The 116,675-nt window shown below is 35.4% G+C and overlaps 8 protein-coding genes, 1 long non-coding RNA gene, 2 other non-coding genes and 1 pseudogene across 15 annotated transcripts; 6 read left to right on the top strand and 6 right to left on the bottom strand.

Annotated features, from left to right (window-relative positions):
• The first annotated feature begins 7,439 nt into the window (after positions 1 to 7,439).
• Positions 7,440 to 11,053, top strand: LOC109184515 (serine/threonine-protein kinase CDL1). 2 transcript variants are annotated; one of them, XM_019334526.1, is made up of 6 exons: positions 7,440 to 8,038; positions 8,169 to 8,207; positions 8,347 to 8,525; positions 8,666 to 8,855; positions 9,119 to 9,510; positions 10,395 to 11,053. In XM_019334526.1, the coding sequence occupies exons 1-6, from the start codon at positions 7,951 to 7,953 to the stop codon at positions 10,671 to 10,673; spliced, it is 1,167 nt and encodes a 388-aa protein (XP_019190071.1). In that variant the 5' UTR covers positions 7,440 to 7,950; the 3' UTR covers positions 10,674 to 11,053. The 2 variants fall into 2 exon arrangements, with proteins under 2 accessions (XP_019190071.1, XP_019190072.1); XM_019334527.1 differs by lacking the exon at positions 8,169 to 8,207.
• An 871-nt stretch (positions 11,054 to 11,924) lies between these two features.
• LOC109184513 (protein NLP4-like) lies at positions 11,925 to 16,213 on the bottom strand. Of its 3 annotated transcripts, none has more exons than XM_019334521.1 (5): positions 15,927 to 16,213; positions 14,618 to 15,390; positions 14,332 to 14,379; positions 13,082 to 14,003; positions 11,925 to 12,988 (listed from the first exon to the last, which is right to left on the bottom strand). In XM_019334521.1, the coding sequence occupies exons 2-5, from the start codon at positions 15,338 to 15,340 to the stop codon at positions 12,183 to 12,185; spliced, it is 2,499 nt and encodes an 832-aa protein (XP_019190066.1). In that variant the 5' UTR covers positions 15,341 to 15,390; positions 15,927 to 16,213; the 3' UTR covers positions 11,925 to 12,182. The 3 variants fall into 3 exon arrangements, with proteins under 3 accessions (XP_019190066.1, XP_019190067.1, XP_019190069.1); XM_019334522.1 differs by having other exon boundaries at positions 14,618 to 15,375; XM_019334524.1 differs by having other exon boundaries at positions 13,082 to 13,997; positions 14,618 to 16,213.
• A 9,175-nt stretch (positions 16,214 to 25,388) lies between these two features.
• On the bottom strand, positions 25,389 to 30,539 carry LOC109184514 (catalase). Its single transcript, XM_019334525.1, has 9 exons — positions 30,390 to 30,539; positions 29,792 to 29,888; positions 28,627 to 28,904; positions 27,841 to 28,104; positions 27,080 to 27,592; positions 26,455 to 26,544; positions 26,272 to 26,339; positions 26,082 to 26,175; positions 25,389 to 25,681 (listed from the first exon to the last, which is right to left on the bottom strand). The coding sequence occupies exons 1-9, from the start codon at positions 30,402 to 30,404 to the stop codon at positions 25,622 to 25,624; spliced, it is 1,479 nt and encodes a 492-aa protein (XP_019190070.1). The 5' UTR covers positions 30,405 to 30,539; the 3' UTR covers positions 25,389 to 25,621.
• Positions 30,540 to 46,565: 16,026 nt separating this feature from the next.
• Positions 46,566 to 49,863, bottom strand: LOC109184534 (U-box domain-containing protein 15). The gene is made up of 5 exons (XM_019334548.1): positions 49,314 to 49,863; positions 49,115 to 49,231; positions 48,573 to 49,007; positions 47,492 to 48,052; positions 46,566 to 47,236 (listed from the first exon to the last, which is right to left on the bottom strand). The coding sequence occupies exons 1-5, from the start codon at positions 49,611 to 49,613 to the stop codon at positions 46,739 to 46,741; spliced, it is 1,911 nt and encodes a 636-aa protein (XP_019190093.1). The 5' UTR covers positions 49,614 to 49,863; the 3' UTR covers positions 46,566 to 46,738.
• A 4,254-nt stretch (positions 49,864 to 54,117) lies between these two features.
• LOC109184429 lies at positions 54,118 to 56,073 on the top strand (annotated as a pseudogene).
• Positions 56,074 to 56,146: 73 nt separating this feature from the next.
• On the top strand, positions 56,147 to 63,453 carry LOC109184533 (G2/mitotic-specific cyclin-2-like). The gene is made up of 12 exons (XM_019334547.1): positions 56,147 to 56,856; positions 57,603 to 57,736; positions 60,090 to 60,159; positions 60,306 to 60,441; positions 60,545 to 60,604; positions 60,738 to 60,783; positions 61,090 to 61,218; positions 61,787 to 61,876; positions 61,954 to 62,175; positions 62,615 to 62,713; positions 62,809 to 62,987; positions 63,076 to 63,453. Exons 3-12 carry the CDS (start codon positions 60,105 to 60,107, stop codon positions 63,212 to 63,214), a joined length of 1,155 nt encoding a protein of 384 aa, XP_019190092.1. The 5' UTR covers positions 56,147 to 56,856; positions 57,603 to 57,736; positions 60,090 to 60,104; the 3' UTR covers positions 63,215 to 63,453.
• LOC109184535 lies at positions 62,909 to 81,936 on the bottom strand. The gene is made up of 4 exons (XR_002054807.1): positions 81,927 to 81,936; positions 77,625 to 77,628; positions 77,148 to 77,158; positions 62,909 to 63,006 (listed from the first exon to the last, which is right to left on the bottom strand). It is a non-coding gene; the product is annotated as an uncharacterized LOC109184535 (long non-coding RNA).
• Positions 81,937 to 82,051: 115 nt separating this feature from the next.
• LOC109184543 (probable serine/threonine-protein kinase At4g35230) lies at positions 82,052 to 88,392 on the bottom strand. Its single transcript, XM_019334558.1, has 9 exons — positions 87,793 to 88,392; positions 87,567 to 87,702; positions 86,775 to 86,908; positions 86,523 to 86,628; positions 85,783 to 85,868; positions 84,103 to 84,291; positions 83,415 to 83,579; positions 83,204 to 83,317; positions 82,052 to 82,632 (listed from the first exon to the last, which is right to left on the bottom strand). The coding sequence occupies exons 1-9, from the start codon at positions 88,126 to 88,128 to the stop codon at positions 82,381 to 82,383; spliced, it is 1,518 nt and encodes a 505-aa protein (XP_019190103.1). The 5' UTR covers positions 88,129 to 88,392; the 3' UTR covers positions 82,052 to 82,380.
• Positions 88,393 to 95,693: 7,301 nt separating this feature from the next.
• Positions 95,694 to 95,766, top strand: TRNAR-CCU. Its single transcript has one exon. It is a non-coding gene; the product is annotated as a tRNA-Arg (tRNA).
• A 207-nt stretch (positions 95,767 to 95,973) lies between these two features.
• On the top strand, positions 95,974 to 96,046 carry TRNAR-CCU. The gene has a single exon. It is a non-coding gene; the product is annotated as a tRNA-Arg (tRNA).
• Positions 96,047 to 99,233: 3,187 nt separating this feature from the next.
• Positions 99,234 to 100,183, top strand: LOC109184428 (uncharacterized mitochondrial protein AtMg00810-like). Its single transcript, XM_019334430.1, has 3 exons — positions 99,234 to 99,270; positions 99,507 to 99,651; positions 99,694 to 100,183. The coding sequence occupies exons 1-3, from the start codon at positions 99,234 to 99,236 to the stop codon at positions 100,181 to 100,183; spliced, it is 672 nt and encodes a 223-aa protein (XP_019189975.1).
• Positions 100,184 to 106,010: 5,827 nt separating this feature from the next.
• On the bottom strand, positions 106,011 to 110,236 carry LOC109184562. Of its 2 annotated transcripts, XM_019334584.1 has the most exons (3): positions 109,462 to 110,236; positions 106,404 to 107,190; positions 106,011 to 106,368 (listed from the first exon to the last, which is right to left on the bottom strand). In XM_019334584.1, the coding sequence occupies exons 1-2, from the start codon at positions 109,927 to 109,929 to the stop codon at positions 106,414 to 106,416; spliced, it is 1,245 nt and encodes a 414-aa protein (XP_019190129.1). In that variant the 5' UTR covers positions 109,930 to 110,236; the 3' UTR covers positions 106,011 to 106,368; positions 106,404 to 106,413. The 2 variants fall into 2 exon arrangements, with proteins under 2 accessions (XP_019190129.1, XP_019190128.1); XM_019334583.1 differs by having other exon boundaries at positions 106,011 to 107,190.
• Between the last annotated feature and the right edge of the window lie 6,439 nt (positions 110,237 to 116,675).

Raw genomic sequence — 116,675 nt, 5'->3', positions numbered from 1 at the left:
AGTCTACCTAGTATACACAGTACACTATTATATAGTCATAATTACGAATTTTTCTCATCACAAAAGAAAAATATAGTAAAATTACTAAATTAGTCATGTTTACGGAAAAACAAAATTTTAATAAGATTAAATAGCAAAACATTATGACCATCTCATCTATAATTTCCAGATCTTTTAGCCCACATCGGAGTGGTACTGAGGTTATTATTTGGTTTAAATGGTCTAAATTTATGTAATTAATTTTAAAAAGAAAAACATGTCTTGAAAGGCGAGACCGAGTGTACGTGTTGGACATAATTTTCGCACATGAAAGTTTTGAGTTCGATTCTTACTAATACTCATTGCATGGGGTCTCCCTAATGCAATTTGTCTTTCATGTATGGTTTGCGAACTATGTGCACATTCTCAAAGGCCTTCCTAATTCAGCTTAGTAACTTACCTATTACAAAAGAGTGAAATTTACTTAGTATGCACTCTCAAAGATCTTTATAGTGCTATTAACCCTTTTTTTTTTTTTGAATAGTTTGTTGACTATTATATAGAGTGTGTGAATTTTCTTAAATCATCCAAAAATAAAATAAAAAAAGATGGCAAGCATATTAGTGCTGAATTGCTGATCTTAATTAATTAATTAAATAATAATAATAATAATAATAATAATAATAATGGAAAATAACATTTTTCCCCTGAATTATTCATGTAAAAATATTAGCCCCCTCAATTGTTCTAAAAGTGTCAGCTTTCTCTCCTGATATATTAAATTGACATTTCTACATTTAAAGTAAACATTTTATTGTTTTCCTTCTCTAACAAATTATTGCGTATACGTAGGGATGATCACGGTTTGGTTCGAACTGAACCAGACATTATAGCAATCGAATTGAAAGTTTCCGGTTATGATTCATATCAGAACTCAATATTTGGGTTTCAGTTTATTAAATTATGAATCAAAAAAAATTGGATCCTGAACTGTAAACCGGCGGTTCCAGATCCGATTCACGATTCTGAATCGTCTTTATTTTAAAATTTTATTTTATATTTTAAAATAGTCTAAATTTAACAATAAATGTATTTTATTTTTTCAGTTCGGAACATGAACCGATCATTTCAGTTCGCGATTTTAATAAACTCTAAATATCGGATTTCGCTTCTAAATTGTAATTGGAATATTTCAGTTTGGTTGCTATAATGTCTGTTCGGTTTGAATCAAATCGTGATCATAATTTGTTGGAGAAGAAAAATAAATGAAATATTTATTTTAAGGGTAAATGTGTCCGTTTAACATTTCATGAAAAAAATAGCCACTTGAATAATTCAAAGAAGAAAAATACTATAAGTATATAACTAGGGGTAAAAGTGCTATTTTACCTAATAATAATAATGGATTTTGGACTTGCATAAGTTGATGAGATTGAAAGGACGATGTTGACAAATCCACATCAAATCAAATCAGTTTACCAGTTATTCTTTTAAATCACATTAAACTTTATGCATGCATTGATAGTGCATAGTGGTGGTCCATTGATTATAGTAAAATTATCAAATTCGTTTTGAGTTAATGGATATTTAACGGTAAAATAAATGAGTGGCCAAATTGATTAATATTTTCAAAGTCGAAGATTTAATTAGGCATGAAAAATTATCAATGATCAAATTGATAATTTCGGAATAGTCGATAGACCATTCGGTAATAAACTCTAGTATTATTTTTTAATCCAATTTATTTGGTCTTAAAAAAAAATTTGTAGCAAAATTTTTGAAAATATATACGGGATCAATCAGTAATCCACAAATCACACAAAAGATTTAAATCACACTAAAAAGATACTGTACGACAAATTTAACTGATGGAGTGTTGACAAAAATCAAACTCGTAACTTTATAATACAAATAGAATAATTCTAAGTTGTATATATATCGTAATTCTATATTCTATCTAACTCCTATTTATAATTGTTGCACAACTACTTATTTCTACCGTAAATGTCTGCTTATTAACTAATCCCGTAAATGTATTTTATTTTTATTTTAAAATTTGAATCCTGGTTGGTTGATAACACCTTATTTAATTTGGAGATGTGTACATAGATTATGAATTCCTAGAAAATATTTAATTTAAAACTTTTTATATACCGTTTATAACTTTTAAAAGTATATATTTGTTTAGATCAACTTGTAATAATTAAATATAAAAATAATTTAAAATAGTAATCGTAGATTGACATGTGAACGCGTTTACACTTTTCATGATATGCATATACTATATTATACTATATTAAACCTAAGATCCCAATCTAACCTAAGTCTTTTTGGTCTTTTGCCTTTGTCTGTGTGAAATCTAAACGCCATTCACCAAATCCAAAATAATATTATTATAATAATATATTACATAATAATTACTCCTCGGAGTAATTATTAAAATATTCTTAAAAAAAAAAAAAAAAACTAAATCCAATTAGGAACGTTATGTAATTACCTTTTTGGCTTTTTGTTTTTGTTTTTTCTTTTTTGGGGACGGAGCAATCCGCAATCACTATCTGAAGATTACAATAGATAGATCATGCTTATGTCATAGCTTACAAAACACATAAGAGAAAAGTAAATCATATTACGGACAAATATTTGGATAATCAATTCCTAGATAGGTTTATTCCATTGAAATTTTAAGTTAAGATATTGTATTATATAATATAAAGTTTATTTAATATTATTTATTATACTTTTACTTTTGTCATTCGAATAAGAAGATTTAGTACAAGTATAAATTAAAAGTTTTTCATCTTGGAAATATAGAACATGTTGTAAGACGCAGTACTTTTTTTTTTTTTTTTTTTTCTTTCAATTTCATAGTTTTTTTTTTTATTTGTTATTTTTCCGCAGTGGAAAAATCTCAAAATTTCAATCATCGAAAAGTGATTAGAGATATAGGGTTAGTGATATAATAGTGTTCTCGACAAATTTTTCAATCACGGTGAAAATCTAAAAAAAAAAATGACTATCAATACACCCGATCACTAGTAGAAATAGTTAATAGCCAATAACGATTGTTACAAATTTCGTTCGATTATATCTTCAGATTGTGCCAAATTGTTTGATTACTAGTAGTCAATTTTTATTTTTTTTAAATCATGGTTGGCAAAAATACATTTTCAGCAATTATGACCATTGTTGCCAATATAAACCATTTTTTACTATGTTTTGGCGAGATAAGCCCAAAAATGGGGGGTTTTTTGGATTGTTTGGTAGAAAATAAAGGTGGGAATTTTGGTTCAGATTATTCGAATCGAGTCAAATTGAATGATTAAGTTTTGATTTATTATTAAAAATTGATTGGTTTTATATTTTATAAATTGAATGGTTTTAGTTCAATTCAGTTAAAAATCGAACGGAATAACTGAATGATTTTGTATATATATATACATATTAAATAATTATATATTTTATTTATATCCAACTACCTTTATATTTACAAATTTATCCAAATGTATATACTAAGTTCCCAATTCTCTAACTCAAATTTTCACAATTGTTCTTTGTTCTCAATTTCTCTTTGCGAGTTTGTGATGTTGTTGTGAGATGATAGACGCATGTGAAGAAGTCGGTTCGGTTTGTAATTATTTTAGATTGAGAAATTTGAAATATGCATTGTGGATTGTTGTTTAGATTTTCAAATTTAAATTATTAGTGAAAATAAATAAATTATTATGTGCATAAGAGAACTAGCTACAGTAGCTAGGGAATGCTTGAGTTTTCAAATCTAAATTCGAACCGAAACCAAACTATTTCAAACCGAACTAAAATTTGAAACCGAATGATTTCATTTTTCAAAACTGAAAAAACCGAAACCAAACTGATCCCAAAAAAAAAATCGAAACACTCACCCTAGTACAAACAAAATGCTATTTTTTAAAAAATGATTTCTTTCATCATCTTCTTCTTATTAGCCATGAAAGGTGGTCGAAATTAAAGTTATAACAATCTAAAATCTGCGTGGCTATATATAATTCTTGACCACCTAAAAAATAATCAAAATTAGATTTTGTCCTCTTTTTAAGTGATCATAAAAAAGTATGAAATATGCCATTTTTAGCCACTAATTCAGTAGTATATTTGATTACATTTTAATTATTTGTTATATATTCAATTTTAAAATGTGAATTTAATATAATATTTTAATGCTTTTGTTTAAAAAATGAAAACTTTTTTTAATAAACAAAATTTTATTTTTAGAAAGATAATTTTGTAATATTTAAATTTTATTTTTAGATTGAATTTTTTATTTGCATGCTTTTAGTAAAATTGGAGTTTCAAGTATGTCATTAATTTACTGGGTATAACTCAATTTGTCAATTAACTCAAATGTTAAATACTTTATATTTATTTAATGTGATGTGTTATAATTACTTTATAATGATTAGTAATTAAGCATCTTATACATGCTACATTGATAATTCAATACACAATTAATCAGAAGTTGGGTGGAAAAAGATTGAAAGAACATGTATATCGTGAGAAAATCAAGTAACCGACACTTTAACCAACTTGGTGGTTGTCTAACAGAACAACTGGAGTGAAATGGCGAGATCAAATCTTGATATTCTGCGAGCCTTGAATCCCTGGGCCAGTTATAGAAAGATTATCACTAGATGCAACTAATTATTTTCTTGGATTTCCTTCCATATGATTCAAAAAATAATTGTTAATTATTTAAAGTTTTATAGAAATTTTTATCCATGTAACATTCTCCCAAATTGATATCAAGCATATAAAGTGGAAAGATGTAAAACAATATCTAATCTAATCTAAAAACATACTCCATAATAAGTATGAATGAAGGTTGGTACACTCATTTTTTTTTTTTTTTTGATACATTAAGCTATAAAAGTTATACTATACAATTTTTTGGACAACAATGCATCTACTATTATAACTTTCATTATCTATTTTCATTACTGTTACCATGCATTTGCATCCACTATATATTTTCTTATATTCTTTAACCATAATAATATATGTAGATATTATATTAGAATATATATAATAAATAAATTTGATTTCATTTATTTATTTTTTTTTTGAGAAAGTGATTTCATTTATATTTTAGTTAGTTATTTCCTAAAATATAATACGTAAATATCACAGTTGTAAAATGATTTACATTATTATTATTATTATTATTATTATTATTATTATTATTATTATTATTGTATATAATATAAATATCTAAAATCTAAAAAACTTATAAGAGTGAATCAAGATTAGTAGTTTCTCTATTTCAATATTTAATGAGTTGTACATATACATTACAAATATTATACTATCATTTTTTAACGGACAAAATTATCTTACACTATTGAACTTCGGTCAATATACATTAAATTATACCATAATTATATTTAATTATTTATCATATCTAAATTCGTACTTTAACAATTATTAACCATACCATAATTATTAACCAAATTATCACCTATACTTTTTAATATATATAATATGAATTCTACAACAATAAATTTTATTTTTTTAAAATTATAAAATATTATTTTTTTAAAAAAATTATAACTTTGATTTTAACATTGAATACTAATGTTGGCCATTTATTTTTGCGCATGGCGCATAGAAATATGTATAAGTACTGGTATAATTTCTTTTTCAATTTTTTTTTGAATGCTACTGACTCTATTACATTGTAGTATCTGTTCAAACATGCTTTCTCAACCTAATGATGCACACAGAATCAACAATGCCTCCACTAAGACTCAATCTCATGACCTCCCACATGAAAGAGTCACTACATTTACACCTATTATTACAAAAAAAAAAAAAAAAAAAAAAGAATGTGTGCATCATGGTGATGTCATAATACATTGAAATTAAATCCATGATACATTTACATCTTATGAGTTTTTTTTAAGACATAAAAAAATTATTTTTTATCTGAAAAAAAAAAGACCGAAAGACAGAAAGAGTTAAACATGATTATTGTATTAAAATGTCACTTTCTCGATAAAACCTAATAATACCACAAATAAACTTTACTATGAAGTAATAGCTGATAAAGGACACATAATAATTTTTTTTTTCAGTCCACGAGGTATCTGAGCAAGTCCTAACTGTAGGAGGCACATTTAAGTCCGTAAGTCCGTATCATACTTAGACTAATCCCGTCCTAATTGTAGGAGGCACCTTTAAGCCCGTAAGCCTGTACCATACTCAGACGGCAATTTATATCCTACACCACGGCGCGCGTTGCACTATGCGCCCAGATGCAAAACGACGTCGTTTTAATTTTAATTTTTTTTTGAAATTTCCCGTCCCAGTGAATGGCAGTAGTTTTTTCTTTAAAAAAAACCCGCTGTTCAAGAATGTACATAATGTTATACTAGAATACACATAATTGTATACATGAATGTACATAATTATATAACAAAATATACATACTCTTTTTAAAAGATAATACACATAATCTAACATAATACATAATAAACATAAACTTTTAACATAATACACATCAACTATTAACATAATACACACAAATTTTCTGATTCGCATGTACATAATTGTATAAAAAGAATATACATAATTGTATAAAAAATGTACATAACTATATGAACCAATACACATAACTGTATGAACAAATACACATAACTATGTGAACAAATACACATAATCCCAGCAACTTCCTACCGCGCCTCCCAAAACGACGTCGTTTTGGGAGGCGCGCGGCGCACAGTACTATGTGCGCCGTGGTGTAGGGTATAACGATTGATACTCAGACTAATCCCTGTTCGTACTGATCTTGTCCGGTCCAATAATTTTTCTATACGAGAAGGATTTGAACTCCCTAACTATCTTTCTTAAAGGACAAGAATGCACGGTAACTCACACCAACGAAGCTGGTAAGTATACTTGTAATAAGTTTACTCTCTTTTATTTACCGGTGTGAATATTAGGAAGAAAAGAAAAGTTGATAAATTTTTTATGGATAATGGATATGGATTGGTCAAATATAGTAACACCGTTTGTGGTGGGTCTGCAAAATCACCCCAACGCGGAGGTCAATACCGTAATTGGCCTCGTCTTCCCCAATCCCCACCCAAAACGTTTAAATGCAAAGTTGTCATTGAGAGCGACCTGCAACGGAGCTGTAATTGTAAGCCTGTAATCCCTTCTCTCTCTCTCCTCTCTCTCTCTCTCTTCCTCAAATTCATTCGTCCCCAAAAGGCCCACACTCACAAATGCCCAAAAGATCACTTCTTTAGTGGGGAGTGGGGGGTGGTCAAGAAAGCAAAGCAAGAAATTACCGCTAAAGCTGGCGCCGAATAAGGATACTTATTACCAACAAGATTAGATTAGATTAGGCAAAAACAAAAAACAAAAAAAAAGGGTCTTTTTAATTTTTTTTTTTTTTGTTTTTTGTTTTTTTGTTTTTTGTTTTTTTGTTCCCATTATTTTTCTTGCCCATTCATTCCTTGGTTCAAACCCCTCCGTTGGAACACTGAGATTGTGTGTGTGTTATTTTTGCCAAGAATCTTCACGTTACCGTGTGGTGTTTACGCATTTTCTTGCGTTACCAACAATTCCCTTTTCACATCTCTCCCTACCCGGTTTGTATTTATTGCACACCTCGTTTCCCATCTGGTTCTTACCCTCTGCAGATCTGTGAATGTTAAAGAATCCTTAAATTTGTTTCTGTTTGCTTTATAGCCTCATTGGGAGTCATTAGGTGGGTTCTCTCGGCCAGTTTTGTTTTTTCCTTTCCTAAGGGGAGAGAACGGAGCGTCTCTCTCCTTAGGACAATTTATAGAGATAGAATAAGATTTTCTTTATGTAGTCGAAATTGGGTAGTGGGGTTTTGTTTTGCTTTGAGAATCTGGGCTCTGGGAGTTCTGCTGTAGTCTTTGGGGTTTGATTCTGGGAAAAAAGGGGAAAAGAGAGTTCTTTTGAGCAATGGGTTGCTTTTATTGTATAAGGCCTTCTAGTAAAGATGTAAGGGATTATGATGAAGATATGGTTCGTGGATCCGCCAATGCTTCAGGTTTGCTTTTCTGATTTGTGAATATCTGTTTTTAATTGCCATTATTTGTGTGAAAGTTCATACTTTTATGCAATGTGCTTTGTGTTTTGTGTGTTTATGATTATGAATTGCTTTTGAACATTATTTCCAGTGAATGTGAAGGGAAAGGCTTATGATGATGAAGCAAGTGGTGAGAACTTTTTGAAATGTTTTTTTTTTTGGTGTTAAATTGTTCAATCTAGGGTGTTGTATCATTGTATGTATAATGTGTGATTGATTTCTATCTCGGTTGTTGGTTCTTCGGGATGATAATGTGTGTTGAACTGTAGGAAGGAGAGGAGGTTCTTTGAGAGGGAAAACTGTGGAGGGCAGTGCCCACAAGGGCAAAGTTGCCCGTAGTTTCACATTCAAGGAACTTGCCACTGCAACGCAAAACTTTAGGCAATCGAACTTGCTTGGAGAAGGTGGATTCGGGAGTGTGTTCAAAGGGCGTCTGGACTCTGATCTGGCAAGTTTTTACGCCTTGAAATGCTTTAGTTTTGGTTTAATTCTTTGCAATCTGGTTTTCCCCGAAGCATGGTTACTTGATGATTGTTGCTTAAGTTTCGGTTTTCTTATGTTCGAGCTAACGATGGAGCTTATGATCAGATTGTTGCTGTGAAAAGACTTAATCTTGATGGCCTACAAGGGAACCAGGAGTTTATTGTCGAGGTCCTGATGTTAAGTTTACTTCATCACAAGAATCTTGTCAATTTGATCGGGTATTGCACTGATGGAGATCAGAGACTATTGGTCTACGAATTTATGCCTATGGGTAGCTTGGAGAATCACCTTTACGGTAATTCTTTAAATGTTTGAATGCACTTTCTTGATCATAAACTGTTCTAAAACTTTATATTGTTTAAGAGATTTTTCTTGTTATACATGAGATTACCGGTTAACTAGTTGGTCTTTAGATTCCGTTTCTATTATCTCGCTATTTCTAAAGTTTAGAAGTTCACTTGTATTGTTATTCTTTGAGGGTAAAAAAGTTGTTTTTGATTCATTTTGAGAAGATGGTTTTCGCATGAATCTTTGAGCATTGTTGCTTTTGATTCTCAGATTTGGAGCCTGGAATGAAGCCGCTAAGTTGGTGTACACGACTTAAGATTGCTGTGGGTGCAGCTCAGGGCCTCGAGTATCTTCATTGCAAAGCAAATCCACCGGTCATTTATCGCGACTTGAAATCTTCGAATATATTGTTGGACGACGCTTTCAATCCAAAGTTATCAGATTTTGGACTCGCGAAATTGGGGCCTGTTGGTGACAACACACATGTTTCAACACGAGTGATGGGAACCTATGGGTACTGCGCCCCGGAGTATGCGATGAGTGGTAAACTTACTTTAAAATCCGACATTTACAGCTTTGGTGTGGTCATGTTAGAGCTGATAACCGGGCGTAAGGCGTACGATAGTGCTAGGAAACAAGGCGAGCAGAACTTGGTTGCCTGGGTGAGTTCGTACTCTTTCATATCTATGCATATTAGTTACAAAGTGGAAATCGGCTTCGTGACACTATTTTCCTATTGTTATTATGTTTGCTTCATTTCCTACATAGAGCAAGTACGAATTTCACCGCTTAATTCACACATCATAGTTCATTTCGGTTCCAAATTCAATTCTATTAAAATCGATATGATTTGTAGTTTCTCAAACCCATTACCTTTGACATGGGGTTGGCTCTGATACTAAATTGAAGCATGTTGTTACGGGCATAGAGTCCGGCACAGCACACAACGCCCTTGCGGCGTCTCGGGGCCCCTCATACCCCGCAGACCAGCCTTATCCTCATACGTGCCATACTGATTTCGCCCTGCCCAATAGCTCCCTACTAGTTGTGCCCTTCGAATCGCATTGGTCCCCTTCATAGTCAAGTTCAAGACTAGCGACAGACTCCCCAAACTTAATTGGGTCGGCGTGCCTAACTCAGCCAGACCTTAGCGTCTAAGGCAGAACAACCCTTAACGCTATTGTCGCCCCCCTTTACCCATTTGGCATGCTAACCAGTTGGCCGTTTCATTCTTTGGGTCTTAACACGGTCACAAAAAATAGTCCGGGACAATGTGCTCCAGCACAACTAAAAGCCTAAACTGATAGTCAGACTGCACATTTATGTTTATATATTATATATGCTCAACAATACAAACGAATGTTGGTTTTTGATTCTATCAAGAATTTCATATGGCTATGAATCTATGCAACTTAAGTGGTTCTTGGATGTTGATCCCCGCTATCAATATGGACTTTCACGCCCCAGAATTCTCCCCGATACATAATATATCTTTGTTTGATTTGTGGCCATCTTCATCTAAACAGTTAATTTAACCATTTTGCAGTCTCAACCATTTCTAAGGGATCGGAGAAAGTTTGTTCAGATGGTCGACCCTCTGTTGGAAGGGCATTTTTCGGTCCGTTGTCTGCAGCATGCTGTTGCGATCACTGCAATGTGCCTTCAAGAACAAGCAAACTTCCGGCCACTTATCAGTGACATTGTTGTGGCGCTCGAGTACCTTGTCTCTCAGGCCGCCGAATGTTCAGATTCTCAAAAACCCGGAGTTCATGGCAAGACACACTCGGTTCCACCTCTAAATCCCAACGACGATCGTACAAGATAAGGTCCAGTAGACGACTCCGTTCCATTTTAAAAGCCCGGTTGCAGCGTGTTGGTTAAGGTTAGGTGTACAGGTGTCTGCCAAAAACCGATGTTGCCTCTAGAGGCACAGAAAGAAAGAAAGACAGAGACACTGGGGAACTTATTTTTTTGTTTTAGTACAAGGTAAGAAGAAGACATCTTGCTGCTACATTTTTGTGCATGCACAGTTTTGCCACAAATTTAGAAGCAAAGATGCTAAGAGTTGTTCTTATGTTGTTTCTTAGGTTCCAAATGTTTTAGTGGGAAACAAGTCCAGCCATGACACTGTAAATAGTTGTTGATGATAGATCAACCAACATTCATACATAGTCCAATGCTTTTAAATTATACTTTCTGAGTTTTTTTTTTTTTTTTTTTTTTTTTTTTTGGTGAGTAATACCTGTTGCATTGTGTTTAACTGTATGCTGTTTTCTTGCTACAAAAGGTGAAATTCTCTTGTCCCTGGCCCCTATACTTTGCCTTGGCCGATAGGGGATTGGGGAGGGTTGCATTGTGTTTAACTGTCTATTGTTTTCTTGCCCACAAAAGTCGAAATTCTCTTGCCCCTGGGGTCCTACGCTTTGGCCTGATACACCGATAGGGGATAGAGGAGGGTTGCATTGTGTTTAATTGTCTACTGTTTTTTTGTCCACAAAAGGCGAAATTCTCTTGTCCATGGAGTCCCTACACTTTGGCATCGCCTATAGGATAGTGGAGGGTTGCATTGTGTTTAATTGTCTATTGTTTTCTTGCCCACAAAAGGCGAAATTCTCTTGCCCCTGGGGTCCTACGCTTTGGCCTGATACACCGATAGGGGATAGAGGAGGGTTACATTGTGTTTAACTGTCTACTGTTTTTTTGTCCACAAAAAGCGAAATTCTCTTGTCCATGGAGTCCCTACACTTCGGCATCGCCTATAGGATAGTGGAGGGTTGCATTGTGTTTAATTGTGTACTGTTTTCTTGCCCACAAAAGGCGAAATTCTCATGTCCATGGAGCCCCTACACTTTGGCCTGATAGGCCGATATGATAGAAGAGGGTTGCAATGTGTTTAAATGTCTACTATTACACCCCAGCCTGATGGGATAGTGGTGAGATAAATCACGGTGACTCAACCGCTTATTAGGCGGCAGCTGCCACAGCTCAGTCCTGTGTTTGTCTCAATTTATTACTCAATAACCAACTAAATTATCTGTGCGAGCCTGTCTACTCGACTAGAAAAAAAAAAAAAAAACACAACAAAAAGAATTTACAAACTTTAATTATCTTGCGGAATATGGTACAAAAATAGTTCAAAAATACATGGGGACCCCTAACTAATCCTAGCTAAGGGATATGCTTCTAAAGATTAACAATGAGGCATACTTGTACTAGCTACCAGCCATGCTAATCGATGGATGTGTTCCATCTGAACTAAAAGAACATATTCTTTATTAGCTGATAGCAAGATCGTATATCTATTATTCTATATATATATGTATATATATTATCCTCAACATTGTTGAGGAACGCGGTGGAAAGTGAGCTTGATGGTTTGGTTCAGCGAAGAACGACAAACATCAAAGCATTCCTGCAAATCAGCATCACAGGTTAGTAAAACCCACTCACTGTCATCATCCAAGTACTTGAGTTGAAACCCCGTGGATTCATCCATACCAAAACGCCTCGCGATTTCGTTCAGCAGATCTTCGTAGCCCCAGCTGTTCTGCACCCGCAGCCTGATTTTCTCTTCTCCGAACGAGACTTTTACTCTCAGCACATCTTCTCGAGGCCTGCAGTCACCACCGCCTTTAGTAGTAGGTGGAAGAAACCGGGATGGAGGGCGTTGGATGAGAGAGGCGTGGCTTTGACATCTCGGGAGGGTCTTTGGCTCCTCATTTCTTGATGAATAATGCAGCTCGGCAGCGCTTTTTACCCTCTTTAAAACCGCATTTGTGTCTGAGTTCTTCGGTTGTCTTCCTGTCGAGCAGCATTGGCTCGAACTCGAGCTCTGACTGCAGGACGAGGAAGGTGTAACAGAATCAGCAACAGGAGCAGCAGGAGCAGCAGCTCGGGGGCTTGTAGAATCGCCCCCGGGGGATTTAAGATTCTTGAATTGGTTCGAGGCTGAATTGGGAGACACGAGCTCGGGGAAGCTCGAGTAGAAGGACTCGATTTGTAAACCACCCGAGACGCCTTGGACAGAATCAATCACGTGTTGAATCTTTTGCAACGAGTGCCCAACTTTCTTGATCTTTCGAGATGGCCAACGCTTTATCCCATGCTGCCTGCAGATCCTCTTCAGCGTCGTAGGACAGACTAAAAATTTCAACGAAAAAAAGGCATAACTAATTAAGAAATCTCGAAATTTTCTGCAAAGATTAGCAATTTAAAGAGGAATATAATGCTTACCACCAATACTCTTTGCAGCATCTTTGAGGCTACCAGCAAAGTATTGTTGAAGAATCTGCAACGTAATCGTTTTCTCGGTCTTCAAACGCTTTTTATCGCCCCTTTTACCCACACCCCGAGAGTTACATGCACTAGAAGCTCGGTCTGGTCCCGGAACACATTCGTTTAGCTGCAGCCTCAACTCCCGGGGGCACCTTTTTTTCAGTACTACTTCACTCTGTCCATTCTCGAAAGCTGAAACCGAATCACGGCTCTCGTGGCAATCTGTGTGCTGGGAATTCCCGGATAAACGTTCTTCATAAGCTCCAACGCCCAAATTTCTTTTCGGTTTTAGACCTTCTTCACTGAACATAAAACCCGAGGTTTCTTGCTGCAATTCTTGGTCAGTTACAACTCGCAAAGTCTGGCAAACGTTTTGTATGATGATGGACAACGAAGTCAGCATTCTTTTGTGTTCTTCGGGGCTAATGCAATTCCTCGGTAAGAAGAACTCCAACACGAATTCGGCTGAAGAAATCGATACACTCCGGAGGCGTATAGCCACGGAGGCTTGCAAACCGAACATCTTTGCATAGTGAGCGAGGGGGTACTCCGCCTTGCTAGAGGACATCAAATCAGCCGAAAAGCAAGCTTGATTGGTCACAAACGCCCTCCCGACGAGGCCTTGACCCTTTAGCAAGTGGTGCTCGGAACACGCCTCGTGGAAACCTCGAACATGGGGATCAGCTACGTAGCAAGCGGAATCCACCGTGGAAACACAATGAATAAGGTTGTCATCGGAGTGGCGGCACCCCTCTTTACCTTGTTGGATACACGGGACCCATGTTTGAGCTAACGGCAACCTATGTGTCTCGCAAGCTGACTTAAAAACATCATGAATCTCGCATAACACAGCTTGGTAGCTCAAATCGCATTCAGATTCCTGGTAAAGAATAAAACCAAACCCCATATAATAAGGTAATAAAACGCAAGAAACAATTCTCAGATAATTGAAGCACGTGCTCCATCTCAACTAAAAGCCTAAGCTGATAGTTGGATTGCACATTAATGGCTATATGCTCAACACGCCCCCTCACGTGTGCGGTGGGTTCCAAGCAAACACGTGGACCGTAGTCACTTATGGGTGGCGCTGAGATTCGAACCCACTGATACCAAATTGAAGCATGTGCTCATCTCAACTAAAAGTCTAAGCTGATAGTTGGATTGCACATTAATGGCTATATGCTCAACACAGATTTCATCAAATTTACCTTCGCATTTCGAGCATTTGGCAATATAGAACCCCTCAGATTAACTGCCTGCAATTCCATTTGGGGAAAAAAAAAACGACAGATTGTTCATCATTTCGTATCTGTACAAATCAGACTAAAGACTAGAACTTTGAATGAGTACCAAACCGCCACTCTTATCAAAAACAAGTACTAGGAATGCCAAAAGAACAAAACATTAAGGTAATAGTGAAGTTAGTTTCCTTGTTCTTTAGAGTTTTATATGACTAAAATAACGATAAGGCAATGTTATAAGGGAAATATGAACCTCGAGAGCTTTGCAGACGCTTTGGAGCTGGGGAAGGTAGTTGATTTTTTGCGTGGTTAAAACGAGTTCAATGACGCCCAAACAACTAAGGCTGCTTTGATCGAAAACCGGAACAGCGAGGGAGCCTCTGACATCGTACTCCTGAGCATGGCAAACTCGGGGGTACTCGTCCTTCTTGAAGAACTGAACATCGGGTGTCCACTCGGGAAGTTTAGCCAAAAACACACGCCCGGGTAATCCAGTGCTCTCGTTCGAGTCCTCCTCAGCCGGGAACTGAAAATTAACCGAGATATCCCGGTAATGGGCGAGTTGAGGGCAATTCTTGTTCACCTGGAAAGGCTGACCCCTTGTGGTTAGTACACATCTATCGCCTTTGCTTACAGGCACCCATATCTGAATCAAAACGACATCTTTGTCTCGAAAAAAATCGTTTATGTACTCAACCGCCTTAACCAATCTGTCGGTAATCGAGCACCATCCAGGACCTTCAACCAAACATCTTCGAGATTGCCCCCAAGGACTAATTGCAGTTCGATACTGGAAACCCGATGATAAATTCTCGGGGAGAGATGATCTTTGAAGCCTTTCTTCTTGGTCATTGTTGTTGGAATTGGCCTCTAAAACTGGCCACATGTAATCAGATCCCTCACTTCTCTCCACCCAACACAGCAATTCATTCATGTAATCCAAATCCATGAAAGAAGGACACAAACCCCCATCCATTTCCTCAGAATTTTACCAGCATTTATCTCCAAATCCTCCCCAGACAAAAGCTAAATCCAAAAAGAAAGTGAATAGCTTTTAAAAAACAGGAAAATCTTTCCCCAATTTGCAAAAGTATGCTTAAAATATGAAGTGTGGAAACAAGTAAACAACCAAATTGGTAAAAAAAAAAAGATTCTGAACAGAAATAATCCAAAAAGATGAACTTTTATTGGTTATTACTTAGCAACAACAAATAGTGGGTTGAAAGATGATGTTACAATAAATTATTCCTCCAAGTTGCATAATACTTATCAGATTTCATGTCAAAACCACAAGAAATCACCCACAGTTACAAGATTAAGGTAAAAACTGTGTTTCAGTGGCAAACAATGCAAAAGTTATCTTCTTTTCCACAAAAAAGGGAGAAATTAAGCAAAGGAGAAGAGATTCATTCATTCATTCATTGATATTATGAGAAACCCAGACAAAAGAAGGCAACCCTACAAGGAAAAGGTTCTGAGATAGAATTGCATTTGCAGAAATCACAGGAAAAATATCAGCAATGAAGGGAGACAAAAAGAAAGAGGAAAGAGCAGAAGAGAACCTCAGAATTCCAAGATTCTTTGGTATTGCATTAGCCAAAAAGTGGATATTTATTGTTGGTTTGATTTAAGAAAATTTGATGGCAACCCAGAAAAGAAAAAAAACAATTTCTTGTGGTTGTCTGAGGAGCAAAATATATGCGAGTTGGGCAAGTGGGAATTAAGGGATTTATGCTGTCACTCATCACTCATGCATTTTCCCTATTGCCATATATGGCCTCTGGAAATCCCCTCCACATATACTGCAGAAAATGGATCATGTACACAACATTTACGTCCGCAATTTTTATTTATTTTTTTTAAATTTAACCCAAAAAAAAAAAAGTGTGGATTTGTGAAACTGGAGTGATATGAAGTATATATTGTAGTATATGTATGTATTGTAAAGATTCTGGGGTGGGGTCCACCAGGAGTCTTCAGACCGGACGTCCGGTACAAATTTCGTACTTATCCAAACAAAAAACATTATTTTATTCAACATCTGCAAATGATACAAATTATACGGAGAACCAAATTGTATGAGCTTTCTGTGTTCCAATTCATGCAGACTATAATTGTGGGTACGTGGTTTTTTATATCTTTCTTTTTCTATATAAAGAGTTGACAAAGAACAATTAAGGGTGTTTGATTGGATGAAAATTAAAACTTTTTTCAATGATTTTTTTTTTTTAAATTTGAAAAAAATGGAATTTTTTTGGTTTGGTAATGAAAACTTTTACACTCAACAATGTTTTTCTTAGTTTTGAAGAAAAAATATTTCAAGAAAAAGGGCAAAATTTTGTTTTTTCATGGAACTTGAGAATAAAGTATCACATGATAGGATTATTTTTTTTCTTATAGAACATTCTTAGTAACTTTAAACCAAAATGTGCATAATAATTTTTATTATATTATTATAATATATAAAATATATAATTATAATATTATATTTTATAAATAATAATATTTTAATTTAAAAATCAGTATTACTTTTATTATCATTATCATTGTGTAGTGGCATTATGGTCTTTATATTCGTTGTTCCTTACTATTCTAAGATTTCCAACCCAACAAAACAATGGATTCAGTAGTCTCATTAATTTCTTTTCCACCAATCGATTAATGAAATAAATTTTCTTGGTAATTTCTTTTTTATGTAATTTTAATTTTATTTATTCTCAAATATTTTCCGCGAACCAAATAAGCCCTTAGTTGTAATCGCACAAATTAAAAAAAATATAATAGATGATAGAATCTATAGGACGGTAATGAAATGATATAGATCTTTTGCATTTTGATTAGACTTGTTAAGCTCAAGTTTGAGTCCTCATAAAAAAGTACTTTATCACTTGATGCAAACATATTTCAAAATAAGAGCAAAGTCAATTACTCTTAAAATTTATTTATTCTTTTGTATGACTACAAGGTTCATCAACCAATCAATTAGGAGTATAGGACCATCGAAATTAATCTTGTTTAGAAATTTATTTATTTTCGATTATAATTAAACTGGTTATGCAAATTGGACCCCCAACAAACATTAATGGGTAACTTCTTAAAGTTTACAAAAATTATTTGAGGTAGCATTTTCCCCCCAAAAAAATATGCAACTTGTAATTAAAAATTAAACATAAAGTAAAAATATTATTAAAAAAAAACAATATAATTACACATAACAAAGTGGTTGTGTGGCTAATTGAAACCGATGCCAAATGATTACGACAAATCCATCTGAAATCCGCTAATGTCCATAAGTAAATATTAAAAAATGTAAATGTCGTACGGTAATACTATAAAAGAAATGGAAATTTATTAAAATTATTAAATAAATAAATAATGCAACCAAAAAAATACAAGAAAAGAAATACAAGTTGTAACATGCTTTAAGACTAATCCTCATCGTTCAATGAAATAATTGCAGTGGTAAACATTCATTAGAAACAACTTGTCGTTTGTATAATAAATTAATATGCATTTGGATAATAATTTATTAATTAAAATAAAATTATTTAAATTAAAATATTTTTAGTTCTAATCAGGGTCATTATCGAGTGATCTACCTAGTTGATGATGTTTTGCCCATTTAATCAAGTACGAAAACGTCAATTATTTAATTTAATATTTGTGTGTGCGTGTATATATATATATATATATATATATATATATATATATATATATATATATATATATATATATATATATATATATATATATATATATATATATATATATATATATATATATATATAATTTTTGATTTTCTATTTATTAGTTTATTTTTTCTTCTAAAATATAAAGAAATTCTCTAATTAATGAATGCATCCTAAATTATATGGACTATGGAGTTAACATGATTTACATCCTCCCATATGCTCTGTAGGGTCGGGGTGTGGGGACCTTTAGGGTTGGGGTTCAACCTTTTGGAAAGAAGAAGTAAATTATAAGATGTATCACAACTGGTCTACATATCTCCAAATTCTTATGTGTTCACAATAAGTCAATTTATACAATTTTTTAAAATCATGATAGAATTCGAACCACCGCCATATAGGCGTGTTAGCGAACAGAGCTTTCGATAAACTATTCGTGTTCGTGTTTGGTAAGCATTCGTTTATGTTCGTTTATTAAGGTAAACGAACATTAATAAACAAAATTTAGAGCTCGGTTTATAAACAAGTAGAGTCTGAACAGTTGTAAGCTCGTTTGCTAAGAGATCATGAACAAGCTCGTTTGTGTTCGTTTAATAATGTTCGCGAACAAGCTCGTTTAGTGTTCTTCGTTTATAATGTTCGTGAACAAGCTCGTTTGTGTTCGTTTAATATTTGTTTGTGTTCTCTTTGTAGTTGTGTTACTTGTTTAGTTATTTTTCATGAACACATATTATTTCTTGTTCAAGAACGAATTGTGATCATGAACATGCTCATATGTTTGGTTATTAAGCATTCACGAACGTGTTTACGAATGTGAACAAACATGTTCGTGAACGTGTTCGTTAATGTTAACGAATATATATGTTCATGAACGTGTTCGTTAATGTTAACGAACATGTTCATGAACGTGTTCGTTAATGTTAATGAATACGTTCGCGAACATATTCGCGAACGTTAACAAACACTAATGAACGCTTAACAAACGAACACAAACACTCCAAAAATTTTAACAAACAGACACGAACAATCTTCGTTCGTTTATGTTTGGTTCGTTAATAGCCCTACCACCTTGCATCATAAGTTATATTATGAATATATTCAAAGTTGTTGATGTATGATTCCTAAGCTTATATTAAATTAGTCCATAAGATTCCATGTTAGAAATTGCGTGGAAGCTAGCAATCTAAATATAGCATATGTAATACTCGATTTCGTATTCCAACCCCTCCCCCCCCCCCCCCCCCCCTCCCCCGCGGAAAAACTTATTTTAAGTTGGTCCATGTAAGACTCCATTATAATACATAAATAAAATAAAAGATAATAAATATTGTAAATTGAGCTGTGATTTATGTATTATGTTTAAAAATTAATTAGAAAAATAGGTAAAAAGGTGTATATTGAAAATGACTCATTTGTAACAATAGAAAAATAGATGCAAGGCGTAAAAGTAAAGGACCTCTTCTTCCAACTTTTCGAAGTGATCAAAGAGCATTCCAATCGTGATTGAAGAAGATATGTCATTAGTCGTATGGACTTAGCTCACTGATTCAGTATATAGTACTTGAAAAAAGAAATTAAGGTTCGAATCTCGTCGATGGCAGTGTGGAAATTATGCCTAAAGCGAACAGATTCCTTGTGGATATTGACATTTAGCCATGTCTGCTGAGCTATTGAGTCACCGTAATTTACATCCTCCCAAATACTCTGTTGGGTTGAGATTGAAGATTCAACCTTTTGAAGAAAAAAAAAATGTCATTAAGCATATTTATGGAGAAATAAATCGTTACACGGATTATTGAATAACAACTCACGACAATCATATCCCCTTTGAGTTGCATATGTATGATACGTCGTTGGATGGGTTTAACAAACTTTGGATTGATTCAATTGTATTCTTTGCTCGAGATTTAATTTAGTAAATTAATTTTTTGTTGCTTTTGTATATCTTGTTTCTTGTATTTTAAAAAATAAAATCAAATAAGTTCCTAAACTTTATACAAAAAGTCAATTAGATCCTGAACTTTTAAAAATTGCAATTTATGAAATTCATCAATATGTTATTTTCGTGCATCGAAGCTCATAAATTGGTTACTGGCCTAAACTTTATACAAAAGAGATGCAGAAAAGCCAAGGCGACCGACGATAGTTGGTGTTGGAAAAATAGCTTTAAAATTGTATAAAATTGCATATTAAGTGGCTATTTTGTGGTACAATTATCTGTGGGGTTCACTTTCAATCTGGGTCGGGTTTTCGGGTTCTTCGTAGTGGGACGAAGAGATTGATATATTGTACGCTCAAAACGGATAATGGGTGAATGAGATATTGATTCTCAAAGTAGACTCATTGAGTTGGAAAAATGAAGGAAAAAGTGAAGCTTTTGTCCCACATTGGTTTGGAAAGTGAATTTGCACTACTATTTATACAAGAGCTCTTTTAAAGATTATTGAATTGTATAATATAGACGCTTTATCTCGCATGCAAAGGGGGTGCAAATCAAATCCCGAACTTAGACTAAAAAGGCTTGATCCAACAGGCTTAATTAAATCCTATAATATAGCCGCTCTACCCCCCATGCAAATGGGGGGGGGGGGGGGGGACGCTCTATCTCGCGTGCAAAGGGGGTGCAAATCAAACCCCGAAATTGAATCCTATAATATAGCCGCTCTATCTCGCGTGCAAAGGGGGTGCAAATCAAACCCCGAAATTGAATCCTATAATATAGCTGCTCTATCTCGCATGCAAATGGGGGGGGGGGGGTGCAAATCAAACCCCGAAATTGAATCCTATAATATAGCCGCTCTATCTCGCGTGCAAATCAAACCCCGAAATTGAATCCTATAATATAGCTGCTCTATGCAAATGGGGGGGGGGTGCAAATCAAATCCGAGACTAAAGGCGACGCTCTATCTCGCGTGCAAAGGGGGTGCAAATCCTGCTCTATCTCGCATGCAAATGGGGGGGGGGGAGGCTTGAACTTAGACTAAAAAGGCTTGATATAGACGCTCTATCTCGCGTGCAAATCAAATCCCGAACTTAGACTTTCTATCTCGGGTGCAAATCAAATCCCGACTTAGACTTCTATCTCGGGTGCAAATCAAATCCCGACTTAGACTTCTATCTCGCGTGCAAAGGGGGTGCAAATCAAATCCCGAACTTAGACTTCTATCTCGCGTGCAAAGGGGGTGCAAATCAAATCCTGAACTTAGACTAAAAAGGCTTGATATAGACGCTCTATCTCGCGTGCAAATCAAATCCCGAACTTAGACTTCTATCTCGGGTGCAAATCAAATCCCGACTTAGACTTCTATTTCCCGTGCAAAGGGGGTGCAAATCAAATCCCGAACTTAGACTTCTATCTCGCGTGCAAAGGAGGTGAAAATCAAATCCCGAACTTAGACTTCTATCTCGCGTGCAAAGGGGGTGCAAATCAAATCCCGAACTTAGACTAAAAAGGCTTGATATAGACGCTCTATCTCGCGTGCAAAGGGGGTGCAAATCAAATCCCGAACTTAGACTAAAAAGGCGTGATCCAGCAGGCTTTATTGAAAAGGATTGATCCAAGCCTGAACTCGTGCAAAGTGGGTGCAAATCAAATCCCGAACTTAGACTAAAAAGGCTTGATCCAGCAGGCTTTATTGAAAAGGATTGATCCAAGCCTGAACTCGTGTACACTGGCAGACTTTGTGGGCTAAGTTGTACCAAACTTCGGTATTATTTTCCCAACACATAGCCTTGGCGAGCACGAGAGACTGAACCAACCAGAACTTTTTGTCGGGGCCGAATCTTGGCAATCAAGCCTGAACTTGTGTACACTGGTAGGCTTTGCGGGCTAAGTTGTACCAAACTTCGGTATTATTTTCCCAACACACAGCCTTGGCGAGCACGAGAGACTGAACCAACCAGAACTTTTTGTCGAGGCCGAATCTTGGCAGTAGATAGGCCGAAAGCACGAGCCAACGGCTTATCTACAACACGAACCAACTAGAACTTTTTGGGGGATTATCTACAACACGAACCAACCAGAACTTTTTGGGGACTTATCTACAACACGAACCAAACAGAACTTTTTGTCTCTTGTTGCGACCGTTGGGTGGGTTTAATTCAACAGTTACGGAGTTAATTACAATTAATTCCAATTTTAAATTTTGAATTGCTATTACTGGAGCTGCAGGTTGGTTTTAATTGCCATAATAAAGGCTATTGAACCCCTTCAGCCCTATATAAGAAGGGGAAGAACAGCAGCAATTCTACAAGATCAAGAAATATAGTTTTCAGCTCCAAAATCTCTGCTTCTACTCTCTTCTTAGCCCTATGTGTTCATCCATTTGCTCTACTTCGCCGGGTTCTTTGTTTGGGTGCTCAAACATAGACCTTGCAATTCGTGTATACGGGTCCGTTAACGGGTTAACACGATAACGACACGGACACGATAAGGCTAAACACGGACACGACACGTTATGGTTAACGGGTTCAAATTTTTAACACGAACACGAACACGATTTGTTAACGGGTTAAACGGGTTGATAAGATAGACACGTTTTGTTAACAGGTTTCAAGTCGTGTCGACACGATATGACACGAAACCCGTTTAAACCCGCTATTTCTATTAATATATTTAAAAAACTAAAATTTAAAGTTAAGTTCTATAAAAATAAAAAAAAAATAAATAAAACCTACCGTTCAATTCATCAAACAAACTAAAAAATATTCAATTCATAACATTTATAAAATGATAAAATAACATCCAAAAATCATAATTAAAGGAGTCCATACAAGTTTTTAGAATAAAATTGAACACAATAAAAATTCAAATTTCAAATTGTTGAACATCAATTAATTGTTGTAGGATCTTGGCCTAATGTAGTAAATTCATCCTGAGTCATGTTCAAAATATCTGTTGTAATCTCAATAATATCAATGATTCTTACCGAAATGACAATGATTCTTAGTGGGTTATAAACAGGTTTGGTAAACGGGTTCGTATTAACGGGCCGTTAACACGATAAGATTTTAAGAAAAGAGCGATTCGCTCGACTTGTGCTAGCCACCTACACCAACCCGAACCATATCTCTTTACCCTTTCCTTCCCAAATTTTCTGTAAATAATAATTCTTATTTTGTAAGATTACTATTGGATTTTACCAACGAAATTTCCAACAGGACAGTCGTTAGTCGATTGAGTGACGCAAATATACATGTGACTTTAGATAAGAAATGATGTGTAATTTTAGTACCAGATATGAAAAATAAAAAATAAAAAATTGCGTATAGATTTTTCAGGTGGCTGCATGCATAAAAATCTTAATCTTGATTAAACATGTATTTGACATATGTAAACTTGTGTTCTTTGGGCCTATATAGGTTATAGGGGCAAATTATTGGGTATGTGGACCATAACAAAAAATACATTTTTAATATATTAAATGTACATTATTTTGTATTGAATGTACATTATACAATATAATGTATATTCAGAATAAAAATAATATACATCCCCTGAATATAATGTACATTATTTTTGTATTAAATATACATTATTTTTATACTGAATGTACATTATTTTATAATATACAAAATATGGTCTGCACAATTTGCGTGAACCATAATCCACACAATAATGATTGGGTTGTAGGTACATAAAGAGTTATATAGACTGGTCCATTATTCTGTGTTAGGCATGAAGAATATATATCAACTATGGGCACTTATATAGACTGGTCTATCATTCTATGTGTTAGGCATGAAGAATATATATCAACTATGGGCTGTTGGTCCATTCATAGGAGTATTATTGTATTAGGCTCAAGCAACTTAATTGAATTTTTAAGCTAAAAATAATAATAAACTTATTATTATGTTTTAATTTAAATAGTTGAGCTCGAGTTTCCTTTGTAAAATAAACAAGTTCAAATTGTAGCTGATTGTTGAAGTGTTTCCTCCTTTCTTATTTAATAATAATAAAAAAAATAAAAAAAAATAAAAAAAACCTCACTGGAAGTATGTGATTGTGTAAATATTCTCGGGTAATCGTAATCGTATATGTTATTGTATAATTTGAAGGGCAAATAAGACTGGTGGCTAGAGATTTCCGAGCGTGTAATAAGTATGTATAAGAGCTAGGGAATAATGGGAAAAAGTCCCCCTACAACTCTATCTACAAGCACCAAATGCGATATTTATAGGAGGTGAAAGGAGACATATGTCGAGAGGTCGACATGTGCGACACGTGTCAACCATGCACTCAGCGATCTCAGAGGCTAAGGAGGAGCATCCATGTGTAGAGGAATATTTGACTGGCCAATGACTATCGGGCTCTGTTTAAGAGTTATCGTCGATGTTCATCTTTAAAGGCTTATCTCATGCGCTCGAGGCCCAGCCGAGCATTCAGATCGGGGCCGAGCATAAAACTATGAGCAGAAGCTCACTAAGCTAATAAGAGGCGTAACCTTTAGATCGGGTCAGTCGAATACCCTCGTCAGGTCGAACTAGGTCGGGGAAAAGATCCTCACTGTGTATAGGGTCAGATCCGATCGGGTGCTTAATATACTTAGGTGGTGGTCTGGGGTATATTCCCTATCAGTATGAATGGGAATTGAAACATGCTCAAGATGATGAAAGGTGTGGATTGGATCTCTTGTGCACGCATAAAGACTAGAGTCTAACTAATGGGTTGATTGCACAACTTGCGATTTACCTCTGCAGTATGTAGCTCTATAGGTGATATCCTATGGGTTTAGAATTAATCCAGCAAAACTAGATCACTTAAGTAAAAAAAAAAAAAAAAAAAAAAAAAAAAAAAAAAAAAAAAAAACCTCCACCACTAACATGCAAGTATATTTTCTCACTAAGTATATTTGTCCAAGTTATACTCAACCAATATGTATATTGGCTCAATTAATTTTATTATGATCATAATCTTGTGAACACTAGTCATGTAGTTGAACTCAAGTTTACTTGTTTTAGTTCTCTTGATTGCTAACGTATAAGTATTTGCTCATGAACTCGTATGTTTGTGCAAACTAAACTCAAAACAATATACATATAAGCTCGATCAATTAGTTTTATATATTTTTGAAGTTAAACTAGGCGAGGTAAACTAAAAAAACAAAAATATTATATTACTCATCAATTTACTACATGCAATCCTCGCACACGAGGCAGTTCAAAGCAATCTTCATGTCAAAATCTTATCAAGATCCGGTGGAGTGTTGAAACTTCGAACAATAATGTACAATCAATTCAATTAGTAATATCCACAAACGTTTCAAATAAAACTGCAAGGATTGAAGTATCATTTGAAATATCAAAGATAGATAACCAAAAATGCATTACACATGACCACACAATAACGATAATTTATTCAGGCTAGAACATTGTCCCAGTCTACTTACATCGTACCAGTTTACTTGCATCGTCACATATAGGACCAGATATATAACAACATAGTATTTTGTAAAATCCAAAATACAACATCGGTAAACATCAAATTTACAGTAATAAACGGTGCCGTTTAGTACAACGTGCATGTATTTCAACTCAAAAGCAATTTATACTGCCTTCCACCTCTCTTACATAGTTGGTCTTATGTTCAGGCGGGAAGCTACCTTTTGTCCAAGAGACCTATCAGCCTGCATCACATTCAACCAACCAACCAAAAAAAAAAAAAAAAACAATACATAATTAAACAAAGGGATCGGAATGTTTGGTAAATAACTGTAAACTGATTGTATTAGTGGGTTTGACTAGTTGATAGCATTAGTTGATTGTAGAAAAGTGTTTGGTAAAATACCTGTTAGCTGATAGCTGATTACATAAAAAATGATTTTTTCAAAAAACTGATCGAAAAAGTTACATTAAGCAGTTTTTTAAATTTTAACATTTTAGAACAATAAGTTGTTACAAAAAGCTAATTAATCATATCGAACACTCATATTGATTGTTTAACCAATTCAAACAGTTAATAGTGATTAAATAAGTTAAAATTTGCTGATAAGCTAACAATGTTATTAAACATGACCAAAATTGTACCTGAGTGAGGTATGAAATCCAGGTGCTGCGAATTTCATGGGTGACTCGGGGCTCCGACAAGGACTTGACCCATCGGTTGATGAATCTATCTTGCCTGGAAAAATTTAAAAAAATAAAATAAAATGAATCATCTACTTGACAAAAAATTTAATGGAAAATTCGAAGAAATTAAGGATGAGAAAGTATGTACCTGTCTGGAGCCCAGGATCTGTATCTATCTCCAGGTTGCTTGAAGTTGTTCTCCTTCTCAATAACACACTGACAAAACAAATAGGTATGAAATAGGTGTACGAGATTTAGAGATTATATTATAATAATTTGTACATATATTTTTGTATATATTGTATGTAAAAAATTACGGTAATTAACTTACCTTATCACGTCGCCCCGTCACGATACGTAACGGAGTTGGGAACCTCTCAGCGTTACGTGTGTTATCAAACTTCGAGGGAAAGTAATCAACCTGAAAACACAATGCACATCAAAGTTGAGACACTAGATAATAAAGGAAATCTGCAATCACTATTTAACGGTATGTATGTGGTAGTCTCATATTGTGATCATAGTTAACAAATAACTATGTAAATAAATTTAAATTGTCCATAACTGATCGACTAACAAGGGTCATCATACAAGAAGTCCAATAAGCTGTGGTAACCCCAATCAAGAAGGCAAGAGATCCAAACTCATAACAACTAGGTCACGAGTTCAAATATTTGTCCCGACTCAATGTTGAAAATCGCTAAGCGCCCTCTAGACGCCTGAGGACCATCTAGAGCGCCTAGGAGGCCGACCGCCTAACGCCTAGGCGCGATTTTTATAACACTGATCCGGCTAGAGACACAAGACATGACAAGGTTTCCCTTGTCGTCCAAAAGAAGAGCAATAAATTACTTTCATAGAGATTTAAACTTAAAACTTGTGATTATTAAGCCAACATTCTGACCAACTTGATCGGGATTGACCAGGAAATACCAGGTGTGTAAATGTGTAATTACCTCTTCATCCCTGTGGACAAAGTTCATGTAACCATCATAGCTATTGTTGTGATAAGCACACTTGGGGGCATTAACGGGAAGCAGCATATAGTTGGGGCCGAGGCGGTGGCGGTGAGTGTCGGCGTAGGCGAAGATTCTAGCCTGGAGCATCTTATCATCGGAGAAATATATTCCGGGGACAATGTGCGCCGGGTCCATGGCCACCATCTCGTTCTCCGCGAAGAAGTTGTCGATGTTCTTGTTCAATACCATCCGCCCCACCGGCTGCAGAGGTAGCAGGTCCTCCGGCCAGATCTTGGTCGTGTCCAGCGGGTCGAAATCGAACCGGTCCTCGTGATCCGGGTCCATCACTTGGATGAAAAGCTTCCACTCCGGGTAGTTCCCGGCGGCGATGGACTCGTACAGATCCTGGGTGGCGTGGCTGTGATTCTCGCCGCCGATCCTAATCGCCTCCTCTTCCAGCAGACACTTGACGCCGCAGGTGGGTTTCCAATGGAATTTGACGTAGTTGACCTGTAAGATCAGTTGACTAGAGTTATTAAGTAGTTTGGTCACACTAAATAACTAGAAGTTATTAATCAATCAGATTTTATGCACAATACTCAGTAGACATCAGTACATTATTTATGTTCTGAGTCTGTGATAAAATATGGCTAACGGTCTACTGTGAAGGCAACACAACAAGACATCAATTGTGACTATTACGAGGTTAGATTTTTTGTAGATTATTATTATGTATGGTTAGATTATTTATATCTAACCTTGCCGTCCTTGTTGATCATGGTGAAAGTGTGGACGCCGAAGCCTTCCATGTGGCGGTAGTCGGTGGGGATACCGACGTCGTCGTAGAACCATGCGAATGTGTTCAGGCTCTCCGGGAGGTGGGATAAGTAATCCAGGATTCTCCAGTTCTCCTGGATGTGGGATTTCGGGTTTGGCTTGAACGCGTGGATCACGTCCGGGAACTGCGCTCCGTCCCGGATAAAGAATACCGGGAAATTGTTGCCCACCAAATCAAAGTTTCCCTGCATATATATATCAACATAATCAGACACTAAAGTTTTCCGGCAAAGACTGGACTAGCCTGTCTAGTTGAGACTCTGTCAAAATTTGATTGAATTAGTCCGTTATGTCGAGTCTCGATTGAATTAATCTATTAAGTTAAAAATTAATAAAATTAGTCGGTTTATCGAGACTAGACTAAATCAGTATACCCCATTGAGATTTAACTGAATCAATTTGTCTAAAAATGGCTGGATTAGTCTGTTCGATCGAGATCCAACTAGTTCAGTTTGTCTAATTGAGATTCGGATGGACAATCTGTCCGATCAAGATTCAAGTGGATCAGTTTGTCCAACTAAGGCACATCGAGACACAACTGAATCAATCTCTCCAACCGAGAGGCAGGACTAGATCAGTTAGCTTGTCTGACTGAGAATTGACTGAATTAGTCCATCCAACCAAGTCTTGGTTAGATTAATTAGTTATTCAACTAAGATGAAACTTAACTAAGTTAGTCTCATCCAATCATATCGTAATTTAAGTACCTCACGGGTGTACATCTTGACGGCGAAGCCACGGGGATCTCTGATGGTCTCGGGGCTGCCACGTTCATGGATGACGGTGGAGAAGCGGACGATGAGAGGCGTCTGAACGCCGGGGGCACGGAGGAAGTCGGCGCAGGTGAGGTGTGTAATGTCATGAGTGACCTCAAAGAAGCCCTTGGCAGTTGCACCCCTCGCATGCACTACTCGTTCTGGGATCCTCTCACGAGTGAAGTTTTGAATTTTCTCCACCAAGTGATAATCTTCCAGCAGAATTGGCCCTATTCATTTCCAAACCAAACAATATTCATCAGATCACTACAAAATTTTCACTGATTTACTAGAAAACTCACCGTTACTATTCGTAAGTGTAAAAATTAAACTTAAAATCTTTTAGTTAACTGTCAAACCAACTCAATAGGGGAGTGTTAATGATGAAAACTGTAATCATTATCTGAAGTGTGTATAGATCAACTATAGAGTAAACCACACTCTTTTTTTTTTTTTTTTTTTTTTTTTAGTATATTCAGAGTTTCCATTGTCAGGCAGGCACAGTGATTAATCTTCTTGTTGGATTATAGGCACCTTTTTTGAATGGGACAACTGATTTGACGATTTAAGGCTGCTCTATACTCAAAACCAAGGATTCAACCTTAAACCACAATCTCTATATAATAGTCTGTAAACTACATAGGAAAGGTAAATCGATAAAAATATGATAGATTGAGAACTATTAGTGTGGTTGGGCAAACTAAAGTTGGTGCATGTCAATACAAGATGAAGAAAGGTGGGGTAGGGATGGATGTCCATGTCGGTTGATATACTTGATATAAAGTTTGATCCAACTTTCATGTGCACTGTACTGGGATTTAGAGGATATTTTAGTAATTAATATACTCACTTAAGCAATAAATTTAAGGTGGGATCTTATTGTTCACTTATTTGCACTTTAAATTTAATCTTTAATCATCAATAAAGCACTAGAATTAGTCTTTAAAGATATAAGAAAGTTTGATCTAACTGTCAAAGGATCAAATATGTAACTTCGTTAAGAAATTAAAGACCATAAATAATTAAGCTAAGAGGCTAAATATATACTATATATGATCATAATCGAGAGGGTAAAAACGTCATTTCATACAAAAGTCAGGATGGATCGGAAATTTACCTCTGCTGCCGACGGTGAGTGCGCAGGTGTTGTTCCATACCGGAGCTCCGCCATTGGTAGTGCAGAAGGGTGTGTTGAAGCTACTTGATGGACGGTACTAAATCAAATACAATAAACTAAAATCACTTCTTTCAACTTTTAAATATTATTCAAGCAAATTATATATATCTTGCATGGACCTAAAAATATATAATATTTTCATCTTTTTGGATCACCAGAGAAATTCCGTAGTCACTATCCAAAAGTGCAGGATAAACCTCACTTATGTGTAATATATTGTGCGCAAATTACACAATAAACGTATACTGTATTAGAAAAATTTTGTGCGAAGAACTCAACTCAACCGAGAAGGTGTTTGCAAGAATCAAACTCATGACCTTCACGTGTGAACATCATGTTTCACCCTCTCGATTTCAAGGCATAATATATATTTTCATCTTTGAACCGAGTGACGTAATATATAACAAATCAGTAAGAGTTTCTACTGAGCTCAACTGAATAGTACTTGTAAGAATCAAACTCGTAACATTCTGGTACGATAATAAAATAATAAAAGAAGATGATAAAAGAATAAAGCTTTGGAGGGATCTGATGATACCTTTGAAGGATCCATGGAGATGAGGGGAATGGGGAGAAGAAAGTGGAAAGCTTGTAGAATAAAGAGAGGTAGCAGTAGATCACACTCGATCTCAGAGATTTCTGTTTTTCTGCTACGTTATTTATAACGAATAATTTCACTTCAACCCCCCCTATAGTTTTATATGAGTAGCGTTTTGATCCCTTTATGTTTTAGAAATTATATCCAATACATGTATACTTGAAATCAAGTCTTTTATTAGTTTTCTTGGTATGAACCGATCAGCTATGAGTAACTTAAGTTGATTTTCCTGATTTTTTTCGACTAAGGTTACAATGTGATTTCACCTAGAATGCATCTTCAAATAGCAACTGTTAACTTTCTTATTAATCAAAGATCGAATCGATATCTAAATCCGTTAAGTAAACAAACTTCTCAAAATAAAATTTCACCTTCTCTATATTATTACTTGGTATATCCTTTGGTAGAACCAACTTCAAATTTAAGTATTCACTAATATGTGTGTGTGTAAAGATTCAGGTAAAAATTATTTCATTTGTAAAAAGTATGAACACATCCATAATCTCCATTTGATAAATTAAATGCTATGATATTACTAATTACTAAACTTTCAACTTCATAATAATTATAAAATGAATCCGTTCTTAAAAGTTTTCTAAATTATAAAATTGACCATATGTTTTTTTACTAAAATATTTAACCATTGATAAACACTGATGAACAGTTGAGATTAGTCGTCACTTTTTACGGGAGAATAATATTCTCATTTGATGTATATATTATGTTGTTAAAAAGAGCACGATAAAGTATTAAAAAGTGCGCATTTAGAATTAAAATTGCACTTTGCAGAAGACGAACTTTTAACATTATATTATGCGCTTCTCATGATTTTCTAAAAATACACATTATGTTGTTAAAAAGTGCACGATAATATATTAAAAAAGTACATATTTAATATTAAAATTACATTTTGAAAAGAGGAAATTTCAATTTTAGTCATATGACTATAGGGGTCTTGTTAATTTTAGTCTCTAACTTTTAAAAGTGTCAATTTAGTACCTTAACTATGCAATTTTTGTCAATTTTGGTCACTCCGGTCAAATTTTGCCAGAAAATTATAATAATTAAAATAATGAGGATATTTTGGTCGTTTCACGTATCTTTTATTCTTTTCAGGCGATTCAATCCATTCCTCTCCCGTTTCTGGCGAATGCAATGAACTAAGATGATGGGGAAATGAGGCTTGATGATATTAAAGATAGGGTTTACAGGGACAAAGAACGTCGAAAACGGGAGAGAAAGGGATGGACTCGGCGGAGAAGAAGAAAAGAGGCGTGAAACGACCAAAATATCCTCATTATTTTAATTATTAAAATTTTCCGGTGAAATTTGGCCGAAGTGACTAAAATTGACAAAAATTACATAGTTAAGGTACTAAATTGACACTTTTAAAAGTCAGAGACTAAAATTAACAAGACCCCTATAATTATATGACCAAAATTGAAATTTTCTCTTTTGAAAAATGTAAAAGTGAGTGTACTTATTAAATATAAGTGTTGTCATGACTCAAAATTATTTTTTCTTTGTAAATAATAAGAAATCCGGGCATACCAATGAAATTATCCCACTACGTAATTGAGTGGGGCCACCAGAATCAACATATACGAAAAATGGGAATTTACAGATAAGATACAATCTGCCATTTCAAGTACGTTTAGCAGACTAGCAGTAAGGACGATATAAACACAATGAACCTGCACGGGCTTAGCTCAATAGTTTAGTGGGCAATATTTAAAAGAAGAGACCAAGGTTCGAACTTTGACGACGATGGTGTGAGAATTATGTCCAAAGTGGGCAGATTCCTTGTATACACCGGCATTTGACCTTGTCTACTAACCCAAGGATTCAACCTTTTGGGAGAAGAAACGTGTCCGAGAAGATCTATGAGACAGGTCGGGTCAAGATGAAATATAGTATTTAGTATTTAGTATTGTACTTGTATATTGACTTAACCCGTCTCGCAAATAAAGATTTGTGAGACCGTCTCACACAAATGTGACCTTTTGATTTTTATTTGTAATATTCTGCGTACAAGAGAGAACATTTAAATTATAGTGTTATACAATTCCAACTCTTTAAAATGTTAAATTGTTTTTATATTAGTGCAAACGCACATTTATTTTTAATGTCAAACAAATGCTACTTAAAAGTCTTTTTAAATTCTCTACCAAAAAAAAAAGTCTTTTCAATTTTTTTTTTCAATTCAATATGTACACTTTGATAATCAAATTTATCACTTGACTATTATCAATATCAGCATATAATACTTAAATTCATCACCTTAACTAAAAAAATCTGAATTAACTGTCCGTATAACAGCTCAATTAATTTTTAGATCATAAATTATGAGCAAAAATTTAAATTTACTTTAACCCAATCTAAATTAAATATAAATTTACTATAAATTAATATTTCAAAATAACCACTTAAAATTGTAAATTTATATTAATTTTTACAACATGTAATTCTCCCGGAAAACAAATTAGCATTGGAATTTGGAAACCACCATAGCCCCATGCTCAGTGGCATTATTTAGAAGCAAAATCAAACCACGTGTTTGGAATTATGTTAACGTTATTGATATTGATAGGCCATGAGTCCCATGACCCATCGTGTCGGAAATATATTATCTCAACAAATATTACGGAGTACATTTTTATTAAAACATCTTACTCGTTTATTGAAAAGTATTACTTGAAATGTAATATTTATTGACTCATACAAAAAAAATATTATATTTTCATTAAAAAAAAATTATCCGTTTCACACAAGATCACTCGTAAATTATAAGAATCAAATACAATAGCGAACTCACACAAGATTTTGGTTGAGTCAATCATATAAGATCTTCTTCATGTAGTTGATCTATATTTTTTGTGTAGCTTGTAGATTATTACACAAACGTGGAACTTACATTGTGCACACCTTCAAATAGTAATTGCGGGTTACCTTTGTTAGCCAAATAAATACAACGGCAATCTCATGACCAAAAAGTTTTAAAGAGAAGCTATTGTAACTTGGGGGTGTAGTTGAGTACGTGGAAGTGACTCTCAATTCTTAATCAAAGATCGATGGTTTGATTCTTGACTTTGGGTATGAAGTAGCCTTAAATCTCCAAGTCAGCTGTCTCACCCAAAAGAGGTGTCTACAATTCAACGAGGGGCTTAGACACTATGTCCGACACCAGCTGTTTCACCCAAAAGAGGTATCTACAATTCAGCGAGGGGATTAAAAAAAAAACTATTGTGCTAATTATATTGCATTGAGTAGATATAATTCAAAAAATGTTAAAAATTGATGGAAGCGAGACGTATCAAGCACTAGCAATTGTGCTAATTATATTGCATTGAGTACGTATAATTTAAAAAGTTTTAAGAATTGATGGAAGCGAGACGTATATATCAAGCACTAGTTATTAATTTATTTTTTTAAAGCTAATCCAATCGAAAATCATGGATGATTGATTAATTATAAAAGGCACAAGTGTCAAATAGGTCCATCTACTACTGCGAAGTGTTCAATTTCCACCACGAACTAAATTAAGTGTCAAATAGGTCCATCTACGAGTTAAATTTGTTCAATTGACTTTTTTTACAGGTTAATAACAGGTTACCTATCTAATTATTAAAATAAATAAATAAATAAAAATTTAAAGAAAAAAAAAAGAATACAGCCACCGGCTGTCCTCGCCGGACAGCCGGTGGCTGCCATTTCAAAGACAGCCGGGAAAAAAAAAAAATACAGCCACCGGCTGTATTTTTTTTTTAAATAATTTTTAAATTATTTTGAAATTATTTTTTTTAATAATTGAATTGGTAACCTGCAAAAAAAAGTCAATTACCTGCAAAAAAAGCTAATTGAACAAATTTAGTAGGTAAGTGTGGTTAATTAGCCTTTAATTTAGTTCATGGTGGGAATTGAGCACTTGACAATAGTACATGGGCCTATTTGACACTTCTCCCATTATAAAACTAATTTAAAGTGTAAAATCACCTAATGCAAATCTAAAGTGCAATATTAAATTTGGGTTTAAACAGGTGTGATGATGCAAACAAGGGAATGAGTTAATCATGTAATCTCCAACCTAAAACAATACAAGTGAATATTCACTTCCGTGATATAAACATCTAACAATGTAAGAACAAACATTCATAATAAACTCTTAACTAATACCATCTCCTGATGCGCAAAAGCTAAGAATTAACCCCCTAACATATATGCTTCTCCCAAGGTGCAATAGTTAAGTGCAATTGTGGGTGCCCTAAAATATGCCCTAACTCCCGTTAATTAAGACAAAAAGTTAGCTATGAAACGAGCAATTATGGCCATTAACTACTAGCATCAACAATACAAAACACAATTGCAACACAAGTTATAAAACTCAAATGTCAATATATTAAAGAATCTGATAACTAGGCACATATAGGTTCATAAACACTTTCACCCAAGAATCTCTAAGATAACTTAGCCACACATGGCTAAACTAAAATTCATTGCAATAATATAAAGAGTTCACAAGTAACAAAGAGAGTAAAAGAATAGACCAAGAAATTCTCTCAAATCTTCCTACCTTTTCTTCTTTCTTCCCAAGGCAACTTGTAGCTCTTGATCTCCTCTTTCTTGTCTCCAAAACTCAGCTTGATACCCTAGGGTTGAGGGAAGATGGGATTTTTAGAACGGGAGTCAAATAGGGGCAAAATAAAAAATTTCAGCGCCGACTTCCAAAACTCAGATCGCAACTTTCGACGCGTTGAGAATGAACTCGACGCATCGAGTCCTCCAGACTCATTCTGCCCGTAGCTTCTGGAAAGTTTCGACGCGTCGAGAATGGGACTCGACGCGTCGAGGCCTCGATCCTCGATCAGCTTTTACTTCTTGAAAGTTTGGACGCGTCGAATTCTCTGAATCAGCATTCTTCACTTCATTTTGGCTCCAACTTTGTCTTAGGACTTCCCCTTGCCTTTGCAATTAATCTACAATGATTCCAAAACAATAACAACCACCATAAAACATTCAAATCAAGTATAAAACCATATCTTTATGAGAAAATAATGGAAAATTCGCATTGAAAATATCAATTTAATGAACTTAAGCCTACAAATAAATTCAAACTAACACAAGAAACATGTACAATTAAACTAACATCAAAACAATATTTTCATTGCACATGGTGTAAATTTCAAAACTTTTTTACATCCATTTTTTATTGTATCGATGAATTACCACCTTAAAATTAATTTTTCAAAAGTTTTGATCCCACAATTAATTCTTTCTACCAAAACTTTGAAATTACATTTCAACTCCTTACACTTTCCATTGTGTAAAAGTCCAAACTAAGACATTCTTGTAAATTTTAACCTTGAACTATTTATGATACATATCTATTAATGTGAAATTCATAAAATAAGGAGGTGGGGGCCATTGAGAAATTATGGGTTTCCTTATCAATATTAGGTGGAGTAGTGATGGCATATATATCTTCAAAATTGTTGCGTGAGTTTATGGTGTCTTCAGATCATTTTTCAAATTTTTTATTTGACACCATTATTCATAATTTGGAGTTTTCCAAAGCAAATTATTTTGCGGACCCAAGTCCAAACATACATAATTTACATTAATAAATGTTCATAAATTATTTGTAAAAATTTACAATTTGTGATGACCCGGTATTGTATTAACAAATTCTCAAAATTTAGAAACACAATTTATATTATAGAAGTTCACAATTTTAATATTAAAAATACACAATTTAGGACCAGGGTTCACCCTGGTCCATGGTATAACAACTGGTTTTCCAATCATACAAATAAATAATTTTTCAAAAAAAAAAAACTAAGAAATATAAGAGTTTATGATATCTAAGGTCCTCCGAGTTTGGTGATTTTGCCACGTTTAGTCCTAAACATTCAAATTAACCACTCGTGGTCCTCCAATTTTTGAATTTTGACCTGACGTAGTCCTTCCGTTAACATATGATGTCTGCACCGTGAAAAGTAAGGGCGAAAGAGTCTTTTTATTTCCAGCCCAACCAAAACAATTGATTTCACTCAAGAATTAGCCCTAATCTTCGAAGATTATGGCTAATTCTTGAGAGAAGTCAGTTGTTTTTATGGGCTGGACATAAAAAGACTCTTTCGCCCTTATTTTTCACGGCGCCGACGATAGATGTTCTCGGAGATTAGGGCTAATTCTTGAGAGAAATCAATTGTTTTGGCTGAGTTGGACATAAAAAGATTCTTTTGACCTAACTTTTCACAACGCAGACGTCAGATGTTAACGGAAGAACTACGACAAGTCGAAACTCGAAGGACCACGAGTGGTCAATTTAAAAGTTTAGTAGTAAACATGACGAAACCACCGAACTCGGAGGACCTTAGATGATTAACTCATTATTGTAAATTTCATGAATTGAAGAGTCAAATAGGTCTTCAATTTTTTTTTAATGTATTTAAATTATTGATTTCTTTTTGAAAATAAAGATGCTAATTCATTAATCATAGGTTGAAACGTTTACAAAGATGGATTGAATGGTCAAACATTCCTTACAGACAAACATAGAAACAACTTCTCTAGCAATGCTACAGAAAACTTGATTTGCAGACTGTTTCACAAATTTGAAGCTGAATTCTTTGGAGGAACTTAAAGCTCTTCTTTAATGATTTGGTCAAACGTATCCAAGACTAACATTGGTTGAATAGTCATGCACATCACCTAAGTATATATTTTCATTATGTTATCTATTGACAATACCTCCATCAGGCTAAAATGCATATTATAGTTCTGATGAATCTCTTTTTCATTGTCATGTTTGTCACTCCGGATGAGATTCACATACGCCATGACCAGTTTTATCGTTTCACGCTTTATGAAAAAGAACTCGCGAAGTAAACGAGAGGAAGAAACTCGTCAAAACAACGAGATGAAAAACAAAGAAACGGTGATGAAGGCAGAGAATGAAAGAGAAGACAATAAAGGCAGAGAAGACAATGAGGGCGAACGCTGTCTGAGGTGGAGATGGTAGTAGGGGAAGACGATCGGACGCCGCCTCCGATCCGCTTGCTTCACGGAGGCGACAACGACGACCGGATAAAAATTTGAGCGGTCGAAAACTAGAGACGAGAGAGAATTAAAGAAAGTCTAATCTCTTGAAAATTTACTGGACCAACCAATTCATAACCAATAAAATAAAATTATCGAATTTAAAAAGTTGTAAATAAGTACTTGAATTTTTTTTAAAAAAAATGTAATTTACCTTCATTTACTTATTATTGCAGGTAAATTTCTTATCAACTTCTTATTAAGATATTTAGACACATTATTATTATTATTATTATTATTATTATTATTATTATTATTATTATTATTATTACTATTATTATTATTATTATTATTACTATTATTATTATTATTATTATTATTATTATTTGGCTATTATTATTATTATTATTATTATTATTATTATTATTATTATTATTATTATTTGGCTATTATTAATAATGGGACGAAGGAAATGCCAACCATATGTGTTTTTTTCTCTTCTTGTTCATGTCACGTGGCCTTAGTCCAAATGACAACAATGGATCCTATTCATCTTTCTTCATAAGATATCAGAAAATAGTCAAATTTGGATGAAGCCATCATCATCATCGTCGTCGATGATTTTCATTATTGCCATCGTTTATATTTTTGTAGTTGCTTTTAATAATAATAATAATAATAATAATAATAATAATAATAATAATAATAATAATAATAATAATAATAATAATAATAATAATAATAGCCAAATAATCCACTTAAGTAATCAATAATGCAATTGAACATTTTAATAATAAAAAGCTCATATAGTCCCTATAATTCTATAAACCATTTTTTTTAAACAGTACAATTGAGTTCTATTGTTACCTATCTAGTAGGTTGTTGTTGATTTGGGGAATGTATGACTTTCTTATGTTTACATGGAATTCAAGTGTATAATGTTTTTATCCAAATATATAATCTGTTGTTTTTATTTTTAATCCAAACGTATACCTTTTTTTTTTTTTTTTTCCTTTTTGATTATTCAATTAAATTTACTTTACAATTTATAGAAAAAAAAATCACTAAAGACAAAGACACCATAGAAATTATTTTATTCGGCTTATTTTATGTGTTAAATATTAATGACAGTACAGTTGAACCAAGTAAAGTAATTCAAAAATCTTTTTTCTTTTAGTTTTTTTTTTTTCTAAAAATAAAAGGAAATGAGGCATTCTAATTCTAGTAAATAAAAAATAGGTAAATGCCTTTTTTGGTAACATATATAGTTAGCTTATCGTCAATTTTCGTTTGTTTGCCGCTATTAGCTGCTTGACTTAGTTAAACAATCAATATTAATATTTGATTAATTAATTTTTTTGTAACAATTTATTGTTCCAAAAGGTTAAAATTTAAAAAAAGGAAAATGGCGCTTTTTCCCCCTAAGTTATATACTTATAGCACTTTTCCCCCCTGAATTATTTAAGTGGCTCTTTTTCTCCCTGAAATGTTAAATGGACATATTTACCCTTAAAATAAATATTTAAAATAAATATTTCATTTATTTTTCTTCTCTAACAAATTATTACTATAATTTGGTTCAAACAAAAGAGATACTATAGCAACCAAACCAAAATATTCCAATTACAATTTAGAATCAAAACGCGATATTTAGAGTTTATTAAAATTGCGAACCGAAATGACCGGTTCATGTTCCGAACTGAAAAAATAAAATACATTTTTTGTTGAATTTAGACTATTTTAAAATAAAAAAAATAAAATTTTAAAATAAAGACTGTTCAAAATCGCAAACCGGATCCGGAACCACCGATTCACGGTTCAAGGTCCAGTTTTTTTTTTTTTAATTCATAAATTTAATAAATAGAAATCCAAATATTGGGTTTTAGATCTGAATCATAACCGAAAACTTTTAATTCGATTACTATAGTGTCCGGTTCAGTTCGAACCAAACCGTGGTCATCGCTACATATACACAATAATTTGTTGGAGAAGTAAAATAAATAAAATGTTTATTTTAAGGGTAGAAATGTCAATTTAATATATCAAGGGGAAAACCCACCACTTTTAAAATAATTGAGGGGGCTAATGTGCTTACATAAATAATTGAGGGGGAAAAATGCTATAAGTATATAATTTAGGGGGAAAAAGTGTCATTTTCCCTTTAAAAAATTATTATCTTTTTCAATCAATTTTTTGATAAAGTTATTTTACATGTAATCAGCTATCAGCTAATAACTAATTTACCAAATATTTTTTTACAATCAACTAATGCTATCAACTCGTCAAATATACTAACTCAATCAGCTAATAGCTATTTACCAAATAGATATAGACGATAGATTACAAATAGTTTTACCCCTCTAAAGTTTGATGATGACCCATCATGGCTATTGAAAGTTAATTCCAACAAATGTGGTTTGACAAATGGGTGTCGGTGGGCCCTCGACAAGAACGGCATTTGGATCTACCCGTAATGCCACTCCGGGTCGGGCCCACACCTCGAGTGGGTTGCAAAATGTGGGCCCACTGCAGACAAACATCACATGGTTGCTACTACAGAGGAAATATTCCAACATTAGGATAAGGAAAATCACATATTTCCCTTTATTTAAACCTATCCCCTTCTATTATTAGTTGTCTTATAATAGTGATGTTTGGTAAATGACTGTTAACTGATTGAGTTAATTGTAAAAATAATTGATAGCATTAATTGATTATAGAAAGATATTGGTAAATTAACTATTAACTGATAAGTGATAACTGATTATATGGAATATAATTTTTTCAAAAAGTTGATCGAAAAAATTGCTTTGAGCAGCTTTTAAATTTTAACATTTTAAAATAATAAATTATTACAAAAACTAATTAATAAAACACTTATACTGAATATTTAAACAAGTCAAACAATTAATAATGGTCAAATAAATCAAAATTAACTGATAAATTAATTATATTACCAAACATGGTCAATATCTTCCCAATCAAAATTATCTTAAAAGACATCCCCAACTTTAAAGATAAGGGAAATCATTGTTTCCTTTAAATAGACCAATCCTGTTATTTTCCTCCTATTACAATATCTAAACGATCAAATTAAATTCGAAAGACATTTTTGAATATTCCAACATTAAGATAAGAAAAACTATACGTCTCCTTATTTAGACCTATCCCGTTCTATGATTATTGTCTTACAATATTTTGATAATCAAATTTAATTTGAAAGACGTTTTCTAATATATTCCAACATTAAGATAAGGAAAATCATACTTCATGTTGTTTAGAACAATCCCACTATATTATAGCCTTATAATATCTTGACGATCAAATCTAATTCGAAAGACATTTTCTAATATCATTATTGAGAACCATAATATAATAAAATAAGAAATAACCTTCACATCTCGTTTTATGTATGTAATTTAATTAATTAAAATTGACTGGAGTTATTTTAAATTTAATTTTTTTAATATTTAGTTTAGTATTACTCCGTAGTATATAAAATTTACATATTTATAAACTACATTACAAGTATTATTATTCAATAATAATAATAAATAAATTTTAAATTTATATGAAAATACTAAACAAAATCAGCGAACAACATTATTGACTGATAGTTAATAAATATGATAAAATAAGATAGGAATATATGAATAATTACCCAAAGTATTTGTATTATTTGGCAATAGGGATAACTGGATAAGATCAAGTGAAAGCAGCACCCAGCCGGTGCAAAGGCAAAAGTGCATTGCCCAAGTTCTAAAAGGAGTAACCAAATGGATAAAACATAATTTTTGTATTTAAAAATCACGAGCTTAATATTTGCTAACAATTTTGCAATTATACATCAGCGAGCAAAGAGTGCACTTATTCGAATGGTGACTATTAATTTCTCTCGTCACATCAAAAAACGTACACGACACAAAATTACAAAGTATATTGTATAATATATGAAAACACATTTAAGAAATACATGCATGAATTCTAAAATTACATGGTCTATATAGTTGTGTGGACTATGAATCATGAATGCAATAAATATACATTTTTAATATATTAAAAGTATATTATTTGTATACTGAATGTACATTATTTGATAATATATATTAAAAAAAATTATATATTTTTAAATAATGTACTTTATACATATAAATAATATATATTTTTAATATATTAAAAATATACTTTTTATTTATGATTCATATAAATGTGTGAACCATGGTCCATGGAGTAATAATTGTCATATGAGTTGCCGTGTTGGTATCTGACTGCGTATTTCTTTATTGGGAATGATCGAATATTCGAATTTGATAGGAAAAGCATATTTAGGAGTATACTAAATGCCTAAAATCATTCTAATGAGGTAAAAGGGAAAATGACATTTTTTAATTATATGTTTATATATATTTTTTTTAAATTATTCATGTAATGTCTCCTCAATTATTTTAAAAATGTCAATTTTTTCTCAATATATTAAATTGATATTTCTACCCTTAAAGTAAATATTTAATTTATTTTTCTTCTTCAACAAATTATTGTTTATACAACGTAGGGATGATCACGGTTCAGTTCAAACTAAACCAAACACTATAGCAGTCAAATTGAAAGTTTTTTTGGTTATAATTCAAATTCAGAACACAATATTTGGATTTCAATTTATTAAAATTATGAATCGAAAAAATCGGATCCTGAACCGTGAACCGACGGTTCGAATTAGAACAACTACTAGCATTAGCTTAAAATTAGAATTATAATACTTACAAATAGTGTATGTTTTATTTTGTTTTTTGTTTTTTTTTTTTACATTTATTCTGATTCTCACATATAAGTATATATGACCGCGATTTGGTTTTGATTTTGAACTGCCGGTTCAAAACTTTATTTTAAGATTTTATTTTTTATTTTTAAAATAGTCTAAATTCAACAATAAATGTATTTTATTTTTTCAGTTCGGAACCTGAATCGGCCGTTCCGGTTCGCAATTGTAATAAACTCTAAATATCGGGTTTCGATTCTAAATTGTAATCAAAATATTTCAATTTGCTTGCTATAGTGTATGTTCGGTTTGAACCAAATTGTGGTCATAATTTGTTGAAAAATAAAAACAAATGAAATATTTATTTTAAAAGCAAATATGTCCATTTAACATTTCAGAAGGAAAAACTAACACTTGAATAATTCAATGAAAAAAAGTGTTATAAGTATATAACTTAGGGGAAAAAAGTAATATTTTTCCAGTGTAACAAAAAGTCAAAGCTAAGCAAATTGTGAGATGTCGTGCTAGTGGAAGAGACGCAACCCTGATGTGAGAATTAACAATTATATCATCTGCATGTAAACGGTCTTAGCTTATATTGGTTCAATAGACAGTATTTGGGAAGAGAGATCAAGGTTCGAACATCAATAGCGATAATATTTAAAGTGGACAGATCTCTTACGTGTATTAGCATTTGGCCATGTTAGTTGAGCCATTAAGTCACGTCATTTACATCTTCTGAAATGCTCTGTCTATAACCATGGACTAGCGACAATTGTTAAAGCGCAGGCAATCTCCAAAGGCCTGGCCTCGAATGGGCTTAGAATAGGGGCATTCGGGACATCAAAATTCAATAAGATGCAAGCAACGTTATCATTTGGTTACAACAGCTGCAGGAGACGCAAATGATGCTGTGCAACCGAATGCACCTTGCAAGGTGCATACGGTTGCAAAACGACGCCGTTTTGATTAAAAAAACGCGCGTCCCACTTAAAGAAGAAATCAGGTTTGTTTCCGGCAATAACATTTTTATATATCCAGAAATTTATAACTATATATCCAGAAATTCATAACTATATATCCACAGTGAATGAATGAAGTAAAAATCCACAATGAATGAATGAATGAACTAAATATCCACAATGAATGAACTAAATATCCACAATGATTGAACTAAATTCCACAATGAATGAACTAAATATCCATAAATTCATAACTATATATCCAGAAATTCATAACTATATATCCATAAATTCATAACTATATATCCACAGTGAATGAATGAAATAAATATCTACAATGAATGAACTAAATATCCACAATGAATGAACTAAATATCCATAAATTCATAACTAAATATCCACAAATTTATAACTATATATCCAGAAATTTATAACTATATATCCACAATAATGCTATTGCCGAGAATCGAACCTGATTTTTTTTTTTAAAGTGGGACGCGCGTTTTTAGTTAAAACGACGTCGTTTTGCATCGTATGCACCATGCGCATGGTACATTCGGTTGCACAGCATAACTATTGTGCAGGAGAAAAGATGGCCATTCAAGGGTACTTGGAGGAGATCAAGAATTGGTTGAGCAAGAACGGGAAAACTTCCATTCAGGGCATCTACCAGGAACAAAACAGGGTTGCCGACGGCCTAGCAACCTTGGGCGCGCTTTAGAGAGATCATTGGAAGGATTTAACCTCCCTCCGCCTGGAATTGAAAAGCTTGTTCAAGAAGATTTAGCTCGAGCTTCTAGAATTCGTTTTGTGGGACAAAGAAGCTAGAATTCGATTTAGCTCGACCAAGTAATTTTTTACCTACTTGACTACTCCTCTATTATATTTTTCCAGTTATGTATTCAACAAACCTTTTAATATATGCAAAGTAATGCGATATACTCAAATTATTAGATCGTCTAAGCGCTAGGCACCCTCAAACGCGGCGACTTACGCCTAGGACCTTCTATAATATTAATATCACATGATTCAATTATTACTAACATTCTCTTAATTTAACTAGTCGGACAATTATAATGGTTTTTTAGATATTTGAGGAGGTGATGCGAGAGATTGGCTTGCGGACTTGATCACACGTAGGTTTTGAAAAGTTTAAGTGTCGCTATAACGTTAATGCACGTCTAGAAGTGTTGTATAGCAAGTGGACAAGTAGCACTGTCGTTTTGAAATTTCAATCTCTGATCTGCAACTGACGTCTGAGAGTGGGAAGAAAAAAACTGGGGCGCGTGTTGACAACACGTACTGCATTATTGAACACGTGATGGGGACTTAGATATATATCGACGATCAATAAAACCAAATATTTTGATATTTTTCCCCTCCCCTTTTAGTGGCTACTATTATATAGTATTGTACAAATAATTGGAGTCCACTTTGGTTTATAACCGGACAATTATAAAAGAGCCCATAAAAAGGACACTGTCCCTGTTCTGTCAATTATTATGCAATGGAACCAGATCCAAAACCACGCAGCTTTGCGAGTCTAGAATAACGGAGTCGTTAGTGACAACGTTTTCTCGGCAAATTATACTGTGGATCGTGGTTCACAATGTATTGTGGTTCAGACATCAAATATGCACTGCAGTTTCATTTCGACACAACTACAGTATCATTTTGGTGTAACTACAGTTTCGCTGGACAATATACACTCAAATATGCGAAATTGTTATTCAATTTCATTTGTATATACTGCAGTTTCATTTCAACACAACTACAATTTCATTTCAATTCAATTGCAGTTTCATTTGATAATATAATAAAAATAATACGTGAGACAGTGTCAGTTTAGATACACTATAGTGTTTGTCGTTTTAGACCATGGTCCACAGTATAATTGCTGGTTTCCTCCGTCAATGTTTTTTTTGTTGTTGTTGTTGTTGTTGTTGTTGTGAATATAGAGTTAAAAAATTGCAAACATATAGTTCAAAAATTATGAATATAGATTCAAAAATTGTGTTATATTATTGATATAATTGGGAATATAGAGTTAAAAATTTGTGAATATAGAGTTCTGCAATTTTGTATATTCAGATCTAAAATTGTGAATATTCAGTTCTAAAATTGTGAATATTCAATTCCAAAATTGTGAATATAAGTTTAAAAATTGTGAATATAGATGAATGAATTCTGAAGACAAACAACAAGTTAACCGCAAGGAAGGAAGTAATTTTAAAAAAATTCAAACGGCATCATTTTGAAGTAAAACAACGTCTTTTTGGACCTGAGTCTATCTTGCAATGTGGACCAGGGTCCACGGTATAATTTGCCCTGTTCTGTCCCTTTAATAAAAAAAATATCTAGCAAGTTGTCCGCATCCGACAAAGCTATAATCCACGAGGTAGAATTATGTATCCTCAATCAATCTTTCTATAATGGTAGGCGATCAATTCGGTTTGATTTGTTATTAATGGTTAACATTAACTGTAATCTGATATTTTTAGGCTGCTCATCAACTGTTGGTTAACCTTTTTCTGGTGACGAGGAAAATCATAATTCAAAGATATTCGTTCAATTGAAAGGGTGTTATGAGAATTGAATTTGTCACTTTGACATAAAAATCATGTTCCATCAATTCAATAATTTTTTTTTTTTTTTTTTTTTTTGGAGACAAGGGAAATTGTAATCTTAAGATCTAGTGTAACGAGCTCAACAGAGAAAGTATTGGCAAGAATTGAATTTGTCAATTTTAAATACAATAATTATGCTCCACTCACCTAATCACGTCTATTAGTATGATCGCAACACCAGTCGCAGCCGGAAACATCGTCAATAGGCACCGAAAGGATCCGTCAACATAGCCAAGCAAATTCTGTCTTCGGAGAAATGGCACCAATTGCGTACCTCAAAATAAATAATTACGAATTGTTAATTTGATGGAGACGAAATGGTGCGCCGTAGATAAGGAGATGGGCGCAACCGGTAGCAACGAGACAGTGGTCTCGGAGACAGTCCGCTCAAAACTGGCAGAGCTGTCATTGGGATCCGCCATTTAGAAAAGAAACTCAAAACGTGATACCATATGAGAACATATTTTCTGTATTGTCCAACCTATCATAGTTTAACTAATAATAGAATCATAATACACCTTGGACGGCCCTTAGGGTTGGGATTCAACCTTTGGAAGAATAATACACCTTGGACTATAGAGTCCTAATAATTAGACGGTTTGGTCTCTGTTTTGAGTAGCACTAGAGATCACACTAAAATAAATATGCATCATAACATCAAAGCCCTAAAAATCCAGACAACAGTAGCAAGAACACTATATATAAATGCCTTGTTGGAATCAAATAACAGAAATGAAAAAAACAGAATTTATTTATACAAAAAGAAAAAAAATGGTCGGTTATCATCATCAGATCACTAGAATACACACAGTAATGGAGTTAATGAATTAAAGATAAGTCAGATTTACAAACATTCTTAAAAATTCATGTTTTTTTTTTGTTTTTGTTTTTGTTTTCAGTTGTTAATCAAGGAAGCTGTTCAGACTTGCTCATGAGCTGCAGTATAGATTTGGCCTTCCTCTGAGCTCTATCAGTGCCATTCTGGGCCACCTCCACCAGCGGATTATACACCCCGAACTGCAGCGCCGCGAGTATGAGATTCGAGTTGTGCGATCCCAGTTCGAGGAGAACCGCCGCCGCGCATTCCTTGTTCTTCGGGGTCCCATCTTGTACGAGGTTGACCAGCGTTTCCACGAACTTCAGTTGTCCCATTTCCTGTCTCCCCGCCGGGTGCGAGGCGAAGATGAGCAGGATGGAGAGGATTTCGTCGACGATATTGAGTTTCTTGTCCATCAGGAACTTGAGGAGAGGTTCTATGATCCCGCCCTCGATCGCCATGGTTTTATTGGCTTGGTTGAGGCAGATGTTGAAGAGCGCTGTAATGGCGTCTTTCTTTCCTCTGATGGTGCCGCCTTTGAGAAGGTCTATCAATGGCGGGATCCCGTTCAGGGACCCGATTTCCACCTGTAAAGGTGAGAAAATCATATATATTAATCACAGCAAGTACTAGCTATTTATAGTCCAATGATAAGGAGATATACTGCAAAGACTAAATAATGCAGCAAATATATCCCGATTTCCACTAGAAAGGTGAGAAAATCATATATATTAATCACAGCAAGTACTGGCTATTTATAGTCCAGTGATAGGAGAGATACTGCAAAGACTAAATAATGCAGCAAATATAAAAAGAATAGTACAATTAATTTTTAACACCACCTTGTTCTCGTCCAGCATTGACAGGCTGAACAGGGTGGCGGCGGAGTTTTCCCTGGCGCCCACCGTCCCTTTCTGCAGGACTTCAATAATGGCGGATATCGGCTTCTCCTGGGATATCAGTTTCTTGTTTGCTTCGTCCAGGGACAGGTTTAGCAGTGCCGTGACAGCGTGTTCCTGGATTCGGGAATCCGGGTAGGATAGCAATTGGACCAGGGGAGGGATAGCTCCGCAGGTAGCGATTGAGATTCTGTTCTCGGCGCTTCCCTTGGAGAGGAGGCGGATCTTCTCCACGGCCTTGCGCTGTTCTTCGAGGAGGTTGGAGGATAGGTTGTGAACCAGGGATTGCAGGTCCGAGGAATCTTTGATGCGGAGGGGGTCGTCGGCATTTGCAGGCGACTCTTTCTTAGGAAGTGGGAAGTTGTTGATCTCACTCCATTGTTGGATTAGGTTCTTGAGGGCAATGTTTGGTGCTAGTAATAGGTTTGCCAATGCTTGCCCGGTTTTCGGACATGTCTTGTGGTTTGAATCGAGCCATCGTTGTATACTTTCCCTTTCATATGTCTGCAACATACATGAATCCAAAACGGGACAACCTCAGCCAAGTTAGTTAATTCAGTTAATTTGATATTTGTAAACTTACAAGTTTGATTTTAACGGGAGCAGCCTATCACCTTCTTGGTTTTAGAAGGTCAGCTATAGGTAATTTAAGTTGGTTAATCTCTTTATAGTCGTTTGTCGACTAAGGTCACAAAACAGATTTACGTAGTGCAGGTCCATGGTAGGGGTGAAACCACCTTGTGTCGACTAGGGTCATATAAGGCAGGTTTACCTAGTGCATATCATCGGCTTTACTGAACAACTAACTAAGTTACCTAAATATTTAGTAACTTGTATATACATTTAGGTTTTTATATATAAGTAGCTACACACATATGTATAAGGGAGTGGGGAGAGGTGAGGGCGGGCAACGTAACTACTCCTATTGCCCTTCTCTGGGTTCGAGTAGTGAGTATGAATTTTTCTTGAAAAAAAAGACAATTCAAGAGTTGTAAACATGGGAATTAAGGATGCTAAATGCTACCTGTCCTGTTGAAACAATAACGGGGTCTGACATGATCTCAAGCGTGATAGGGCAAAGGAACTCGTTAGGAATGAGAATAGAAGTGGTCTTTTCCAGGGACTTTGTCACGACAAAATCAGTGTCTTGGAATCCTGGTTCTTCCGGCAGCCCCGCGGCTTGCTTGAACTTGTTTAAGAGATGAACGATTTGCTGCATCCCCTCGGGTTTGAGCTGCACCTTCTTGTCCTTAACCAGTTTCCTCACTAAAATCGTCTCGCGATTTAGCTCTTCCACCGTATGCAATTCCAGCTTGTGCGCCAGCCTCTCTATGCTCGCGCTGTCTGCATTCCTGCCGTCTTTATTGTACACCGACACCAATAAATCCATCACTAGCTCCATGTCTTGCGTGTCGGTCCTCCCCTTCACTTTCCTGAGTTGCATTAGTATCCCGTCCATCTTGAATGTCATTCAGCAATTCCAGACATTTTACCAAGAATATGTTAGGATCGGAATTGAAGATTTTAGCAGTTTTTAAGGTTACCATTTACCAAATACATACCAACCTGTTGTTTCACTTGGCCTGAAATCCCAAGTTCAGCATAAGGCATTGCAGACAAGGCAAGGGTTAGTTTGTCATAAACATCATGGAATTTCCCCATGATGGCCCCATATTCCAGTGCCTAAAAAACAACATTAATATACACACACAACAACCTTAAAGTTCCCACACCAAAACATGGGACAAAAGAAAAGCATACATACCAGGTAGATTCTGCTGTCACCATGGCAAGTTTTCAGCAGTTTCTTGGAGGCCTTTGCGGCCGCCTTCATCGTCATCAGACATCGAGGGCCCGGTTCGGGGATCGCGGTTTCGACCTCCCTAACCTCCAACAATAACGGCAATAACTGTTTCAACCTCCACAAAAGAGTCTCACATTCTTTTTTCTGAGTCACCCTGTAACTCTCAATAGACTTGGCCTGTTCTATCAGCCCTATAATCTCTTGAGCCAGTAATCTTGAATCCTCTGGGGTTGTTTGGGTTTTCACATTCTCCTCTTCCATATCTCGATATATATGATCTTCTCGCGCCCCCCCTCGAAACAACCACCAACCCGGATAAACTAGCAGAGTTTTTGTAAGGTGGGAACTCGAATTTCAAAGAATGATCGATTTGAGAGGTAAATGCATGGTTAATTAATTTTTACAAAAAGGGACAGCAAACTCCAACCAAAAACTTTTTCTATGAATAATCTTAGTCTTGATTTCCTCGGAATTGAGGTTGCTGCGATTTTCTTGGAGGAGTGTCAATGGAGAAGATAAAAAACAGGGAAAATTTGTGTGGCTGCTTCCAACATGAGGGAGTATTTGAAAGGTAGTTGAAATTAACGGTCATCTACAAATGAATTCTTTTTTTAGTGGAAATTGAAAAATGTTAATAAATTTAACACTATATATATATATATATATATATATATATATATATATATATATATATATATATATATATATATATATATATATATATATATATATATATATATATATATATATATATATATATATATGGGTTGAGATTTGAGATTGGTATAATGTTTAGTTCATGTTCAAAGTTATGAAGCCTAGTCATCTAGATCGGTGGAGGAAGACAAAATAAGCCACTTATATGTCTGACCTTTAAGATCAACACGTGTAATGATTAACTTGAGTTATTAGTTTCTCGCTGGTAAAAAAAATTCTATATATGTTCCTTATTCCAATGCTATAAATTGAGATCTCCTAAAATGAATAAAGGGAGAGTTAGTGGACTTCTCGACCATTATAGAACATTAGAACCTCTCGAGTTCCTTTGTATTATGCTTGTATTGTACTAATTAAAAAGTCTTCATGGCGGAATACTAACAAACGAAGGAATTTTTTGCTGAAGCTATTAAGGGCAATTTCATGGTGCATGTGACCCATACATGGCGAAAGTAATGACTTGCAAAGAAGTGTTATCATGGATTAAGAATCGCGGCCATACCACCATCCAACTGAAATCTGATTGCACTAGTGCGGTCACGACTCTATCTACTAAATACACCGACCGCTCTTACACTGATGTTATTGTCAAACAACTCTTTAACATCATAGATGATTTCAAGTCATTCTTTTGTCTAAATAATGATTTTTCTTTTGAATTCGGTTACTTGATCGACCCACTTACTTCTATTATGTCAATATTAGTCACTACTGTTGGAATTTTGGTTCTTATTTATAGTGATAATTATATGGCTCATGATCAAGGATATTTGAGATTTTTTACTTATATGAGTTTTTCCTGTGCTGCCATGTTGGGATTAGTTACTAGTTCTAATTTTATACAAATTTATATTTTTTGGGAATTGGTTGGACTATGTTCCTATCTATTAATAGGGTTTTGGTTTACACGACCTGGTGCGAATGCTTGCCAAAAAGCGTTTGTAACTAATCGTGTAGGGGATTTTGGCTTATTATTAGGAATTTTAGGCGGATAACAGGCAGTTTTGAATTTCGGGAGTTATTCCCATATTAAGAGATCAGAGAATCTATTTGTCCATACGTTAATTAGGGTGGTGGACTCTCAATCTGATTCTCACTCATGGGATGTCATCCCTCCGAATTGTATCCAAGACTTACTTCCTATTTCATTTTAAGGATTTATAAAAGTTTTTTTTTATTTAAAAAAAAAAAACTCTTCATTATTATTAATACAATACTATTTATTATACCACATTGAATATTTCTCTTGTATTTCTATATATTCTTGTATACATAGCGTATAGGTTGTATAATTATTATTAATTTTTTTTTTTTTGAAAATCAAAAGACTTCTTTGTTGTTTCGACCAACCCGCATAGGCAATCCCAAATACTTTCCTATATTGTCAGATTGAGCCACATTAAATATCGCAGCCACTGCATTTATCCTCTCCTCCATCGTGTTCCTACTAAACACAATACATGACTTATTAAAATTTACAGATTACCCGACATCCGTTCATAAGTCATCAAGCAACCTTTCACCGCTTCAGCTTCTGGAATTATGGCCTTGAAAAATAGAAGACTGTCATCTGCGAGAACAAATGAGAGACACCGGGAGCACCTCTAGCCACAATACATGGTGAGATATCTTTCTTCAAATTATTAAACCTATCAAATTTGAAATCAATATTTATGAAATTGTTTGTTGTTTGAATAATCTATGGTAAATCTGATTTGTGAAAGAGAGTAAAAATTGAGAGTACATATAATATTTTCTTTAGTTTTTGGTGCAAGTTCTAGTGTACACCAGAGTTTTAATTAGGCCATTACCCCATCAAGTATAACATTGTGATTGGTGATATATATTCAGGAATATATAAGGAATTCAAGAAGAGTGACTAGTGAGCTTCCATTTTTAATAAACTTTAAAATTATGATTGTACAATAATTTAATTCTTTTTTTTTTCTGTTTGAGAAAATACAATTTAACTCTTAATTAATATATAGTATGTGTTCTTATGTTGCAATTTTAACTTTTAATTTTTTGAGTACATTTTAACTTTTAATTATTAAGTTGCGATTGAATAGTGGATTTAGTTAATAGGAATAAACTAAAATAATAATATTATTACGTAAAAACTATTAATATAATTCATGTAAATGCATTGGTTTGAGAATAGTTCTCCCAAAATTTTATCAAAATTTGGTTGAATTAATTTCATCTTGCTGGATGGAATACTTGTGGAGTTGTGATTAAAGTAAAATTATTTAGTTTTTAATAATATCCTCAAATTATTAATCTTGATAAATTTTATATGTGTCTCAGTGGCAATGTGAGTATTTATATGAGAGCTAGGGTGGGGGACATCCTAGGTGTTAGAAGTGTGGGAGAAAATGGGAACTACAAGTCTTCCTATGTTGGTAGGCCGAAATAGGAGGCAGATTTTTGCCTACATAAAGGGTAGAATCTTTAGTCGTGTTCAGGAGTGGGGTCATAGGTTCCTATCTAGGGCGGGGAGAGAGGTTCTTTTGAAAAGTGTGATCCAAGCCATTCCATCATATGCCATGGTGTCTTTCTATTACTTAAAGAGCTCATAAAGGAATCCTTTGTAAGTCTTAGAAACATTTATGCATCCCTAAGGATTGGGGAGTACTGGGGATTTAGAAGCCTAAGAGAGTTTAACCTTGCCTTTGTAAACAATTTTGGAGGTTACTGCAAAACCAACCATATGCTATCCCAATTTGTCCTTCTTTGAGGCCCAAAAATGTTCTAATCCCTCTTTTGTGTGGAGCAGTCTAATCTGTTGGAAACCAATGAATTAATCAGAAAACATAATAAGTGGAGAGTTGGAAAAGGCGATCAAATCCAAATTTGAAAAGACCATTGACTTTCATACAATAATAACCCAAGAACTACTTCCTTCCCGTACCCTTTAATGGAAAATGCTACGGTGAACATGCTCATGGATGCCCATGACAACATGTGGGACGAAGAAATAATTATAAGGAAAATTTGTAACTCCATGGATGCTGACTTAATCCTAAAAATTCCCTTGGCAAGACATCAAGCAAAGGACAAGGTGATTTGGGCTCCCGAAGAAGATGGTAATTTTTTAGTTAAGAGTTATTACAAAATTCTGAAAGGGAAATTAAGTCACGAGAATAAATTGAAATGGTCTTTGTTTTGGCATGAAAGTGAAAACATTTTTTGGCAGGTTTGTATTGGATGTTTACCAACTAAAGACCTCCTCAAAGCTAGGAAGTTAATTGTGATGATACATGCCCTATGTGCAATAAAGCTAGGAAGTTAACTGGATGGGTAGGAAGTCCCAATCAGCATGTTCTATAGTTATAAAAGTCAATAATTTTGATGAGGAATCGATGAGAGCTAGGGGAAGGTTTATAGCTGCGAGAGATACATAGTGGGGAGGATTTTACTCAAGGGAAGTAGAAGTTGCGGCCATAAGAGAAGTGCTCAGTTGGATTAAAGAGGAAAATTTCGCTAGAGTGCAAGTTGAAACGGATTCACTCCTAGTAGTTCAACACTTAAATCATTGTAGAAGAGAATCTTACTTCCATATTGTTATTAGAGATATTGAACACTTATTGATAAAGTTATCTCAAGTTTCTTTATCATTTATCAAAAGATCAACGAATCGAACAGCTCATGCTATAGCTAAGCAGGTCATTTCTAAGTGTTATTTGTAGAGTGGTGGACTAACCCTCCTTCTTATCTTTGTACTTTTTTAAATTTAGATCTTAATGATTAGTTAATTTCCCGTACAGAGGTCCCTTTGCCTGGTGGGCTTTTCCCTGGCCTCCCCCCAAAAAATATTATTCTTCATTCCCAGCTCTCTTTCTATCGGATCTCCGACGATTTCTATCCCCGTTTTACCCTTCCCAAAAAATCTCCGCCTGCGCTCGCTTCCTGCTGCCATAACCTAACCGCCGGTGGTAGCTTGCATTCTCAAACCTGCTGCCAATAAAAATATCAGAGGAGAGGGAATTAAAAAGATAAAAAAAAAAAAATAGAAGTGAATTTGTTTGAGAGAGTAGATTGGAAATAATGGCTCAGATTCAAATGGAGTTCCGCCGCCGGGTGCTGTCGGCCTCCCTGTTCCCCCGTCTGCGTCTGCCGCCGGGGCTGGAAACCAGTTATCCACCACGTCACTGACTCGCAGCTCTACGATCTGTTTAACCAGGTGGTATCGGTTAGGGTCTGTCTCGCCGATCTCTTGGCTATGGCTACGTCAACTATAGGATGCTGCAAGAGCAATGTAAGTATTGAACTTCACTCCTGTCCTGTCAATAGCAAGTCTATTAGGATAATGCATTCTCACCGTGACCCTAGCCTGCGTAAGAGTGGAACTGCAAATATATTTATTAACAACTTGGACAAGTCAATTGACAACATGACACATTTTCAAGCTTTGGAAACATTCTTTCTTGCAAGATAGCTACTGATCCTAATGGTCACGGTTTTGTACAGTTTGACAATGAAGATTCGGCTCAAAGTGCCATTGATAAGTTAAATGGTATGCTCATTAATGACAAACAAGTGTATGTTGGACCCTTTCTTCGTAAACAGGAAAGAGATACTGCTACGAATAAAACCAAGTTCTACAATGTTTTTGTGAAGAACATATCAGAATCCGATCTGACAAAAACCTTTGCTGAATTTGGGAATATTACTAGTGCTGTAGTGATGAGGGAAGATGATGGAAAGTCAAAATGTTTTGGGTTTGTCAATTTTGAGAACGCAGATGATGCTGCCAGGGCTGTCGAAGCTTTGAATGGGAAGAAATTTGATGACAAAGAATGGTATGTTGGGAAAGCCCAAAAGAAATCAGAAAGGGAACAAGAACTAAAAAAGAAGTTTGAGCAGAGTGCAAAGGAAGCAGTGGATAAAAACCAAGGTTTGAATTTGGATGACAGTATTGAATATTGATTATGACAAGCTCAAGGAGTTGTTCACTGACTATGGTACAATAACATGATTCAAGGTTATGCGGGATCCTAGTGGAATTAGCAGAGGGTCTGGACTGGATTTGTTGCCTTCTCAACTCCTGAGGACGCCTCTAGAGCGCTTTTGGAGATGAATGGGAAAATGATTGTTAGCAAGCCGCTTTATGTTGCACTTGCTCAGCGGAAAGAGGAGAGAAGGGCAAAGCTGCAGGCGCAGTTCTCAGAGATGAGACCAGTTGCAATGACACCATCACTTGCTCCTCGTATTCCAATGTATCCTCCTGGTATGCCACAACAACTCTTTTATGGACAAGGTCCACCTGCTATAATTCCTCCTCAGGCTGGATTTGGGTATCAACAGCAGCTTGTTCCTGGAGGGGGTCCTATGCCAAATTTCTTTGTGCCGATGGTGCAGCAGGCACCGCGTCCAGGTGGCAGACGTGGAGCAGGACCTGTACAACAAACTCAACAGCTCATCCCCTTGATGCTCCCAAGGGGAAGGATAGGTGGCCGTAATGTGTCAGATGGGCCTATGCCAGGTGTTGGGGGCATGGTTTCTCTTCCGTATGATATGGGTGGCATGCTTCCTCGAGATGCTGCGCCCGTTCCAATTACAGCACTAGCAAGTGCCCTTGCAAATCCACCACCTGAACAGCAGAGGACGATGTTGGGCGAGAATTTGTACCCACTTGTTGATCAGCTAGAGCACGAGCACGCAGCTAAAGTTACAGGCATGCTTCTTGAGATGGACCAGACTGAGGTTTTACATCTGCTTGAGTCCCCAGAGGCTTTGAAGGCCAAAGTTGCAGAGGCTCTGGAAGTTCTGAGGAACGTTCAGCAGGCTAAAAGCCCGGCTGACCAACTTGCTTCACTTTCCCTTAATGACAACCTTGTTGCTTGATTAAAAAAGCACTAGTTCAAGTGAATTCAGATGCTTATATCATGTCATGTAGGTTTTTGGTAAGCACATGTTGGGATCCTTCCTGCGGTTTTTCATGGGATTTCCTTTCCTTGACAAAAATTTTGGGATTCATAAAACTGTTGCCATTTACATTTTGTCATTTTGATAAATTCCCAAACAGTTAATTGGAAAAAAAAAATAAAAAAATAGGCCACTCCCACTGAGAGTGAAACTTGATTTTTGAGCTTTTGGTACAAGGATGTGATGGATTTTCTTTTAATCTTTCATTTAGGAGGTAGATAACAAGGGAAGGAACTAATGTTCTTAGTTTCTGTATTGATACACTTGTATGCACATGTAGAACTTAGCGCGGAATGTTCCCGGGTTAATCAGTCTAGGAAAAGTGATTAGATTGGTAAAGGAATGCAGTAACAGTGCATGAGTTGAGGTAGCTACCAGTAGGCTGAAAATATTATAGTCTGCATGGTTTTATTGTTGATTGTTATGCTAAAAGTATTTATAATTCTCTTACAGCAAAGTTTAGCCTTTACGTTCGAGATAGCTCATCTTCAATAAGATGCTCTATGTGAATATGATGAACTAGAATGCTTTACTTAAACAGGTGTACATTAGTTATTCCCTCTATTGGGTGATAATATTCTTCTGTTCATCCTTTGAAAGTTTACTGCCAACACCTACATTAAATATTCATTCGTTCTGATTCTTCTATATATGGAGATGTTATTAGATTTGAATGATCGCTTTTATCTTACCTTTTCTTCATTGTTGCAATATATCTTTTGAATCCCCCTTGAGAGTATTTTGAAGTCATCTTCTTGACATTCTTGTCTTGTAAACTATTTGGTTCACAGCTTCATTTTGTATGCAAAGTTTGGCTTGGTTTTGTCCTATGGAACAAGATTGCATTTCCCTTTCAGAGGTACGTAATCATTATTCTTATTGAATTGAAATATTCTTATCAAAACAAAAAGATAATCCAATTTCGATTATATTTTATATGAACTTGGTATGATAATGAATTATTAAAACCATTGGGTTTGCTAATCAAATAAGAAAAAAGAAGATCCAATTCGATTTATTTATGTGAATTTCTCATATTGGATTGAATTTACTCATTGAAACCTAAAAGAATCCATTTGACTTATGTTTACGTGAATTTAATTTTCTCACCAAAACATAAAAAAGAAGCCATTTTTTTACTTCTATCTTATAGGAAACAGAACATTTTTGTTTGGTAATATATTCTCGCTTTCACCTTCTGAAAACATTGCTTTTTGAAAGTTTAATTTGTGATATCTTACTTTTCCATTCAGTAGAACGTGACCTGGTGCACCAAGCTTGTTGTACCCTTGTTATTGTAAATTTGTAATCTGCCTATACTTTGAATTCAGTGAAAACACCGATGCATGAAAATATATTTACTTAACAAACAATGAACATTTTGTGGATGAAAATTTGTTACAAATGTGACTAGCATTTACTTCAAAGTTTGTGAACATTTGTTTCAAAAGCATTTAACATCAAAATGAACATCACTCTCAATTTTGATGAAGATCGCCCCAAGGCATCAACCATGATGAACATTTGTTGTGGGGGCAAAACGTGGTGGATCTGGAGTCCATAATATGCATATGAATTATTTATGTTATTTATCATTGCTTGCAGCATTCTCATTAAACAAATTTGGTGTGATCTTCATCGTGGAGCAATGGTAACAAATTGACAAGTTTTGTGATGACAGTTCATTGTGTTAGGAGGAAAGATAAATTTACCGAATTGAAGTGCTGATCCCATTTTAGGTAAATCTTATATCTTGTTGAGGAAAATTAATTCTGCATTTTTTTATGCATTACCTTTTGAGCTCTATTCAGTGATCATAGTGTATCTTAATATATTACTGTCAATTTTTCTGCATAGGAATGTCATTAGCCCTGATAGGAGAGTTAATAATTCAATAACCAATATCACATCGTACCACTGTCATATGTAATTCTTGCTTAGTTAAAAAAAATGGGGAAGTGTAATAAGATTTTTGGACTTCAAACTAAATTAAGTTGAAGAGGATAAATTTTCGGGGAAAGCTACCCTTCTTCCTTTTTGTGTTTGCCCATCAAGCATGACTTGCCTGCTTCTTTTATTTTATTTTGTCTATACATATGGTTTAGATTTAGATGTGATGCAGTTGGTGTTTTTGGCTTACCACTAGTTACGAATGGACTTCTATATTAACACTTGACCAACTGTGATTTCATGAAACCATCAATCTTTCTTATGTGATTTCTTGGCCTTTTTGAGTTCTACATTATCTTTATTGAAGTTGACGTCGAACACAAGTTCAAGGAATAAGACAAACACATTAGTTTTAGAACTCAAGAATAACAGTATATTTTTTCAATGCCTTGAAATATAAAATGCCTTACTATATAGGCCATATCCAAATGAAAACACAAGACAAAGGTATAAATGCAAAGTTTAGGGAATGGAAAAGGACATCTGGAGCCAACATAACATAAATACTAAATTTAAATAAAGCAACTAATAACTGCATGAGACTCCTCATTTCTGTAGCATGTATGAACCTTATTAGAAGTGGTGGGGGAACTATAGTGGGATCCCTATACTTTCCAACTCCCGTCCACCTCAGACCCACGGTGGGTGGACTTTTACCCACCCCTTTCCCACCGAATGCAGGTATCCACTACTTATCTTATTAAATAATGAGTTAATTCGATTTTTGGTCTAGATTTATAGGTGGCATTTCTTATTTGGTCATAGTGTTATTGTGGCATGACCATTTTTGGTCCTCTGTCAACAAAATCGTTGAAATGTCGTTAAATACAAGGACATTTTGATCTTTTTTATACAAAGTAGGTTGACCCACTATATTTTTTTATGTTAAATTATTTTTTAAAAAAATCCATAATTGAAAACCGAAATGCCCTTGTATTTAACGACATGTCGACATTTAAACTGTTTTGTTGATAGAGGACAAAAAATTGTCATGTCACAATAATACTAGGACTAAAAGTGGATGTTCTGAAAAAAAAAAAAAAAGGGACTAAAAGTGGATTGCCACCTATAAATCTAGGACAAAAAATGGAATTAACTCTTAAATAATTTTTAAATTATTTACACATAGTAAAATTTACTATCTATATTAAAACATAAAATAATAAAAATATTCATATATAATAACTAAATTGTTTTTTGTTTTTTGTTTTTTTCAATCAAATTTATCTATTTACAACTAAGAAGCAAAATTTAGGGCCATTTGTAGTTCTTGTAGAATTTTAACAATAACTATTGGTACTTATTCTACTATTAAGTATTAAATACTAAATGCTATATATATGTGTGTGTGCTAGTGTGGGTGTAACATGGTTGGTCGGGTTGGGTTTTATGCGTGTTTGGTATATAAAATCAGCATGACCTGAACCCATTACAAGTTTAGTTTTTAAAACTCAACCCCCACCAGCTTATCACCCGTGCAAGTCGGGTTCATGTGAGTACTCATAGATTAGATTAGATTAGAATTGCCATCCCTATGGAGGGGGCGTGCTAATTAAAGTAAAAATTTGAAATGAGAGGGTTTTTTTTTGGTATCTGCATAATCATAGACCAACCCGCTTTTTCATACGGTGATCAGTCTTCGCTAGTTGTAAAATTTTGAAAGGAGTGGGGGCTTTTGGTATATAAATCCCATTTCTTATTTCCTCGCTACTCTTTCCAATTTCATTTGGCGATAACCCCAAACACCAACTTCGAGCAAATCGCAGATAGAGGTACAGAGAGTCAGAGAGAGCACAAAAATTACTTCATTAATTTTTAAATCGGTGTAGATTTCTGTTTGGTTGTTTTGTTTATCGTGGTTAATCAGAACTTTTTTAGATTTATCAATGACGTATACGATGTTTGGGTTTTTGAGTGTTTATGTACTGAAAGTTTTGATCTTTGATTGAGTTCTTTTAGATTCTCTGTTGCCCTGTGGGTACTTCTCGTTTTTCTTTTGAATTTTTTATGTGATGGATGCTTGATTTTTTTTTTTTTTTTGTTAATTCTGATCACGATTATTGATTTCTTTTACTTGTTAGTGAATTTTATTTTTCTTGTGTTGGGGCTTCTGTGATTTGATGATTTCTTTGTTTTATGCAGAATTTTTTGGCAAAGATGGTTGGATCAGATGAGAATGATGCAGGTGTTGTCAGGGATTCAGATCTCCCGGGTAATCTAAAACTTAAAAATTTCCATTTTCTTTTATCCCTTATCTTGTGTTACTCAACGTTATTGAGAAATTATACTTGATTATTTGTTCTTGTAATTTTACGTTTGGCAAAAAACCCATCTTCGATATGGGAATTTTATGATCAGGAGGATCAAGGGCTATAGGAGGAAAGATATCTAGTGAAATGGTGGAAAGTTGCAGGGCATTGAATGCCATTGATGTGAATATCGTTCAAGCAGAACCGCGTGCATCGTCTGTGCACAAGAGAAGTGCCGTTCCCGAGTAACATTTTCTTAATCCTTGGTCTTCATTTGCTCTTTTCTTTTATCTTAATGTTTTGGACTGGCCCTGATTTTATTGCGTTTGTTCTTCCTATTTTGCATAGCGAAAATGAAAATGCTGCTAACAAGAACCCTAAGATTCTTGTTCATGACACCACTGCTAGGTTAGGAAAGCTCAACCCTTTTTTTTAATGGTTGTAATAGGTTTTGTTGTGTGATGCAATCCTTCATTTATTCGTGATTCTGGCTTGTTTGGTTAATTATTATTTTCTTACTTTGGCTTTGCTGACTCTTTAGGAATTTCGATGCACAAATGGCAAGCGAGCAGCAACCAATTTCTGAGGTAAACTTTTTTTATTTTTTTTAATTTTGGTTTGACCACATGGTGTCTTGAGTAAGCCCTAACTATAGGAGGCACCTTTAAGCCTGTACCATACTCAGACTAATCCCTGTTTGCACCAGACCGACCCAATTAAGGGGCGAAGTGCTGGCCATATTGGTTTTTCCATACGAGAAGGGGTTTTGAACTCCTAACTTCTCTTAAAGAATGAACTAAGCTAGTTTGATAAGATGGTATTTGGCTTTATATTGGATTGATTTTGGAGATTTTTTAGGATGATTGTTGATTGTTCACTTATACCCAATCCAGGATGATGATGTTGAAATTGAGTATGTTGAGGAGAACCCGATTGTGAACATCGACAGTCCTGATGAAAAGAATGTCCTTGCTGTTGTCGAGTATGTTGATGACATACATGCTTTCTACAAGAAAATAGAGGTGAGACATGATTCCCACTATTCCCGAACACTTATCAGAACTCGGATTTATCTAAATATGTAGCTTTGGAGACAACTGCTTACGTGTTATAGATACATTAAGTCTGATATGTATATGCAGTATGCTTCATAAGATGTAGGTATTTCTACTGTCATACGTCAATGGTTATTTGCATCTTCATTTTTGGGGTGACGAGGGAAACCTGCAGTCACTACTCGAGGGTGTGCGTTGGGTAAATCCCGCCTTGTGACCCTAGCCAGCAGAGGACCACAAGGAGGTAAACCAACCTAGGTTGCTCATAGCTGACGGGCTCAAACCAAGAAGCTTAGGATTTGAACTCGTGAACTTGTGGTTATAAGTTTGTATTCTTAGCCATCTTGGATGGGGTTACCCTCTATTTGCATCTTCATTGTCGTGATAGACTATCGCCTACCTATGTTTGATTAAATCCGACATGTATAAGCACTATGTTTGTCCATCTGTTCTCGAAAGATAGTTAACGCCAGTTGCTGTGACTATGAGCCGAAGTGTGTAAGAAATATAAATAGTTTCTGCATTTTTTTTACAGAATTTGAGCTCCGTGCTCCCATACTACATGAATCTGCAACCCGCTATTAATGAAGGAATGAGGAGTATTCTGATTGACTGGCTGATCCAGGTATATTACAAACCTATTTTGCCTTTGTGCATTGCCGTTTTGTAGCTTAGCTAACGCTATATCTATCGAATGTGTAGGTGCATAAAAAGTTTAAACTGATGGATGGGACGTTGTACCTCACTGTGAACCTCGTCGATAGGTTCTTAGCTGTCGAACCAATAAGTAGAGAAAATCTGCAGCTGGTTGGGATTACGGCAATGCTTCTCGCCTGCAAGTATGAAGAAGTATATGCCCCGACTGTAAAGGACTTCATGTTGATTACTGACAACGCTTACCGTAGACAAGAAGTTATCAACATGGTAATTATTTTCGATAAAAAACAAATAGAGTTAATGCCATCTTTTGAGTATAGTGGTTTTGTCACGTTTAGTCCTAAACTTTCAAATTAACCACTCATGGTCCCGTGATCCTTCAACTTTCAACTTAACCACCAGTGGTTCTTCAACTTTCAAATTTTAACCAGCTGTGGTCCTTCTGAAAGGACGACTTTGCCTTTACTTTACTTCTGATAGGACCACGACAAGTTAAAATTTGAAAGTTGAATGATCACGGGTGATTAACTTGAAAGTTTATGACTAAATGTGGCAAAACCAGTATACTCGGAGGACCCCAAATAGCATTAAGTCAAAAAAATATTAATCAATTTTCTCGTTTTTTTTTTTTTTTTTTGCAAAATGATATCCTAATCCTTCGTTTTTCTCCAATCATTTTAACTTCGACTGCATTCCTTTCTGACAGGAGATACTAATGGCAAATACCTTGCAATTCAACTTCTCGGTTCCTACACCGTATGTGTTCATGATGAGGTTCCTTAAAGCTGCGCAATCTGATAAGGAGGTTTGTTGGAAAACCACCGATAAAAACTAAATTTTCTCATCGTACCAACCTAGTCTATAACATGTTATAACGGTTTTTGTCTGATTTTAAAACAGCTGGAATCCGTATCTTTATTCCTCCTCGAGCTCTGCCTCGTGGAGTACCAAATGCTGAGGTTCCCGCCTTCTGAGCTAGCAGCTGCCGCAGTTTTCACTGCCCAATGCACGATCACTGGCTCCAAGCAGTGGAGCAAAACAAGCGAGAAGTACACCAACTACGCTGAACATCAGCTCCTGTAAGTACCCACCCTCTATCTTCAGGATATATCAATACTTTCGTGGTGGAGTGATGTAAACTAACCGTAACCTGTCCCGATAACACAGGGAGTGCTCGAAAGCGATGGTTACCCTCCACGAAAACGCTGGATTCGGGGAGCTTACTGGGGTGTACAGAAAATACGACACCTATAGGTTTGGCTTTGCATCTAGATATGAACCCGCTTTCTTTCTCTCGGATGCATGATTTCAAGCAGACACCATTGTTGGACACAACTTTTGTTTGGTTTGGACTATGGACGAAAGTTCAATTGTCTATTGAACAACAATAAAATGTTGTCCTCTGGGCATGGTATGAACAATTTACTCAAAGGTTATTATCTCAGACAGGAAACTTTGTTTGATAGTAATCTGTGCTACTGAGTATGAATAATTGTGTCAGGATTTCTTCCTGCAAACTAAAATTTGAATTTTTATTTTTGTTAATCGCTGCACCATATTTGACTTTTATTTACTCCGTATTTTTTAAATAGAGAAAATGGCATATTTTTTTTTGGCAATTTATATCGTGGATCAGGGTCTACAGTGCACTGTGGACCATGGTCTAATAGACATAATTTGACTTCATAAGGTATAGAATTGATGTTCATAATGTGCAGAATTCATGTTCATAATAAACATGATATAATGAACATGAATTCTGTGTATTCTGTGTCGTCAAGCTATATAATACAATGTACATAATTAATGTTCATAATGCATTGAATTCATGTTCATTATATCGTGTTTATGTGTATGTGTATTATGAACATGAATTCTGTGTATTGGACCAGGGTTCACAGTGCACTGTGGACCCTGGTTCACGATATAGCGATTGAATTATTTTTTGTCCGGCCATGAGTGTTCAATCATTATTGTGTGGAGGGTAGACCATATTTTGTATACTGTAAAATAATGTATATTCAGTACAAAAATAATGTACATTCAGTACAAAAGTAATGTACATTGTATTTAGGGGATGTACATTATTTTCGTACTGAGTGTACATTATATTGTATAATGTACATTCAGTACAAAAATAATGTACATTTAGTATATTAAAAATGTACTTTTTGTTATGGTCTGCATAACATTGTGTGGACCATGGTCCACAGAATAATTTACCTGGGACACGTTCTGAGCAGACCTTAACTATAAGAGGCACTTTTAAGCTCGTACCATATTCAGACTAATCCTCATTCGCACCTGCTTGGCCCAATTAAGGGGCAAAGTGCTGGCCAAATTGATTTTTTTCATATGAGAGCAGGTTCGAACTCCCGACCTCTCTTAAGTGGCAAATTATATCGTGCACCGCGGCAATTATGCACCGCACGTCAGACATTACAATGTGTCTAAATCGACACTGTCAAAACGACGTCGTTTTATTTAATGAAAAGAAACAGAATCTTCGCAAAAAATAACTCTGTTCTTCAGTTTCATTTTGTATACACTACAGTTTTAGTTCAACACAACTACAGTTTCATTTCGATATAACTACAGTTTCATTCAATATTTCTACACTCAAATATGTGAAAATGTTATTTAATTTTATTTTATATACACTATAATTTCATTAAAACACAACTACATGATCATTTGAATATAATTACAGCTTCATTGTACAATATACACTTAAATATGTGAAATGTTATTCAGTTTCATTTTATTATACTGTAGTTTCATTTCACCACAACTACAGTATCATTTTGATATAACTGTAGTTTCATTTGATAATATGAAAATAATACGTGAGCCAGTGTCGGTTTAGACACACTGTAGTGTCTGACGCGCGGTGCATAATCGATTATGCGCCGCGGTGTACGATATAACAACCCCTCTTAAGGGATGAGAGTGCACGGCCACTCACGCCAACCAAGTTAGTTAAAAAATGACATATTTGGTCCTTCAGTTGTACTCGATTATAATTTCAATTCCTCAATTATTGTTGTATTTATTTTGTCTCTCAATTATGCTCAAGCCATTTTTGTTTTGTTTTTTTTTTGTTTTTTTTTTTGGTTTTTTTTTTCCCATTAATATTCCATTAGATTTAGATGGGAATTAAAGAAAAAAGTGTAAATGATGGGGCTAAATATGAGATTTTGATTTCTTCTTTTCATTATTATGCAGATATTCACACAATTTTAGTGCATTTATTTGACAAAGTTGCAAATTCTTATAATATTCTGTCAAATTTTGGTGGAAATTAAAGAAAAACGTGTAAATGATAGGGCTAAATATGAGATTTTGATTTCTTCTTTTCATTATTATGCAGCCATTCACACAATTTTAGTGCGTTTATTTGATAAAGTTACAAATTCTTATAATATTCTGTCAAATTTTGGTGGGAATTAAAGAAAAACGTGTAAATGATAGGGCTAAATATGAGATTTTGATTTCTTCTTTTCATTATTATGCAGCCATTCACACAATTTTAGTGCGTTTATTTGACAAAGTTACAAATTCTTATAATATTCTGTCAAATTTTGGTGGGAATTAAAGAAAAACGTGTAAATGATAGGGCTAAATATGAGATTTTGATTTCTTTTTTTTTTCATTATTATGCAGTCATTCACACAATTTTAGTGCGTTTATTTGACAAAGTTGCAAATTCTTATAATATTCTGTCAAATTTTGGTGGGAATTAAAGAAAAACGTGTAAATGATAGGGCTAAATATGAGATTTTGATTTCTTCTTTTCATTATTATGCAGCCATTCACACAATTTTAGTGCGTTTATTTGACAAAGTTACAAATTCTTATAATATTCTGTCAAATTTTGGTAGGAATTAAAGAAAAACGAGTAAATTATAGGGATAAATATGAGATTTTGATTTCTTCTTTTCATTATTATGCAGCCATTCACACAATTTTAGTGCATTTATTTGATAAAGTTGTAAATTCTTATAATATTCTGTCAAATTTTGTTGGGAGTTAAAAGAAAAACGTGATAGGGGTAAATATGAAATTTTGATTTCTTCTTTTCATTATGAGACAGGCATTCATGCAATTTATTGTTAAATAAATTTACTAGAATATTGAGTAGGTTTGTTTCATACAGGGAGGAAAAGAATAAAATATACTTTGTTTTAAAATACATTTTCCAAGCTAAGACCTTATGGTATAATGGCACCAAAGTTGCACGACATTGATTCTTTGTGTTTTAGTAGGATAGTTTATGAATGGATACTACATTGTAATAGAATCGGTAGCATTCAAAAAAAAAAAAACATTTTTCAACATCAAGATTTTAATAGATTTTTACGAAGTAATATATATATATATATATATATATATATATATATATATATATATATATATATATATATATATAGTAATATAGTACTGCGTAATTATTACAAAAACTATATTAAAACAATTTATTATTTTACTATATTAGTAAGAGAATTAATTAGGAAAATGTTATAATCGTGTGTGTACATATATAGTAATTATTACAAAATTAATGTATATAACAATTTGTAGTAATATACATGGTAATATATAGTTGATAACATGTATATGATTTTGGATAGTAATCACTCAAGTTATTTCTAATTTAAATTTTTGTAATATTTAGTTTAGTATTAAATATTAATATATATATATATATATATATATATATTAAAGTATTAAATATTAATACATATATTAAAGTATTAAATACTAATTTAAAGTATTAAATATTAATATATATATATATATATATATATATATATATATATATATATATATATATATATATATATATAGAATTACAATCGTATGAGAACCCATCTTTAGGTAGGAACATAGGAACTAATCTAAGCCGTTTATTTAAATTAATCTACGGTGTATGTTTTATTATTTTTAAAATTTAGTTTTACGGTGGATTGTTTTTTATTTAGGCGGGTAGGGGTAGTATAGTCAGGTCCAGTGCGCGTGGAGGGTTTTTTCGTTTTTATCGCTGAGATTTTGCTATCTCACTATTGCTGGAGTTGTCCGAGAAGGTCGAAGCTCTCCAGAGTCCTTCACAGCGTCGTCTGCGTCGATTGGAGTCCCGTCTGAGATGGCCGGCACCGATGCTCGGAACCCTAAGCGCCCACGGCCGGCGGCGAGGTCGGCCGCTGCTTCAGGTCGGTTTTTGCCCTTTTTTTTTTTTTTTTTTTTTTTTTTTAATTTCGGATTCCTGTGCCTTTGTGTGTATTCTTTTGATATTTGAGTTGTGTCTTTGTTTGCATTTTTTTTGTCTTCACGTGTCAGTGTTGATTTTGGTGTTGTTGCTTTGCCGGTGGGGATGTTTTTTTTTTTTTTTTGGGTCTTTGGGGGTTGGTTGGGTGGTGGTGCCGATTACTGTGGTGGCTGTGGGGTGTCGCCGTGTTGGGTTTTACAGTGGAGGGTGGGTCTTGGTTGGGGGTTTTGCCTATACTGTGGTGGGTTTTGGTGGGGCGGGGGTGCCGTCCTTTGTCTTTCAGGGGGGAGTCTGGTTTTGGGATGGGTGGGGGACTACCGGTGGGGCGGGGTGTGGTGGCACCTGTTTATTTATTTTTTATTTTTTTTTTGTGCATCGCTCCTGGGTTCAGCAATAGCATTAGAAATTTCATCAATAACTGTATTGAGGATGGATACCATTCATCTGGTCCATTCAATCACTATCCCATTTAGATGATCAAACAACATTCATGATTCATTGCATGTTCTTGAGAAAAGAGAATGATGAAGAAAACATCAACTGTTAACTAAAACCATCAAATATGGATTGGTATATGCACTCCACTAATAAGCAAACTAAGATTTTATTTCACAAACTCTACATAATGTTTGGGACACAACATGAAATTGAAAGGGGTAAGGGGTAGGGGGTACAATAGAGACTACCAGTTCTAAAGCTAAAGAAAACAGAAGAAAAAGGCAAGCAAACCAACATAATATTTAATACAGTAGCAGAAAGCTCCAATAAGCCTAGTTATGATATAATAGGGGAATGATGATTCTTTACTGCTTTGCATATTCAATTTTATTTGCAATCTTGTTCAAAACAACATATTAAATTTGTTAATGTTCCTAAGTTTTCCTATTTAACTGTTTTTTTTTATTTTTTTATTTCATGAGGCCTAGTGATTCATTTGATTAGTTCCTGAATTTCAATTTAATTATCTTGCACTTGAGAGTTGATTCTTATCTTTGATCTACATTTTTAGCATTTTAAATTGTTAATTTAATTATTTTATCCTACTTTGACATTTGATTCTAGTACTTTAAATTATCAAGTCAATTATTTTTATGTTAAGTTTAGTCAATTGTTTCTTGCATTTTTATTGTTTTTTTGATTAGTTTTTGCTTTTTCTTTATTGCGTATCGTTATGTACTATTTTCTGCAGATTTTTTGCTTGCAAATTTTTTGCTTCGATTGAAACTACGGTACCTTCTCTTGTATTCTTGTACGGAGAATTATCCCTAGGAGAATGCAGATGCGTTGGCGGGATGTGCATAACAAAGTGGACTGTGGAGTCTTTGCTATGCGGCACATGGAATGTTTCTTGGGGCAGCCCGTTAATGCATGGGATTGTGGTCTGCGCAAGGGTGATAGTAGGGGCCTTGATTTGTTGAGGGCAAGTAATATGCGTCAAATTCTGACTGCTGAGTTAAACATACACCATTCCAAAAACATTCGAAGTGTGGTTGAATATCGTGACGATGGGGGTACAACATAGATTCGTGTGTAGCTAGCCCATTATCTATTTTATTATGTTTGCCTGCTTGTGGTATTACAAACCTTATCTTTTTTTATTCATTTGGCACATTTTTATCTTAATAAATGGTGGGGTGATGTTGTTTGGTGTTAGATTTCCAGCTTATACGCGTGCTGAATTGTTATATGTTTGAACAAGTTCAGGTGCACATACACCAACTACCATGTGCTCATACTGTCGTTATGCACTCAGTGCGTTTGGTGTGTTCATATGCCAGAATCACACACTTTGCACCTTTAGCCCCCCGCGTGTGCCCAATTCCCTGTTTTGTTCCTTCATGTGCACTCAATTGGTGCAGTATGAGCACATGTTGGAATCCCACACAATGGCACCCTCGGATCCTGTGCATGTGCTCAATTCGGTCTAGTTTGTTTTCTGGAAAATCGCGTTCTCCTGATGTTTGTATGCCTAGAGATTTTATCAACCTGTGGGGGTATGGGGAAATCACCTTGTTACTCTGTTATTAATTCTTGAGTAGAGTAATGCTTGGCGCCCTGCGTTTGGGTTGTATGTTCAGAGGTGCACAAACACATACAAGTACGTGCTCTCGCAATGTCCAGCTCGGCACACTCAGAACTTCACATATGCACACACCTGTATGCTATACCTTTTGCCACAACACAGTCTGCTGGGGTTTATTGACCTGCATTATACACCACCGCATATCTATCGATGGAAAATGATGTTGGTAGTTTATTTTTAATTCTCATATGCAGTAATAAGGTTTGGTAAAACATACAACAGTTTAGTATTGTAGGAAGGCACCCATTGTTGTGGTAAGGTGCACAAGGTCAGCGCACTTATTCACCTTTGACGGAAAATGATTTTGGCAGTCGGTTATTCATACTCAACTGCAATAATAACGTTTGGGGAAAAAAAATACTACACTATAGTGTCGTTGGAAGGCACCCAGTATTGTGATCGGGTGCACAACAGCACCCCGTACCCAGTTTGATGTGTGTGGCACACTCTGTTTACTAGGGGTGCACATTGGCGTGTATAGCTACTACTAAAAAAGCAACATCTTAAACATTTTGTCTTTTCACGGATTCATGATGTCACGTATATAGATATATGTAAAAACAAATTCGGTGACAATTATTCGTACACAAATAGACTAACAAGAAGAATGAGGGGAAAACTGTTATGCTGTAGGGCTGAATGACACACACTGTCAGTCTCAGGTACTCACTGTCAGCATATGGCCTCACTCCGTTACGCAGTTTTATTCGATTTCTGTTTTTGGGTTTTCGGTCGCAGCTCGCAGTTGCGGCTGTCCTGATGTTTGTATGCCTAGAGATTTTATCAAAACGGGTGGGTATGGGGCAGTCACCTTGTAACTCAGTTATTAATTCTTGAGTAGAGTAATTCTTGGCGCCATACATTTGGGTACTATGTTGAGAGGTGCACGGACACATACAAGTACGTGCTCACGCAATGTCCAGCTCGGCACACTCAGAACTTCACATATGCACACACGTGTTTGCTATACCTTCATCCACCACACAATCTACTGGGATTTGTTGGCCGCGATTTACGCAGCCATGTATCTAGTGCTGAGAAATGATGTTAGTAGTCGGTTATTCATACTCAACTGCAATAATAATGTTTGGGGAAAAATACTACACTCTAGTGTCGTTGGAAGGCACCCAGTACTGTGATCGGGTGCACAAGAGTACCCCGTACCCAGTTTGATGTGTGTGGCACACTCTGTTTACTAGTGTGCCATTGCCATGTACAGCTCCTACTAACAAGGCAACATCTGAAACATTTTGTTTTTTTTTCACGGATTCATGATGTCACGTATATAGATATATGTAAAAACAAATTCGGTGACAATTATTCGTACACAAATAGACTAACCAAAAGAATGAAGGGAAAACTGTTATGCAGTAGGGCTGGATGGCACACATTGTCAGTCTCAGGTGCTCAATGTCAGCATATGGCCTCACTCCATTAGGCAATTTTCTTCGATTTCTATTTTTGGGTTTTCGGTCGCAGCTCACAGTTGTGGCTATCATGATGTTTGTATGCCTAGATATTTTATCAACCCGGGTGGATATGGGGAAGTCACCTTGTTACTATGTTATTAATTCTTGAGTTGAGTAATTCTTGGCGCCATGCGTTTGGGTCGTTTGTTCAGAGGTGCACGGACACATACAAGTACGTGCTCACGCAATGTCCAGCTTGGCACACTCAGAACTTCACATATGCACACACATGTCCCTCGAAAGTCTTTTTGGCCTCTTCACACTGTGGGGTCCAGTACTTCGTTGATCCGGGGGAGATGTTCATCAAACACCCGGTTGGTCCCCCTGTTAAGCCGTCTTCACCTGTCGAGGGTTGCAAATTTGTTAGTTCAATATGTAGTGGACTTGTGTGGCACTCAGGATATGACCAACGTGCACGGCCACTGGGTTTCACCACCCTGTTGGCACATTAATGGGACCACAAGTGCACACACAGCCGGCACGGCTACAGATATTATGGCATGAAAAAAGTTAGTAGCACTGCTCCGCCCTTGTGGGTATGTCTGTGCACTTACGGGCGGATTGATGTGCACAGAATTCTACACGTGGGTTCGTCTGTGCACTGTCTCGTAAGTGCGGGGGCACACAGCCGCAGATGCCTAGGGCTGTGTGTGCACTTCAACGTTTTAGGGGATGCCATTTAGGCATGCGAGCCCAGTTGGGCATGACATGCACATCACCGTTTCTGACTGCAAACGCACACAGTGCCATGGCATTTAATGTGATGCCTGAGTGTATGCATAAACAGTCCATTACCATTCCCTTTCAATTTAAATTGCATACTCAACCATGGATACGTATTAATAGATTGTACTTACTGTGGTTGTATTCTCTTGCCATCATTCCTACCGTCGAAGATCACTTGGTCCGCGGCTTTGGATGCTTCAGGCTACACTTGAACGGCCGGAAATCGCAGGTGTTTGTCGGAGAGTTATCTGGAGGAGGGTTGTCGTAGCGGGATTAGAGTCAAATTAGAGACCTTGATCAAATTTAATATTAATTATTAATTGTTTGGTGATGAAAATTACCCTAATATCCTTTTTAATTATTTATATTAGTGGTCTCCTTATTACTGTTTAATTAATCTTACCCATTGATTAGATGGAATTCAAAGGCCTAGATTAGTTCTTACGTTCCTACCTTAAGATGGTTCTCACCTGAAGCTCTCCCTATATATATATATATATATATATATATATATATATATATATATATATATATATATATATATATATATATATATATATATATATATATATATATATAGATAGATAGAGAGAGAGAGAGAGAAAGGAGATGATATATTAAAGATCAACCAAAGACGAGATACAGGTGGGTGGCGTAGAAAATCACAAACCAAGGGCAGACATAGAATCAGAAGCCCGCGCTAGAACATGAGCTAAATGATTCATTGACCTGTTGACATATTTATAATACTGGTTAAGAGTACTACTATACACCCAAAAAGGCAAATATAAAAATTATTATAAAAAAAAACTAAAAAATGAAGAAGAGAAAATTAAAGAGAGAATTGCACTTTTCGCCCCTAACTTATAGGGTAATTATAGAATTCGTCCATGGGTGTTGGACATGCTCACTTTTCGTCTCTAAGTTATCATTGGCGTTGCACTTTTCGTCCCTAAGTTATAAAGTAATTGTAGAATTCATGTGTTGGTCATGCTCACTTTTTGTCCCTAAGTTATTATTGGTGTTGCACTTTTCGTCCCTGAGTTATACTAAAGTTGCAAATTTCATCCCTAATCACTACTACATAAATGGTATAATACGTTACTTAATAGACGAATGTTTTTTTTTTCTTTTAATAACCGCCATGTATGTTAACTATATACGATGGTTAAATAATAAATGTATTGACATTACTATTCTTCTCGCTTTCTCTCTACCTAGGGTTTCTAGGGTTTTGATCGGTTCTCTCGACAATCTCTCCGGTAACTCCTGGCGATCACGTATGAACTAAACGGACCAAGCGCACGGAAGGCTGCAGTAGTTGGACGGAAGTCTGCTTAGTGAATTCTCTGAATGTCTGGACGCATGGCTTCGTCGACATCTAATGCTGCGGCGGTGGCAGGTATCACGGCCAGGTGGGCCGACCTCGTCTTGGAAGAGGAGGAGGCGACTTTCGTGCCCCAGGAGGAGGAGAACGACGGTGGGCAGGATGACGCGGTGGAGGAGGAGTCGTGAGGAGTGGTAGGTCGTTTCTTGACGAGGAAGCTTGTTAAGCTTGAATTTATGAGTCAGGTTATGGCATCCGTCTGGCAACCGGTAAGTGGGGTATAGGCTTCTGAAATACAACCGGGGCTGTTTCTATTCGTTTTTCATCATATAACGGATGTGCACCGGGTCCTTGATGAGGGGCCATGGTCGTTTGATAATAGTACTCTTGTGTGCAAACAAGTTCCTGATGGTATTCTGCCCGTGAATGTTAAGCTTGATACGGTTGATATGTGGGTACAAATCCATGACTTGCCTACGGGATATACATCTGAGTTGATTCAAGAGCAGATTGGAAACTACCTGGGGGTATTTGTGAAAAGGGATGATCGGTTTCAGAATGGGCCATGGAAAACGTTCTATCGAATTAGGGTTACACTGTCAGTGGATAAACCTTTGAAACGCTGAATGAAATTCGTAAAGCGTGACAAGACGACCTGTTGGGTTTATTTCAAGTATGAGCGGTTACATACATATTGTTTTTTCTGTGGGATGCTAGGGCATGCCTACAAGTTTTATCGTGGGGCGAGGGACTCGGTGGTGCCAGTGGAGGACTATACGTATGGGCCGGAGCTACGAGCGGGTGGAACCCGGGGACCGCGGCCAGTTGGCGGCAGCTGGTTGCTACCGCCGGCTACGGCAATACGTAGTACTGCTCGGGCGAGGGGTGTTACTGTGGGGTAGCAAGCGGCCGAAGGGAGGCCGGCGGGTATGGACGGTACTGACGATGAGGTTGCCGTGTCCAAGCGTCGGCGGGAAGGTCTGGGAAACGGGGGTGTGCGGCATGGGTTGGAAGGGGATGATATTGTGATGACAAATTTTTCAAAAAACTTACAGCAGGCGGGCACTGGTTCCCAGGCCCGCCCGACTCAATGAGTACTTTAAGTTGGAACTGCCGTGGCTTGGGCAATTCACGGACAGTTCGGGAAATTGTGGACATGGTGTCCCGTAAGAAGCCAGATTTTGTATTTTTAATGGAAACTATGGTTGGACAGGATCATGCAGAACGCCTCCGTATCAAGCTTGGATTCGAGGGGTTAGTTTATGTTGACAACACGGGCCATGGTGGTGGTTTAGCGTTGCTTAGGAAGAAAAACAATGCTGCTACACTTCTGAGCTACTCTAAAAACCACGTGGATGTGGAGGTACGAATGGGTAATGATAAGGTATGGCGAATGACAGGCTTTTATGGTTTCCCGGAACGACATAGAAGAAGGGAATCATGGGAACTACTGGGAACGCTAGGCGGGAGATTCTCGCTTCCTTGGGTTGTAATAGGGGATTTCAATGACCTACTATATCAGCACGAGAAAAGGGGGGGGGGGGGGGGGGGGGCACACTCGGATAGTCTCCTACGCGGTTTTGGGGAGGCAGTGGAAGGGTGTGGTTTGGCGCAGATGGCTATGCGAGGTTACCAGTTTACCTGGGAAAAGAGTAAGGGCACTAGTAATTGGATTGAGGAAAGGTTGGATAAGGTTTTGACAACGGCATCGTGGGGGGATGTTAATCATCATGCGGAGGTACAGAATATTCTAACTCGTAAATCAGATCACTCGGCTTTATTCCTCAACATCAATGCACCATGCATGCAGAGTGGAAGGGGTCCGAGGGGTTTCAGATTTGAGATGGCCTGGTTGTTGGATGAGGGGTGTAGGGAGGTGGTTGAGACGGCTTGGCAGAATAGTCGGACTGAGGGTTTGTTGAATTGTCAGCAAAATTGTGGACACAGCCTGATGCGGTGGGGTGGCGACCATTTTCACAGGTTTGGGGACCGTATTAAGGGGCTGCGAACGAGTCAGGAAGCTATTAGACACAGGCGCGATCCAGATGCGATAGCTGAATTCCAGAATCTCGAGATTCAACTGTCCCAGCTGAAAGCCCATGAGGATATTTTCTGGAGGCAACGAGCAAAGCAACACTGGTTACGTGGTGCTGATGCTAACACAAAGTTCTATCACAGGTATGTCTCTGCCCGTAAGAAAAAGAATTTTATTGCCAAATTAAAAATTGATGATGGGGACTGGGTGGAGGGGGATAATATGAACTCGGTTATTTTGAAGTATTTTGAAGGGATTTTTGCCTCAAGTAATTCTGTGTGCAGTGATCCTTTGTTTGATGATTTTCCCCACATGTTACCCTGGCCCATAATACTGCCCTGTTGCGCCCCTTTGATATTGATGAGGTTAAAACGGTTGTATTTTCGATGTTCCCTGATAAAGCCCGGGGACCGGATGGGATGAACCCCGGTTTCTATTAGCATTTTTGGGATGTAGTTGGAGTGGATGTGTCTTTGTTTATTGTTAACACTCTAAATTCGCGTGTTCTCCCGCATGGTTTAAATGATACGAATGTAGTTCTAATCCCAAAGAAAAATGTGCCTGAGACAGTAGGGGATATGCGACCGATTGCTCTGAGTAATGTGCTCTATAGAATTATGGCTAAGATGATAGCCAACAGGATGAAACCACTTATGGGAGATCTAATTTCGGAGTCCCAAAGTGCTTTTATTCCAGGCAGGTTGATTACGGATAATATTCTGGTAGCCTCAGAGGTTGGTCACTTTTTAAATAGAAAGCAATGCGGTAAAGTTGGGTGGGGAGCTTTGAAATTGGATATGGCAAAGGCGTATGACAGGATGGAATGACCGTTTTTGAAAAGAATGTTGGAGGTAATGGGTTTTGATAAAGGGTGGATTGATCTGATTATGGTATGTGTAACGACTGTGACATATAATATTGTGGTAAATGGTGTGCCTAGAAGACAAATAGTTCCAACTCGGGGTCTCAGGCAGGGTGACCCCCTATCTCCCTATTTGTTCATTCTTTGTGCAGAAGGATTATCTTTGCTGTTGCAAAAAGCTCAATTAACGGGATCAATACACGGATGTAGAGTAGCTAGAGGCCCCCCCCCCCCCTAGTGTCACATCTTTTCTTTGCAGATGATAGTCTATTGTTTTTTAAAGCAAACCTGCAGGAGGCCAGTGTAATTAAACAGTGTCTGATGAGGTATGAGAACCTGTCTGGTCAGATGGTAAATAATCATAAATCTAATATTTGTTTCAGCAGGAATACCACGGGAGAGGATAGGGATGTGGTGGCAAATTGTTTAGGGGTGGATTAGGCACCAAATTTTGGCAAATATCTTGGTCTGCCATCTTTCATTGGGAGGAATAAAAAGATAGTTTTTTCTTATGTGGAGGATAAGATCAAGTAGAGAATTGGGTCGTGGAGCAAGAAACTGTTATCTCAAGCTAGGAATGAGGTACTTTTGAAAAGTGTAACTCAATCTATGCCTACCTTTTCAATGAGTATTTTTTTGCTGCCTGAATCAGTGTGTTTATCTATTGAGAGGACAGTGAACAGATACGGGTGGGGGAAGGGGGTGGAAAGAGGAATCCATTGGAAGGCTTGGGACAAGTTGTGTGCCCCTAAAAAATATGGGGGTTTGGGTTTTAATGATCTTCGTTCCTTTAGCCTGGCTATATTAGGGAAACAGACATGGAGATTTCTTACTAATCCAACCTCTTTTGCAGCAAGGATATATAACTTACTAATCCAGCCTCTCTTGCAGCAAGGATATATAAGACTTGTTACTACCCGGCAACCTCTTTTATTGATGCTAAAATGGGAAATTGCCCGAGTTACTGTTGGCAGAGTATAATGGCTGCGCATGATATGGTTTGCTATGGGGTTCGGAGAAGGATTGGAAATGGGGAAACAACTCTGATCTGGGGGCACCCCTGGTTACCTGATGATCCAAGCCCTTTAGTACAGACAATAATGCCTGAGAAGGATTGGAAATGGGGAAACAACTCTGATCTGGGGGCACCCCTAGTTACCTGATGATCCAAGCCCTTTAGTACAGACAATAATGCCTGAGGAACTGCGTGAGGCTAGGGTGGTGGGTTTGATTGATCAGCAAAGAAACTCGTGGGATCCCCATATTCTATGTGATTTGTTTGAACCTGAGAATGTGGCTCGTATATCTAGGATCCCTATTAGCCCGGATTATGAGGACTCATGGTATTGGTATAGGGATCAAAGGAGAATGTATTCTGTTAAGAATGCATATAGACAGATTGTTGGGGATTTTGAACATAATCCTGGTGCCTTTGATAAATGGATTACATTATGGAAATTGAAGGTCCCACGAAATGGAAGACTTTTTTGTGGAGAGCTTTATGTGATATTCTCCCTACCACAAACAACCTGATTATAAAGAGAGTGGAAGTGGACCCAACATGCCCTATGTGTGATATATCTCATGAACATGTTATGCACACACTAGTCTCTTGTGACTATTCTAAATTAGTGTGGAATATTTCGGGTTTGCCTGTTACGAATATTGTTGCTACTACTTTTCCAGTATGGCTAATGGGTGCTATGGCCAACTTAACAGAGGAGCAGTTTGCCATGACGGTTGCGGCCATTTACCACTTATGGAGCGCCCGAAACGATGCCGTATGGAGAAGGGCCCTGCCACGCCCAACCGCTACATGGAGACGAACCGCTGCTGCCATGGCTGCCTACGCCAAGGCGGGAATCATGCAGCACAACAGGCTGCACCATTACCGCAAGGCCGCACACGCTGCTTCTTCGATGGAGGATACCGCCCACATTCGGGCGACGCAACTTACGGAGTTGTACTGTTACACCCGGATGGCTCTTTCAAGGCGGCAATAAATGGCAAACTCCCGGGATGCTTCTCACCCCTTATGGCAGAGGCTCTTGCATGTAAGGAAGCGTTATCATGGCTCAAGGAGCGTAACGAATTGGACGTGGATCTATTGACTGATTGTTCAGAACTCCGACACCATTTACTATCTAGTCCTACGACCATCCTATCCTATGTAGGGGTGGTGGAGGACCAATGCCAGGAAATTATAGCCCTTTTTTCATATTGCTCTTTGAATGTTATTTCTAGATAAGTTAATGTTAGTGCTCATACGTTAGCTACGTTAGCTTTTGATCAGGATCACTCTATGTACTAGGACTATGTCCCCCCTGATTGTTTGGCTCCTTTCATTAATTAAAATATGCCATTGCTTTTTGGCTTTCAAAAAAGAAATATACGACGGTTAAACAACCGCCGTGTATGTCAACTATATACGACAGTTATTTAAACAACCAACGTCTATTAAGTGACATAGTATAACACATTAACATAATATATTAGACGGCGATTATTTAAAAAACCTCCCTCTATTAAGAGACATAGTATATCATTTATGTAGTAGTGATTAGGGACGAAATTTGCAATTTTAATATAACACATGGACGAAAAGTGTAACATCAATGATAACTTAGGGATGAAAAGTGAACATGACCAACACTTAGGGACAAATCCTACAATTACCTTATAACCCAGGGATGAAAAGTGCAACGTCAATGATAACTTAGGGACGAAAAGTGAGCATGACCAACACTTAGGGACGAATTCTACAATTATCCTATAACTTAGGGACGAAAAGTGCAATTTTCCCTTAAATTAATTTGAAAAATAAATAATAAACATGACATGTAATATACAATAATTACTATTGATATGGTAATGCAAAATAATTAAGGGACTAAAATATATATATATATATATATATATATATATATATATATATATATATATATATATATATATATATATATATATATATATATATAGGGTGATTTCCCGTGCGGTTGTGCGGTTAGACGCACATTAAGCATTAACTGACCGTGACACTTCGGAAATTAATCCTTTAAATCCAAAATAATTACTTAATTAATTTCCTAATTACCCTTATAATTATTTTTATAATTTAGCCTTGAATTTAGTTAGGGGATTTAGTTTGACCCGAATCCCTTAGCCTTTTTAATGTGGTCAATGGGTTGGACCTTATGCTATAACCTTTGTACTCTAAGCCTTTACTTAAAAGAAACTCTTCTAGCCCTTATGTGGGAAGAAGAGGCCCTTAATGGTCATTTCACAATTTCTAACTTAGAACCCAAGCCACTATCTAGACACACTCACTCTAGCATTCCCATACTTGGCCAAAACTCTCTCAACATTTCAGCTTGTTCCTCAAGCCACCCTAACTCTCCCATTCTACCCAAGAGAGCTCTTCACCTTCTCACCCAAGAAAGCCAAGCAAGACTCTACCTTTCACCATCATCAAGCTTAGAAGGATAAGTATTAGGAGTATATAGTCTTATTTCATAGTTTTGCTTCTTTATTATCTAAGTCTTTCCTTTGCTTGTTAGGTTTTTGGGTTCTTTGGATGAAGATCACTTGGAAGGAGACTTGTAAGAGTAGGCTAGGGTGTTGGAAGAGGTTGGATAAACTTAGAAGGTAACCCATGTCCTACAAAACCTATTTCTCCTTGTTATTATGATTTCTTGATGTTCTTGAGTGGTGATATACATATCCTTATGTTTATACTATTGTAGAGCTTGTATCTAGGATTGTTTGATGCTATTTGTTGAGCTATTCCTTGTATTCAAGTCCATTTTGCTGTTGATGTGAGTATTGAGGTGCTTGGACTTTGATTTGTGTATTCTTGGAATTTTTTAAGTGGATTTTCCTTCTTCAGTTCGGTACCACCGGGTACCTGGCGAACACTTCACTACCCGCCAGTACCACCCGCAGGTACAAGGGGAGTAGCAGGGGTTCAGCGGGTACTTTGCCACCCGCTGGTACAGGTGGGGTTTTTGGCAAGTACTTTGCCACCCGTCCAAACCACCCACTGGTACGTTGGTTCTTGGATTTCGTTTTGTTGTTCCATTGTGCACTTGTGTGTATCTATTGATGTCTGGTAAGTCTAGAGCGATGTTTTAAGTATCATTTGGTAGGATTTAGAGTCTTGAATAGTGGTTGTAATACAATATTGTGATTCGTTGGATTCAAATGAAGTTTATGTTATTCGTATGAGTCTTTGTGACTACCTTGTTGGCTTGCATGCTAGTTACGTTGCTTATTGGTACTAGTATGTGAATTCCTTGTGATTACCATCTTGATTCTTGATTGAATTGGTACTTGAGCCTATCTATTCGGTGTAATCCTTTGATTGGAATCCTTTGATATAGTTGTGTAGCCTTTGGAGTATCTTATAAGTATCTCTTTCGTGAATTCCCTTCATTGTGATCTATCATTGTGAATTGTACATTCGTTGTACTTTATCCTTGTTGATTCTTCGATTGAGCTATTGTTTGAGCTTATCCGTTATTGTACACACTTTGTGTGGAATCTATACTTTGCTTTGTATCTCTAGATTCCTTGAGTGTTGAACTCTTGTTGTGATGATTGAGTTGTTGTGATGGACAGTGGGGGCTTGACTTTTACCGGGATTCAAGATAATGGTATTATTGAATTGGGACTAAATCCCCGCGGATATATGTTTTCTCTTTGGACCGGGTCCTCTGACCCCACGGAAACCATGAATTGGGACTTAGTGTCCCCGCGGAAATCTCTAATCGGGTCTACGATCCCGCAGAATCCATACTAGGGTCCTTTGACCCTGCGGTACATATTAGTTCTAGGCCCTCATCCTGTCCACTTGATTCGAGTCGTTTGGTGACTCCGCGGTGAATGACTTGATTTGGCTATGTCCTTTGTGGATTTGGAACCTTGTCGGTAATTGATTGATTTTATTACTTGTTGAAGAACCACCTTGTTAATGATTATGCTTACCTTACCTTATTTATTATCTCTTGATTCGTTGATTCTATTCCTTGAATTGATCCATATCGTTGATTTGTGGCATTGAGTGGTATTGTTGAGTACATTTGTTGAATAGTCGATGTATTGCTTCTATTCCTTGTGATTTGTAAAGCTAGAATTGCTAAGGCTATACTTATGTATTCCCAAGTCTCAAAATGGTTTTCATCTATGAAGTATATATTATGTATTTCAACGCGTTAGAGGTGTTACTTAGCAATTTTCGCTAACGGTTGTTATACCTTATGTTTTCAAGTGAATAGTCGATTCGAGAGCACGTAGTGGAGCCCGGTTCAGACTAGTTTATCCTTCCCTCTAGTTTAGTTGTTTTGGCCTGTGAGCCCTTATACTTTGACTTTATTGGTGGTAGTTTTGTTAACCCTGTGCACCTAGGTTTGGAGAACCTAGATGTGGCATAGCACTCTCGTACTTAATTGTTTAGCTTTCGCTTAGTTTTAATTAAATGGCTAGACTTTATACTTGTCTCTAAGTTTGAATGCCTTATTTTATGTTTATGTTTTTGGGGGTGTTACACTGACGCACTTTAAGTACACAACACAGGCACATTAAGCACACAAACAAAACATTTTCAGAACACAAACTCAAGCACATTAAGCACAAAACTCACGTATGTTAAGCACAAGCCGCTCGCACCTTAAATACAGAACTCAGACACCTTTTAAGTTTCAACAACTACTCACATTGAGCACAAAACTCACGCACCGTAAGCACAAAACTCACGCACTTGAGCACAAAACCCACTCACTTAAGTTTTTAACAACAACTCACATTAAGCACAAATATCAAGCACATTAAACACAAGACTCAGGCACATTAAGTACAAAACTCATCCACATTAACATTACACACTCACGCACATTAAGTACAAAGCTCAAGCACATTAAGCACAAGACTCACGCACATTAAGTACAAAGCACACACACATTAATCAACTGCACAACTGCACGGGAAGCACCTAACCGCACTGGAACCTTTCACTATATATATATATATATATATATATATATATATATATATATATATATATATATATATATATATATATATATATATATATATATATAAAATTATTAAAATAAAAAAAATTATTATTTTAATATGATAATCTTCACATTAGCAAGCTAACAAGTAAACATGTCATTGTTTTTACTCAATTGCATTATATTGCGTTGTTCCAATAGTTTAATTACATTTTCGTGTGTAGTCGAGATTATTTGACCCTTGTTCCAAAAAAAAAAAAAAAAAAAAGTTTCATTTCATAAAATTCGAGCCTTTTTATTGATGGCAAGGATGAGCTATATATTGGGTTAGGCAATGTATCATTTCAACGGTCATATACATACATACATGCATACATGGTCTGGTAATATTTATAGATGTACAAATTAAGATATTGTAATTATTCATTCTGACATATTAGGGTGAAAAATTGACAACATTGATGGAAAGTGACACCATGTATTTCCCTTCCCTTCCCTTTCCCTTCCCTATTGTACATTTCTTACTTAATATTTAAGAAAATCACACGCAAACCAAATGATACAGCACCATCTTAGTGATTTTTTTGATTTTTTTTTTTAACAACAATTTACCGAGGCATTTCATGGCATGGCTACAAAAGAATAAACAGATTAATCTTTCTTCTCAAGACAGTGTCTCTCTCAACATCATCCTCATCCTCTTCCGCCCTTTTGCCGCTTCTCTTCTAATGTGGAAGCCTCGTTCAACATATCCGCTGCATCTTTGTGCATGTCTAGCTTTGACAGCGCAACTGCCTGCATATAAAATGCGGTTGACCAGTCTGGGTACACACATTGCGCCTGCATTGCATCTCGAAGAGCTGCATCTGGCTGATCGCACATGATGTAACACAGGCTCCTCCGTGCATACACTGTTGGGGATACCATTGTACCCACATCTATGAACTGCATCACTCATACAAACAAACAAACCAACCTTTAGGACTGGTAAAAAATACCTACCTCTTTAGCTATAATAGATGAAAAATGGAAACCAGCTTGATTGGCATGAGTGGCCGTGCACTCTTGTCCCTTAAGAGAGGTCGGGAGTTTGAACCCCCTCTCGTAAGGAAAAACCAATTTGGCCAACACTTTGCCCCTAGCCCGGTGCGAACGGGGATTAGTCTGAGTATGGTACGGGCTTAAAGGTTCCTCCTACAATTAGGGTCTGCTCAGAACACCTTGTGGTCCACCTTGTGGTCTGACCAAAAATAGATGAAAAATGGAAATCCATGGAGAGTAAGTAAATTCATCACACTCTTCCGGGGGCAATGGGCCAATGGCCTTCACAAATGTTATTCGATTTGTATTAATTAATAAAATGAACAAACATTCAGCAACGTGAGTGGAGTGAGTGAATCATCTATACAAGAAATACTCGGATGTGAGCCACTGAGTATGAACAATGTCAATAACCAATCAGGTAATACATTGGTGGTCTTTCTTGCATTAGAAGAGATTAGGAAAATTCAAATACCTGAGAATAACAATCTATGGCAGTTTTGAATTCCTTGTCCCGGAATGCCAAGTCACCACGCTTCCTTGCCTCCAACATATCCCTCATTTGTTGAGTCCACTCTTGGAAAGATAACTACAACATTGACAATCACACAAAAAAAAAACATACAAATATACAATAAGATAAAGCATAAACACTTTTGCAATACATCTTTGGTCGGGAAAATTACCTCATTTGTTCCTTCATCATCTTTGTAGTGAGTCATTACCAGAATCTGATGAATTGCTGTGAGATCCATTCTTGAGCAGGCATCACCCATGGGAGACAGGGGGTGTTGAGGAGTTGGTGGAGCTTCCTCATGCTTTGGAATTCCCAGCATCACATGAGATGGGACCTGGCAGCATATATAGTCAAGTAAAACCTAAGAAAGCTGCGCATAACAGATTGTTCGTTCTTCATAGTTGTTAACTGATAGAGTATGTATTTGCAAGGAGATATTAAAAGGGATAAGGGTGTAAAAGAATAGGGGAATGGTGAAAGAAGAAGGCACATGCCAAAGATCAGGCACTTTTTGCATTAGACATTAAAATTGAATACTGTGAACTGAAACATGCAGCCCTCAAGAAAGAACTGTAGAATTAGATTTTCCCTATATTTTGTGGTGGTGGGTGTTGGGTGGGAGTGTAGAAGAAAGTGACAGCTAAAATTGAATATAAAGCATACCAAAATTAGAAAATAAGTGGAATGTAATTCTGTAAATGCGTACAGTATTTCAACAAAATAAAACAGATATAAAAAAGAAAATGACGCAACCAAGAAGGAAACAGGAACTTAGTAGTCAGTCCAAGTAAAGCATGTTAAAAAGAGAGTGAACTGTAAGAAAGTGCCGTATGGAGAGAGGAATTATGTGGGTTCACCTCAGGTTTACTCTGCAATGGAGCAAGGGTTGCAACAAGATCTTTAGTGTTTGGCCGCTCTCTAGGTTCATACTGCAGGCATCGTGAAGCCAGTTCAAACACCACAGTTGCCTCATCTGACTTGAAATTGCCCTCCAAATGGGAATCCATCAACAGAAGTATATTTTTCCCCCTTATCATATCAATGGCCTAATAATAAATTAGAGAAAACTTTTTATGAAGTTGAACTTGACACAGTATCCATGCATTTTTTTTTTTAAATTCTGAATCAAAACAACAGCAATAGGAATTGAGAACTATTTTCTTTTCGGGTAGGTAATAGGAATTAAGCTCTATAAGCATTGCTGCAAAATATCATCAGATCTTCTCTCCCTTTTTTTTTGGGTGACAAGGAAAACCCGCAGCCACTACCCGAAGGTGCGCATGGGTAAACCCGGCCTTGTGACCCTAGCTGGCAAAGGACCACAAGAAGGTAAACCATCATAGGTTGCCCATAGCTGACCAACTCAAACCAAGAAGGCCGATAGGCCGTTCCCATTGGGAATCACACTTGGAACCTTGTGGTTACCAAGCCAACGGCCCGACCAACTTGGAATATTCTCTTCTTTTTGCTTTTGTGACAACACGTCATCAAATCTAGAGCATTTTCTCAGGTAATTTTAGGCTTCCATTATATTTGCTTTGGACAAGTAATTAATTATGGCATCATAATGATAACAACCCAAATTAGACCAATTCAACCAGTCTAACTATGACCCATTTCCAAGTAGTCCCAGTCTCTGGCACATTTAACAATGTAGGGAATACCCCCCCCCCCCCCCCCCAGGCGCAAAAAATAAAAAAACATAATAGCCATGTGAGTTTAATAATGGACATATCAGTCCTCAAAAGCCCATCTGAACATTCATAGCCAAAAAAGCCTAATACAATTATCATGTGTATGTATACAAACATTAACTTGAAACTTCTAGCACCATAATCTCTTTAGGTACCATTTAGTAAAGACTAACTGAATTGAATATACAAAGGGTATTTTGAGGATGTTTTGAAATTCCTGGAAGGTGCTTAATTACATACACTGCTCAGAAAAGGATAACTAGCCTCTAAGACAGTCTATCATAAATCTTTACTCTCCTTCTATGGTCTCTATTGGGGTGTATTCCCAGGGAACCAAGAATGGTGCTCCGAGGAAATGCCTAATTTTTCTAATTCAATTGAACTTCACAATCATTCGTATTAAACTTCAAGTTTATTTCAATTGAACTTCATGTTCATTTTGGACTTCATAATCTTTTTCAAAACTTCTATATTTGTTTTAATTGAACTAGATGTCTGTTCTGAACGAATTTCATCCTCATTTCAATGGATGTCTTGCTCATTCTAGATGAACTGCATGTTCATTTCACAGTGAAATGAATATGAAATTCAATTGAAATGAACATACCCCAAGGGACTGTAACATATCATTTGGTCTGTACTGCATAGTTCCTGAAATCATCTTAACACAAATTGATGCACTGATAAGTACTTTGTGATTGGAGAATTGAGCTACACAACAAATCTTTAATTTTCTAAATTAGTGAGCTACAGAGAATCCGATTTGCACATTCTAGAGAAATGCTAATCAAATGTTAAACATTAACTTGAACTGCTAGCACCATAATCTCTTCAGGTACTTACATGACTGGGTGGAATATGCTTTCCACTGAGAAGGTCCAAGAGGACAGTCCCAAAGCTGAAAACAACACTTTCTGGTGTTACCCTCCCTGCAATAGACAAATGTACAAGGGAATATTGAGTTAATACCCAAAATGGTCATCGACTATAATGGTTTGTCTCAATTTCATCCTAAACGACTTTGGTGACTCAATGTAGACCCAGACTTTTGTGTTTTTGCTCAATGTAGTCATCCGTCTATTATTCAGTCCATTTGGTGTTAAATAGAGGGACAATTCAGAAATTTCAATATTGGCATCTCTTTACTAGACCTGTGAAGTGCGAAGTCCCTCTTTCTTTTACGAATTACTCCCAAACCTGCGAATATAAAATTTGATTGGCAAGTCTGGGAGTAATTTGTAAAAAGAAAGTTCGCACTTCACAGGTCTGAGAGTAAAGAGAGACCAATATTTATATTACTGAATTGTCCCTTTATTTAACACCAATTTAACGGAATAACAAACAGAGGACCAAATCGAGCAAAAACACAAAAGTCTGGACTACATTAGGTCACCAAAGTCGTTTAGGACAAAATTAAGAAAAACCACTATAGTCGAGGACCACTTTGGGTATTGACTCTGGGAATATAATTTCTCATATATTCAGTAAATAAAATGAAACTAGCAACAAAAGATGATAAATACACAATTCTTGCTAAAATAACACCTTATGTTAGAGAAGCAAAGAAAGAAAGAAATACTTACCAGTTCTTAAATACTCAGGCGGCGTGTATGCAAGATTTGTGCTATAACTTTTACCGTCCCTGCTATTCTTCATTAACCCAAAACAAGAAAGCCGTGGATCACCACCCTGCAAAGAGAGCATATGCCAAATCAACAAAATTTTCCAACTAGAATATCCTGAAAATAATGACTTAGGGGCAGAAATAAATTAGATATTTTCATCAATACAAATAGCACGTTTAAAAAGTTTATGAGTATATGTGCATGAAATACCTCATCAAAAAGAACCCTGTAAGCATTCAAGTCATGGTACAATGGTCGGCCTTCACAGCTACAATAATCCAATGCTTCAGCAATGTATAGAGCTACTCTGAGACGCATAGCCCACTCAAGGGTTTGGTTTTCCCCTTAAACAGGAAAGAAAGCAAAGTGACCCTTTAGAACTGATAGAACAAGGTTGCAAACTATGTAGTCTAACAATTTGTCCAAAAGATGCAGTGAAACATGTGATAGTGCCATGCTTTACTGAAGACTGAAGAGCAAAGTTAAGCAGTTAGCACTTGCCCCAAAGATTTTAGTTCTCAATTCCAATTTAACAGAAAACGCAATAAAGTTGGAAATATCTTGATTTTCCAAAAATTATTAAGATCAATGATCTTTCTTAAAAGCAGAAACATCAATAACCATAGACATATTCTTCTTCTCCCGAATACTACCTAGTAAACCACTAAACTAAACATCAATAAGCATAGACATATTCTGTCAAGAGGGAATGCGAGTTTTCTCAGCATTCAACCCAGAATGTTAAAACATGGCCTAGTGACAACGAGTCCCGCAACTCTACAAAAGTACAAATTAACTGCATACTCCATACACATAATCTTTGCTATAAAACCTCAATGTGGCAGCATTCACAATTCTTAACCGGGTTAACAGACAATAAACTCAGTGAGCATTCTCAACCATGGTTTTGCAATAAAAGTGAGTTTGCCAATAACACTAGTTCCTAATAAGACAGAACACAGAAAATGCTCAAAAAAGGGGGAAAAAAACTCAGTCACTTACAGTGAAATAGGTGTTTAGCAAGCGTATCATTAGGCATAAACTCAGCAACAAGCAACCTCTCATCACCATCGCAGCAGTACCCAATCAAATTAGCAAGCCTTTTGTGCCTGAACTTCCCAACACCCTTAGCTTCGTCCTTGAACAAACAATCAAGTAACAGAATCACCTTAAACCCTAAATTTCCAAAAAAAGCAGAATCACAATCAACAAAGGCACATAAAACTACCGCGAATTGCTTAGGATCAGGCCACGCCGTCTTGGTAAACTTCTTCACAGCTATCCAGCGGCGATTCTGCAGGCGGCCCTTGTACACCACATTCGGAGCCTTCTCCCCGCTCTCGGACACAATGAACTCGGAGCTGAAATTGTTAGTAGCCGCCTTGAGCTCCGACAGCGAGAACTCCGCGAACACGCTAGCTCCCCCCTCCGAGGCGGCGCCGCCTCCTCCTCCTCCCCCGCTGTCTTTCCCATTTGAGGAGAGGAGCGTGTGGCCCTGCCCTTGCCGGTGATCCTTCTCCGAGATAGGGCGGTCCTTGGAGAACGTCGATTGCCAACAGCCCATAACTCGGTCGAGTTGAGTTGACTCACCCTAAACTCAAACCTTCCGCACGCACAACTGTCCTTAGTTAAAAACCATGTCCATATAATAATAATTCCTATTGTCAGAGATTATTCGCACAGCTAGATTAGATGATTGAGATATATATACACACATACATACACACGCATATACATATACACACACGCATATATATATTTTTATATATGGAAAAATTAAAATAGAGTTTGACTGAGAGAGTTACAGAGCAGGAGATGGTCTCCCAGCCAAAGTAGAGATGGAAGTGATGACAAAAAAAGTAAAACTTTGTCTAAATTATTACTGCTTCTATATATATAAACAACAAGATTGACGCTTCTCTTGTGACAAAAAAAGCGGAATCGCTCACTCCATATGTCCCCACACCTTAGACAATTTGTATGACTTAATTAATTGACCAATAGAGACTGATTTTTATTTACTATGCATAATTTGTGTGACTTAGCTGTCTAATAAAGGTTAAATTTTTATTCACTGCGCCTCATTTCGAGAGGTTGTTCACATATAATAAGACTTGATCCTTAGTCTCTTGTGACAAATTTTACTTTTACAATCAGTAAAGCGACCCATAGGGACAAATTGGTGGTTCCTAATTCTAGGAAAGACACATCCAAAAATTTTGTTATATATATATATATATATATATATATATATATATATATATATATATATGTGTGTGTGTGTGTGTGTGTGTGTGTGTGTGTGTGTGTGTGTGTGTGTGTGTGTGTGTGCGCGCGCGCGTGTGTGTGCGTGTGTCAGTGTGTGTGTGTGTGTTGGGCGAAGACTAGTGAAGGACCAAGTCCAACAACGGGTGGCTAGAGAAATTATTGAGTCAAGTCCAACACCCTGTTTCAAGAAGATGTTATGAAAATAAAATTACGTATTCACAATGAATTATAATTTTTGGTGTATTGTTAAGTGTTCGATTCTAATAAATGGTATCAAAGCCAGATCATGGGGGATCGACACCATGGCTTTTACTTTTGACTATACATATACACACGCGTTACACCAAGTGAAAACTGTTCCCTAGTGTATGCATTTTTCGTGCATTGTACAAAATTACAAATAGGTAAAAATGTACTAACAAAAAATATGTGAATTCTAAAAGTGCACTACACACAATTTTATTTAAAAAATACATTTTTCATTGAGTTGCACTTTTACATGTTATAAGAGGCATACATTCACTTTTATATATCATAAAATGTATTTTGTAATTTTTTCACACTTAGATGCACATCTTTATTTTACCCTCCACCCCCCCTCCCCCCGCCCCCCCTTCTACTATATATATATATATATATATATATATATATATATATATATATATATAACATTATGCAGTGAAGTCAAATATCATATGATGTTGTTAAATTTAGTTAAAAGTCATAATAATTTTTGTTTTTAACAAAAAAGTCTTCTAGATTCCTTTTTTTTTTTTTTTAATCTTTCCAATTCAACATATTTTACTTTGTTTTTTTTTTTTTTTGTTTAACCAAATATCAAATCAAGAATTTTTTGAATTTAACAGCCAAATATTGGCAATGAAATTCATCGAGTACAACCTGTTTGGTTCGTCAAAAAATATTTGAAGATGAATGAAATTGAAATTCCATTGAAAACAAATTATCAGAAAAATGGATTCATTTGTTGGTTCGTAGAAAAGAAATTGTTGGGTGTCAGCCAAGTTGGCCGAGTTCAGTCCCTGCTCAATTCGAGTCGTGGCGCTGTGACTTACCATTGAGAGATGTGGTTAAATGGTTAATGTTTACCAACTTATCACCAATTGGTTTTTAAGTAGGATATGACAACCAGATAGCCGAAAAACTTTGTGGTTAAGTGTGCTTGACTTACAACAATCACAAGATGGGTACAGTGCTAGTGCTGAGATCCATCAGTAATTACTAGGAATATAAATTTCATTGTTTGGTTGGGTTTTAGAATTGTAAGAAATTATGAATATAAAGACCAATATGCCTCTACCAATAATAATCGCCAGAACTGAAACAGAGAGCGACGACGGCTAAGGAGAGGATTTTCTCGCTGAGTTGACTGGCCAGATGGACGATTATATGCTGAATTGACTCGCCAGACCAATCATCCGCGAACTCATTCCGCGAGGAAGACGAGTCGCGAAAATCGATCGGAACAACTGGGGTGGACGGTGCTCGATGGTCGGGCGCCCGATGAGCAGCAATCAAGCCTTGGCCATCGCTCGAAACCACTGAGCGAGGCTGAAGATATCATCTCCGACTTTGACCGCTCAAAATATCAAAAAAAATCAACGGGGGCTGATCTTGAATCCGAGTAGAGACGAACGACGGAGAACCTTTCCCGAGACCATCGCCGGTATCTGATCGACCATCGGCCACCATTCCGAACCCTCATCACCAGCCTATAGCCAACGGACCGCCGATGGAGATAAACGGACGCCTCTACAATCCAAGTCTGCAAGGATGTCACGAACACGATCCAGATTGGTATCACCAGCCTGGAGCGTTCAGATTGTGGAAGAGAAAAGTACTGATAACGTGTTAAACAAAATTAGACAGAGAATGGAGAGGGAAGGTCAGGATCATCTTATTTCTCATCTTCATCATAGTACACTGATCTATTTATCTAAGATACAATGAAGAGATATAATAATAGAGAATAATTACATCCGTTACAGACGTTACAAAGCTATTATTAATATCCACCATAAATCTATTTATAACAGATGATAAATTAAGCATAAATATCACTCATGTAATTAAGAAAACTTTTATGAGGGTATAATTGTCCAACCATGCAAGGCGGATCCACAGTGGGGCCAGTGGAGATAGCTGCCCCCACCCCCTTTATATATATTGTATCATTTGTATGTATAGCTATAGGCCCCTTATAAATATACAAATTAAATGCGTATAAATACTAGATGTACAAAAACTAAACCAAATGATGATTTAGTTTAAATAAATGGAGATGGAATAATTACGAATGGATCCAGAGCGGAACAATATGGAGCAAATCAAACCTGGGGCACCGGATGAACCCACACCGAGGTCGGGCGAGCAGACCATGGGATGGTCTTCCATCCCATGGTTTGCCATGCCACGGTCGGCCACCTCGATGATCGGCTACCTCGTGGTTGGGCACCCCTAGGGTCGGCCACCCAACCTCGAGGGTTTGCCACCCTATGGTCAGCCAACCATGAGGTCGCCCATCCGCGTGGTCTGTCGCTTGGCCAAGCTTCGTGCTCGGCCAAGGGGCGGGGTTTCCGCGTTATCCAAGTCTCGCGACGTGCATTGCAGTCCAATGCGGTTGAGAGGACCTCCACCGATTTCTCCGGGGTTGTTATGGCGCATTAGAGTATATATAAAAACCCTCATTTGTGTCTTGTTCAAACATCTCTTGTCCTAATCACATACTTTGTCTCGTTATTACATAATCATTACCTTTGTAATAGTATTTTATACACAATTAATACAATATTCTTCCTCATGACGTATATTTGTGCATATTTCGTTCCGTTGTTACATTCTTTATTCGTTTAATTCCTATACTTGTCACATTCGTTCATATATTCGAGTTAATTAATTCGGACCCCCGTGTTAATATAATCCATCAAATGTGTGGAGTGTCTTGGGTTTGAATCTTGACGGCAATTGGATTCTTTATATGTAACATTGGGGTTTTCTTTTATAAATATTAATAGTGAGATAGAATGATTTATAATGTAATTTCTATTTGAACTATGTTTTTGTTTTGAATATTTTTTTTTTATTATGTTTTAATGTATTTTTATTTTTTATCCATAGTCAACAATATTTATGGCTCGATCTCTAAGTGTTTCATTTTATTTTTCTTTCGCCCCCACAGTAGAAAAAATTCTGAATCCGCCCCTGCAACCATGTTATGTTTACTTCTCATGTCATGTGAAAAACAAAATATCACTCTTTTGCTAAGAATTTGTTTTCTTCAACTTTAAAGAATTGTTTTTCTAATGAAAAATGTTTTTCATCTAATCAAACAACAAAAAATAAAATTTTTCTCTATTTAAAAAAAAAAACAGTTTCTATAAAAAATATTTTCTATCCAACGAAACACCTTGGAGAATCTCTCAAAATAGTCCTTTCATCACGTCTGAAGAAAAGTGTGTGATTTTTTGTGCTGTACGGATGCATTTTAATTTTCATAAAATTATAAGGGTACTTTTGGTTATTTGCATTGGGAAGTCTTTCTACTTTCACAATTCACATGATCTACAATTTTTAATTCAAGTAATTTTGTTTTCAAAAAAAATAAAAATAAATAAGGAATAAGGGTCAAATAAATAAGCAATCCGACCCGTGGATATCCACCCGAATCCACTCCGCATGAATTAGGTTTTTTTGGGTGATGGTGGGTGGCGCAAATTATGCTGTGCAACCGAATGCACCTTGCAAGGTGCATATGGTTGCAAAACGGCGCCATTTTGATTAAAAAAATGCGCATCCCACTTAAAGAAGAAATCATGTTCGATTTCCGCCAATAGCATTTTTATATATCCAAAAATTCATAACTATATATCCAGAAATTCATAACTATATATCCACAATTTCATAACTATATATCCACAGTGAATGAATGAAGTAAAAATCCACAATGAATGAATGAATGAAGTAAAAATCCACAATGAATTAACTAAATATCCACAATATATGATTGAACTAAATATCCACAATGAATGAACTAAATATCCATAAATTCATAACTATATATCCATAAATTCATAACTATATATCCACAGTGAATGAATGAAGTAAATATATCTACAATGAATGAACTAAATATCCACAATGAATGAACTAAATATCCATAAATTCATAACTATATATCCACAAATTTATAACTATATATCCAGAAATTCATAACTATATATCCACAATAATGCTATTGCTGAGAATCGAACCTGAATTTTTTTTTTTTAAAGTGGGACGCGCGTTTTTGTCAAAACGACGTCGTTTGAAACCGTATGCACCATGCGCATGGTACATTCGGTTGCACAGCATAACTATTGTGGTGGGTGGTGGGTTGGGGGTGGGTCTTAAAAAAGAAAACCCGCGGTGGGTCGGGTTGGATTCGGGTTCTATGTACAAGACCCGCCTAGAACCCCACCCGACCCACCATGTGTGTGTATATATATATAATAGTAAAATAAATACTAGTATGTAGTTATTTATAATAGTTTATATAACTCCGTGTATCTTTTTACTATTTTTTATATCAAAACTACTAAGTTTATTTTTTAAAATTAACAATTTAGTTATTATATTTAAATATTTCCATTATTTATGTTTTAGTATCACTAATGGATTTTATTTTTTTATTATGTGTAAATAATTTAAATATTATTTTTTGAAAAACATAATAAGATGATAAGTGGTGGGTACCCGTAGTGGGCACCCGCACTCGGTGGGGGTGGGGGTGGGTTCTGAAAAAGTCCACCCGATGCGGGTTGGAGGTGGGGGTGGGTGGAGAAAATATAAGGTGGGTCGGGTGATGGATGTAGCCCTCCCCGACCCACACCCGACCCATTGTCGTCCCTAATCGAACCGCACACAATAATGCAATTAAGTCACTAAACTCAAAAAAGCTACAATTAAGTCCAAACTAACAAATTTTAAACAATTTGTCCAATTTACAAGTTTTCTGCCTTTCTAACAGGCCACCCAATTTAAAATATTTTTAAAAAATAATTTTAAAAAAAAATTAATTAAAATAAACTAAAATTATAATATTTTTTTTAAAAAAATAAAAATAAAAAAATAAAATAAAAACGTCAACGTATCTTCGTCTCCGGCCATGGAGACGAAGGGAACTTTGTCTCCATAGCCGGAGACGAAGATACCTTCGCCGCCATAGCCGGAGACGAAGAGTCTCCTCGTCTCCGGCCAGAGACGAAGAAGGTTTCCTCGTCTCCGGCTGGAGACGAAGATAAGTTCTTCGTCTCCTGCAGGAGACGAGATGTTTTTATTTTATTTTATTTTATTTATTTATTTATTTATTTTATTATTATTTATAATTTTAGTTTATTTTAATTATTTTTTAAAATATATTTTAAATTGGGTGACCTGTTGGAAAGAGGGAAAACTTGTAAATTGGACAAATTGTTTCAAATAGGTTAGTTTAGGGACTCAATTATAACTTTTTTAAGTTCAGTGGCCTAATTGCACTATTGTGTGCAGTTCGATGGCCTATTTGACCCTTATTCCAATAAATAAAAATCAAGTAATTTTGACTCACAAAGTATTTACAATCATAATAATTTTATTTTTTTTTTTTTAAAAAAAAAGACAATCATAATTTTAAAAAATTTGGACTTTAAATTTACGAGTCTCTTACTATTATTGTATAAACACTAAATAAATTGTAATATGTGCACCAGGACTATGTGGTCTAATGGTACCCGGGTTGGACTTTCATTTGGAAGATTATGAGTTCGAGCCTCAATGGAGGCGTTATTGGTTCTTTGTGTTTCAGTAGGTTGAGAAAGTATATGAACAGATACTACAATGTAATAGCTCAAATGGCCTACAACCAATAAATTATTATTTTTTCCTAAGGAAAAGGGGAAACATTATGGTGACATTTGAGATTACCTAACTGGTTTAAAAGTACTTTGTATTAAAATAAGAATATAGAATCATTTGTTGGGTGAGGACACTTTTTTTTGAAGGTCTTGGGTGAGGACAGTTAATTGTATGAAAAAATGACAAATTTTCACATTAATTATATGCTTATAGTTATTTTTCATCCCCTAAATTATTTATACATCTACATTAGTCCATTTGTTATTTTAAAAGTGATTATTATCCTCCATTATATAAAAATAGATATTTTTACCCTTAAAAATAAAACAAATAAGTATTTAATTTATTTTTGTTTTCTAATAAATTATAAATTGTTGTTTATATATGAGAAAAAGATAGCAGATACTATTTATAAATATTATAATTATAAATTTAAGTTATTGCTAATAAAGACTTAAACACAAATAATTCATTAATTTTAAATTAGTATTAATGAATTATTTGTGTTTAATTCTTACTCATGTTACTAGCACTAGTTTAAAATTACAATTATAATATTTACATATGGTGTCTATCCTTTTTCATATTTATTCTTATTATCATATATAAGCAATAATTTGTTGGAGAATAAAAGTAAATGAAATACTTGTTTTACCATTATTTTTAAGTGTAAAAATATCCATTTAATAGAAAGGGGGATAATCGTCACTTTTATAATAATTTAGGGAGCTAGTGTTGATACATTTTTAAAAAAAAGTACATGTGTTGAATGTGGATTCAAATTGCCATAATACTAGTGTTAGCGCAAAATATTGTATGTATATTAAGTATTCTCTCTGTCCCATTTTGTTTGTCTGATTTGGCTAATGAAGCTTGACTTAAGTTATTTTTAATTCAATTTTTCATAATATTAAGAATAGTAGTAGTATATAAAATTTATATATTTAAAAGCTACATAAATATAATAACATGGCGCCTGTAGCTCAGTGGATAGAGCGTCTGTTTCCTAAGTAGAAAGTCATAGGTTCGACCCCTATCTGGCGCAATGCTGAAGTCCTATTGGTATTATTATAAATACAAAAAATTAAATATAACAATATAATTAAAAAAAAAAAAAAAAAAAAAGAGCTCGAGCTCGTGTCAATATATATACATGTTGACCCTTTTAAAACAAAATGTTCTACGACAAATAAAGATGTGATATTTTCATGAGTCTCACAAAATTTATATATTTAGAAACTACATTAACATGGCGCTTGTAGCTCAGTGGATAGAGCATCTGTTTCCTAAGTAGAAAGTCATAGGTTTGACCCCTATCTGGCGCAATGATGAAATCTTATTATAAACAATGAAAAAGAAAAAAAAAAATGTTCTATGACAGATAAGGATGTGATATTTTCATGAGTAATAAGAGTTTATGTGGTATTCCATTTCTTGGGATATTGAATTTGGACTGTGAAATTAAAAAATATTATGTGTATTCTTATTTTTTTATTCTAAACTTTTATTGTTATATATGCAATCTTAATGTAAACATTTGTACTAGGACTCACATAAAAAAAAAATAAAATTATCAATACATGTCACATCATGAAGTAAAATTTAGGAAGTCCATGTAATAGAACTTGTCCAAATTTTGCTTCAAACCATTGAACTAGACCCATTTATAATAATCTCAATCATTATACCGTTGACCATTGACATACATGTTCATTTTTAGTGTTCAATATTTTTAGTTATTTTCTTAAAATTTATTTTTATTGTACTGTAAGTTCATTTTAGTATACTATCTTAAATAAACATATAGTATATATTAAAAATTAGTATTCGGTATATTAAAAAATAAACATTTATCAGTATTTTATCGTGCAATATGGACACTGATTCACAATATAATTTTGCATAATAATCACAATAGTAAATAAATTTGTAACATTTTACATTTTGCATAATGTTTTTTCAGCAAAATAGGTATACTCTTTTTTATTTTTTATGATAAATATATATTCATAAATTTGATGCTTATACATTCATTTAATACTCAGAAAAGGATCAGTACAGAATAGTCATAGGCAGGACAATGGCTTTATGTCCGATGTAGCATTTTTTGTTGACTAATTATCTAACAAGATTATACTACATCATAAGATGTCATATCATTTTAAATATCTAGTATACCAACTACCTAATATTAATATTAAATATTACTCCGTATTTACTTATTCGTTGGTTGTTATATTATTGAAAAGTTTTAAGGTGTCAATTTGTATCGATACTATATTATTGAAAAGTTTTAAGGTGTCAATTTGTATCGATACGGATAGGATATGGACCCAAGAAATCGAACGGTCACGGTGGTTGGTTAACTGGTGACGGAGATCACCAGTTGAGAAGAAGAAGAGACTTTCCCTCTAAATAAGTAGCCGGGTCGTTCCAGTAACTCGGCAAGTAGATGTCCGGGATCGAGTGGTGTGAGGAGTTGGCATCGGGTGAACAAATAAGGAGTGTCCTCAGAAGATCGTTAAGGAATAATTCAATACCTTGAAATGGACCATTGGAAGGCAAGAGCGTGGAAGCGAAACAAACGGAAAAGTAATTAGAACATCATTAAAGATATTCAATACCCATAATTAGTCATTAATTGTAGTCTGTTGAGTTCGAGTCCTGCTCTTATTCGGACCCCTATATATTATTAGGACTCTTGTACTGGTAGTTCGTTAGGACTCTTTATCTATTCTCTATATCATTGTTTGTACAGACTCAGTTACGATTGATATTCAATAATCAAATCCTCATCTGGTATCAGTATCCGGGACTATTCCATGGCAACCTTGGGAGATGATAATAACGATTTTGTTCGTGATTCTTCCGAACGGACTGTGTCTGAGGTTGCTCCCATCCCTATCCACTCGAACCCTAGCCTTTCTTCGGCTCACCATTTTGTTTCGCTTAAACTTACCGTCCATAACTATCTCTTTTGGAGGACTCAAATGCTTCCATTCTTGGAAGGGCAGGGCCTGCTTGGTTTTGTTGACGGTACGCTCGCCTGTCCGACGGGAGCAGCGCCGGTGGAGTCCACGGCGGAGAGCAGTGGTGTTGCGGCATCCGGTGCGTCGGCTTCGGCTTCTGATCAGTGGCGTAGATAGGATAAAGCCATCTTGTCTCTTTTGATTTCATCGTTGTCTGATGAGATGATGCATATGGTGGTTGGCCGGTTGACTTCGCGTGCGTTGTGGCTTGCTATTGAACAGGAACTAGGGTCGGCAACGCGGTCTCGTGCCCTGCGGCTTCTTGGCGAATTGCAGGCGCTGTCGCAGGGGGAGTCTTCCGTCTCGGATTACCTCGGCCGTGCACAGATGCTTGTGGAAGATTTGGCGCTTGCCGGACATCCGATCACGCTTGATGACCAGAACATCTATGTCTTTAGCGGGTTGCGGCCGGAGCTTCGTCCTCTCGTTGCTCCGTTGACGCGTGGCTCTCCGGTGACGTTGTCCGAGCTTTCGGACTATCTTACCTCTCAGGAATGGATCTGTGCGGCTGGCGGTGGTGGAGCCGGTTCGCCGGCGGCTATGGCAGTGAGCCGAGGCCGTGGCAGTCGCGTGCATGGTGGGCAGGTTCGTGGCGGCTCGGGCAGTGGCTCGGGCGGTGGAGGCTCGGGTGGTGGCCGAGGCCGAGGAGGTCGTGGTCGTGGACGTGGCCGGTCCGATGTTTGTTGTCAGATTTGTGTTAAACAGGGACATTCTGCGTTGAATTGCTATCGCAGGTATTCTGAGTCGCCCGGTCCTCAGGTTCACATGACTTATTCCGGAGATGTGGGTGGACCTGTTGACTCTCATCAGTGGTTCCCTGACACGGGTGCCACGAATCATGCGACTCCTTACTCCTCGGTGTTGACTTCCGCTGCTGGCTATGATGGTTCTGACACTCTACGGGTTGGCAATGGTACAGGTATGACTATACTTAGTGTTGGTTCTGCTTCGATAGCCTCTTCTGCTAAGCTTTTTCGATTAAATGATGTCTTGCATGTCCCTGGCTTGTCGTCGTCTTTGCTTTCTGTTCAGCGTTTTGCTAGGGATAATCGTGTCTTTTTTGAGTTTCATTCTGAATATTTTCTTGTGAAGGATCTCTTGATCAAGGAGGTGCTTTTTAAGGGGGGCGCGTCGGGCGGTTTATATACTTGGCCTGTTTCCTGTCGTAGTCTGTCTGCTAATGTTGCTGCGCGTGCGTCATCTTCTACTTGGCACAAGCGGCTTGGTCATCCACACACACGAGTTTTGCGTCAAATTTTGCAGTTGTCTGGTGTTGGTCAATTTAATTCTAGTGAATTGTCAAATGTTTGTTTGTCTTGTCAGTTAGGGAAATCTTCCCGTTTTCCTTTACCTCGTGTTGCTACTTCTAGTACTCGTGTGTTAGAACTTATTTATACTGATATTTGGGGTCATGCGCCAATAACATCTGTTAATGGTTTTCGTTACTTCGTTTTATTTTACGCGTTTTGTTTGGTTTTATCCTATGCGTGCAAAAACCGATATCTATGCTATCTTTGAACGTTTTTGATCCCTTGTTGAGCGTTCATTTTCACATAAAATAATTTCCATTTAGTCTGATTTAGGGGGAGAGTACAAAAAGCTCCACTATACTTTTGAGTCTCTTGGTATCCGTCACAGGCAGTCCTGTTCGTATACGCATGAGCAGAATGGTCGGGTAGAACGTCGCCATTGGCATATAGTTGAAACTGGGTTTCGGTTGTTCGTTCTAATGATGTTGACACTAATCCTTACGCAGATCCCACTCACTACCGCAGTATAGCTGGTGCGTTGCAGTATTTGACTGTGACTCGCCCTGATTTGTCTTATGCAGTTAATAGGCTCTGTCAGCACATGCAGTCTCCTACCACGGTTTATTGGAGTCTGATGAAGCGTGTCTTGCGGTATGTTAAAGGTACTCTTGGTCTTGGTCTCTGTATTCGCAGGTCTCTGTCTTCTGCTGTTCATGCTTTTTCTGACTCGGATTGGGCTGGCAATCCGGATGATAGGAAGTCTACCAGTGGTTTTGCAGTCTATGTGGGTAGCAATTTGGTTTCCTGGTCGTGTCGGAAGCAGCGCACTGTGGCGCGTTCTTCTACTGAGGCTGAATACAAGGCCTTGGCCGATGTCTCGGCTGAGGTTACGTGGCTTGTTTCGCTGCTTAGAGAAATTGGTTTCCCGCCGGCTTCTGCGCCAACTCTGTGGTGTGACAACTTGGGTGCCACCTATCTGTGTTCAAACCCGATGTTTCATGCCCAGACGAAGCATGTGGAGATTGATTACCACTTCGTTCGTGACAAGGTAGCCAAGAAGGAGATTGAGGTTCACTTTATTTCTACAAAGGATCAGCTGGCAGACGTTTTCACCAAGGCTCTTCCGTCTACTCGGTTTTCTTTCCTGCGAGACAAACTTAATGTTGCGGCTGCCTCGCCTTGAGTTTGAGGGGGAGTATTAGGACTCTTGTACTGGTAGTTCGTTAGGACTCTTTATCTATCCTCTATATCCTTGTTTGTACCGACTCAGTTACGATTGATATTCAATAATCAAATCCTCATCTATATAGCCTCTCAAGACACTGTACAAAGGACCAAGCTTTCTAAATATACACACTACTTTTCAGCGAACGATATATATACTAAATCTTCCATGCATATTTTCCAATGGTTCATCAACTTTTCTAGTTGTGTTGGACTCCCGGTAGACTTTCCAAAAGTCTAGAAACCAGACTCAGTTACGATTGATATTCAATAATCAAATCGTCATCTATATAGCCTCTCAAGACACTGTACAAAGGACCAAAATATACACACGTACTACTTTTCCGCGAACGATATATATACTAAATCTTCCATGCATATCTTCCAATGATTCATCAACTTTTCTAGTTATGTTGGACTCCCGGTAGACTTTCCAAAAGTCTAGAAACCAACAAATACATTTTACATTTGATCGTTTTTAATAGATCATACCCACCATAAATTGGATGATATGAAAAAATAAAAATATAATGTTCACAAGGTTCGGAGGCTTTTATATGTTGTAATCGGCTACAAATAAATGAATAAATACAAAGAATCAAAATATGAGCCCATTGACCCAAATTCCAAGCTAGCAGCAATTATCGCGGTAAAAAATGGCGCCGTTTCTTTAAGTAAAGAAACGATGCGACGTTATAATTAACGGAGCGTGCAAGTTTGGTGTATTAATTACCAACTGAAATGACAGTGTATCTAAATTGATATTGCCTCACACATTATTTTTATATTATCAAGTGAAAATGCAATTGAAATGAAACGAAACTGTAATTGTATTGAAATGAAACTGCAGTGTATACAAAATGAAATTGAATAACAATTTAACATATTTGAGTATATATTACCCAGTGAAACTATAGTTATATCAAAATGATACTGTAGTTGTGTTGAAATGAAACTGCAGTGTATATAAAATGAAACTGAATAACATTTCACATATTTGAGTGTATATTGTGCAATGAAGCTGTAGTTATATCGAAATGATCATGTAGTTGTGTTTTAATGAAACTATAGTGTATATAAAATAAAATTAAATACTCCGTAACATTTTCACATATTTGAGTGTATAAATATCGAATGAAACTGTAGTTATATCGAAATGAAACTGTAGTTGTGTTGAACTGAAACTGGAGTGTATACAAAATGAAACTGAATAACAGAGTTACTTTTTGTGGAACAGCGCGAAATGGGTACCGTTTCTTTTCATTAAACAAAACGGCATCGTTTTGAAGCTCGGTGCATAATCGATTAGGCACCGCGGTGCACGATATAATTTGCCCCAAGCCAGCCCCATCTGGCAAATTATGCTCTGGACCCGTGTCCACATTGAATTGTGGACACGGGCCCAAAACGACGCCGTTTTTTAAAAAAAACGCGTCATTTAGTTAAAAAAAAAAATTCGCGCGTGTTTTGCCGTTAACGGCGTTAACGGCGTTATTTTTTTTTTGATTATGAATGTACAGTTATGCCGTTATGAATGTACAGTTATGCCGTTATGAATGTACAGTTATGCAATTATGAAATTATGAACACAGAGCTCTAACATTATGAACTTACAATTATGAACATATATAGTGATAAAATTATGACCATATGGAGCTTTAAAATTGTGAATATAGAGCTTCGAAGATTATGAATGTACAGTTATAGAGTTATGAATCTACAGTTATGGAGTTATGAATCTACAGTTATGAGATTATGAATCTACAGTTATGGAATTATGAATGTACAGTTATTGATCGAATTATGAACAAAGAGCTCTAACATTATGAACTTACAATTATGAACATATAGTGATAAAATTATGAACATAGAGCTCTAAAATTGTGAACATAGAGCTTCGAAAATTATGAATGTACAATTATGGAGTTATGAATGTACAGTTATGACGTTATGAATGTACAGTTATAGAGTTATGAATGTACAGTTATAGAGTTATGAACGTACAGTTATGAAGTTATGAATGTATAGTTATTAACATATAGTAATAAAATTATGAACATATACTTCTATAACAAAGTGATCTGAAATTTATAAAAAAAAAAAAAAAAAAAAAAAAAAAAAAAAAAGGAGATAACAGTGCCTAACGGCACTGTTACCCGTGTCCAGCAAGCATGCTGGACACGGGTCCAAGGCATAACGATTGGCCCCATCTGCTTTGGGCCATGACCACGGCTCCAATCAATATCGGGAGTAATTCAAAAGTGAATGAAAAATGTTTTGAGTTTGTATTGGGCATCTCTACACAAAGTATGGAATAGATTAAGGCTATAGAAATTTTTTTACTTGATTTTATATGCCTTTACCGATCGCCAATAAGGTAGGCTAAGGCATTGCACACCGAACTCACATCCCTATGAACTAACGATTTTTAACAAACAACGTAACCAATTATTATCAGATTTGGAATACCTTTACCAACCACCAATGAGGCTATTATGTGTTGCACGCATGAATAACTCAACTGGTCACAAGAAATCAAAGATCGAATCTTTGTAGCGACAGTGTGGGAGTAACCTGACAAAATGAGAAAACTCTTACTATTAAAAGGTCTGAGGGAAAGGTCTGGCAAATTATGCCCTGGACCCGTGTCCACAATGAATTGTGGACACGGGCCCAAAACGACGTCGTTTTTCAAAAAAAACGCGTCATTTAGTTAAAAAAAAAAAAAAAAAAAATCGCGTGGCATAGGGTTGGTGTGGCTTGCTGGCGCGGAAGCAACCACAACTAAAAGAAAGAAAATGAAGGGCTTTTAGTTTCATGTTTCTATTCAGTGGACGTGGTTATAGGCAAGAACTTATTGAATCCATCGTTTGGGCTCATAATAAATTAAAAGTTGCTCGCAACAATAAATTGAACATCATCTGAATTCATCAGAATGAATATCAACTACCTAAACCGAGACTAAGGATGCATAGTAGCCTTCAAACATGACTCTTTGGCCTTTAGACTCGCTTCGGCGACTTCGCCCTTTAAGTGACAAGGGGGGGATGAGGTAAGCACCTTGTATAGGTTGGGCGGAGCTTGAAGAAGCGAGCCCTTATCAGAGAAAGTAACAAATATTGGACGGGGAAGAAAAAGGGGGAAAAAGTATGCGCTGCACATCTATCATTTCATGTCGGCTCTCCCGCTGACCTTCTTTGAGATGCTCTTTTCGCAAAAGACTCCCCCCTGTAGCTTATTGCGCTCGATCTATATCCTGCCTAAAAAACTCGATGTTGCTCTTCTTCTTACACACAGAAGGTTTTTGCTCTTGTTCAACTTCCGCCAATATGAAGTGTTTAACGTATGCGCTAACGCCTTTGAAATGGCGATAAAGCTTCCCTTTCATTGCCGTTAACGGCGTTATTTTTTTTTGGATTATGAATGTACAGTTATGCCGTTATGAATGTACAATTATGCCGTTATGAATGTACAGTTATGCAATTATGAAATTATGAACACAGAGCTCTAACATTATGAACTTACAATTATGAACATATAGTGATAAAATTTATGACCATGGAGCTTTAAAATTGTGAATATAGAGCTTTGAAGATTATGAATGTACAGTTATGGAGTTATGAATGTACAGTTATAGAGTTATGAATCTACAGTTATGGAGTTATGAATCTACAGTTATGAGATTATGAATCTACAGTTATGGAATTATGAATGTACAGTTATTGATTGAATTATGAACAAAGAGCTCTGACATTATGGACTTACAAGTATGAACATATAGTGATAAAATTATGAACATAGAGCTCTAAAGTTGTGAACATAGAGCTTCGAAAATTATGAATGTACAGTTATGGAGTTATGAATGTACAGTTATGGAGTTATGAATGTACAGTTATAGAGTTATGAATGTACATTTATAGAGTTATGAACGTACAGTTATGGAGTTATGAATGTACAGTTATTAACATATAGTAATAAAATTATGAACATATACTCATATAACGAAGCGGTCTGAAATTAAAAAAAAAAAAAAAAAAAAAAGGAGATAACAGTGCCGTGTCCAGCATGCATGCTGGGGCAAATTATGCCCTGGAAACGTGTTCACCGTGAATGGTGAACACAAGGCCAAACGACGTTGTTTTTAGGCAAAAAAAAAAAAAAAAAAATCGCGGATGTGGAGTTAACGGCGCGCGTTGATCAAATTATGAATTTTCTTTTATGAGATTATGAATTTTCATAAAATTCATAATCTCATAACAGAAAATTCATAATCGCATAACAGAAAATTCATAATCTCATAACAGAAAATTCATAATCTCATAACTGAAAATTCATAATCTTATAACAGAAAATTCATAATCTCATGGTTCCAAAGTGAATGTCTAGGCATGGTTCCAAAGTGAATGTGCAGGCATGGATTTTCATAATTTATGAATGTCCATGATTTCGGACGGGAATGTGTAGGCATGGTTCCAAAGTGAATGTGCAGGCATGAATTCATAATTTATGAATGTCCGAAATCATTGTTCACTTCAAATTAAAGTGAAACCGCAAAAAATTCATAATCGCATAACAGAAAATTCATAATCACATAACAGAAAATGAGTAAAAGACATTTTTGGTCCTAGACTTATAGTGGCTTGGACAATTTTAGTCCTTTATAAAAAAAAATTGCCATTTTATGGACAGAGTTATTGTGGCGAGGACAATTTTTGGTCCTCCGTCTATATTTTTGTTAGATAACCGTCTGAGAGAGGGGTAATTACGTCAATTTAGGCTATCTCCTTCTATCTATTATATCTATGTCTGTTTTGTTTTCTTCTCAGTCATAATTCGAAGGAGTCGGAGAGTCCAAGTTGCAGTAAAGGCATGGTTGTGGGCAGAGCATTTCGTAGTGCAAAACTACAAATAAATGAGGGTCAGGGTAAAGGCATGGTTGTGGGACCAAAATCGTCCATCTCACAATAAAGAGATAGCCTAAATTGACATAATTGCCCCTCTTTCATACGGTTATCTAACAGAAATATAGACGGAGGACCAAAAATGTCCTCGCCACAATAACTCTGTCCATAAAATGGCAAATTTTTTTATAAAGGACTAAAATTGTCCAAGCCTCTATAAGTCTAGGACCAAAAATGTCTTTTACTCACAGAAAATTCATAATCTCATAACAGAAAATTCATAATCTCATAACTGAAAATTCATAATCTTATAACAGAAAATTCATAATCTCATGGTTCCAAAGTGAATGTGTAGGCATGGTTCCAAAGTGAATGTGCAGGCATGGATTCATAATTTATGAATGTCCGTGATTTCGGACAGGAATGTGTAGGCATGGTTCCAAAGTGAATGTGCAGGCATGAATTCATAATTTATGAATGTCCGAAATCATTGTTCACCTCAAATTAAAGTGAAACCGCAAAATATGAAAATGAAGAAGAAAAGTCACGCAATTAATTAAGAAAAAGAAAATAACGGTGTACTAACACCGTTGGAACCGTGTTCACCATAAATGGTGAACACATTTCCATGGCATAACGTTCCGCATACTGGACACGGGTCCACGTATAACGATTGGAAAGGTCTATAATAGGCCTAACAATTGAACCTAAAAAGAAAACCAACTTAACTAGTGAAAAGCCCATTTAAAAAAAAAAAAAAAAAAAAAAGTCCAAACATGAATGGCAGACCTTTACAAAGCAAATTAAACAGCAAACATAAATACCATAAATTTACAGTCTTCAATTGCCCTAGGCCAATAGTGAAACATGATTCTTGTATCTAGATAGTAACTCAGTTGAGTTTATCATATAAAATTTTTTAGTGAAATTTAGAGTATGATTTATCCGATATCCCATCAGATAGTGACAACATGCTACATCATCCAAATTTAATTTATAGCCTTAAATCCATTGAAACTAGCTAAAAACCATCTTCAAACCAAAAAAATAGCTACAGCAAGCATCCAGATCGAATAGAATTGCAGCCATAAAACCCATTTATCTGGATTCATGACTAGCTAGTAGCTACTCTACTTAACCACTTGCCTTCCTTTGTATACATGATGAATATGATCGAGCTAGGGAAAGAAGTAATTTCCGAACTCTACAAAACTTCATTTTTTGTAAAAAGAATAAAAGAGTTCGGCCCATCATATATATCACTGTACAATATATAATAATAACAGTGTTAAACGGATCTTAAGCCGCCGAGTTGACAAATCTCGGTCCCGGGAGGAGCAACCCACGACGCCGTTTTCTCCTTCATCACCTCAAAGTCGTTAACGCATTGTCCAAAACTCAAGCTCTTCACTCGCCGCCGAGCGGAACCCAACTTCTTACCGGCGGTCTGGTCAAAGAGTCTCTCCCAGCCCTTCTCCCAGTCCGCATGAGCATCGCAGAGCTCCAACGTGTCGTCGCCCCAATCGGTCCAGCTCCATCCTCGGTCCATCGCGCTCATAACCGAGGCGACGCACGACCCCGTGCACGACGGCGTGCACGGCCGGCATTTCGCGCCGCTTAAAGGGCCGCGGCTAGAAATGGCCGCCACTGGAACGCCGAAACTCGCCGGAGGGAATTCGTATTTGCGGTCCGTTACCACGCAGAATGGGAGGCGGTGGGTCGAGTAGGAAACCTTTTGGGTCGTCAGTTGGGCCTTGAACGCGGATTCCGAGTTGAGGAGCGCATATCCTCCGGCGTCAAGCTGGGGGATCAGGGACAGCCGGGAGAGAGCCACCACTGAGGTGTTGAAGTCGCCGGCGCCAAAACGATCGTTCAATCCACCGTATGATGAACCGGATGGTACGACATACCGGCCCGGAATAAAGTGCTCCGGCTTGAGGTTTCCAGACCAATATCCGTCCACTCGGGTCCGGATAATCCAATCGTAAGTGAAGTTATTTTTGAGTTGGTGGTCTTGAATCATCGTCAAACAACCTTCTACCAAATTGAAATACTGTAATAAGCCCTGTATAAACACAAATGGGAAAACAAAACATTAATCTATAATGTCAATAATATTAGATATAACCAGCATGAGCAGCTCAACTGATCATAGGGGTGAAGTTTGAAAAGAATAATACTGATATAACAAAAAATGATAAAGATTAGAGTTAAATAGGTCATCCAACTATATCTTAAAATACGAATAGACTATAAACAAATTCTAATGGAATCATTGAACTTGTTAAAATTATTCAATTAACCTTTTAAATATGTCAAGTAGCTTATAATTCAATAACACCTCTGCACTTCTTCCAAATGGGAGGTCAGTGACTCAAACCTAATACTAAAAAGAACATTTTAAACATGTTATTTTTATTTGTTAATTTTAGTTATATGACATTTGATGTGACATCCATTAAAAAAAATGTTAACACCAGTTGTTTAATTCAAATCGGATGGAGAAGCCACCAACTTCTTCGTTTGATTTAGACAAAGAAATCAAAGACTTCTTCGTTCAATTAGAATTTGAACAAAGAAGCCTGCCAAAGCTTCTTCGTAGATATCAATTTGTACAAAAAAGATATCGTCTCCATTTATATTGACATGGACAAATAAGTCAATGACATGTTTTTTTTAATAAAAAATTTCAAACAAATATATTTGACATTTTACATGATAGTTGACTTAAAAGTATAAATTATGACAAATCAAAATGAATTACTAGCACAATTTTAATAGTTCAATTAAAAACTTTTTTTTTTTTTAATTCGATAGTTGAATTGCATTTATATATATAGATGGAAGTCTATTTGATACTTTTCTCAAAACAGTGTATATGATTTTAGTCATAACTACTGACAATGTAGGAAATTCGTATGTTAATTATGAAATAATATGAGGAAATTGTATCTAAGTAGGTAGGTTATTTAACGCATGTAGTACAGCAGGTGAGAAATGAAATGATAGTTATTAATTAGTTTAATTCGTTAGTGGTTGCCCCGTTCCACCAGCCAAACGGATAACCGACATGTGTCCCAATCGCTAGAAGCTACTAATCAACGCGCTCACCAATCCCCCAATCTTGTGCATTTCCTTATAGAGTCGGCAACCAAAATTCCAAAAATAAATAATAAATGTGTTTCACGTCTCACGGATCCCAGACGAGTTAAAGCCAAGTGAAATCAACATGTTTATATTAATAAATGCAATATTAAATTAAAAATAAAATATTTATTATATAAAAAAACATAAAACCTTTATATTAGACCCGACCTCACATACATTTTTGCCATAAATTCCATAATAATAAATAGTTCTACCAATCCTTTAAATGCCATAGTACAAAAGCAATTTATTGCCATTTTGAAATAAACTTTTGACTTAGTTGTAGTTTTACGAAAATAGGTCCCGCCTGACAAACATATAGTACCACTATTTTTATTTTAAAAAAAAATTGTTTTACTGATTTTTATTAAAATATTCATTCATTCACATTTATTATTTATTGATTGATGATTGAATTAAATTTTTTTTGTTTATTTTTTAATAATTTTTAAATTTTATTTTATGTTTATAGTATTTTAATATAATTTTAAATATATAAAATTTATATACTAATATTAAATAAAAACATACTAATATTAAACTTAATATTATAAATAACTTTAATTAAATCATGTTAGTCGAACCCAGAACATAGAGAATATTAAAAAAAAATCTGTGTGATTAGTGATATCATACTGATTACATGTCAAAAAGTTGTGATAAAAACTTTAAAATGTACTAAAACATCTTTAAAATAACTTTTTATTTGCACGAGTAATTAAATATTATGAAGACGCAATATTTTATAGTCTACAAATTAAATTTATAACTCTATCCATTGACTTTGAGTTATACCGTATAAATCGATACCTTAGAAATTGAATAAAAGATTAATTTGACTATTTTGGGGCGATAATAAATGTACGTTATCTTTTTGTTTAAATGCAATAAATACGTTTATAAAAAAAATGCAATAAATACGTTTATAAGAAAAATGCAATAAATACGAATTTAAATTTATTTACTCCTTTTTATTAACTTTCATTAATAAACTATGTATATTTTCTATTTATGAAACTATGCCGTTTAAACTATAAACCCGCCTAAAAATTAATGGTAGGACGGCAAGAGCCATATTTATTTACCAATTTTTTGGTTAAAAATTTAATATGCTAATTTATTTATTGATTATTAATCAATTTTAATTCGTATAAGAAATTATAAAATTATTATAATTAAATAATAATACCTGAATGCCATTGGGCGAGTTCGCCGCGGTGAGAACTCGGGTTTGTGTCTCGGTCTCGTCGATCGGCGTAGGCTTGAAGATTTTCACGGCGGCGATTCTAGGAGCGGCACGGAGGAGGGAGAGCTTGTACGCATTCGAATCCAAAGGACTGTGAAGGAAGAGGTCGGAATTCGGATACACTCTGAGAATCCTCTGGATAATGGAGGGGCCGGTGAGCTCGAACCTCCGAGCCCCACCTACCAAGCAAACGGCGATCCTGGAGCGGTTCAACTCCGCCGACCTCCCTGCCGCTAGCGGCGAGGCGAAGCCGCCGAGGATCGAGCGCAGGGGGGCGATCACGGCGGCGTAGGAGAACGGAGAGAGCGAAGCGATGAGCAGGAGCGAGATTGGGAAGAGAATCAGCAACAGTATCCTCCGATCGAGATCCAAACCCCATCGCTTCAACTTATTACCCTGGCGAAACGTCATCGTCTTCTTCTTATTATCACTGTGACGAATCTCTGTTGCGTGATTTCTCTTTCTGCTTCAAGATCTCGGAGAAGACGAAGAAGGAGAATCTCAACTGCAAATCTTCTCGAAGGAGAGTTGTCAACTAAGTTGAAGAGTTTGAATTTCGTGAAAGGTCTTATTATGAAGGTTCTTCTGCATTGGGGTTTTGGTTGAATCATGAAGGAAACGTTCAACGGTTGAAGCTCTGTTTGGTTGGTTGGGTCACAAGAAAAGTCGCACTCACGCAAATGACACTATCAATAATTTCTCCAGCAACTTCATATTTTCAAATATTTAAGAGCTTTATTAACCAAATGACAAATTGTTTTCCCAAAATTTTGTATCAAATCGTTTCACATCACTATCAGACATATATCAAATATAGAAAATACTTAGTGTACTCCCAATTTGTACTCCTACATATTTTTTATGTAAACATTTGTCTGTGGATTCACATGATGAAAATAATCAATCCTAATTTGCCACTCCGAGAGTACAAATGAAAGTATAATTTGGGAGTGCATGTAATAGAACTCATCAAATATATAATAAATACGTTTTAGCAAAAATATAATACTATTTTATATATTAACAAGAATTACATTCTCATAAAAAAAGTATCTCTTGTTCTTTGAAGAGAATCAGCAAATATATACTCTCTCTTTTTCATTTTATTTGTCCTATTTACTATTTATTGGTCAAACCAATTCTTTCTTATTTGTTTATTTTCTTTAGTATATTTTATTATTTTTAAATTTAATTTTTTGTGTTTAATAGTACTTTTAGTGTAGTTTCTAAATATATAAATTTTGTATACTAATACTAAACTTAATATTATAAAAATTAAATTAAAAATAACTTCAATCAAGCCGCGTTAACCGAACCAGACACATAAAATGAGACTGAGATAGTAATATTTTTTAATAAAAATATATTCACTAGATGACACATAAAGATGCATTACATTTTTATATATTTAAAATATGTTTCACATGAAATAGTCTCACATAACACTAATAGATCGATGTTACAATTATTTGATGCATATATGGAGTAGCACTTTGTTAAATTATTATTTCCACAACCACATTTTACCTGTTTTGTTTACCATTCATTAATCAAATCAATTATTTTTTCTTAACTTATTTTCTTTATTATTTTTAAATTTAATTTATTATGTTTAATAATACTTTTAATGTATATTCGAAATATATAAATTTTATATACTAATACTTAATATTGTGAAAATTTGAATAAAAAACAACTTTAACTAGTCAAATCTCATTAACCAAACTAGACATATAAAATTGGATGGAGAAAATATGTATTTTAGTCAATTATGGCATAAATCTAATTTTTCAATTGTTGTTAATGTAGATTTACTTTCTATGTTGGTAAGGGAGTGGTAGATTTAACTTGATGTTAGGATTTTAATAAGAACCAAATGCACCACTTCCACAAAAAACATATAAACTAAATTTGTATGAGTAATTTCGAAAAAAAAAAATTGTATTGAGTAAATTTTAACTTTTAATTTTGTCCAATAATATCGGCAATCATCAAATGTATACTTATTTTAGTTCATTAGAAGTATTATTTTTTCACTCCAAATTTTTACAAATGCATGTAACAGTAAAGAATATTATTCAACGAAATTAAAAATCGTATAGTTAAAATGGTAAAATTATTATTCTTATAAAATCATTTTGATATTTTATAATGAGAGATTAAATCTACGCTATGCACAAAAGATTTTACAATACGTTTGGTTCATGTCATGAATTTTTTTTTTTTTTTTAAACGAACAGAATAATAATAATTCTATTATATTTTTTAGTTCATGAACAAATAAACTTAAGAAATAATATTACAAAGTTTGGTTACTTTAAAAAATAGAAATGAGATAACTATTTAAAAGATATAAATATCCTTTGCATTAGCATGTACACACGCATGCACGTGCGTGCGTGTGGGATGCACACACACAGGGATATGACTATGCTCAGGTGAGAACTAGTAGTTTTATGAGAACATGCAGACTAATCTGATTTGTTAATCTATAATGATCAAAATTAAAATTTAAAATTAAGAGAAAAATGGGGTGACATTTTTAAGTAATTACGACGGTTTATTTAGAAACACTTGATGATGTATCTGTGGATAACTGAGTGTACTCACGCGTGTACACTATTAATTATATGTGGATGCACTATTAAGCGTTTTTAAATGCACTGTTTTAATTACGAAAATGTCGCCATATTTTTTTTTTATTTGTCCCTTAATTTTCAATCATTGATTATCATAAATATAGACAGATAAGATCAGTATGCACGTTTTCATGGGACTACTACTCTACTAGTAGTTCTATATATAAAATATGTAAATTAATTAATTTTGTCACAATTTAATTTACGCAAAAAACAATTAGTTTAATTGGAAGCGGTCCATATTTAATAACCAAATATTTGACAATAATTGTTTGTTTATGGGGGATGAGTTGGGAAGTAAAAAACTAATGGCGGAAGCAAATGGACAACTCACCTTGGTCGTCCCGGTTAGTTGACGGAGGACGCTAGGCAATCGCATCACAACTGTGTACCCAAAAATAATAATAATAATAATAATAATAATAATAATAATAAGTGATAAAGCAAAATAAACTCTTGAACTATTGCAATTAAATCACCGAACTAGAAAAAACAGCAAATTATATTGTGGATCGCGGTCCACAATGCATTGTGGTCCAAACATCAAAATGTTGTAGTTTCTTTTAATGAACAGAAACGACACCTATTCTGCGCCGTCCGCAAAAAGTAACTTTGATTGCATAATATATCCAGTTTCATTTTGTATATAGTGCAGTTTCATTTGAACACAACTACAGTTTCATTTCGATATAACTACAGTTTCATTCGATATTATACACTCAAATATGTGAAATGTTATTCAGTTTCATTTTATATACATTGCAGTTTCATTTCAACACAATTACAATATCATTTTAATATAACAGTTTCGCTGGACAATATACACTCAAATATGTGAAATTGTTATTCAGTTTCATTTTGTATACACTGCAGTTTCATTTCAACACAACTACAGTTTCATTTCAATTCAATTACAGTTTCATTTGATAATATAAAAATAATACGTGACGCAGTGTCAGTTTAGATACATTGTAGTTTCATTTGGTAATTAATACACAAAAAATATGCGCTCCATTAAGCTCTATTGGCTCCCGTTTATTTACTTAAAGAAACGACGCCGTTTTTGGACCATGGTCCACAAAGCTTTGTGAACCGTGGTCTCCAGTATAATTGCTGAGAAAAAACTTCATTTAAATACCAGAATTTAGAAAAAAAAAAGTGTAATTAGTCCAATTCGACATGTTTTTACAAGTAACTTTCAGGTTAATGATTAGAAGGCCATATCAATATGTTTTGTTGATTTGAATTTATAATAATAATAATAATAATAATAATAATAATAATAATACATTGGTGATGTATGTGGTTACGTACTTTACAAAACACAACTTCCGTAAATAATAAGCTCCACTAACAAAACACAACTTCCGTAACGTGGACTTTTTTCTTTTTTAACGAAACCATGCTTTATTTTATTTCGAAGTGATAGTTAACTGAAAAAATAACATTTTTACTATTTAAATTTGTAGTGAGGTGACAGATTATTATTATTATTATTATTATTATTATTATTATTATTATTATTATTATTTGATGGCGATCAGTGAAATCTCACAGCAACTATTTAAGGATGTGATAAACTAGCCTCCTCTTGTGTAATAGTATGCAAACAACACAGGAGATAAAAATAACCACACCAAGAAGACCTTGTGCAACGGCTAGATTAAAATGGTGTTGCCGTGTTGGCAAGAATTGTATTAGTGACATTAAAAAGGCGACAAATTTGTGCAGTGAAATTTCGTTAAATCAAAAGCGTCACTTTATTAGGAAAGCTAGATCAGATCTACATATATAGTTAATAATTTTGAGACTAAATTTACACAATTAGTCCATTTATGTGCGCATCACTAATTACATGCCGATGCATTTGACTACCTTATAAGGAGCTGGATCATAGTTACTTTCGTCATTTATCTGTACGTGTTTGATTGAATTACTTACCATTTAAAATTTAAAAACCGAAAATAGAGAATAAAAGTTCTTAATTAATTCTATCCTTAAAGTTTGTAACGAAATTTTAGGATCCATGAATAGGAATCGGAAACAACTAAAGCCGAAGGATTGATAACTTTGAAAACTTAATTAGGTTTCGGTTTCTTTCCGCAAAGCTCCTTCATTGAGGAGTAACAATGAAGGGTCAATGTTTCTTTTATATATTATTTTTTAATTTTTATTTCCATTCTAATACTAAACAAACACGATACATCCATTTGTTAAAATATATTAATTTGATATAAATATAGTCTAACATTGATTTAATAAAAATTTAATTATCAGAAACCTAACCTCGTAATAATAGGAGCGGAAATGATATTGATCTCTAACCATAATGTTGCATCTTGAACGGTAGTACTAACTGTGTTGCCTCTTGAATGGTAGTACTGTGTTGTATGCCCTGTATCCCACATATTGTATGTTCTCGTAATAAAAATTTTACTCGCTGAATTGTGGATTGTATAGTATGTCCTGTATCCCACATATTGTATGTCTTCTCGTAATAAAATTTTTTACTTGCGCTGAATTGTAAGTACCTCTTTTGAGTCGGATAACTGCCTAACTGCTATGCTCCATACTCAAAACTAAAGATCAAACCATTAACTTTTGATTAAAGATAAATGAGTCTCTTCCAATCAACCAGACCTCATATTTACCCCATCATTTTTAATTATATTTCACCAATAATTGATTGGTTAAGAAAACAAAAAAAGAGTTAGCGTACAGATAGTGGAACTATTTCGTCCTGTGTGCTGCCATCGTGCCATGTGTGTTGCTTCTTAAAAGCTTACTTTAATAGGCTCCACATTCTACTTTCTTTGCGTTATTGTCAAACACTTCTAGCTGTGCCTTTTATATCCTCTAGCTAGCTTCATCAAGTACTTTAATTTGTCCTTCGTTACAACTAATATTTCATGATGAGTGCTACCTAGATGAGTTATATCATATGCTTACATGTACTCCTAAATTCTACTCTCTGATATGATAAATAATATAATGATAGACTATTGTCGTCATGTGTGTTTTAAGAGAAATGTCTATATCAAAAATTTAAGAGTGTGAGTAAAACTTAAGAGTACACATAGTAATATTTTATCCCTAAATAAAAATAATGGCCACGACCCTAATTTTTACCAACATTCTCTTAGTTGGGTCTAACACATTGGCCATGTTTGATAAATGACTTATAGTTGTTAGTTGATTAGGTTAATTAAAGGGTATAACTAGTTGATAACATTAGCTGATTGTAGAAAGATGTTTGGTAAATTAGTGATAGCTGTTTGGTATTATTATTATTATTATTATTATTATTATTATTATTATTATTATTAGTATTATTATTATTATTATTATTATTATTATTGTTATTGTTATTGTTATTGTTATTGTTATTGTTATTATTATTATTGTTGTTGTTGTTGTTATTATTGTTATTATTATTATTATTATTATTATTATTATTATTATTATTATTATTATTATTATTATTAAGGGTGAGATAAACTCTTCTCTTGTTAATAGTATGCAAATTACACAGAGATAAAAAATAATCGCACTAGGAAGATTTTGTGCGACGGGCTCGATTAAGATGGTGTTGGCAATAAGGGAGCGTTTGATTCAGGTTATATAACATAACCAAGGGAATGTGACATTCCAAAGCTCACATCCGGTGTTTGGTTCATATTTTCTTAGGGAATCTACCATTCCCAAGGAATGTCACATTCCCTCCACATAGGATTTTGAAGGGAATGTGATTCCCTTCAAAATTTTAGGTAATATAAGATAACCTTGGTTATGTTAGTTTATTATATATATATATATATATATATATATATATATATATATATATATATATATATATATATATATATATATATATAAAATTATTTTTGTAATTATATATATTTTTTATTTTTATTATGTTATGTTAGCATATAAAATAATTTTGTTTCTCAAGTTCAAGATTTTAGTTAATATTTTAAAATCATGTAATTATATATGATACCGTTATCTTATTTATTTATTTTAATTTTTAAATTTATTAAAATATATGAAAATATGTTAAGGATATTATAGTGTGTATAAAAGATAACTCTAAACCAAACATCATTATATTACATACCCCAATTTTAACCAAACACAGGAATCTAACATTCCCAACAATCTAACATTCCCTAAGGTAATCTGACATTTCGTGAACCAAATGACCCCTAATTGTATTAGTGACATTGAAGAGGTGACAAATTTGAACAGTGAAATTTTGTTAAATCAAAAGCGTCACTTTGTTAGGAGAGCTAGATCAGATACATTGTTAATAATTAATATTTAGGAACTAAATTTACACAATTAATCCATTTATGTGGACATATTTAATTTACACAATTAATCCATTTATGTGGACATCACTAATCAGATGATGATGCATTTGACTACATTAAGAGGCCCAAGAGGGTCATAGGTACTCTCGTCGGCAAATTATGCTATGCGCACGTGCGCACCTTACAAGGTGCGCACGGTGCTAAA

Source organism: Ipomoea nil, unplaced genomic scaffold, assembly GCF_001879475.1.
Source record: "Ipomoea nil cultivar Tokyo-kokei standard unplaced genomic scaffold, Asagao_1.1 scaffold1262, whole genome shotgun sequence".
Lineage (NCBI taxonomy): Eukaryota > Viridiplantae > Streptophyta > Magnoliopsida > Solanales > Convolvulaceae > Ipomoea > Ipomoea nil.
The sequence above is the reverse complement of the archived record's forward strand: the minus strand, read 5'-3'. Positions and strand labels throughout refer to the sequence as shown.

Bases quoted from the DNA above. Each gene is read 5' to 3' on its own strand.
- LOC109184515 (XM_019334526.1), top strand. From the start codon at position 7,951: ATGGGTTGCTTTTATTGTATAAGGCCTTCTAGTAAAGATGTAAGGGAT. The intron at 8,526-8,665 runs GCAAGTTTTTAC...GCTTATGATCAG, and splicing joins GGCGTCTGGACTCTGATCTG to ATTGTTGCTGTGAAAAGACT. The intron at 8,856-9,118 runs GTAATTCTTTAA...TTTGATTCTCAG, and splicing joins CTTGGAGAATCACCTTTACG to ATTTGGAGCCTGGAATGAAG.
- LOC109184513 (XM_019334521.1), bottom strand. From the start codon at position 15,340: ATGGATGGGGGTTTGTGTCCTTCTTTCATGGATTTGGATTACATGAAT. The intron at 14,380-14,617 runs GTTCATATTTCC...ATGGAATTGCAG, and splicing joins GCGTCTGCAAAGCTCTCGAG to GCAGTTAATCTGAGGGGTTC. The intron at 14,004-14,331 runs GTAAATTTGATG...ATTCTTTACCAG, and splicing joins CAAATGCTCGAAATGCGAAG to GAATCTGAATGCGATTTGAG.
- LOC109184514 (XM_019334525.1), bottom strand. The intron at 28,905-29,791 runs GTAAATTTCCGA...GGAAATGAATAG, and splicing joins ACTCACCGTCGGCAGCAGAG to GGCCAATTCTGCTGGAAGAT. The intron at 27,593-27,840 runs GTTAGATATAAA...CTGATCTTACAG, and splicing joins TGATCAACAAGGACGGCAAG to GTCAACTACGTCAAATTCCA.
- LOC109184534 (XM_019334548.1), bottom strand. From the start codon at position 49,613: ATGGAAGAGGAGAATGTGAAAACCCAAACAACCCCAGAGGATTCAAGA. The intron at 49,008-49,114 runs GTTGGTATGTAT...ATGACATTCAAG, and splicing joins CAGGCCAAGTGAAACAACAG to ATGGACGGGATACTAATGCA. The intron at 47,237-47,491 runs GTGGTGTTAAAA...TCACCTTTACAG, and splicing joins CAATGCTGGACGAGAACAAG to GTGGAAATCGGGTCCCTGAA.
- LOC109184533 (XM_019334547.1), top strand. From the start codon at position 60,105: ATGGTTGGATCAGATGAGAATGATGCAGGTGTTGTCAGGGATTCAGAT. The intron at 61,219-61,786 runs GTGAGACATGAT...TTTTTTTTACAG, and splicing joins CTTTCTACAAGAAAATAGAG to AATTTGAGCTCCGTGCTCCC. The intron at 62,714-62,808 runs GTTTGTTGGAAA...ATTTTAAAACAG, and splicing joins CTGCGCAATCTGATAAGGAG to CTGGAATCCGTATCTTTATT.
- LOC109184543 (XM_019334558.1), bottom strand. From the start codon at position 88,128: ATGGGCTGTTGGCAATCGACGTTCTCCAAGGACCGCCCTATCTCGGAG. The intron at 86,629-86,774 runs GTATTTCATGCA...CTCTCTTTGCAG, and splicing joins ACAGGGTTCTTTTTGATGAG to GGTGGTGATCCACGGCTTTC. The intron at 83,318-83,414 runs GTAATTTTCCCG...TCAATGTTGTAG, and splicing joins ATGATGAAGGAACAAATGAG to TTATCTTTCCAAGAGTGGAC.
- LOC109184428 (XM_019334430.1), top strand. From the start codon at position 99,234: ATGCGTGCAAAAACCGATATCTATGCTATCTTTGAAC. The intron at 99,271-99,506 runs GTTTTTGATCCC...ATCCTTACGCAG, and splicing joins TATCTATGCTATCTTTGAAC to ATCCCACTCACTACCGCAGT. The intron at 99,652-99,693 runs GTATGTTAAAGG...CTGTATTCGCAG, and splicing joins CTGATGAAGCGTGTCTTGCG to GTCTCTGTCTTCTGCTGTTC.
- LOC109184562 (XM_019334583.1), bottom strand. From the start codon at position 109,929: ATGACGTTTCGCCAGGGTAATAAGTTGAAGCGATGGGGTTTGGATCTC. The intron at 107,191-109,461 runs GTATTATTATTT...GTGTTTATACAG, and splicing joins ACTCGCCCAATGGCATTCAG to GGCTTATTACAGTATTTCAA.